The sequence below is a fragment of the Microchirus variegatus genome (genome assembly GCF_963457635.1).
Source record: "Microchirus variegatus genome assembly, chromosome: 17".
Classification (NCBI taxonomy): Eukaryota; Metazoa; Chordata; class Actinopteri; order Pleuronectiformes; family Soleidae; genus Microchirus; species Microchirus variegatus.
In genome coordinates, this window is record NC_139818.1 from 6,772,077 (window position 1) to 6,916,255 (window position 144,179).

At 40.1% G+C, this 144,179-nt stretch overlaps 7 protein-coding genes across 8 annotated transcripts; 3 read left to right on the forward strand and 4 right to left on the reverse strand.

The window, feature by feature from the left end:
* Nucleotides 1-2,288: 2,288 nt before the first annotated feature.
* On the forward strand, nucleotides 2,289-3,732 carry fgf21 (fibroblast growth factor 21; the record flags this gene model as incomplete). Its single annotated transcript, XM_083903399.1, has 4 exons — nucleotides 2,289-2,436; nucleotides 2,524-2,601; nucleotides 2,799-2,902; nucleotides 3,442-3,732. 4 exons carry the CDS (start codon nucleotides 2,289-2,291, stop codon nucleotides 3,730-3,732), a joined length of 621 nt encoding a protein of 206 aa, XP_083759525.1.
* Nucleotides 3,733-7,548: 3,816 nt separating this feature from the next.
* LOC310939426 (potassium voltage-gated channel subfamily A member 7-like) lies at nucleotides 7,549-16,750 on the reverse strand. Its single transcript, XM_083904180.1, has 3 exons — nucleotides 16,518-16,750; nucleotides 15,525-16,294; nucleotides 7,549-9,993 (listed from the first exon to the last, which is right to left on the reverse strand). Exons 2-3 carry the CDS (start codon nucleotides 16,206-16,208, stop codon nucleotides 9,088-9,090), a joined length of 1,590 nt encoding a protein of 529 aa, XP_083760306.1. The 5' UTR covers nucleotides 16,209-16,294; nucleotides 16,518-16,750; the 3' UTR covers nucleotides 7,549-9,087.
* A 10,992-nt stretch (nucleotides 16,751-27,742) lies between these two features.
* Nucleotides 27,743-92,326, reverse strand: LOC310939425 (voltage-gated potassium channel KCNC1-like). 2 transcript variants are annotated; one of them, XM_083904179.1, is made up of 6 exons: nucleotides 91,940-92,326; nucleotides 80,895-81,582; nucleotides 51,402-52,383; nucleotides 47,216-47,410; nucleotides 46,103-46,231; nucleotides 27,743-33,424 (listed from the first exon to the last, which is right to left on the reverse strand). In XM_083904179.1, exons 2-5 carry the CDS (start codon nucleotides 81,513-81,515, stop codon nucleotides 46,110-46,112), a joined length of 1,920 nt encoding a protein of 639 aa, XP_083760305.1. In that variant the 5' UTR covers nucleotides 81,516-81,582; nucleotides 91,940-92,326; the 3' UTR covers nucleotides 27,743-33,424; nucleotides 46,103-46,109. The 2 variants fall into 2 exon arrangements, with proteins under 2 accessions (XP_083760305.1, XP_083760304.1); XM_083904178.1 differs by having other exon boundaries at nucleotides 46,103-46,234.
* A 13,896-nt stretch (nucleotides 92,327-106,222) lies between these two features.
* Nucleotides 106,223-111,131, reverse strand: rexo4 (REX4 homolog, 3'-5' exonuclease). The gene is made up of 8 exons (XM_083904182.1): nucleotides 110,950-111,131; nucleotides 110,515-110,852; nucleotides 110,278-110,421; nucleotides 108,538-108,731; nucleotides 108,335-108,423; nucleotides 108,165-108,239; nucleotides 107,067-107,141; nucleotides 106,223-106,895 (listed from the first exon to the last, which is right to left on the reverse strand). The coding sequence occupies exons 2-8, from the start codon at nucleotides 110,559-110,561 to the stop codon at nucleotides 106,752-106,754; spliced, it is 768 nt and encodes a 255-aa protein (XP_083760308.1). The 5' UTR covers nucleotides 110,562-110,852; nucleotides 110,950-111,131; the 3' UTR covers nucleotides 106,223-106,751.
* Nucleotides 111,132-111,708: 577 nt separating this feature from the next.
* On the forward strand, nucleotides 111,709-114,596 carry pigp (phosphatidylinositol glycan anchor biosynthesis, class P). Its single transcript, XM_083904185.1, has 5 exons — nucleotides 111,709-111,849; nucleotides 111,940-112,024; nucleotides 112,915-112,987; nucleotides 113,134-113,252; nucleotides 114,104-114,596. The coding sequence occupies exons 2-5, from the start codon at nucleotides 111,943-111,945 to the stop codon at nucleotides 114,217-114,219; spliced, it is 390 nt and encodes a 129-aa protein (XP_083760311.1). The 5' UTR covers nucleotides 111,709-111,849; nucleotides 111,940-111,942; the 3' UTR covers nucleotides 114,220-114,596.
* Nucleotides 114,597-115,101: 505 nt separating this feature from the next.
* LOC310938784 (putative nuclease HARBI1) lies at nucleotides 115,102-117,051 on the forward strand (the record flags this gene model as incomplete). The annotated part of the gene is made up of 2 exons (XM_083903403.1): nucleotides 115,102-115,780; nucleotides 116,621-117,051. The coding sequence occupies 2 exons, from the start codon at nucleotides 115,102-115,104 to the stop codon at nucleotides 117,049-117,051; spliced, it is 1,110 nt and encodes a 369-aa protein (XP_083759529.1).
* A 2,842-nt stretch (nucleotides 117,052-119,893) lies between these two features.
* Nucleotides 119,894-140,310, reverse strand: LOC310938788 (receptor-type tyrosine-protein phosphatase H-like; the record flags this gene model as incomplete). Its single annotated transcript, XM_083903407.1, has 17 exons — nucleotides 119,894-120,019; nucleotides 120,256-120,391; nucleotides 123,721-123,881; nucleotides 123,971-124,093; nucleotides 124,787-124,921; nucleotides 125,112-125,182; nucleotides 125,965-126,055; nucleotides 127,829-128,043; nucleotides 128,550-128,777; nucleotides 129,361-129,615; nucleotides 131,967-132,224; nucleotides 132,359-132,619; nucleotides 136,908-137,165; nucleotides 137,342-137,599; nucleotides 137,745-137,987; nucleotides 138,955-138,991; nucleotides 140,245-140,310. 17 exons carry the CDS (start codon nucleotides 140,308-140,310, stop codon nucleotides 119,894-119,896), a joined length of 2,922 nt encoding a protein of 973 aa, XP_083759533.1.
* Nucleotides 140,311-144,179: the final 3,869 nt, after the last annotated feature.

Sequence of the window (144,179 nt, forward strand, 5' to 3'; positions counted from 1 at the left end):
CTAGTGTTTTTAACAAACTTGGCAGTCTTTCAATTCTGCCTGCTGCAGATTTAATATGACGTATTGTTGCTGCTGTGGCTCCCAATCCCACTGAAAGTGCACTTTATATAAAACGTAAAAAATGGATTACCAGTGTATTTGCTGGCAATTACTGTACTATCATATTACAAAAATACATAACATTATATACAAAAATACATATAAATGGCATAATGTAAGTCTGCAAAACAAAACAGTTTTATTTTTTTAAAGGGATTATATACTCTAATACAAACATACTCATGTGGTAGTATAATTGGTTTGCCAATAAGTCCACCTATTTATACACTGGACTTTTAATAATGTAGTAAAATATAAAATAGAGACAAACCTAGTTTAAATTCATGCACTATTCATAATCTTTGTCATAATTATGAATAGTGCATTTTGTTTAACCCTTAGAACACTTACGCTGTTTTTTTTCCACGTTTGAACGTACAGTATATTCAGAGGCTATAGCAATGTGCAATGTAGACATATGTGTCCTATGTCCTTTTTTTCAACACAACCTCGATCATCTGATAATATATATATATATATATATATATATATTTTTCTTTTTTTCACCAACTATATACAACACACCTGATGTCCATATAAGGAGTTGTGTATTATTCCCACCAATGACCAAGGGTGCACAGGCTTCACAGATCTGTGCTGCGTGAGAACTAAAGGTTAAGAATGTGGGGATGAAATAACAAATTTAAACCTATATCTATTTGCTCTCCTTAATCCCTATCCTTAATGCATGAATGTAATTAGTTAATTCCCTTCAAATCATACTCCTGGTTTATATACATATATATATATATATATTACATATATATATAGTGTTTTCTAGTCTTGATGACCACTCAGTTTTGCTATTCACACCATGCCACTTTTATGTGGCAACACTTAACCCTGATGGAGCAACGTGAAACGTAAGATAGCAGAAAGTCAGATAGCAAATGTGCTGCACATACAGTCGATGTGTGAGTATGAATGGTTGATCACAAAACGCTATAAAAAAGCAGACATTTACCATCAGTTCTGTCCATTCATCCTTTTGTCCTCATTTTCCCGAAATCTATAAAAGATATTTCAAATTTTATAACATTTGGTCAGGGTTGTGTGTTGTGAAGTAGCTCATCTTTTCCCACGGTGATGGAGAGAAAGTCATTTCTCTTAATCATTGTTAAAGTCCAATTATGGTCTGTTTTTTCCACAAATTCACCAGCAGTACAGTGTTTAGCTTTCAAAAAACAAATTATAGAGCAGATGGTTTTTTTTCCACTTTTGAAATCACAAAATTATTTATTTGATTTATGGGTTCAAATGCTTTCTGTGACACTGTCATAGAATAGAATAGAATAGAAATACTTTATTCATCCCCAAGGGGAAATTGTTGAAATTCATGACTGACACCTGAGCGGTGCAGTGACCCAGAATCAATCCCCTTTACCCAGCACACATCTGTGCTATGTCACCAGCCTCTCTCGTGACTTGCACAGCTGCAATCCTGTAAACATTCACATTGTGCAAATCAAAGTAGTATAAACACCATAAAAGTCCAAAAGCAGCTCATCACTTCCTCCCATAACTGTTAACATGACGCAGTTTGCTTGCGGTTGTGAAATTTGTATGTTTTCTAAGTGCAAGTGTGACTGGAAAATCGGCGGAAGCTGTTTTGTCTGGACATAGCAAAGACTATTCCTGCTTAATGATAGTGCCCGTTTCAGGTAATATTAAAATGTTAAAATTAAAGAAAAGAATATATATATATATATATATTTTTTTTTTTTTTTCAGTGAAAGTTCATAAAATATACAATTATATCTCTATATATCTTAATCGTGAGGATATATAAATGAGCCAGTTGTGGAATAACTACAGTACAAGTACATTAAATGTGTGGTATGTCATTATGGAACAAGATGGGACCACTGTCATGGAAGAATTCAGATCACCTGACCGAATGGGAACCTAAGCGTATATGAGCAACGTCTGTTACTGTAAATAACACGGAAGAAGCCCATACATAGTTTGTGAAGACACATTTTCCTCTACAGTTTCATCATGTAGAAATGTCTGACTCATATGTGTCTCTCTTGAAGTAAGACCTCCTTCCCCGAAGTCCTTTAAAAGGGCACTCACCGTGCTCCTGTTCAGAGTTTGACAGAAAATAACCTGTTTGTACAGAGCGCGCTATTTTTATTTTATTATATTATATTTTATTTATTTCTATTTATTATTTATTTATTTTCCAAATGTCTCTAATTCAACGTAGACCTTTCCCTCACCTGTCGTCTCTCCTTCTCATCATGTCACTTCCCTTCTCTCGGTCATTTTATCTCACTGACTCCAACCCACTTTTATCCTTCAGCAATCACATCAGAGAAGTCCACCTCTACACAGGTAATGTCAACTCAGATCGTACAAAGTTGCAGTGCAAAAATAGTCAAACAGTGTTCCTCTTGAATCAAGTATCTCCTCTCGTTGCAGATAACCACAGAAGAGGGATGTATCTGCAGATGACGCAGGACGGGAGAGTGTCAGGGAGTGATGTTCAGACACCTTACAGTAAGTATCGTCACCGGGCATCAAATACCAAACATAGTAAAAGACATTTACAAAATATGGAACAGAATAATCATTTTACATCATGTGCCCCCTTACACAAGACAATGATAAGCAAAACAAAATAAAGTTTTCTCTCTTTCAGTGGTCAGAAAATGAAGTCTAAGGGGAGGTTAATAAAGATATTTCTGTGTTTTCAGGTGTGCTGCAGCTGAAATCTGTGAAACCAGGCCACGTCGTCATCCAGGGACACTCATCAGCTCTGTTTCTCTGCGTTGACAGCAAAGGCAGTTTGAGGGGACAGGTACAAAAGCAAAGGACTCTAAACTCTTCAGAAAGTCATTGTCCCTTCCAGTCATTGTCTGACAAGACTACTGACATCTGTCAATAGAGCATTTAAGTTGTAATTTAAAAAGATGCAATTAGTTGCTAAGATAAGATAAGAGATAAAATAAGATAAGATAATCCTTTATTAGTCCCACAATGGGGAAATGTACAGTGTCACAGTAGAAAAGACAGTAAAGGTAATAGATAATATGAAAAAATGAAATGTACTATAGTGCATAGAAGATAGTGATAAAATTAGAATGGATTACACGGTTTATAACCAGGACATACAGTATGATCTTCATATTTACAGTGTAAACCAGGATTGCACATAAGATATTACAGTGTTATATTGCACAGTGTCAGAAACTGTTAAATTCTAAGTTGTCATTCTTGCATTAGAGGGTCATACTGTAGTTAATATTTAGTTTTGAATGGAAAACAACTGGAGATGAACTTCACCAGTGGAAATTTGAAAATCAGCCTTTCAGAGGTGCATCTGTCGTTCCCTTCCAGAGTCACTATACAGAAGCTGACTGCACCTTCCAGGAGCTGCTGCTGGCGGACGGATATACCCGCTTCCTGTCCTCCCACCATGGATTCCCTGTGTCTCTGGCACCGAAACATTCCCCGGGTCGACAATCGGTGCCTTTCACTCGATTCCTGCCTCTGAGGAATATTCTCACAAAAGAGTCTGTGTCAGTGCAACCAACGAGCGGCCAGAGACATTTCAATGTGGACTCGGATGACCTTTTTGGAATGGGCCTTAATTCTATGGCAAGTCCTCACTTCTCAGTGGAAAAATGAATGAATGAATGAATGAATGAATGAATGAATGAATCAGTCAGAACCTGCGGACTTGATTTTGTCATGAGACAAGCAGCTCAGTCTTTTTATTTATCAATGATATACATTATTGTAACGTATTTATTTAAGTTAAGTTAAATTTGTGTGTGTGTGTGTGTGTGTGTGTGTGTGTGTGTGTGTGTGTGTGTGTGTGTGTTCTTGTATGGGTATCTTTATTATTTTATTATTTATTTATTTTTTATCTCTGTATTTTGGCTGGTCCTCACATTCTGACTACCTGTAAATTATATTTTTCAGGTTTAAGACCTGGTTTTAGGGTAAGGTTTAGGTTAGGGTTAGGGTTAGGGTAAGCCACTTCTTTGTAATGGTTAAGGTCAGGGTTAGGCTAAAGAATGCATTATGTAAATGAATGTCCTCACTAATGCTATACAAACATGTGCGTAGAAATGTACAGCTACAGGATGTGGGATTCTTTGGTTAGCGTGATGTGTTTTGGTATCCTAGGATCCCAGGAAGCTCATGTTTGTACGACTAAAGTGTGTTTATGAGTCTGGAGAGAATGTTCGGAATGAACAAATAAAAAAAAATAAACACCACATAAATTGTCACTTACCCATTTGTAAAAAGCCTTTCGTGCAAAGGCACTTCGTTAAACAAGACCAGAAACCAGAAGTGACGCTGCACTGCATTTCTGACCAGTGATGACCGCTTTAATGGTGAAGGAGTGAAACACGTGGGCTCAGAGCAGGGGCGCTCTCTAGTGGACAGAAAGCAGGTCTCCTGAAACACTCATGACCATCTCTGGATTGAGCGAACCAGACTTTAAAATCCTCAATTCTTAAACAGTTAGATATTGTCTTGATTTTCTTTTTAAGTTATTGTTAAGTAAGAATTAGAATACGTTTTTTATTTGCACACACACTATTTCTTGATAGTGAATTTGACCCCTTGGTATCACGTATCAGCATCTGGGGACCAATGATGGTTCATGGGCACCCCGGCCCTTTAACGGTCATAGAATTTGAACCAGTGATCCTTCTCCATAGAGTTATAGGTTAGATAGGAATATGTTTAAATACATGTTTTCCTTACAGGATGTTAAACAAACACTGAGAGAAATCTTTTTGGTTTCTCACCTGCGACCATTGCTGGAAATGGGCTGGTCCTGTCCAGCACTTCTTAGTTTTTATTTTGAGTATTTGTTTGCATACCACCATCTCATGAGAAGTCCTAGTAAACACATACAATTGTTTAGGTTATCTGTCCAATTCATTAATATGGTGCAGAATAATCATTGACAGCAAGTGTCTAGAGTTTTTGTATTTTATTGTAGAACAAATAAAATATCTATTAGAAGTGTTCTTTTTATTCTTTTTCTATACTTTTTTACTAATGTAAATTAATTAGTTATATTCGCTAACTTACGACAGCATAATAAAATGGGCTTTGTGCTTGAAGTCTAAATCATCGTTGCAAATGTTGTATGTTGTATCTAAATATACAAGTTGGTAATGTGTAACATTAGTCTGGTTTTCATATTTATAGTTATTTTAATATGGAATATATATTAAAATAAATAGAAGTTATGAACATTGATAACATCTGGTATCTCTTATTTACTGAAAATGTTTCAAAATGTTATTTTAACTGTTTGCGAGCACAGTGGAGCTTTGTGGTCAGACCAGGGCCTCTTTAAATCTAAACTTAAAACGTGTTTATTTATTCAGAATGGCTTTTGATACCCAGTACTGTTTCAATTCAATTCAATTTATTTGTATAGCGCCAAATCACAATGTACATTACCTCAAGGCACTGTACAATGACAACATCATGCACAGCAGAGAAAACCGACAAGTCACACAATGAGCAAGCACCCTTAAAACCTGAAGTTTTAAGCCTTACTTTAAATACAGAGAGAGTATCTGCCTCCTGAACTGTCATTGGGAGCTGGTTCCACAGGAGAGGAGCCTGGTAACTGAAGGCTCTGCCTCCCATTCTGCTCTGACAGACCCTGGGAACCACAAGTAAGCCTGAATTTTGGGACCCAAGTGATCTGAATCGGGTCACAAACATGTATTACTCACTGCTGACGCATTAAATCCACTCGTGCTTTCTATGGAATTAGATTTGTGTCAATATTTTCAAACAAAACTTTTTTAAAAGTAAATAAATATTGATTTAATCATTAAAAAAACAACTATCTTTTATTGTTTGAAAATACACTTGCTCTTTGTGCTTCCTCTTTGCACCGTGGTTTTTTGTTTACGGGCGGGCTCCAATCAGGAGGCAGTAGTGTATTTTCAAACAATAAAATACAATATTTTTAATGATTAAATCGATATGTATTTGCTTCTTAAAAAGTGTTGTTTGGATATATTGACACAAATCTAATTCCATAGAACCAAGCACAGGTGACATAGGGTGACATCCTGGACCTCAGTGGTCTATACTGGTCTGGACTAAAACTTTAAGTTAACTTTTTTTGAATTTTGACCATGTTTCACATGTTACAAAAATAACTTCACTTCTTTGACAAAAACAGATTTTTCCAGTCACAGTTTCACTCCCTGGCTACTGTCTCTCTCTCTCTTCCTTTCACTGTGCGAATGTGACTAACATGAGTAAAAAAAAAAAAAAAATATATGAAGCACTTTACACTCGTGATGTCAGATAATCTCTCATGGCTCGTCACTGTGAAGTGTTGCAGAGAAAATGAGCACTGTTGCTGGAAGCTGCTGCTTATAGCAGATTAGTGGCTGCGGCAAAGGTCAGTGACACATTGACAAAATGAATGTTGAAGATGAGAAGCCTCAGCAGTGAAACTCTGGCTATGGCTGTTTTAGTCTCTTGTTTAGTCTATTCCATATCCTAGCAACAACAACAATGATGTGTTCAGTGGACACATTTACAAGGTTTAATGTTCACACCTTTACAATGAAAGTACATTAAATAACATAACGCTCTGATAAGCATTTACTAACAGTTCATTCATATAACCATTTATTCATGTCATACACATTAAGGAAGATATTGATTATACAGTATTATTCAAGTCTATAAATGGCTAATGTCAGTAATAATTGATGGTTAAAGTGTAAAATATGCATTCCTTAACTATGAGTTCATAGATTATTACCCCTTATTAATGTTTCTTATAAAGTGGGAAACATAGGTTAAACAGTTATTAATAAATGCTTAGTTATATTTAAGGTATGCTAATTTGGTAAATCTTTAAATAATGTATGAATTGACACCTTACTTAACCTGAATAACATTTTTAAATGCTATTTTCAAACAGTTAAATAGCGACTATTATACAGTCGCTGTATAATAGTTTTTGTTTCATTTTCGTAGTGTTTCAAAAAGTCATGTTAAATAACATGACCGCGGACCGGTTGCATAGCCACTGTTAGCAGCGAGACGCCATGTTTCTACCGGAGCCTGTAAGGACAAACGCGAGAGAACAAAACAAGCGTCTCTTTACTTGTAGTGGAAGTCCCGCCTCCACTCTCTCCGCTTCGTCTGCTACGGCTGCGGTAGCTCGCCCTCTTCCTCGCCTCACGAACCTCATCTGCTGACATGGAGAAAGACGACGAGGACGACATTTGACCAGCTGCGGATACCGTAGCGCTCAGGGAAGGGAGGGGGTGAGCAGAGCAGCAGGTCTTTGTTGTAAATTTCAGCCTCTCCTCTAGATGGCACTATAAACTACTTATTTCCCCTTTAAGTAATCATCCAAATTAAGACAAAATTATTACCTCTGTCAACAATTAGCTTTTTTTGAAAAAGAAAAAGAAAGAAAGAAAATGGATAAAATACAGTCTTTATTAAGAACACTGTACATGATTAAGCAGATTCAAATAAATAGCTATTTCACCTTTCCTGTCTGGCACAAACACGGCATGTGTCATATTACGGCAGGTCACATCAGGCACTTCAGGTCACAGAAGCCAACACTACAGATGTGTGAACCTTGTACATAAGAATGCAGAGAATGTGAGCGTCCATCTGTCAGTACACGGTGACGGACGGCTCCTCTGCTGTTTTGCCTGAGTTTTAATGACACAGCGTCCGATGTCCAGTCATCCACATGATCCCACTGCACACATCACAGTGACAGTACTAAGACATGACAGTTTCGGGGCACGGAAATTCTGAAAAACTCACTTTCATTTCAAACACAAGCTGACGGCGTTAATAAATAAAACAGCTTATATTACATGAACCTTTTTCATCATAACCCTGAGAATGTAAAACCTCTTTATTGTCTTTTGATGTATAAAGCACGATTTTCAGGTTTATTTAGTGGGTAGGTGCTCCAAGAAATGAGAAAAGCAACAAATATCTGCCGCAGGATGAGCTGAAGGGAGCATCCACGTTTTTTAAACTACTTCATCTCCTGCACCAGAGTCCATGGAGAAAACTGTGATTGTGTCACTGAGGTAAATCCTGAGGTAAAACTTTTGAACTTGCTGATTGAGGCAGCAGTGGCTCAACAACTCATGTGTGTGTGATGGGACTTTGATGTAGGAAGTTTTGCACTCTGCAAAAACAGCCCTACTCGAACTTATTAAAGCCAAACATTCTTTATTTGATTAAAATGTTCTTGTTTCTGTCAGTGGGGTGAGCACATTTTGGTTAGTTTGAATACTTAGCTTGTAAATCTACAGCCACTTTTAGACTGAACTGTGGCTTAAAATGAGGAGAAACAGCCCTAAGTGTTGTACTGATCACAAGCAAAGATATTCTGCCATTTAGGAAATGTTGACTTAAAATTCATTTTACGTGATTAAGATAACGTTAAGAATGTATGCTTTAGAATTTTTGAAATTAATATTTCATGCAAACATTTTGGCTGTTCTAGATTGCAGTAATTAAATCTTAAAGTAAGATGTATCTTACTTCACTTTAAGATAATACTTACTTTAAAGTGTTCAATCTTACTTGTGAAAAAAGTTAGATTTTTTTTAGTGCTTACCAAGAACAAATTAAGAAGAGGATAAAACAAAGAGGAGAATTAAGGCCCCATGGGACACATCTAAATTCTTAGTAATAATACATTTATTTTATTTTATTTCACATGTGGCCTTAATCGTTTTCATTACATGGCTGATTATATATATATTTTTAAATATAATATCTAAAATATTTTTTGTAATGGTGTCCCCACTACAAGCCTTCTCGGCTTAGGCTGGTTTTTGATGATGGCGGCACAATAGCACTTCAAAAAACAGAATTATCACTTTAATATTCATGTTCTTACATCATTGTTTTTTAGTGAAATGTATCCCTCTGGTTACATGACAAAAAAAAATGAATACAAATTTGAATTACAAAAAAAACCAAAAAACTTTCTTATACCTGAGTGACCAGTGGCTCCCTCAGATACATGTTTCCTCCACTGAGCTCTGAATTCTGACCTGTACACAGCGCACCCAGCAGAGTCCCACTGAGAGGGCTACAGTTGTCCTCAATGGCATAATAATCTCCATCTTGATCCCCCTCTCCTTCATCTGTGTCCTCTCCTTCAGGCTCTTCATCCTCCCACAGTGCTGTCTTGACATGGGTGTACTCAGTTGGATCCCCGCACTCTGTCTCCCGATGGTAGAAGTAGCTAAAGTTGGATACTATGACAGGCACTGGCAGTGAAATGGTGAGCACGCCAGCAATGGCGCACATTGAGCCCACGAGCTTACCCCACACTGTTTCTGGGAACATGTCGCCATAACCCACCGTGGTCATAGTGACAACTGCCCACCAGAAGGCGTGTGGTATACTGATAAAGGCCGTGTTAGTGTGGTCAGCCTCAGCAAAGTAAATGGCACTGGAGAAGATGATGACTCCAATGAAGAGGAAGAAAATGAGCAGGCCCAGCTCCCTCATGCTAGCCCTCAGTGTCTGACCGAGAATCTGCAGTCCCTTAGAGTGACGAGACAACTTGAAGATCCTGAATACTCTCACTAACCTAATGACTCTGATAATGGCCAGTGATGTTGTTGGACCGGCATCATGGTCCTTGGCCAGCTCTGTTCCCAGAGTGACAAAATAAGGTAGGATGGCGCTGAAATCGATAATGTTCATAACGTCCTTGAAGAAGTGAATCTTACTGGGACAGCAGGCAAAGCGCATGACAAGCTCGAAGGAGAACCAACATATGCACATGGTCTCCACTATGAAGAAGGGGTCATGAAAAACACCTTGTGGAGGAGGCATGGTCTCAGATACATTCTTTGGATGGGAGTGATACCTGTAAAAATATTCCTGGAGTGGAGAAAAGAGAAAATTAAACATGTAGCAAAGTCAACATAATGAGAACACACAACAAACACACACAACTGCTTTTTCAAATTGTTCTTCAAATCAGTAATTCATTCATTGTCTATCACTTTATTCTCCACATGGTGGCTGCAGCAAAAGGAAGAGCACACCCTGAACATGTTACCGGTCTATCACTATAGCGGTATCTGCTTCTAGGACAGTGAAATCTGCTTCTAAAATCATCGGATCACCACTGCCACAGGACATCTACACCACCCACTGCACCAACAAGGACTCACCACCCTGCAGGTTATATTATAACGTCTTCTCTTAGCTCCCCTCAGGGAAACGTCTGCAGAGCATCAAGGCTCACGCCAGTCGCCTGAAGGACAGCTTTTACCCACAGACCATCAAACTGCTAAACAGTAGCACATAGTAGAGTTCCTCTGGATGTATTTATCAATTATTTATTGAAGGTGAAGTTTTGAGTGTTTGGAGAATGTGTTGACATCGCATTGACTGTACACAGTACTTTTAATGTAATAATAAACTAAACTAAAGCAACTCCATTGGTGAACCATGACACCCGTTCTTCAAATAGTACCTCACACAAATAATACCTCTTTTAAATATGTATACATTACAAATCAAACCATCCCTCCTCTAACTCTCAAGGGGTCTTCTTGGACCATTCTTTGTCTGGTCCCAAAGCCATTACCTTACTATAAAGGCCACATTATACTTCTCCGACTACTTAATGCGTTATCCGACTGCGTCACCACAGAGACCCCTCAAGCCTTCATACTTCTGCCGGATACGCGCTACAATTTCCCGCCCGATCAGTAGGGGTCGCTGTGCAAGGTTGTTGGCGTCCGAGAGAGAAAGAGAGAGAAAGACTGTTGTTGAAACAGTTGCCATTTCTCACTTTTCTGTGTCACGGAACGCAGTTTTAAGATAATTTGAGGCGAGTAATTGGCCATTTAGAGTCTAAACATGTGATGTGTGTATTAAGAAATGACGTATTTATAGTTTGGCAGCGACGTTGTCGGCGGTGATCTGCCCCACCTCTGTGGACGCTCGGTGCGCACTGTGAGCCAGCACAGAGCAGCTTCACTCGGCCTGTCCTGAGGACCAGTCGCAGCTCTTGCCGTCTCCGTTGTCCCTTGACGGAGTGACGGACACTTAAAAAATATTTCGTAAGAAAGCTATCACAAAGAAATGTGGAAGGGAAGATATCCCTACACAAGACCAATGGACTCACCTGGTAGAAGAAATATACACAATGGAAAAAATTACACACCGCTTAAGGCTACAGGAAGCTCAGTTCAAGGAGAAATAAAGAGATGGACTATATATATGACTGAACAGCGACAAAACAAAAAACCTGATTGAGTAAAAGAAAATGACCGATTGCTTTGAAAGTCACTCCCATGTATTTTATATTTGTTTCTGTATTTACGTGTGTTGATGCACCTTTGTGGCAGGGTAAGAGGCAGAGGTAAAATTCTCAATAAAAATTAAAAGCTCCCCGGCAGGCTCTCCGTCGACGCAGAGGAGTATAAATTGGAGGAGTATAAATTGGGCTTAACATGACCAGATTTTTCCAAAAATAAATATATGATAATAAATAAATAATAAATAAAATGAAGATATTTTATATAATAGATGGCTGATGAGTTTCTTGACATGTGAGAAAATAAGTTAATTGTAATTAACAATTAATAGTAATTGGTCGTGACTTTGAAAAACAAGGGCATTCCAACTGACAGAGCAGATGCCATCCATTCCTTATTTTCTCCACTTATAGTCAATATGGGACAATGATTGTCCTGTAATTCTGTAATTGTGTAAGACAGTTGGGAAAAACTATAGGGGCAGCATTGCACCTCTCTGTGTACATCCTGCTGGAAATTATTAGAAGAACAACAAGAAGATGAAGAAGAAGACAGGGATCTTAAACCATACATCCATGTCTCAAACTGAAATGATCTAGGGGCCAACCAGAATGTAGGAGGGGAAGGGTCAAGAAAAACAAGTTAATCAAAGTTATATCCTCATATCATAAACAAAAATAAAACTGTTTTTATATGTATTCATATATGTATATATATATATATATATATATATATATATTTATATACATATTTACCAAAATATAAAAGCATATTCATGAAATAACACAAAAAGACAGAAATAATTCATTCAACTTGATTTGAAGTTGTTAGCCGCATGAAACTGATTGAGGGGCCACACTCTAACGATAAGACAATCACAATCAAAGCCAATCTGTGGAAGCCAGAGGGCTGGTGCTGCCCTCCATACTCTCACGCATGAACTTAAGTGCTGATGTTTGACATAGAAACAAGGATGAGTGTATGACCGTGTCGGCAAAATTGTATTTTAAGCAAAATACACACAATATGGTAATTAAGTGTTTTTTGTTTTCTGATGGTGGCCTAGCTGACATGTGACACATCTTATTTGTATTTGTATTTGTACACCAATAATCTCCTGAGGCTGATATGGTAATGTCTGACTGATAACATTAGACTTTATATCTGGCTATAGATATAAGTGCTAAGGATACCAAAACATTATTTAATCAATCAATCAATACATACATACTTTCATACAAAGACACGTAATGCATTTGTTAAGATTGATTTAAAAACCAATAGGATTTAATTCCTTAAAAAGTTTTCCCTTCACAGTTGATTTCAAATGTCCAGTGATAATAAGGGACTTCAAAGTTTAAATATGAATTTAAATACTTTGTTGAAATCAGAATTTAAGTTATGGGTAATGGCCCTAAAGAACAGGGCGCCTGCTGTGATCAGCATCCCTTTTTTTCTTAACACTAACAAAGTGGAGATTTATGATCCTGCCGGTTATGTGTTGTTGTGTCAACTGAGAGGAACAGGCTTTTAGATTCTCAAGCGTCACATTATGCGCCAGAAAATGCTTAACATCATATGTGAGCGCCCTATATTTACAGTTTGTTTGGCTATCATGGATGCTGTTAAGGTGGTATTCATTTTTACGTTTGCGCAACCGCTTTTGTACAATGTACAATGGATCCGACCTGGGGAAACTGCAGTCTGGTGGGCAAACTTCGATAAAGCAGTCGTCCTCCCAGAGAAATGGCATGAGAACTTGTTTTATTAGTTGTTGTTGATTCTGAGGATTCTGATTGGCTTGCATGGCTTTATCCTTCTCCCTACACTGCCACCCACAGGTTTGACGCTGCTCTACTGTGTATTTATGCGGGTTTATTTGTTTCTCTAAATACCCTGCTATGTATAAAGGTGGCCTGAGTCTACAGCAGGGTTTCTCACTCCTGGTCCTGGGTGTTTCCCTGCTTCAACACACCTGATTCAAATAAATGGGTTGTTATCAGACTTCAGCAGAGCTTACTGATCAGCTGACCATTTGAATCAGGTGTGTTTGAGCAGGGAAACATCTAAAACATGCAGGACAGCGGCTCCACAGGACCAGGAGTGAGAAACCCTGGTCTACAGCCTGCTGGAACATTGGAAGAAGGAGAACCACGTTTCTTGGGCTATCCATTGGTAGCAATACCAGTTAATAACAACGCTCTACATGACATTTTGCGCACACATACAACATAGCAAAATCAAAGATTTAACAGTAGTATGGGTATGACTGATTTACTGTAAAGCAAATAAGACAGAAGTACTATTAACGGTAAAAGTATCCCATAGCGGGGTTAGTGAGGTTGCTCCAAGTTTCGAAGTTGGAAATTTGACTTCAGGAAATGACTACAAATGGAACGGACCATTAGCCAGGGACAGATCGTCAAAGTTGAAGACAGCCTTATACTGGACCAAGTCTGCTGTTGACTCCTCTTATCAGTTTGGTAAGCTAAGCTAATTGCACCAATGTACTTCAGTAGCCTATGTTCGCTTTTGGCAACTTTATATTTGACATCGACAGCATTACATTTCAGTCATGGATGTCCTGTCCTTCTATCTTGCGTGTCAGTTAGTGTTACATCATCAATTTAAAATGCCTTTCACTCCACATCATGAACATTTATGATAGAGACATGAAAGGATCAGCTCAGCATTTACTGTAACGGGCAGTGTGTAAATATATAAAGTTTCAGTTTCAGCACTGTTTAAATAAACCTGGAGTATTCTGTGTAGCTGTCAGTAACAGGCCAGTGGCAGTGTTTATTTCAAAAGGTGGACATTTGTATGTGTTGATCTGCTTGAAGGGTTCTCCTAAGACTAAATATAACCTGTGAGATCTCCACTGGGAAACATGAGAGCGTCTTGCTGCTCCGCTCCTCATCCATCTCCACCTTCGCTACTATCATAGGTTACTATCCCATCTCTCTCGCCACTGCAGCCATGTAGCGTGGCCAATGTAGTTCAGTGGGTCTGCAGATGACCCACACAGGAATAAGTTACAGTAGTTTCCTGGCAGCTTGCTTGTGCAATGGTAGCCTGGCCTAGCACAGCAGTCCTAGAGGAATGTGTTAACATGACCCAGTGTATGCTACTCATGCTGTGAGACCTTTTAAGCCGCCCTTTATCTGTGTGTCCAGTCACTTGTGTGACCTTCTATTAACGCACATAAACGTCTGTTCACCAGGACTTTGCTTTCTTCTCCTTTTATTTGTACTCCAGGCCCGACCTGATACCCCCTGTACACTTTACCACTTCCTGAATCCAGTGTATCAAATTTAACAGCCGACTAAAATAATCACACCATAAGCCTCTCTCACCCTCTCTCACTCTCTCTCTGGTCTGCTTCCAGACATATTGGGTAATAGTTTCCTCCGTGTCAGTATTTCTCCTCGTTAGTTTTCAAGAACTCGCCCATTTACCCTTAAACACCAGCTTCCAATGTTATCAAGTTTCCCTTTGACACGAGCAGTCACACACACTTCATTCAAGGCATTATACCTTATAGTAACTTGAGTCAAGTTACTATAAAGCAGTGAGACTTTGTTTGTTTCAATTCACACCTATTTTCTTAATGTTCTTACTTTTTATTTTTATATATTACTGTTGTTGCCTAAATTATCCAAAGAAAGTCCGAATGACTAAGGCGTTTTGTAAAATTAGAGAATATTAATTTATCTACAAGATTTAGTATGAGTATTGGTCCAACACTTATTTTTCAACCCTAACCCTTGAAATTTGTTTTAATTCAACCCCATTTTCTCAATGTTACATTGTTAGAATTTCACTGTAAATTGTATTAAAGTCGTTTGTAAAAGTGAAGAATATTTACAAGATTCAGTATCAGCATTGCTGTTGTAAAATCACTGTCACCAAAAACATACAGTATAGCATAACACATAAATATGAAAGAAAATGTGACTCCATTGTGTGTGAAGGATCAGGTTAGCTGTGTACTCTTAGTAGGATAAAAGTAATACTTTGTTATCAGGCCATAAAATTGACATTGTTTCCCCTCATACTGTCATTGACTGGAATTTTTTTGAAGTTTGGAAACCCTGAAAACCTCTTTGCTCAAAAACATCATTCCATCACATATCCTACCTCCCGCATCTCCTTCTCATTCCTGAAGTCAGGCAGAGTCTCCAGGCAGAAGATGAGGATGGACACCACCACCACCATAACACTGATGATGGCTATGATGCGAGCGCCTGATGATGACTCTGGGTGCTCAAAGAGCATCCACAGTTTTTTCTGAACTTCATTGGACGGCAGTGGCCTCTCCTCCTCTTTCGGAAAACCTTCATCCTCCTTGAAGCGGTTTATGATGTCCTCCCCTAGCTCGTAGAACATCAGCTCCTCCATGAAGATGTCCAGCGGTATGTTTGCTGGCCTCCGCAGTCTCCCGCCTGACTGGTAAAAATACAGAATGGCATCGAAGCAGGCTCGGTTCCGGTCCAGAAAGAGCTCATTTCGAAGAGGGTCAAAGTACCGTGACCTCCTGCTGGGGTCACCGAGCAGGGAGTCAGGGAATTGGGCCAATGTGCGAACTTGGGTTTCGTAACGCATCCCTGATACGTTTATGGCGATTCTTTCACTCAATGCCCATCCACTCCTCCACAGAGACCCAGTTCGGTTCTCTTTCCTCTTCTCTTTCTCATGTCCTTTTATCTCCTTCTCTCCTTTCTCCTCCCTGTTGAGCTGGTTCTTCAGCCGTTTATCTTTCTCTCCATCACTCTCTTTCCACGTGCCTTCTCTTTCAACCTCATGCGGGTCACTGCTGTCCATCCCTTTCAGTATCCCAGTGCGGGGAATGCAGCAAAACACTTTCCAGGGAATTTGGAGAACAACTGGACTTGCAAAGAAAACCGTGTCTGAAACCAGAGTGATATTCCAACAATAGTTTCCAGTTGATAAACATTGTGGATGGCATTAGAAGACAATGACTGTAAGGAAAGATACTATAGCAGTGTCAGGTGGTTTAAAATAAAAAATAAATATACTCAAAGTGTATTTAAAGTGTGACCTATGGATTACTGTGGATAGAAATCATGAGCAAACCATGTTAGTGCAGAGCAAATGAATGTGTTTACTCACTAAATGTACAACAGCTGCTGACAGATACGAGTGGTGGAGAGGAAACATCACATTGTTGGTCTTCTGTGGGTCCTCAGGTTGTCAACATGTCCATCTGTCATATACATGGTTCTTGTTTGCTGTCCTTGACACACACTCGTACACACGTCCACTGCCAGTCCAGCTAAACTTGGAGTAAGTTGCGCTCCACCTGTGTTTCCAGTTGTTTGCTTCAGGGAACATCCACAAGCGTGTCCCCGTCCCTCGCTGCCTCACGTTGTCTATCTTGAAATTCTTTGGGAATGCTGTCCTGTTGAAATCCAATCTCTGCTGGAGCCCTCCAACCCCTCCCTGTCCTTTCCCTCCATTTTGGCCAGGGGAAAAGACAACCTTCACTCTCACTATCAAATGTCACCACTGCCTGGCACCGTGTGGTGTGACCCTCTCTAACAAGCATGGTACTCTGATTGACAGATGTACCTCAGTCTTATTTCATGTCTATTGAAGAAAGAGTTTATCCATATTTTCTAGTACATCACAAATATGTCATAGTTTTTAATTGGTTAGTTTTGATATGTGGATCAGCTGAACCAGTTTTGTATTCCTATCACTTTATACTATGCAGGGGTCTCAAACTAACCCTAGTTAGTCAAGGGAAAAAATAAGTTCAACGTTTTGGAAAAAAATCACCTGTTCAGTCAAGGTAATGGTACATGGTAAATGGTCGGTATTTAATAAGACGCTAGTCTTGATGACCACTCAAAATCTGCTTTAGACTACAGCTTTGCCAGTCACCAATTTATGTCCATTCAGTCACACATTTATACAGTGCATCTTTCATGCCTATGTACATTAGTGATGGGTCGGTCGCGAATGAAACGGCTCTTAGAGCCGGCTCTTTGAAGTGAACGACGGGAGCTGGCTCTTTCTTGGGAGCCGTGTTTTTTTTTTGGTTTTTTTTGTCACTCACTCACTCTCACTCTCTCTCTCTCTCTCACTTTTTTTTCTCTTCACACCGCACGTGATTGGTCAATATGCGTGTGTGCCTTGTGTTTGCGCTGAGCAGCGGGGGGAGGGGCGGTAGTTACACTCGCAGCAGTAACACACGAACAGAGCAGGAGGGAGAAAGAAGAGACAAAATCGACACATTAGAAAAGGTATAGTAGATACCTTTACCATAGTAAGAAAATGAGTGACACCAGGAAAAGAAGCAAAATCTGGAACCATTTCAATTTTGTTGAGAACACAGTGGCAGAGTGTAGAGTCTGCAAGAAAAGAATATCCTACAGAGCCGGCTCCACAAACCACCTGCACAGCTGAGGCACTTGGTATTTCTTAATGCCAACCTCGACCTTAATTAAAGATCTGGGTGTTCATTTTATTCCTTTTTGTTTTGCATATTTTAATCTATATTTTATTATGTTGTGATTTGCAGTGTTTTGTGTTTCACTTTAAATTTGTTTAAAAGGAAAAAGTTGAAAATTGAAATAGTTAAAAGTTGAATTGTAAATAGTTGTTTTTGTATTATATAATAAATGTTTTACATTTTATGTGGAGTGTATAAATAAAAGCATATTTATATAATAAACATATATAAATAAAAATACAACTTTTTTTTCTTTAGTAATTAATTTTGTGCATAATTTTATATTGTTGTTGATAAATTAATGAAAGCAATAAAACAACCTTAAGAGCCGCTTGGGAGCCGAAAGAGCCGGTTCTTTTTAGTGAGCCGAGCCGAAAGAGCCGGTTCTCTAAAAAGAGCCAGAATTCCCATCACTAATGTACATGCTACCAGCACAGCCGTCAGGGGCAATGTGGGGTTAAGTGTATTGCCCAAGTACACATTGGCATTTTGAGTATTATAGCTGGGGATTGAACCCACAACCTTCCAGTTGAAAGACAATTTCTCTCTTTGACCAAAGTAGGTGATATGTAGTAGTACAGTAGAGGTATCCGGTCCGGTATTTATTCATTATCAAATTGATAATGTCTTTCCTGTACACATTGTACATTGTTGTCATTCTTGTTAAACAAGGGCTTTGCACTATTTTATTTTATTCTTAATTTCTTGCACTCTATTTGTTGCTCTTTTTTAATTTTTAAATAGTTTACATTTAAATGTTTTAAAGAGCCCATATTATACCCTATTACCCCAAGTTAAACTAGTTCCTGATGCCCTAACGAACATGTCTGTGTCATGCTTTAGTCAAAATATCATAAGGATGAAGCACAATAGCAGTTCAATAACCCTGCCAAAACAACCCTTTTCAGAATGCTCGGTTTTGTGCCTGCATTTACATGTGAATGAGACCCAGGTTAAAACACACCCACTGCTTCCAGGGGAGTTGTCGATCTAACTTACTATCCACAGCCATACTGTCGCCACTTATCACCTATTGTCATGCACCGTAGTCCCAACCCCCGCTTTGTATACCCCATAGTAATGTCCTTTTACCCGTTGTTACTGCGTTTCACCGTAATGCATAGAGTGACCACGATTTTGGCTTCTCGCGATCATAAAAACATTAGAATCGAAGAAAAAACGATTAATGTGCCGCGCGGCGTGTATGTAAATTCCTATGCTAGAAAAAGACCTTGAATGCACCAGTGTTACTGCGGCCGCAAGTGACGTGTGTGGATCAATAATATGAGGAGAGAACGTGGAAACACGACAGAAAGGAAGCCTTTGGTTGAGAAGAAATGTAGGACAACATCTACATCTTTCTGCAGTGCTTTCAAACGCGTGCTCTTCATATTATTGATCCACACATGTCACTCGCTAACTGCAGGCACATAACTGGTGCGTTCAAGTTGTTTTTCTAGCATAGGAATTTACATACACGATCAACAACAAAGGGCTTGTGAAGCTTGTGAACATTTTTTTCATAAATAAAATATATCCACTGGACACAAAAATCCTCTGAGGCTGGAAGTTTGTGTAAAACACTGTGCTCCGCTGTGCTGCCACTCTTCCTCCCTCGCCTGCACCCTCGTATTTCACAGGGACAAGGAGGAGCTACGGCGGAGCTCTGAAGTAGCTCTGCCTGGCGGGGTGCCAACATTCACGGTGAAATGCTTGCTATGTCGTCATTCCGAGGGAGGTTTAAACATTGCGTTTTATCGCCTATACTTACACTAAGTGGAACCACTAAAACATGACTGAGTCGTGTTTTTTCACATTTTGGGGACTGATATGGCCCCCTGAGTCCCAAATATCAGTACTAAAATTATTAAAAAGTTGATTTTGCACAATATGGGCCCTTTAATTCTTAAAATGTTTAATTTAAATTTTTAACTTGTGTGCTCTTTCTGTACTTGCTGAGTCTGATATGGAGCAACTGTAACGAAAACAATTTCCTTCAGCATAATAAAAGTATTCTGATGATCTTGAAATGAAACCACAAAATGCCATCAGGCTATCGCAATTATAATCGTGAAAATATTTCACCAAATTTCAAAATAAAAGTGATTCTTTTGGAATGTTGATACAAATTATACTGATATCAACTTCAATCATAGCATAATAATAATGACAATAACATACTACTGCTAATGAAAATAATAATAGCCTTGAAACTGGATCTGGATACTGCAACCTGCAAGATGAGCACACACACACATAGAGAGAGAGAGGACAAGAAGGAAAGACACAAACAAGGGAGAGAAAGAAGAAGGTTAATGACATATAACAGAGTCATATCCATACCCCGAGTGTGAGAGAGTGTGAGTGCACCACAGGAATTCCCCCAGCAGTCTAGGTCTATAGGAGAATAGATAAGAGATGGTCTACATTTCCCTGAGCCAGCTCAACTATAAGCTTTATCAAAAAGGAAAGTTTTAAGTCTAACTTTAAATACAGAGAGAGGCTCCGCCTCCTGAACTGTCATTGGGAGCTGGTTCCACAGGAGAGGAGCCTGGTATGAAGGCTCTGCCTCCCATTCTGCTCTTACAGACTCTGAGAACCACTAGTAAGCCTGTATTTTGGGATTTAAATGATCTGTTCGGGCAGGGGTCTGCAACCTGCGGTTCTAGAGCCACATGTGGCTCCTCAAGCCTTCTGTTGTGGCTCCTTTGTAGTAACTTTGAATAAAAAAAAGTTTATTTCAAAGTGAACACCTATTATTTATAAATCAAGGTGATAAAATGTGCATTTTGTGCATCACATCCAATTTCCTGTCCATCTTTGAACCCACATATTTACTCCATCTGTACTGTACTCCAAATATTGCATTATCTATTTCAAATTGAGTTACTTTAAAAAAAAAATTTAACTTGGAATTCTGTGTAGTATAGAATTTTTTTCAGTTTTTTTTTTCTACACTTTATAAAATGTTGGCTATAAACAGCAATTAAATGTCAGCAGTTTTATTTTTGTAGTTCCTAATGCAACAAACTCATTATTTTGTATGTAGTATATCTGCATTAAATTAAGTTATATGTGATATAATCTAATTTTATGGGTCAAATAGGTTTTGCGGCTCCAGATTAATTTTATTTGGGTGGAGAGAGGACAAAAATGGCTCTTTTCATAGTAAACGTTGCAGACCCCTGTGTTAGGGTGATAAGGTAAAACAGTAAGGTAAAGGTCTTTCAGGTATATAGGGGTCTGACCATTAAGTGCTGTGTATGTGAGGAGGAGGATTTTAAATGGAATTCTAAACTGTACGGGGAGCCAGTGTAGAGAAGCTTTAATGCGAGTGATATGGTCTCTCTTTCCAGTTCCTGTCAGAACTCGTGCTGCAGAATTTTGCATTAACTGAAGGGTTTTAACAGAATTGCTAATAAGGCATTACAGTAATCTAATCTAGATTTAACAAAAGCATGGACTAGTTTTTCAGTGGCCTTTAAGGACAGGATGTTTCTAATTTTCAGGTGTTTTGCAGGTGGAAGAAGGCTGATGGAAATCAGTTTTATGTGTGAATCAAATGACATGTCCTGGTCAAACATAACTCCAAGATTCCTCACAGTGGAACTGGAAGCCATGGTGATGTCATCTAAAGTGACAATGTAGTTGGAAAGTTTTATTTATAATGAAAGTATAAAATTGTATAATGAAGTTGTACGTCATCTCAGACATTCCTGGAGTTGAACAACCTGATTAGTTTCATTTGGCCTCATCAATAAATAGAACTTGATAGGCGATGCAAATCTAAGACCTCTGCTCTTTACCTTTAAAGTTGGGTTAAATTGCTTAAATGTTTCTGTCAAGAAAATTGCCTAACTTCCTGTCAGTTTCTGCAACTTGCTACATCACCCTAAGTCTTGCAGTATACTGGGCCTCCATTTACTATCAGAGCCTGATACTGGGAGAGTCATGTCACATTCTGGAGCAGTGTCACAATGTAAAAAGAAAATTATAGATGTAAAGGTATATTTTTTGTGATAATTTGAATAGAGACAGGGAGGTGGAGACAGTAGAGAGTAGACATAGACGTGCTGCAAAGGTCTTTCTGGCCAAGAGTCGAGCTGGTGACCATCTGCTCGGGGCATATTGACCATGAGGTGCAGAGTCTAAACATTATTTATACAGCGGTATGCAAAAGTTTGGGCACCCCTGTAAATGTTCATGATTTTCCTTTATAAATCATTGGTTGTTTGGATAAGAAATTTCAGTTAAATATATCATATATGATACAAACACAGTGATATTTGAGAAGTGAAATAAAGTTTATATGATTAACATAAAGTGAGCAAGAATTATTTAAACAAAATTAGGCATGTGCATAAGTTTAGGCACCACAAAATAAAAATGTTGTGCATCCTCCTTTTGCAGAAATAACAGCCTCTAAACGCTTCCTATAGCTTCCAATTAGAGTCTGGATTCTGGCAGAAGGTATTTTGGATCATTCTTCTTTACAAAACATCTCCAGTTCAGTCAGGTTTGATATGGTTTCCGAGCATGGACAGCCCGCTTTAAATCACACCACACATTTTCAATAATATTCAGGTCTGGGGACTGAGATGGTCATTCCAGAACGTTTGTATTTGTTCCTCTGCATGAATGCCTTAGTAGATTGTGAGCAGTGTTTAGGGTCGTTGTCTTGTTGAAAGATCCAGCCCCGACACAACTTCAACTTTGTCACTGATTTTCTAGACATTGTTCTCCAGAATCTGCTGATATTCAGTGGAATCCATGTGACCCTTAACTTTAACAAGATTCCCAGTCTCTGCACTGGCCACACAGCCCCACAGCATGATGGAACCGTCACCAAATTTTACTGTGGGTAGCAAGTGTTTTTCTTGAAATGCTGTGTTGTTTTTCGCCATGCATAATAACGCCCCTTGTTATGCCCAACTAACTCTATTTTAGTTTCATCAGTCCACAGCACCTTGTTTCAAATGTGCTTTAGCATACCTCAAGCGACGCTGTTTGTGGCAGGTGCAGAGATAAGGCTTTTCCTGCATTACTCTTCCATACAGCATCTCCCTGTGTAAAGTGCGCTGAATAGTTGAACGATGCACAGTGACACCATCTGCAGCAAGATGATGTTGTAGGTCTTTGGAGCTGGTCTGTGGGTTGACTGTGACTGTTCTCACCATCCTTCACCTCTGCTTATCTGAGATTTGTCTTGGTCTGCCACTTCAGGCCTTAACTAGAACTGTGCCTGTGGTCTTCCAATTCCTCATAATGTTCCTTACAGTTGAAATTGAGAGCTTAAATCTCTGAGATAGCTTTCTGTATCCTTCCCCTAAACCATGATGTTGAACAATCATTGTTTTCAGGTAATTTGAGAGTTGTTTTGAGGCTCCCATGTTGCCACTCTTCAGAGAAAATGCAAAGAGGAGAAACACTTACAATTGGCCTTCTTAAATACCCTTTCTCATGATTGGCTTCACCTGTGTATGGAGGTCAAGGGTCACTGAGATTTCCAAACCAATTTTGAGTACCAATAATTAGTGCTAAAGGTATTGAAATCAATGATTTCAATGATTTATAAAGGAAAATCATGGACATTTACAGGGGTGCCCAGACTTTTGCATACCACTGCATATATATATATATTGTGTATATATATATATATATATATATATATATATATATATATATATATATATATATATATATATATATGGGGTATGACAGCTATCAGGTCACCCCAAAATAAACACAAATTGAACACAGATTTTTGCTAAAGGATTTCACTCAGACCAGCTTTGATTTTATGCATTTGTGAATTTACTTTCTGTTTATAATATATATTAAGTCATAGGTGTGACTGAAGCGTAGAATACATAGATTCTTAAATACAAATCAAACAGGCAGAGTTTGAAATAAAAGAAAAGACTGGTTAAAGCTGCAGTGTGTAACGTTTACTTACATCATTGCTATATATACACTACTAACGAACATACATTTCCAAAACTGCATTCTATTTGTGTGTGTGTGTGTGACATAATGTGCTTTAGTTATTTACACTCACATTTATTTTTAGTTACACTCACATGTTTTGGTCCCATAAAGCTTTAATTACCTGGAACACAGTGGTAGTGATCTTTGAAACAGCGGAAGCTCATTTCAGGCCCAGGTATTTAGACATAAACCCTTACAGAAATTCTACAAACCAACAACAAGAACACAGAAAATTATGTAAAACTGAAATGCTATAATAGTGTTTTTTATTTACAGTGTGTATGTAAAAATAAAAGCAAATAACACACAACGACCAGCTTTGTCGACACACACTGGTGAACAAATCCTTTCCAAATGATGTTGAGTAAATTAATTTAAACTGAAATATTTAATGTTATTTACAACATATGCACACCAATCTTAACTAAAAGGCTAAAAGTGAAAAATTCTGCAAATGTTTTGGGGACCCATAAAAACCTGTGACTTAGACTCATATAAGCAGCAGAATATGTTAATATCCAGAGGAAGCAGCATTTAATGGCATTCTTTAAAACATTTCAGAGCTTTATTTGTTCTTTTAAATGCAAAATCATAACAAACAGCGGCAAATGACTGAATATATAATATTTAATGACTGTTTGTGATGAAAGAGAGGTTAGAGTAATACTATCATACTCCCTAACCCAAACTCCAAAAATTAAAACGTAAACATATCATAAATAAGGAATCAAACCAGTTGTTCAGATTCACTGTTATTTGCCAAGGATCCATTTAAATGTGCCAAAGCAGACACTACTGTGTATCACCACCAGAGGGAGGTGGTGATATTTTTGCACAAAGAAGACAAAAACCAGAAAGAGGCCTCTGCCGACATTTCCTCATAGATGAGGATGCAAAATGTAATCAGTTTCTGTTAAAGGTCACTTTAACTGTTTTCTGTACATACTTTACATTCTATTTATTTTTGTAATGTTTGTATTTCATGTTGATGTTTATTGTGTCTGTTGCTAATATTGTTTCCTTAAATCTTATCTTAAGAGTGTTATTTTAACTCTGAAGGAGCAAATGTAATTCCTAATTATTGAGTATTTGGATTTTCGATAAATGATCTGTAATGTAAGGACACATGTGACGCGTGGTATTCATTTTATGACAAAAATAAAGCAATGAGAAGATATTGTGGTTTTGTAAAATGGCTTTAAATTATTTCAGTTTCATACAGCAACGTAGAGAAACCACAGCACACACACACATTTGAAACAGACAGTGGTAATTCATGACTCATCAGTCTACATTCCAATGTGGGCATGATTCATAGCATTTTCTAAAAGGACAATGCTAATTTGATATCATAATGTGCAGTAATTATACCTGATTTATAATACCATTTTAAAGTATGCTATGTCAGCTCTGGTTTCTAGAATATAAAAGGTTATTTCACAAAGAGGAAGTAAACCAGCTCTTACATCACCTCGCCATTCTCAAATATCATGACACAGTTACAATTGTCCTTGAAATGATAGATTATCAGTATATCTATATCTCTCTATATCTATATATTATATATCACTATACTTTTTTTTAAAACTTCCTGTCACAACTTACATGAGATGTCTTTCAGTTTCTTGGAAGACTTTGGGGTTTTAATATTTTCCTCACGACGTCCAATGATGTCAGTCCCTGTACAGTGGTGTTGTGTCTCATTGTCAGTAAAGGATGTTACTGTGGTTCGAATTACAGGGGAGTGAAGAGGAGCTCGGCTGCCCTGAATAGAGCAACGGACGTCACATGCCTCGGTCTCTGTGAACCACCATGTTGGCAGCCTAAGATGCGGCAAAAAAGGATGGGAGCGGTGCTGGATTCAACCTGTGCACTTTGAATTCAGGCTGGTTGACCGATTATTGCAAAACTTGACAGAGTGAACATATTATGTGTGTGATTTATTATGGGCATGCTTTTTACAATGTTGGAAACAGGTATAGAGACATTATTGTGGAGCATTCCGACATCTTCAACTTCCTGATTAACGTCCCTTCATCTTTACTCCAGAGTCACTGGAAGTTTACAAGAGCCTGGAAACAATCTGGCATTGCTCCGTCTTCTTCTGCTCAATGTGAGCATGTTTCATAGCTCCACCATCTCTCTGGATCTGTGGGGACCTGGTAAAATGTTCTTCTGTTGGTCTGTCTCTGACCGTTTGGCATCCCAAGGCACAACAGGCCTCCACCAAATCTACTTTTTTGATGAAAACAGCAGGTAAAGAGATGAGTTGTCTGACATATTGTCTGATTTATGTGTTGTCTAGTGTATACTTGAATAGAGGTACAGAGGAGCTTCCCTGAAAGAGACTTAGGGTGAATTCCAATTCCTTGCTTAACCCTCAATCTCAAAAATGCGCGCTCCCTCTAGTGCAAGTGCTGTCACGATTCTTAGAAAAATTAAGAGCTGTATCGCCCTCAATATTGAGATTTTCCGAGAAACCCTTGGGAGCAAGGGCTACCCAGAATGCATTGCGTGTTTTCACATAACAAAGATGGCGCCAAAAGCAGCGAAACGAGTACGCTACAAATTAAGTATTTTCTTTGTTAATAGAGATATAAAAATTATGAAAACCATTGTATTATCTTAGTTTAGGCCCATATTATGGATTACTGACGTCATTGCTGCGTAACATTTATTTTGATTTTACCATCTTTTGTCAATAGCCGGCAGGTGCGGACACGCGATCGTTTGCTATGGTTTACTTTTTTGTGGTTGTGGTATTTGTATGAGTATCATCTTATAACTAACTGACAACCTAATAACTTGACTGACAAACGGATCGTAATAAATAATCCTGACGTAAATGTGTTTTTCTTCTTCTTTTTTGGAGTTGACAGACTGGACGCAGCTTTTGCGTTATTCTGCCCCCTACAGTCTGAAGACGTATCTGCATTTAAGGGGTGTCCCATTTCTAAGTGAAAAAATAACCCTCAACACTTGGTTTTGAGGGCCAGTTAAGATTAAGGGTTGAGCTTGAGGGTTAAGATTGAGGGTTAAGATAGGAATTGGAATTGGCCCTTTGATTTTATGTACATTGAGTTTCCTGAAGTAAATGACCAAATAATAAAAATATGTCAATATGTGTTTATCTGCTTATTACTATGACGGAGCATTAGGGCCAAACTGAAGGGTTTTATGTTTTTCGAGAGTTGTAATATTATGAGAATAAAGTCGTAATTATTCTTATTATTAATAAAATCACGGAACACGCAGAAAAAAAAAGGAAATACCTAATCTTCCCCAGATTCTGAGTCTGTTTTGAAGAAAGAATCCCACAAACCTGGAGGAAATCCTCTTTTCTCCTCCAGGAGGAAATGGCCGCTTCCATCTGTGTGCTGTTCAGAGATGTTTGATAGATCTCAAGATTGCTAATTAAACATTTGGATCCTGGAGTGGAACTAAGCCAAACATGACGTTATGTTGCTATTTATTATTAATAATAATAACAACAATAATAATAATAATAATAATTATATAAAAATCTCATTATATGACAACTTTCTTCTCGAAATATTATGACTTTTCCTCATATTGAGACTTTTTTCTTGTAATACTATGAGTTTTTATATATTACGATTTTATTCTCATGACGTCACGCCTCTCTCTTCAGTTTGGCCCTAACATTCCGTCATATATTACATACCAATTTCTGAACATTTGTCATCGTCTCTCCGCCAATAAACCTAATGCTATTCCTGCCCTCAACATTACAGGTTCCCTCTTGAACTTCTCTTCACCGAGTTGGACAGTGTTGTCTGTTGTGTGTAGGCCGTGCTTATGCACTCACACACTGGTGGGGCAATGACAGGAGAGTGACATGATGTGACACAAAAGGACACAAAATTGGTGTTAATTTTTTATTTATTTTAAGTTCATTTCAATGATTTTGAAGCAATTTTTAATGTCTCTGAAAAAAAGCATCTCTTGACTGTTAGTCGGTTATTCATTCAAGCTGCTATGGAGATTGGTTCACATTAGGTCGCGTTGACATTCATACATTTTAAGTCTCGATAGTAGAAATATGTTCAATTATGACACTTTATTGATATGTTTCTATTTTCTTTTTTACTCTTCAAAATATAAAAAGATAGATCATGAACATTCCATTGAAATATACTTTATACAGTTCTTAATGGGCTGTTCTTTGTGTTCTGACATTTCAAAAAAATAAAATTCCGGCATAAGTCACAACCAGATGCTCCGGTGACCACCTTTTCTCCTCATTCACTCTCCTCTGAGACCGCACTACAATGGACTCATACCTAAGTCTGTTTTATACAGTGTGATGGTATGTGGAATGAACATACATCTTTAATCTTTGGAATGCTTACATGAATGCATGATCTGTCATATTAGATGGATTAATATAGTTAGGGATGACTAGTATGGTGTGTATCACATTATTTCTGATTAAAATAAGACGGTGGATATATTCAAAAAACAAACAAAAAAAACTGAAAAAGAATGATTACATATCCTCTAAAACAGCTGGTCTTATCACTTTGTTAAAATAATAATAATAAAAATAATGATAATAATACTGTGATTACTTGCAATCATCAGGACTGATGACAAAACATCTGTGTCTCAGGGAGAATACAGTACAGTGTCGATCAGTGGCATTTGTCATGCAGATTGCATACCTCAAAAAAAAATTTTTTTAAATTTATATATATATATATATATATATATACATACATAAACTTAACAGAAATCAGCACATGAAGAAAACACATACAGGATATCTTAAAGTATACGTCATATAAAGAACACACCTGGAGATGATATTGTCACTCCACAAAAGTAGCTGTTTTTACTTACTATGCAAAACAACAATTCTTTTGGTTAAATGTGTGTGTGTTAGTGTAACATAGAAATATGTCTGATACTAATAAGACAGAGGGAAAATAAAACAGACTTGGCACTCTCAACATTGTAACTCATTCTGTTCAACGTGACCAAATCAAGTGGCAGTATTATGCAGTAGAAAAGGAAAGACATCTTCTTTCTTGTTTTTGTTTTTTTGTATTGTTTTCTTTAGTCTGGCATAAGCAGAGCAGTCACAATGTAGAGAATGAAGAAAACAACAAAATCCAACAGTGGTGAATAAAAGTAAAAGACACTTGGACTTGGCAGTAAAAACACAAACAGCAGGGCAGAGCACAAACTGTTTGAGCTCTAAAATATCCATTAACATCTCTTAAAGCCTTTTTCAAAATAAGGGAACTAAATTGTACGTTTAAAAAAAAAAGGGGGGGGGGGGGCAAAATGAACAAAATTAAAATCCCAATGGATGATTTGTTTGTGCCATCAGACAGAAGCAAAACCCTGTAAAACCACTGTAGAGCCAACACAAGTCTTGAAAAGTCTCTGTTGTCTACATTACACTGTTGAGTCTCATATACCAGTGAGCCTCCACTGCAACTGTGGACCATTTAGCTGCCTGAGCTGAGCCCTGAACCAGCAGGAACTCCAGCTGAAACTCACTTTGAAAAACTAAACCAAGGATGACATGCTCAGAGAGCACTCACAGAATGAGACTTTTATTTTCATCGATCACTCCTTGGTGTCTCTCCACTGGTGTCTCTCACGTTCTCTCTTCTCACAACACTTAAAAAGGACCTTACTAACGTTGTTTTGGAAGCTCTGGGTCTCTTTGATTGGTGCTCATGTGACTGCTGCGTGTGGTTTAAGAGTTGTCGACTATAGCCAGCTGGATGATGGTAGGTTGGTAATTCCATGGTTAATGACGGATGCCATTGGAAATAAAACACAAGCTACTTTGACACACTCATGCCGACACTGTGAGTGTGAGAGTAGTTTCCAGTTGTCTCTGAGAGGAAGACGTTTCTGCTCTACGACACGGCACAGTGCTCATAGTTATCAGGACAAGGTTCATGACAAACAATAATCGGAGGCTAAAGGGGACATGTCAAGACTATGGGGATACATCCCCCTCCGGATATTATCATAATGTTATAATGCATGCGTTTTTTTTTACACATCACTGTGAGGTGTTCACATTATCGTTGCCTATATACTAGAATATGTTAAGAAACAAAAAAAGCAAAACACCTACATCCAGACACGCACACGCCAACATCATGCCTGAGTCCTTTAAACGAGACAAAAACTTTGGAAAGGCAGTTGGTTCCATGCAAACCTGAAATCTCTGTTGGCCAATACAGTGTAGTATGCTGGATAACCTCAGGGCTGTTTCACAAATCCTGCTTTTCGGGAAACCTTAGTCGAGTCTGCCAGTGACGTGGCACTGGCGAGGATGTCGTTTTGGCCGACTACAGAATCTCAGATAAAAGGGTACCAATCACAAATTTGTGTTTTTCCCCCCTGCGTGCTAGAGGCCGGTTTACACGAGGTCTAGTGGCTTTTGTATGCGTCCAATATGGCGGCCACTGAAGAGCAGCAGTCTTTTGATCTGGCTGTTGCTTCCATTTTAGGAGACTCCTCCAGGTAAGTAATTCGATGCCATTACTAGTGGGAGGTGACTACGCCCTTTCTAGGCTCATATGATCTGGGCCAGGCTAGGATTTTCCAGTTATCCTGTCTCAAATAGGCTCCGACTCCTCTCGTAAGCAGGGATCTCTATGAGGCATAACTTGCCATGGAGATTTAATCTGTGCAGTTAGTCTTAAAGAATCCTGTTGTCTTACCTGTTCATATTTAAACATTTACCTCCTCAACTTCCATCAGTTGTTCTTCAAAGAAGAAATGTAATGTATTATGACAGAAAGCTGTCAACGTATGTGACTTGACCTTGCTGCACCTCCAAGAGGAATAAGTCTGGTTTTCAGTAATCCTAGCTTTCTTAATCCTGCTTGTGTGAAACAGCCCTCTGCAGTTGCACTCTTGTTTGTCTGCTTAGAACTTGAGGACCAGAACTGCCTATCCCAGCAAAATCCTCCCATGGGCACATCCAAGGCCTTTCTGGATCATTTCAACATTGAGGTGTTGAATATGCTCTTAAGGCTCTATATATGTGCCCTGCTACAATCATGTGACAGGTCTTGTATTATTGCCAAAGGAAAAGAAAAGCAAACTATGAGTTGTGTTGCGTGGAGCTGTTGTTTTATCACTACTGCTGCTGCTGCTTCGGTATCGTTGTGCAAATGAATCAAGGAAGAAACAACAAATAACTTTTTTGACAATCTTTGCACAAATGCAACATTTTGGCAAAGTCTGAAATGATCACTATTTGACTGAATGGTTAGAAAATATACTGCTCAGTGCATTACGTGGTAAAACAATTGAAATGTTTGGAATGAGGAACATACAGGGCAGTAGTAGTAGGGAGACATTTCATCAAACTAAACAGAGTTCAGGGTGTACTTTGCAAACATACAGTTTTCAATATTCACATTTTTTTTTACTTTTCAAAACAAAATATAGCTCTTCTCTTTCATTATAATCTTTTTTAAAACATTAATTGCATATAATTTTTTTTTAAATTCATTTTATATATACTTTTTTTTTGTATCTCTAGCACCCTTGTCTTCAACTAAGGGCTTGCAGAAAAGACAGTCATGCAAAGAAGTCATGCTGGTAAACAAAGTTACAAAAATGCATTATCTTTTTTTTCCCCTCCATTTGTCCATCTCAGCGTCTGTCCGTGTGTCCTTCTGTCCTCCACAGAGTCTGTCACTGTCTCCTTCAGTCTACTGGTGCTTGTGGGAAAAGCACCTGTGACCTCCCCTCATGATGAAATATCTTTTTTCCAGGACTTTGACTCCGTTCACGTTGCAATGCAAAACTTCCTTATTGTCCTCATTTGCATCCAATATTTTTTTTTCCCTTCCGTTCCATTCTTGGATCTTTTCTGCTCAGAAACTTCTTCCAAAGCCATGGATAGTAGATTTGTTTATCAAAATATAGATTTGTTCTCTTTGTACACTTTCACACTTCAGTTCTATTCGTGGTCCACTTTGTCTCACTCTCCCCTGATGGGACATCCTTATCTTGACATTGACTTGCCAGTGAGGCAGTCGTTGGCAGCAAGAGGGACAAGAGAGAGATGGGGGCAGTTTACATCTGGGCTATTTTGTGCCTAATTGGCAGTGTTGGGCTTTAAGTTGGGGCGAGGGGGTGCAATTATTTGATTGGTCCCTTTTAAAATGATAGATAGCACATAATTTCCTACTAATGATGAGTTTTATGTGACCTAAAAAGTGCCTTCATAGTATGGGGGGGGTCCTTTTCATAATTTAGACCAAGCCAATGTCAGTGATATTCAATAAAGCTTGAAAATGTGTTCTTTTTTCTGTCTCCATCAAGACTGAGCACCGTGTCAGTCCACCATGGGATTATTTATCCTAATGGTTTTATGTGCATTATAGGCATGGGATGCTAGTGGCAGTTGACTACTTTTAAAGGAATGACTTTGTGCCAAACAGTGGCCAGAACGAGGGTGAGAAGTAGTAAACCTCATCCTTTCTCTTGAACTACAATACGTTACAGGTCAATAAGCAAGTTCATGCTACAGGACCTTTGGTGGATTGATGGGGCGGAGCCATGTCAGTACATGAGAGATAACGATCAGTCTTTTGCCACCATGTTCTTGCAAGGTCAGTGTCGATGTCCAGTGATGTTGTGCATGATTTGTTAGAGCTGATGCTACATGTGCTTCATGTGTTGTTGTTTGATTATCTCATTTCGTGTGAGAAGGGCAGTGTTTCAGTCTGAGAAGAAAGTGAATGGAAGACATAGTTTCAGTGATAAAATGCGCTGTACAACTGCTTGACATGAATAAGGATCTGTAGCATGGTGCTGTGCATTTGTGATTGATTTCAGATGCACCGTTTGCATCGCGCTTCTTCTTTCTTTTCTTTTTTTTGGAATGTCAAGTGTTGACAACTAAGACCAATCCTTTGTCTCTCACGTACTTTCAACATTTTTTTTTTCTTCCCTGGAAAGGAACCTAAGAGGAAAATGACATCTAAAAGATCCCCTGTATGCATAAATTCCTCTGTCTTTGAACAGACGATGTCAGACTAAGTCAAGTTATTTCCCAGCCAACAAATGCTACAAGATGTTAGCAGAGATGCTACATTGTTCATTCAGTTCTTTGTGAGGATGGGTGTGTTTTTTGTTTGTTTGTTTTTCAGAAAGTTTCTCAGCACTGCAGGTGATGCTGAGTTGGTCTTCATATAAGGTGGTGAGAATAATGAGACGTCATCTGGAATGTTTAACCAGGAGTCCTGTTTTCTCCCAAAGTGTGTCAGTGCAATGCTCAGTCATTTTTTTCCCAAAAAAAAACAGAGGAAAAGAACAAAATAAAACAAAAAAAAAGGTTCCAAAAGAGTTCCAAGAGGCTGCTTTGGTAACAATGTGAGGAGCAGACCATGTGATTTTTAAATTCATGATTAACCTCTGGTCTCTCTCTCTTGTCACCCCAAAAGATCTCCTTTCAACTGTTCATCCGTGTCACATACGCCGTTTACGTGGCTCCCGCCGCAAATTTGTGTTTACTGGTTACTGACTCCTCATTATAGAGAAGGCGAATGCTAGAAACTTAACACTGCAAAGACAAAAACAGACAGTCATTAGTGTTCCATTCACAAACACACAGACATATAAACAAATCAGTGAAAGTGAAGCTGAACTAAATTCGTAGCATTACAACATTGCATGTATCCAGATTGTTTTATAGAAGCTCTCGACTAATATAAAGCAATCTTGACCATTTTCTATTTTTTGTAAAAACACAGTGTTATTAATAAAAACATTATACTACAAGGGAAGTAATCAGGGATTACCATTACCTGTAAACTGCTGGTTAACTTTGCATGTCAGAATCAAGTTCACACATTAAAAATACCCAATACCTCTCAGTGTTGACACAAAGGTTAAAGACAAAGAGAAGGTGACATTTAAACAAGAGAAGAAACACAAATAAGAAAAAAATGACTGACATAATCCAGGCTCTCTGCAGACTTACATGTTACAGGAATCAATTGTGTTTCAAACGTGAACAAGATTAGACAATAAAGAGATAATTAACTCTGTGTGTGTGTGTGTGTGTGTATGACCATTTGTACAGTATGCATGTGTGATTTTTAAAAAATACATTACATGGAAAAAAACAACACATTTTTGACAAATGGACACAACAATAGGATTCTTTGTGACATGGCTCAGGGATTTAAAAACTTTGGCTGCACGTCCTTCAAACACAGGAGTGAACTCACAAACTGTCTGTCAAAGTCCACACGATTTGAATGACATCATACATTATCATAGGTGAGGTTTAACACTTCTTTGCTGTGGTGTCACCAGTACATTGTATTTTCAACACTATCTTCTATAAGCCACACATTAGCTCTTCCAGTCCACTCTTCATGTCACCGTGTTCTTCTGTCACTTTCCACAGCACAGTGTTCTTCACAGGTCATCTTTTTACTTCTAGTCATGTTGTAAGTGTTATGGGGTTTAGTCAGGTGAGGGTTCAGGCTCTCGTACAACCTCCAAACAACTACGAGAAAGCATATTGTTCTATATTAATTCGCTATCCATATTTTGATATTAGCAGGCCATTGATACATATAGCATTGACATGCTAAATCATAAGATTAATTTCTTTCTTATTTAATATACAGAATCTATATTATTATGCTCACACACACGCACACACACACACTAAATGTAATTCAGCTTCTAAATCATTTGTATTTCCATTTTTCTTTCTAAGCCACACAACACCATTTCCATCAAAACGTCTTCTTATCTTCTTTAACCCAATTTTATAATCATTTCTTTTTTTCTTGAGTTTTTTTTCACAAGTTTCATGACTTAATTCAGTAACACTGGCTGTCTTGTGTTGTCCATTGTAACATACAGTATGTTTCCAAAAAAATGTAGGTGAAATGATTTTAATTTCACAGAAATGTACAATAAAATACTTAAACCAGAGTGTTTATTTTTATTTTTGTGTGGTTCTCCAACACACAAGTGAGAATATTCAGATGAAATTTTACACACTTTAGTTACATTATAACTAAACAACGCAGGTGCTTCAGTACAGTATGATGCATACACTGTGATATTGTAGTATTAAGCTTGTCTTGAGGAGAACAGTTAACTAATCTTTTAACTAGCCATTTATTCATGTTAAGTTTAATGAGTTTATTAAGTCATATATTGTTCCAGGGACTATAAACAGCTACTGTTCAAGTCAGTAAAAGCTGTTTTTCTTTCCTTTTATTAACATTTATTGTTAGCAGTATAGCGTTACAAACATTGAATAATGTATTAATTAATGATTACCTTACTTAACTTGAATAACATTATTAAATGTTCAGTTAAAACATTAATTATCATCTAGTAAATGCTTCTTACATCATGTATATTATTGTTATTTTATGTACCTTCATTGTTAAGTATTTACAGACCATTCATTCATTCATTCATTCATGTTCATATCCAACAACAGAAAAACCAAGAAAAGACATTTATGTTAAGTTATTTTGACTGTTTTTACTACAAATAATAATGTGTATAATCAGAACACCTCACTGTCCACACACACAAAGTATGCATAGATATGTTCACTTTCATGACTTTAATGTATTCACATGTGTTGTTACAGACACTGAATGTGCATATTTGATAATAACTACAGAGCCAACATTGCTTGGAAGGTTTAGCTAGTTAAATCTAGCTCTTGCACTGACGTCAGAGCCTCTGCGCCTCATCGAGGCACTTCTCACAACATCTGCCTCTTCTCTTTACTTCAGAATCTCCTAAATGATTTGCTCTGGCAAACAACTATGAGCAATGACTCTTTAAACTTAGCAGAGCCACAGTGGTGACACTCTTCACATCAATTTTGGACAAAAGACCTAGACAAAAAGAACATCTACACCGCCTTAAGTCTAGAATAGCCTTTCAGACCAGAACATTGTAAAATGCTTTCTCTCCGAAAACAAAGTCTACAAGGAACATCACTATTTAAGCTCACATCCACACCAGAGCTGCCACCTACTGCTACCTAGACACTATAATCTAATCTGAAGTTACTGATGGGGGCAGCAGTGGATCAAAAACTCCTGTGTGCCCTGATGTAAAATTGATTTTCTAAATGGACTTCGGTGTGGGGAAGTGAGTGGTTTGAGTGGTAAAATGCTGTCTAATGGCAAGACAAAGCTGAAAACATCGTTTTCAAGATTGCAAAGCTTTAAGCAGGTGTAATTTGTATTTGTTGAACCTTTTGTTGAGTGGCTAAAAACAGCTACACATAAGCGTGTCTGTCTCAGGCTGCCTTTAAATAATAATAATTTTAAAAAACCTGAACAATCCCTAGAAAAAAGTATATGTGCATGTATGGACATTCCAAATTAAGTGGTAAAACAGAAGGATGTAAATTGTAACATCCACATTGTGGCATCCTACAATTCTCCAATTCTCTATTCCTCTTTATTCCTTATATCAGTGTTTTTCAACCAGTGTGCCGTGAGAGATCGTCAGGTGTGCCGTGGGAAATTATCCAATTTCACCTAATTGGTCTAAAAACATTTTTTGAAAACAAATAATTAATTATCTGCAAATAATATTAATCATTTTTGTTTGGTGGTGTGCCTTGTGATTTTTCCAATGAGAAAAATGTACCTTGGCTCAAAAAAGATTGAAAAACACTGCATATGATCAAAAAATTATATTTCATTACTTTTTAAATGTCTGATCATAGAGTTCCACTATATTTTCACTGTTTAAGTTCAGTGTGGTGTGACACAGTGAAGAGCTGCAGTCAACACAACATGATGGCGATACAATATTGTGTACAACTATCCGTGGTAACGTCTGAAATTATACACAATAGACCTGAATTTGATGAAGCCAGACAAGCATTACTTTAACAAATGGTTAAAACCCTTCCACGATATCATTCAGCTGATGTGATTGTGATTCCACCTGCAGTCATAATACTGTACATCTATAGGTTCTTCAAAGTTTGTCTGGAAGCACATTGATATTTTTTGACAAAAATGTCAATCATGACCATATCTTATTGTATCAGTCTAAACAAGTATGGAAATATTCTTGTTACTCTAACGCACTTACAATGTTTTTTTTTCCTCACAATTTTAGTCTAAACATATCTGTTTTTTGGAGAACAATTCATTAAAACATGATCTTCTTATTAGAAATGACAATTCCATACGAAACAAATAAATACCCATGGCCAGTAAAAGTGAAGGAAATAAGGAATAATTCAGCCACAACACTTAAAAAGACTTGAAATCAAAACAAGATAAATGGCTCGTGAGTCGTGACACATACAGTTAATCAGAGATAGACGTTAGACTGTTCACTATAATTACATATATATGTGTGTGTGTCTTCAGGACTCAAAATAGATCTGCATATTTACATATGTGCACGGCATGTTTTCCAAATAAATATTGCATGTTTATTGCATATGTAGATGTGTCATATTTTCTTTTATCTATTATCTACTGTAGGTGAAGACATTGAACTGAGGAAGATCCTTCATTATCAACAAAACTTCAGCTGTCGACTGAATAAAAAAGTAAATAACTTGCATCATGTATTTTTTTTATAGACTGACTAATGATTTGCAACTGGTTTGGATTCACGTTGAACACAAAAATGTACAAATGTAAAAACTGAACATTCTTTGTTTGTGTTAATTAAGTAGGACTGATGATAAAGTGCTTGCTTTTATTCAAACTAACATACATTTAATTATGCTGCAATTAATAAAGGTTTTCTGTCTTCTTTTTCGGGTTTTATTACATGTTAAAACGTATTTAAAAGTCAGAATTCTGAGATTGTTGGACTAATTTGTATTACTATTTTGTTTTCCAAAAACAATTAACACTTTTTATTTTATTTTACTATGATTGCATAAAATTGTGCTCATATATAGATTTGAATCTATTAGATCAATCTATTTTCAGGGAAATAATGCATACCTAAATGATTGTTAAAGATCATGAAGCTATATATCAAAGTAGCTGAATCTTTAAATGAATGGAACTGCATCTATGGGATATTAACAGCATTATAATACAACTAACTATAGTTCAAAAGTCCTGCTAGGCTGCACAGTTGAAATCTTGTATAACACTATTCTTTTTAACTGAAGTTAAACCTATTTATAGTAGTTTTTATCTCCATTTGCCCTTCAGTGATGTCATGTTCAAAAACAGTGGTACATCCCGAAGTCAACAAAATGATTCACTGTCCATGTATTAATATACACAGAAAACATCAAGTAGAAACTTATTCAACATCAATCTATAAATGTGTTTTTTCTCTAAATTTAGACAGTGTTGTGAGCTCAGTTTGGTCCAGGACACAAAAATGAAAGTCAATCTACACCAACACAGTTTTTTTACATCAGAGAAAAAAAAAGTAGGCTTGTGAGAGTCAAGTTGTAATATTACAAGAAAACACTGTACGAGAATAAAGTTGCAACCAGTGTCAGCCATTTCCTCCTCCGAGTCTGTGTGATTCTTTCTTCACAACAGACTCAATATAGTGCTGATATGACATATTCCCTTATTTGTGAAGCTCAAACAAATATTAAAACTTTTTTTGTGTATTATTACAACTTTTTCCAAATACTACGACTTTATTCTTGCAATGTTAACATTTTATTCTTTAAATATTACAAATGTATTCTTACAATTTTACACCTATTGTTCTTTGTAATATTTCAACTTTTTTCTTGTAATATACAAACTTAATACTCAGAAGCTTCATTGCTTTTTCTTCAGTGTGGCTCAAATACTCATTCCTACTATTTGAATGTACTCAGAATGTTTTCTTGATGCTGTTTTCATCAATGTCACTACGTTTTACATTTCCTCTATGCATTTCAAACGAGAGTATCTTTTTAAAGTAAACGTTGGCTCCACTTCAACGCTAACCACTGGATTCACAAAGACAGGAGGTCCTTCTTCTTTCTACATTCGAGTTTCTTATTGCTATTGTTTTTTTGCACACTGTACAATCCAAGTGGACACTTCAGAGCCATCAGTCCAGAACTAATCCACTGTGTTTCTCATCAGCCAATCATAAACATCCTCCCTGCTACAAAATGGAGGGTATGGGGGAACGACAGCGGTGCAGTGGCCCCGGAGCCTCATAGCTTTCGAAGGGCGGACTAGTTATAGGAGCAAGCCGCAGCGACGACCCTGCCATTCCCGATATGTTGTTGAGACTGCGCGATTTCTCATAGCTTGTTGCTTTTAGGGGAATCATTTTAACCATTGACCAATGCATGACATTATATTATAGTATTGTTTAAATATCAGATGCAAATGATTGAAAATAAAATTCCATTGTTATGCGATTTGTGATGAAGGATACGTGGTATTGAACATGAAAAGTGTTGCATGTTATAAGAAGAAATCAAACAGGAAAGGTGTACAAAAGTGAAGAGTATAAAGTCAGCATATAAGGAATAGTAACATGTCAAATCATAGAGACACATAAAGGACAGACAGAGACAAGACAGACACAAGACAAAACAAGAAAATGCCAGTTATGATATGTCTTTTTTTCTTTTTACAAAACAAGTATTCGACATTAACAAATATAAAACTGGTCTAAAAGGCCTATTGAATAAAGCACCCAATATTGTATCAAGTAAAGTCCAATAAAGTGCAACGTTCAGGTGTTTTAGACAATTCTTCGGCCAACGTAATTACACAGGTTTACACAAACTCACTCAAGTTGACCACCTGAGGTTTGAACTCTCAATGAAGTTGGAGAGACTTGCTTTGCATTACAAAGCTATTAAAGCAGCCAATTGTGTCCTTGCTCATGTAAACTTCAAATGGCCAACACATAATGGCATCCTGGCAGCAATAAAAAACACTTATATCTCCCGGTAAGAACATCGTGTTGGTTGACAGTGAGAAATGACACGTGGTTCACTGACAAAGGTCACTTTTGTGTTGGTACATATACTGTACATGTGAGGCTCCGTTTGCTGGAAACACATTTATTTTCTACGTTCTAACAGATTGGCCTCTGTGTCCTTTCTCACTGTTTTTTTAAGCATGCAGACAGTGAATTCCCCTTGAGGTATAGGAGGCAGTCACAGAGGAAGGTGGCGCTGTGCTGAGTGTTGTTGCATCAGTGAAGTGAAAAACGCCATTGGTAGGTAGAACGTCGTCTGCCGTAACAACGGCTGACTGACCTATCATGGGCGGATGTTTACAGTTTTATCACGTATTAGAAATATTCGCTCCAATTTGAAGTTCTAAACTGTCTAATACTATTTGTGACAAGCTCCAACCATCACAAGGCCACAATCAGGACACAAAACACAACACTGGTAGAGTTTGACACCCTTTGTGCAATCCTGCTGAAATTAAAATATATGGCAACACTGTGGTGCACACTTTCCAACCCCACCACTCTAAATTATGCACTATTTTGAGCCAACCATTTCTAAAAGTACTTTTTTTTTTTAATTCAGACTAGATCAGATACATGAGCCACATTGCAACACAGTAAAGTAGTGATGACACATTTTCACTGTGTTTCATTATGGACTGCTTGTCATGCAAAGTTTTCTGAGGAGCTGTCTGGCCAATCTGTGGCACTGTTTCACTCTCAAAATCATCTCCTAAGTATGTGATGCCGACCAGCCAAATGTATCAAGACAAACTGCTGCTTTAGTTAGAGGGTTAAAGTATGACAAACCAGGCAAACTATTAAAGGTCCAGTGTGTGACTAGTAAGGCTTCATTCATTCACTCATTCATCGTCTACTGCTTTATCCTCCACATGAGGGTCGTACAAGAGCTGGAGCCAATCCCAGCTGTCATAGAACGAGAGGCGGTGTGCACACCCTGGACAGACCCCAGTCCAATGTAGGGCAGACAAATAGAGATGAACAACCATTCACTTTCACACCTACGGTCAATTTAGAGAGTCCAATTAACCTCGGCATGTTTTTGGACTTTGGGAGGAAACCGGAAAACCCAGCGAAAACCCACGCACACATGGGGAAAACATGTGACCTACGAGTGGTTGTAAAAATATAATTCTCTGACTGATATCACGACTAATGTACAATATACACTAGTAAATGTATAACAACTCAGCTGTCAGTATATGTATGGTAAGTCATTTAATTTTAATCTTGAATTTGTTATTTTTCTTAAATTGTGTGCTATGTTATTATGTTTGATTACCCGTAAGAAATCTCATTCATATTTAAAATGAAAGTGACATCTAGACAACAATGTTTTGACGGTGTTTGGTCTAGTCTGGCTTGCTGCTACGCAAACAAACAGAAATCTGTGCACTACTCTGTTTTCATGGGGATTAAATTACCTGATAGTGTTCCAGAAAGGTAGGGTTTTCAGAGAGGATGAAAAAAAAGCTTCAGCAATGAAAGGTAATCATGTCTCAGCAACTTCCTCCTGAACAACTGTGACTGTAAATGTACATGAGCCGTGGTTGTGAGCTGTGGGATAGTCTGGTGATGTGAGTGAGTCTGGCTGTCACTGTAATCAGCGATGGCCTAATTCCTGAGCAAAATCACACTACAGAGAGTTTAATTACTACACTACACTACTGTTTAAAAATGACACAAATATGGCCACATGGTGAGGTAGTGGCTAGCATTGTTGCCTCACAGCAAGAAGGTTGCTGGTTCAGATCTTTCTGTGTGTTAGTTTGCATGTGCTTTCCATGTGCACGTTGGTTCTCTCTGGGTAGTCTGGCTTCTTCACACAGTCCAAAAACACCGGTCAGATAAGGATTCGAATCGGTGACCTTCTTGCTGTGAGGCAACAATGCCACCACCATGTAAATAATAATAAAAATAATAATAAAAATAATAATAATAATAATAATAATGGATGACAAAATTACGTTTTAGTAACTGAGCAACATTTATCAAGAGAGCAAAAATGTAACATTTCTAATAACTGGGCGATTAATACAAAATAGTTGGCGGTCTGATTCATGTCTACCTCTTAAATCTACCTGTAGCCAGACTTAAGCTATAGAGAGGGTTTGTATTTCTACCTACAACCAGACTTTAGATAAACTACTGTATAGAGGAGTAGGGCTGAGCAATATATGGATATTATATCTATATCACGACATGAGAAAAGATACTTTACTTTTATTTTAGAGTGTATTCACAGTGTATTGTCACTCTCCTGTGAGAGCCACAAGCATCTAAAAAAAAACTTTTCACAAGTCCAGAGAAACAACCTGTGTGCAGCTTTATATCCCGATACAGCTCGTATATCGGGATATTATTAGTCATATTGCCCAGCCTTACAGAAATACGGATTCGATTGATATTGTGATATATATCAATGTCTAAGTAAGATGTTTTCTAATATGGCCCAGCCCTACAGAGGAGATAAGTACACCTACCTATAGTCAGAATTTAGTTACACCTGCACTGCAGTGTCGGCCTGGGAATGGGATGGAGAATGAGTGTTAATCAAGGAGGAGGAGATCATGGAGAGGGACGACACTGAGGCACAGAGAGAGGAACACTGCAAATATTCTGACAAACACACTAAGTATGTATGTACAGTACATCATCTGATGTCATGGAGACACATTTGCTGACTCCTCAGATGCTATCGTTGACACAGTCATATACTGTATCATTCACAGTCATATACTGTATCATTCTTACATGTGATCAATTGCCTGTTAAAGATGGTTTCAGCTCCTGTTACCCATAATTACATGCATTGATCTCTCCTTAACCATTACTGAACCCACAATGTGTCCATATGTGTGTGGGTCGGTGGGTGGTCAACAGAAATTGGAATCTCTCTTGGAGAAACTAGATGACATGCAACTGTATCCTACATCCTGTATGTTCACTCTATGTAGGTCAAGCAGACCTGCTGTTATCACGGAAGCTTGATTCCATTTAATATTTTATATTGACACTTCTTCCCACATTTCCATAAAATATTTATCATATTATGTACGTGTACATGCATGTATACATACTCTGAATTATTACGTAGGATATTTGCAGTGTTCTAATGAAGGCAAAGGAGTAAAGGAGTGTACACTTTGCAACATGCATGACAACGATCTACAAATGAAAGAAAGAAAAGAAAGTTAAAGACTGACAAGTGATACCACACAAAACGTGCATTTGTAAAATCACTTTTTTTGAGCTAAAATTGAAGTTGGTATTGAATTTGATATGTAACAGTCATGATTAATCATTTTAGTTTATAGTGGCCTGTAAGTACATACTGTAAAAACTCCTGTCTTGCAAAATACCGCCACCAGCAGCTCACACTCATAAATATAACACTTATAAATATACAAGAGGTGGCAAATTGAAGTGATAGACCAGGTCGTATGGCGTCCTGACACGTGGTTGACTGATTTGTATGCCTGCTTATATGTGTGTTTTTATAAAAACAGCCTTTTCCAGATAGAAACTGAAGTCCCTGTCCCTGCTGAGTTAAAAATGTTGATTTTCTGAGTGCAAGTGGGTAACAAACTTGTTTTGCTGTTGGAAGCAGTTGTTAACAGTGAGATACAAATTCAAACATATTCATAAGATATCCTACACGATTGAGCATGAAACCTGGATAAATGTGGATGACAGGCAGACAGCTTAGACTCAGTGTCCCTAATGTTTAATATGTTCAACTTCAAAATTGTATTGACTTGCAATGCAGGAATTACGAGTGGTGGAAGTTGTTCAATAAAATCCTTCATCTTCTTTTTACACTTATTTAGGACAGCTTTGACTCTGAATTTGGTCACAAATAATGAGCAATTGAGTTTTTCATCCTTTTTTTTTTCATTTTATAATTGTTCTGCTTTCTTTGCTTTATCGTTCCAATTCGCAGAAAAAAAACAACACATGGCTGTTGGTGAAACTCAACACAGGAAACACAAAGAGGAGGTCAAATTACCAGATAACAAAACAGTGTACAGAACCAAAGACAAGAAGAAGAAAAAAAACATATAGTTTGCACAGTGAACAATAAAATATAATAATTTAAAAAATAATCATAACACAATTTGACACACAAATACCCCACAAAAACACTTGAAAGATACACACACCATGTTAGAAACACAAAACAGAAACAGAAAGACCCAAGAAATAAAGGAGAAAAACAGCTGCACACCAAGGACGTGAACCTTGAAGAAGGTGTAGAGGAGCGATTGGGAACGGGCAATCTAAAGGTGATTGACCATTAGACCTCAATGAGCCATGCATATTGCACGGGGTGCATAAGGAAGTCAACTTAACAAACAATCAAAGAGAAGAAACAGACAAGCTAATAAAAGATAAAAGCAAAGACATCTTACACGTGTATTTAAAAAAATAAAAATAAATCAATCACAAGTGAAGGACACAAGGATGAGTTTTAGAGAGCGGGGCAATCCCTCTTTAAAAACAACAAGGAGCACAGGGCCATATAAATACATTCTAAATAGTTTTCGGCCATGTGTCTAAGGCTGGTTCCTGGCACAAGGGCAGTCAGCAAAAAACCTGAATGATCCCTTTAAGAGACACACAAAGACACAAGGGCCTTTATGTATTGACAAACTGAATGTATGGATTTTCAGGTGTAGTTTTCCTGTAAGAAACCCAAACCCTGAAGTGCCTCTCCGGTGACACCGAGCCTTGTTTTCCTCAGCAGACTCCTGCTTTGCTTTAAAGAGGGATTTTTTTTTTTAATAGCATTTAAATTGCACAGTTACTACATAAGAACCAGTGAGACTGAAGCGATGTCAGGGACCTCAGAGTGAAGGGCTTGAGACTTGCTTACCTTGCATGTAGTGACTTTTCAATGAAATGTGTTCATTTGTCTGTCTGCTCAGTATCAGTGTGCAGTTTATCATTTCAATTCTGGTCTCCCCAGTGAATATACAAAAGGTCCTGAACTTTGGACTACGCTATAGGCACATGGTCCAGGGAATAGTATTTCAGACCCATTTCACGCTCACAGTACAAATGTTTTTTTGTTTGTTTTTCAGCATTGCAACAACTGATTCACAATCCAAGTGTCTTTGTTAACAAAGCTGCAGTGGTCAAAGTTTGCAGCAGTTACCAGCGTGGCATGTCTCAGGAGGTACTATCCCTTGACCTTAATTGCTCCTATGACCCCAGTGACCTTGGGCCTTGGAAACATGCTTGCCATACACCTGAATATTCATATCATGAATGAGCCTGGAACGTCAGTGCAATTACAGGTACTCTTCAGTTAAGGAATGAAGACTTTAACCCAAGCACAAGTGCACGTATTACACACACACAACTGTGGACAGTGTATTTGTCATGGCCAGAAAGGTCCAAATTGCAGTGTATCATTTTGTTTGCCATGGTGCAGGTCCACCGGGGGCAGGAGCAACGTGAATAAACACAGTGGGGGGGGGGGGACAAATTAAGCCATACGGACGACAACACAAACACAACACTCAGACGGCATTGAGAGGACAGAGACACAGTGTATAACACGTAAGAATGAAAAAGCCCACATACACACGCGTGATATGACACAACCTGAAGAGAGAGACAACAACACAGAGGCACATCAGACAACAACGTGACCCACTGTTCCCACCATTCAATCTTTTCTTGAGTGTGTTTTATTAGTTACTGACACGGGACACTACAACTGGGTTATTTTCTTTTCACTTCAGCTGCTGGGTGTGTTTGCACATGTGCGTGCCGCCATCTATGTGCTCTTCCCCTCATATTCAAGTTTGAACTCTCACACAGACACACACGTAGGTATACACATATTTGCACACGATATCATTGCACAGAATAATCCCATTTTCTTTCGTCCTCTACATTATTCACTGAGGTGGTGACAAAAAAAATGAATGTGCTAAAAATGTACGCTGAGCCCTAAAATGCAATTTGTCACCAAAAACCTTAATGTTCAGATTTACACACTGCCTAACCTTAGCTCAGCTGTTAGTTGCAATTAGTCTATGACAGCACATTTTCACGAACAGCAGAGACTGTGAAACAGGTGACACAACAAAATCCTCTGAACATGTCGACACAACTCAACTCATGTCGTGCCTAGTGTGTGCAGTTGTGTGTGTATGTGTGTGTTGAGCAGGCTGCTGCTGCACTGATACAGATACAAAACATGCTATGTCATGGAGCGCTGAAGAAATTGTGGATGATGTCTTGGTTATGGGCTCATTTGTATTATAATTATTATTTAAACCTCTGTTAGTGTTACCTCTGGCCTATGGTTTGATCCAGGAGGAGGTGGAGTTTGCATTGAGGTCCTGCTGTAACAGAGACCCTTCCATCTTTAACCAATCCTCAGTCAGAGGGGAGTCTGTGCTGGGTGCCGGAGCAGATGCCTCTACTTTGTTGTCAGCGGGGGAAAGTTTGGAAAATTTGGGGGAAGTGTGAGGGGAGTGTTTTTGGTGCAGGTGGGCGGCAGTTGGTAGTGGTTGGATTGCAGTAGTAAATGAATTAAGGTGTTCATGAGCACGCAGATGATGAACAACGTTTTTTTTTTTTTTTTTTTTGGGGGTAGAGGCACAATGTGCAATGTAAAGAAACGGGGATGAAAGCATGGTTGTGAAGATGGGGCAAGGGGGAGAAAGGGAGTCAGAAGGGGAAGGTGTGCAGGGGGTTAGGTTAGGTTAGGTTAGGTTAGGTTAGGTTAGGTTAAGTTAGGTTAGGTTAGGTTAGGTTAGGTTAGGTTAGGTTAAGTTAGGTTAGGTGGTGGTGGGGGTTTCATCACATGGGGCAGGGCAGCAGGCCAAAATACAGAGGGTTGTGGGGGAGAAGAGAAACAGAGGGAGGAACAGAAGTGACAAGAAGAAAATTAATGCATGGTCAACTGTCTGAGTACAGAAGAGAGAGAAGGACAGAGATTGTTCATGAGCATGAATGAATGTGATATGGCAGAGAGGCAACACATTTTGACAGGAGAAAAAAAGAGAAAGAAAAAAAAGGAGCACAGTAGATGGACAGAAGAATCTTGTCTGACAGATAAAAGAAAACACAAACCCAAGCAGTGATGAAGACACAATGTGAAGAGGTGGAAACAAACAGAGCAGAGCTGAAGAGTTCAGTGTATGAGTGCATGTGTGTGTGTGTGTGTGTGTTGATGCTGGCTGTGACTGGTGTCTATTACATATTTCTGTCAATGAGTCTTCATTATTCAGTTTTATGTGGGCTCTCCAACCCATTGGTTCTGAATGTTTGTTCTCAAATACATGCAGTCACCTCTGTGTACATGTCTGTACCAGATGTATATAAACACATACAGTATGTTATAAATATCTTAACATTTGGTGTGCATGTTTATGTATCTGTTTCCTGGTGTGAAACGTACCTTTCCGCACATTCCCATCTGTAGCACGGAATTCTCTAGTATTGAGAAGGAAGCAGGCACGGTCCTGCTGGTAGCGCTCGCGGGTAGGCCCGCGTCCAAGAGGGCTCTTCTCGTCTGGGCTCAGTACTTGGTCGATGGTGGGGCAGTCCTCATTAGCCAGGGCGGCTGAAGCTGCATCACCATTCTGCTTGGAATCTAGAGAGAAAGAGTTGAGTTGGGGCAAAGAGCAGAAGATTTGCTGAATCAAATGTGTCCACAACATCAGGATGACATCCAGGTGGGCGTGAAGGCTAAAGTGAGCCAGCAGGAGGCAGTGCACTCATAAATACACTGGCTTTGAAGTTGGGGCTGCTAGATTAGGCAACATAATGACAGATTATAAGGTGGTGCTGTGCTAACAAGCTAAGCTAACATACACTGTGATCCATTTATAATTGGAACTTGGCAGTCAGAGCTGGGAGTGATGTCACCTCTGAGTGGAACACATTCCAGAGAGAAGACAAAAAAAACATGGACGCAAATGGCTAGCCTTGTTAGCAATACCACTGGATAACAACACTGTATTTGGTGCGTAGTAGGGATGAAAATATTCGGCTCCCACAAAGAAGAAATAAGCATGCAAGCAAAACATATTTATATGGGGGCAGCCATTTTTGAATCCAAACTAGGCGTATGTGAGGTTCCTCCAAGATTTGGAATTGGGAATTTCTGATTACAAATGCATCTCAGCAATAGTCTCAATGCTAAAGGCCACATTATACTTCTCCGACTGCGTAATGCATTATCCGACTGCGTAACCACGGAGACCACTCGAGCCTTCATACTTCTGCGTCATGGATGGATACGCGCTGCAATTTCCCGCCTGATCAGTAGGGGTCGCTGCGCAAGGATGTTGTGCTTTTGGCTACAGTGAGCAATGGCGTCCGAGAGAGAAAGACTGTTGTTGTTGAAACAGTGACCGTTTCTCACTTTTCTGTGTCACGGAACGCAGTTTTAAGATGATTTGAGGCGAGAAATTGGCCATTTAGAGTCTAAACTTGTGCTGTGTGTGTTAAGATATGACGTATTTATAGTTTGGCAGCGACGTTGTCGGCGGTGATCAGCTCCGCCCTCTGTGGACACTCGGTGCGCACTGTGAGCCGGCACAGAGCAGCTTCACCTGAGGACCAATCGCAGCTCTTGCCGTCTCCGTTGTCCCTTGACGGAGTGACGGACACTTAAAAATATGTTGTGCAGTCGGAGACGACGGAGAGGCTCTCTGACAGGCTCTACGTTGACGCAGAGGGCTACGCATAACCTACGTAGAGGAGTATAAATTGGGCTTAAGTTTGACCTGTACTGCTCATCCACATAACATTAAGTAGTTTGTCTATGGATTGGGGCAAATCAATATTATAAATACACTTTCTGTGATTCACTAACTGTGATGAATATCTTTCAACTAATACAAATTTCTGTTTTTGTTCTTTTATTTAGTATTAGTTGTTCGATTAATTGAACATAAGTCATTAGATTAATCAAATGATCTGAGCAGTAATTGTGAAATAAATAATGCATACCTTCATCAATCAAAACATTTTCCCCAAATGAATGTTTAGGACTGAAAAGTTGCAACATTAAAATCATTCTTGCAAGTTTAGACAGTGTGAGAGACTCTCCTCACTACTCAGTGACCGACGTAATTTTAAATAATTAGTGATAGAAGCTCCCAATAGAACGGAAGTTCCAATTAACGCTGTTTTTTTGGTGTGTAATCGCTGGCTGGCCAGTCACAACACAGTCTGTCTTCTGGGTGAGATTTCAGTCTGAAACAGCATGACTGACGAGAGCTTCAGTGAGGAGATTTCTATCGGCTCATTTACAGAAACTAGGAGGTTTTTGACCATAAAAACAAGTTAGTGTATGTAAGTAGACCTCCATAACTAACATATATGTGCAATAGGACCACTCTATGGGAGCTTTAAAGAATCAATCATTGGGGACAGACCTAACTGATTTACCTGGGATTTTGCTGTAATACTCTCACATGAGTTCATTTGGACATTAACCAGAATTTGACTGGGAGGTGAGAAGTAGTTGTCCCAAAAAATGTCCCATGCAACTTCTGCATACACGTTACACAACCACGACAGAAAGCCGAGCCCAAACAGGATCTAGTAAAATCACTGCTAAAAACAGTAATTTCAGGCTCACTAATAATTAAGGAAATAAAGTTATGCATTAAAGGTGTATCATGTGACTGATGACTGGTGCTGCAAAATCGACTGTTGAATCAGGTAAATCTTTGTAAAATGCAGTTAAATCTTTGTGATTTAACTGCATTTTACAGATAGAAACACTTGAAATCATCCATTAGGATGTTTTGAGACATAATCTATTAAAAAACAGTCTGAATAGATAATGTAATAGATAAAATTTAATTTTAGTTCCATTCTTTGCTGACAGGTGGGGGTCTACCAGTTGATCACATGAGTGGGCCAGTGATTTCTCCAGGGTGGAGCTAGAATAAACTGTGCATCACTTCTTGATAACACATGTTTCTTCTTAAAAGTGGGCACTTTAGGCAACACAGACAAATGTCGTTATTGCTATATCGTGATGGAATATTGTGAGACAATTTTAAGCTCATATCGCTCAGCCCTACAGATCTACAGATCTTTTTTTCCCCCACACACTTGGACTTTTTTCTACTTGAACATTCCCTCCTGACCAGTTGAAGCTCCTGTGGCCCCCCATGTAATTCGAGTTTGAGGCCCCTGGGTTAAACTGAAACTGAAAGTAAGTGTTAATGAGTGTTTGGTGATAATGAAAGCTTTGGCCGATAAGAACTTATCCAGTTTTGTATATCCAAACTAAAAGCAGAGATGGAGTTTTCAAAGTGCATTTTTACACTTTTAAATATGAAGTAATATGTATGTAGCCTAAACCTCCCCTGGACTGATGCTGCTGCATGTATATGGTGAAAACTTCAACTGAAACACCACTTATTAATTTTGAACTAGGTGGCGTCACATTTTTCCAGACTACAATCAGCAGCACTTGAAACAAACAAGTTAGGTTATGCAAATATACCACCAGTAGTAGTGAATCACATTACCTGAAAGTACAAACAAACAAAGTAAAGTTTAATCTTTAACAGAAGGGCAAAATAATCAAATGTAATATCCAAAGATAAGACACTACAATGATTTATTTAACATAAAAATCTGTAGTGCTGCTGAAAATCACTGGCCAAATATACTTGCTCTTCAGATTAGAAAATATGTTTTGTTTGTTAACGGACTCAAAACTGATACTGTATTCTGATTTGGATATGTTGTTTTTTTGTGGAAGTGACAATTATAATGCAGTTCTATCAAACAGTACACTGTCCAAAATAATTTTATTCAGAGAGGAACTTCCAAGAGCAACCTCCAGCACCAGGTGCCAAGCACAGTGAAAACATTAACCTCCCTCAACTGTCATCAGTCATATTTCTCAGAAGCAGGTCAGTTTTTTAAACACTTCAACAAAATACACTTATTTAGAGATCAGTATATCTCTATATATATCTATCAATAATATTTTTATTTGTCAAAAGATACAGTGCCTTGCAAAAGTATTCACCCCCCTTGTCATTTTTCGTGTTGTTTTGTATTTGTTTAAGGGTTAGCATCATCTCTTTTACAGAACATGTCTACAACTTTGAAGATATTTTGTTTAAATGTGAAGCAAACAACAAATAGGACAAAATAACATAACATTTCAATAGGCATAACTATCCACCCGTCTCAGATCCCTGGCAGAGACTGAAACAGGTTTTGCTCATGAATATCCCTATATTTAGCGCTATTCATCTGCCCTCGATTCTGACCATTTTCTCATTCCCTGCTGCTGAAAGACATGTCTTAGTGGGGTTGCAGCCTTTGGGGCCTTTTAGAACAGGTGCATATATACTGACAGATCATATGGCAGATAGATTGCACACTGTTTGCACACAGACTTCATTTCACTAATTATGTGACTTCTGAAGGTCTTAGACTATTGTGTGCACATCCATTACATGAAATCCAGATTTAAAAAAAAACATTTAAATTATAGGTTGTAATGTAAAGAAATATCCAAGATCCAAGGGGGTGAATATTTTGGCAATGCACTACATTTGTTTTGAAAGTAAGTTTAAATATGTAACAAATATATAACTCACCTCTGTTAATCTCTATAATTTCTTCTTGGGCCAGAGGACAGTCACCCCCTATGCCTCCAGAACCCATCACTCCACCGAGGACATTTCCCAAGATCCTTTGAGGTGAGGCAGTAGCCATTGCGAGGGCATCTGGCTTGCAGTAGTTGGGGGAGCCTGGTTGGGGTGCTCGGGGTATATGTTTGTTCTTCTTTTTGGGCAGCTTTTGTTTAGCCATCGCCAGGGAATAGTACATGCCAAAATTGTTGACAATGACAGGTACGGGCATGGCAATGGTCAGCACACCAGCCAAGGCACAGAGTGCACCCACCAGCATCCCTGACCACGTCTCTGGATACATATCTCCATAGCCCAGCGTGGTCATAGTAACAACAGCCCACCAAAATCCAATCGGGATGTTCTTGAAGTTGGTGTGGGCACTGGCAGTTGGGTCATCCGGGTGTGCACCGATTCGCTCAGCATAGTAGATCATGGTGGCAAAGATGAGCACACCGAGGGCTAAGAAGATGATGAGCAGGAGGAATTCATTGGTGCTGGCACGAAGTGTGTGGCCAAGGACACGGAGGCCCACAAAGTGGCGAGTGAGCTTGAAGATTCGGAGGATACGGACAAATCGCACAACACGGAGGAACCCCAGGACATCCTTGGCAGCTTTGGAGGAAAGACCACTCAGGCCCACCTCCAGATAGAATGGCAGGATGGCAACAAAGTCGATGATGTTGAGGGTGCTTTTGAAGAATTCTAACTTGTCTGGGCAAAAGGTGACTCGCAGCAGGACCTCAATGGTGAACCAAATGACACACACACCTTCCACATATGTCAGCCAGCTGTCAGTCACCACCTCGTATACAATCTCCTCATGGGTCGTGTTGCCCACTGTGACGTTCTCTGTCTTGTTGAGGATGGTGTTGAAGGCCTCATGTGTCTCCATGCAGAAGGTGGAGATAGAGATGAGGATGAAGAATAGGGAACCAAATGCCACATACTAGAAGGGAGACAGAAAGAGACAGCAGAAAAGAGGGTGAAAAAGGAAGGTGGGTCAGTTGCAAATCGGATAATTCATCAGGGCAACAAACATAACAAAGTATGAAAAAAAGTAGAGCAGTTAAAGGAGAGAGCAGAGGAAAAGCACTTGTGATTGTGCACGTCATTGTAAAGGTCCTATTCAATGAATTCATTACACCTAAATAACCGGGCCCTTTCTACAATAGACTCCACACAATCCTTCTGTGCATTAAAAACTACCAAATAGATAAAACGGTTTTTTAACAGTGTAAAAGGAAAGTCGAGACTCCCTGGTATGAACCACCATGTTCTAAAATTTCTCACAGGCCTTTACAATTCTGTGTTAATCCACCCACCGTGTGACACCTAGACTGCTAGTTTTGCAAGACAACATGCAGCACAGTAACTTGTGTCGAACACAAAGTTTAAAAAATAAATGTGCTAATTGTATGTGGAGGTGTGGTAGAGCATGTTGTCTTTCCGCTCTGATCTGATTAAAAAGTGCAATAAAATGTTTTTGAAGTATTTTTCTCCTGAAATAAGGTATATAATTTTTAGAATGCCACAATCTTTTTTTTTTGAGATTACAAAATCTTGTATTGATATACAGCAAAACAACAAGCTATTTTGCCAAGAGCAAAAGGTTCATACAAGATGTTTTTGTAACCTTATTTTGAAGGCCAGGGTGAAAGGAAGTGATGATGTGTACGAGGAGTTTCAAGGGTAAGAGGAGTCCAAGTACATCCATCCATTACATATCATTTGTAATCATTCTAATGACCAGATTGCAATTCAACAGTTTACATCCATTACTGCTTTATCCTCCACCATCATGGGGGGGGGGGGGTGCTGTGCCTATCAGCTGACATAGGGCGGTAGGCAGGATACACACTGGACAGCTCGTCAGTTCATCACAGGGCCACATATTGAGACAAACAACCATTCACTCACACTCTCACATCTATGGTCAATTTAGAGTGACCAATTTACCTAATCCCCAAATCTACATGTTTTTGGACTGTGGGAGGAAGCGGGATAACCTGGAGAAAACCCACACACACACACGGGGAGAACATGCACACTCCTTGCAGAAAGGCCCTTGTTCCAACTGGGGCTCGAAGTTGTTCCAACCGGGGCTCAAATCCAGGAACCCCGGGAACCCAGGTCTTCTTGTTGCAAAGGCAAGAGCGCTAACCTGAATGAATGAATGAATGAATGGAACTATCTGCTGACACAGGAGGTGGAGTCTATGGAGTGGCTTGTACAGGTGCACATGTGCATGTTCACCCTCACATTTTGGACAGCAAACTAATTTGCTACTTCAGAAGAGATTTCTGATGTTTTCATGTGTTTTTTGATTTTATGTTTCAATTGTGAACTGTCACTGGATCAGTTGCAGTGGCATGATAACACCAATACGTGCTTGGATAGTGCTGCCCATGCTCTCTCCACTGCAGTCCATTCCTACGAGACCTGCAGTGTATTTATAGATGCAGTATACTTTGTGCTTGATCAAATAAATAATGAAACAAAGACATGGCCTGAAGAGCCAAAGAGAAAGGTAATTCATACTTGAGTGGAGTCCATATATATATAAGAAGCCTACAGTAAGTGCCCTCACTATGTTGTGCATTCAGTGTGTGTTTTCAACATGAGCTTATGTAATGTAGAGATGAAGACTCATAATGAAACACATGCAGGGAGCAAGTTTCAGTTAGATTTCAATATATATATATATACAGTATATGTATATATATATATATATACACACAAATCCGTTGGATTTAGTATTATTATTATTATTGTTGTTGTTGAGATTAGCTGAAAAGTAAAGTCAGCCATGATGGTGTAATCCCAGCTGTCACTGGGCGAACAGTGGGGTCACACCCTGGACATTACAGGGCCACAATGAGACTAACAACCATTCACTTTCACACCTATGTTCAATTTAGAGTCACAAAGCCATGCACACATGGGGAGAACATGGTCCTGCAACTGAGTGGTCATGCATCATTTCAATTATATGTAAATATTGTAATTGTGTATTTATACAGGATAAACTCCATGCATCTTAAGTGGTTTGTATCAGGCTTGTTCCAAGTTTTCTAATGTTCCATCTTCAACCACCTCCCTCCTTCCCTGACTCTACCCTCTTCCTCCCTATTTACTTCCCCTCTACTCTCTCCATCGCTTCCCTTCTCTTCTTTTCTCCCTTGTTATGCTTCTTGCTTGTCGGTGTCTGACCTACTTTCTCAGATTGCTGCAGTGCTCTCCCCCTCTGTCACACAATTACACACACACACGCACGCACACACACACACACAGGTTCTCAATTACCCTCCTACTTCGACCAGGTTTAGTGTATTTCACTAATTTATTCAATATAATAAGTATTTTGATTATCAATGCAACAGCCTTTAAAACCAGGAAGTCATTACAGATACCTTATCAAGACGATGGTATCCAAAATCTGAGACTGTATCTTGTCATGATATAGATACAATTTCGATATACTTAGACTTTACTGTCCCCAAGAGGACATTGTTTTTCACAGCACTGCACTTGTTTAAGGTCATTTTCACACCTAATAGTCTGCTAGACTCCATACAATTGTGGACTCGGTTCAATTGGGGTTGCAACATTCAGCCGGTCCAACTTTGCTTTCACACTTTTGCACCTTAGTGAAACAAACCGAACCCTTTGAATAATTGTCGCCTGAGGAGGCGCTGCATCAAGAATTACTGAAGGAGAAGACAACAATGAACAAGAAAACTCACTCATCTGTTGGTTAATGCAGGACAACTTATGTGAACATACGACACACATAGGCTGTAACAATGGACTCAGACATTTCTCCCGGCTATCGTTCTACACCATGGATGTATAATATGAACTGGATAGAGCACCCTCTGCCTTGAAGACAATTTTTACATGGTGGCCACTGTGGGTACTGCGACAGAAAACCCCATGGAGCCCAAAAGCAATTTTCCCATTGCACCGCAATAGTAAAAGAGACGCCTGTAAAAGTGTCCACAGGACACCTCGAGACATGGACACGGGCTTTTATAGATCTTTATATGGTAGGGACACTACTGCGCATGCTCTATGGGCCCCATAACCCGGAAATAAATGCGGAAGTCAAAAACTTTTTTGGCATATGCGCTGGGTGAGCAGCTTCATAGGAATGAATGGAAGCAAGGGGCGGTGCTCTATCCAGTTCATATAATACATCCATGGTCTGTGTGTGTATGTTTTGGCTGTGTTTACCCACAATGTCCTGCATGCTTCCTGCATTTGGTTCACTTGAAATGAACCGAGACCTATGTTTTAGGCAGACCAGAGTTTGCTTTTTTCGGTGCCGATCAGAGTTCAGTTGCACATTCATACCTCCCCAAATAAACCAGACTTTCCGATCTAACAAACTAGGATTTGATTTAGAAGGACTGGTGTGAATGCACCCTAAGAGACTTAAAAACACAACAGAGACTTAACATACTTTACCACCACACATCCACCATAATACATAAAACAGTTGAGGGAATCAGGCTTCTTCCAAAGTGGGCCCTCCTGCACCTCAAAGCCCTTTACCTGCACCCTGAGGACAGTGGGACTAGATGTCCAGTGAGTGGGTGTGTGCTGTCCTGTTCTGTTGTAATTGTGATGCGTACAGTGGCCTTGTTATTAAGTTCAACGAAGTTGGGTGTGTGAAGAACTATTCTTTTTGCAGCAGTGTTGGTCACTTTTGTGAGTCTGATCCAATATACTGCCCAGCTCTACAGGAAGTAGTGGCAAAACTACAGTCACATCACATTTATTATGTAGGCAACACAGGTGGAGACACACCGGGAGGGAGACAGGTGCAGATGGAGACCAAAAGATGTGGATCCATGTGTAGAGAAGAAAAAAGTTAAAGCAGTCTGGAGGAATATGATAGGAAAGAGAAGCTGAGGAACAATTGGCAAAATAGTGAGTGAAATTCACCGACACACACTGTGCCATGAAAAGAGAAGCTTTAAAATTAATTGATAGTGAGAAGAGTGAGTCGATGCTATATGACTGAAGGTAAGTGGTTATGACAGGCCTTAGTCACAAAGGCTAAATATGTTATATATATATTATATCTACTTATGTATCATACTGTTTTGTTTTAATATATGTGTATATATATATATATATATATATATATATATATATATATATATGTGTGTGTGTGTAATTTTGATACTTAACGGATGCATGTAATATAAGTGGTTGCATATACAAGTTGGATCAATACTGTCGAATGGTAAAGTAATATTACAGCAGGGACTGGGCTCTGTTGGAGTGAGGGGGGTATGATGTTTATACTTGTATTGTTTCTGTTCACCCATGCTTCTGAATGTATGTACTTTGTACACTATCTCTCTATGTATAAATATCACAAAAGGACAAGAGAAAAAAGCTGATTCTAAACAACTGAACACATCAAAATAGGTGATTGACTCATTAACCACTACCAGTAGAGGAGTTTTGTCTTTGTTTTTTGTTTTTCCTCCAGGGAGTTGAGGTAAGTGAAACCACGGTTTCATGTTGCCGATCAGAGCCTGAGTCGATAAAACTCGACTTGAGTCTATTATACAGTCATTTGATTCGGAAGTGAAAGCTGATAGCATCTGTTCCCATACAAGAGACAAGACAAGAGCCAGGTGTTAGCTGATGTTTGCGTGTTTTTGACCAGTGGAAAGGAGAAGTAACACCAGACTGCATACCAATCTCACTTAAGACTGAGGCTGGCTTTACACGACAACGCTCACGGGTGAAACCGACAAAATATTTTATCAGATGTGCCTTTCGTTCAGACGGCTACAGCGTTTTTGGGGCTTAAAAACGCAAAAAAATTAACCCACCTTCCACAGTGGAAATCTTAAAAACGCTCTGCTGTCGCTTTCCCGTCTAAAGGGTTGAAAACGCAAAAGTGTTCTCTGAGCTGCTCACGCTGGCTATCCTCCCTTACGCTTTGACGTCAGATCCATGTGCAGTACAGACAAACAACAACAAACATGTCGGATTAGATCCATCTGTCGGACATTCAAGTCACCCTAGCTGCTCTGATACCTGTCCAGGAGTCATTTCAGCAATTACGCAGAGTTAATGTTTTGGTTTTCGATTGTGGACTACTGCGTAGCCTAGCGCTACTAGAGAGAAGTAGAAGGACGTTTCAGCGCTCGCTCCTGGTGTTGTTGTATGACAGTGCTTCACAGCGCCACCTAGCCACCCGGCATGCATACTACATCAAATTTCACACACTTTTGCGTCACCGTGTGCATGCAGATTTCCACCCAAAGACGCTCGTCTAAACGCAAAATAAAAAGTGGGAACGCAACGCCACTTTTGTGGTTTGTGTTCAGATCGTTGTTGTGTAAAGCCAGCCTGAGTATGAGTCTGGAAACGGTATAAATGGCAAATTAAACTATAGTTTTTGCCAATCACAGCTATGTGCAGGGCTCTACCACTGACCTACTGTCGCACGTCACCTCCCACATCCAAGTGGTGTGATCAATGATGTATGCAGGGCAACAGTGAGTGTAGCCTGGTTAAACCACATCTCACCCAGGCTAAGCAACAACCAAATCTAAAGACAACTGCTCTTCGGTGGCAGCCATGTTGGATATACAAAATCTGCTCGACGTTGTTTCTCTGTCATCATGGTGATAAGCCTTTGTCCTTGCCAGACGTGTCTGCAGAGCAAAACCACATCGCTGGCAGACACGGTTGAGTTCACTCGGTCTAAGAAAGTTAGGGCCCACATGAGTCCACAGTTCCATGTGCCTGCATCCACGACTGATCCCACATCCTTCTTTATTCTAGTTGTTCTACGTGGATCATGAGCAGTCACTGCACACAGTGCAGGCAGTCAAAAATGATAGGCTACACATAGACATCCACATTGAGGTTGGTGCCCGAAAATATGTTTATTCAAAAATATTTTACTATTAAAATAAACGTTTTGCAATGACCTTGTATTGATATTGATACAAGACATGTATTAGAGTATCAATAATGTATGGAAATAAACACACACTCATACTCTCACTCATGCTCAAGCACAAAAAAAACATGAAACCATAAAAATACTGTGATATAACCTATTGCTATACTGTCAAGCACTAGTTGACAATTAATTTAATAACCATTAATAATAATTGAAAACTTAAATCAGCTGTGAAGCTCGAAATTATCAAAGCCATTCAATGAAAATATTGAAAATAAACACAGATAGACATCGATTTAAAAATGATCCCTGTTACATAATGGTGGATTAACATGCATCCACATTAAAACAATCATTTCTAAATGTTTAGGTTTTTCTCTTCTAGCTGGTGGAGTATAAACATCGTGAGGAAGCAGGAGATTGTTGCAGATTTACCGTTTCCCCTGTAAATTAAACGGTGCCGTTGAGTGTTTTTTTACTGCCAGGGAGTCTTAAACACACGAGAAGTAACACATTTGCATTTCAGTCACCAAAAAGGTCTAAATATGAGAGGAAGCCATCGAAACAGCACAGATTACTTCATTGGTTCCATGTAATGTGGACCCCACATGCTGTGTAATTATGTTTTGCACCAGCAGAGGGCAAACATCAGCCAAGGTGCTAATCTTGTCAGCTAACAAAGAAGAAGCTAAAGTGCAGGAAAACAAAATGTGAGGTGCAATGACTCGGCCTCCAGAGTTTATCGTGCCAATACAGCCGTGGTGTGAACTCCTTGAGGACGACTGGTGAAAGTGAGGTGAAACATTTTCCTCCAAAACAAGTGACTGCTCCTCTGGGTCTCCGTTCTGTTGACTGATATAAAGCTATAGCTTTACATCAGTCTTATTGTTTATATAATAATAACAATAATAATAATAATAATGCATTATATTTGAAGGCGCCTTTCATGACACTCAAGGTCGCCGAGTTTTGCTTCGCCTTGATAGAGATTTTTACTGAACTAACCTTACAAATTGTACATTTGTAATTGTAAACAAGTGCATCCTAAAATAATAAAAAAAGTTACATGAATATAAAAACACAGTGTAACTCAACTGTGCAGTTGTGCAGTAGAAACTGAATAATGTTGGTTTGTGGCTCAAAATAAGACATTTGAGACAGTTTAAGGAAAACAACTCAATCCATTAATTGAGACAATAATCGCCAGATTAATTCATTATTTTAATGCGTTGCTATTATTTACTGTCAGTGATTAACTGTTGTTTCGGAAGACGATCGGTTTGGGAATTAACCAGGTTTTTTAACCCTGGTGCTGCTAAAACAAAACATTTGTGGACTCTGTAATCAAATAAAACAGAATTATGTACACTGATAACCTGAACATCATATCAATATTGATCAGTTCGACACAGCAGCGAGGCCTTTTAAAATATGCAGCAGCATGGTGAGCAGAGGAGAAGCACTCCCACTGCTATAACACTAATAAAATGTACCCACATCTATTCATCAACTCTGTGTGTGTGTGTGTTTACATGTGTCGCTGGTTTAAGTGCCTGGCACACAAGCACACTTGTGTGTGTGTGAGACTCACACTGCATGACAGACAGCCAATGGGCACAGGAGGTGTGTGTTGCTGATAGCTGATAGTAAGCGGTAGCTACATGAGCATTGGATTGAGGTGATGGAGAGAGATGGAGGGGAAAGAAAGAGGTGGAGGACGATGATAAAAGGAGGACTAGCAATCTGTCAATTCAGAATTATTATATCTATTTCCTCTTTCCTGAACCCACCCTCCATCTCTTTTTCCCCTCACTGCAACGCGAACGCGTGTACACGTTCAGCTCTGAACAGCCATGTTTATGCGCTGAATATATGATTCAGAGCCACGACAACGTAATAACGGTGGGAAGCAGAATGCATTGGATTCCCTATAGTGAAGCAACCCCTGCAGCCCAATGACCTTCAAGGCCCAATAGAGTCTCCATCTCTCTAGACTCTGAAATTAGATTTGGAAAGAGCATTAACATGATAATATTTCAAAGATTCAGAGACAGGGACAACAAGAGAAGCAGAGCGGAACAAAAAAAGAGAGGGAGATGTATAGGTGAATGAAAATGAGAGAGTGAAGCAATGGAGGGTCAGGAGAATAAAAGATAGACGACAGAGCATAGACAATGACTTAGGTAGACAGGTGAGAGCACGGCAGGAGGAGAAAAGGTGAATCTAATAGATTTAACCAAAGAGCCCATATTAGCTCTAAAGGTAATTTGCATGCATGCTGGTGTGCTGTGCTCTTCCTTAACGGGACCCTAGTGGCGCTGTGTTTACTGCGGCACCATCCAGAAGCGCTTTATCATTACAGTATAACCACAGCCCTGCCTGGCTCTCTGTCACCATGACAACCACTGCGTTAGCCTCTGCTTTCAGGCACCAAGGACAGGACTGAACCAAATACTGCTCCTTCAGCTGGTGCATAGAGCTACAGTACAGGTAGAGCCTGAGTCAAACTGAGAGCGTTTGGTGTGTGATGCTGATTGTTTCCATTTCATCCGAGCATTTGCCAGGCAAGGAGAGAGTGACCTTGACGAAGATGTAAAAGACAAATAAAAGAATTGAGGTGTTATTGACAGGATTTTTGTTCCACACACACACACTGAAGGTGATGTTTGATCATTATTAGTGTGATGAAAGGATGGGGCACAAACAGTCCTTCCAATAGAATAAAGCAAAATAGGCAACCACTGATGCAGAGTCAGCAATTATGAGAAGACACTGAAGGATTATCCGAAATCTGCACATGTATGAGACATGAAATATAAATGGGTGAAATACAGAACATTCTCCTGAAGGGCAACCACTGCAATCAGTTTGGGTCGGGTAATTAATCCATTATCTCGGGGTGCATGACTGTGCCCATCACTCAGAGACTGCAAAAGTAGCCACTTTGCCTGCAGCACGAGTATAACCTTGGCAGGTTACAGGAATAGCACTTCTCTTGTACCATCATGGTTTGAATTACGGGGGAGCGAGGGGGAGCGGGGCTCCCCCAAATAGGACACAAGCTCCTCTGAAAGCCTACTTTGAGACATTGAAGGGGAGCTCAGTCTGAAACATTTTCTGTACAATATGCAACTCCTTAAATAAAATAATAAAAATAATAAAAATAAAATCATTTGCAGGGCCCACGGTTGGTGTAGTGGTTAGCACTCTTGCCTTTGCAGCAAGAAGACCCGGGTTCCTGGGTTCGAGCCCCGTTTTGGAACAACTTTGGAACAAGGGTCTTTCTGCAAGGAGTTTGCATGTTCTCCCCGTGTGTGCGTGGGTTTTCTCCGGCTTCCTCCCACAGTCCAAAAACATGCGATATGGGGATTAGGTGAATTGACCACTCTAAATTGACCGTAGGTGTGTGAGTGTGAGTGAATGGTTGTTTGTCTATATGTGGCCCTGCGATGGACTGGCGAACTGTCCAGGGCGTACCCCGCCTATCGCCCAATGTCTGCTGAGATAGGCACAGCACCCCCCGTGACCCTCTGGTGGAGGAAAAAGCGGTAGATAATGGATGGATGGATGGAAAATCATTTGCCAATGTCTCCACTAATAAACACCCAATGTGTGGCTCCGCTGCACTCAAATCACCTACATTTTAATGTTAGTTTCCCTCTTGACAGGAGAGTGATGTGATTTCTTCATAGTACTCCCCCAAATGTCACGATGTCATTTGAAAACTGTACCATCACTTATACTGTGAAACCCTGAGAAATTTAAGCTTTAGCTACTTTAGGCTTGGACTGTTAAAGAAAAACCCGAACCGAACAATGAAATGCTCATGAACGTGACAAGGAGAATGTCACAAGTCGAGGCTTGATGACTATCCTTGGCGACTACTTCTTCTGTTGTCTAATTTTTTTTTTTCTGCTTGGTGAGCGGGGCTTAATACTCAGTTTGTGCATGCGGCGTCCATGTGCACCCAACATGCTCTTTGCGTCCGGGTCCAAAACGCAAATTGCGTCATGCGCACTGGATCCGTGGGACTGTGTGCTGTGCGTGGAAATATACCAGGGCCTTTAAGTTTGTCAGGTCGTCACTGTCACTTTTATGTTGAACATTCATTTAAAGGTGAAGTAAGTAATTTATAGTGACATCAGAGGAGAGGCTGAAATTTACAACAACGAACTGCTCCTCTGCTCACCCCCTCCCTTCCCTGAGCGCTACGGTATCCTCAACCGGTCAAATGTCGTCCTCGTCGTCTTTCTCCGTGACAGCAGATGAGGTTCTAGTATTTATTCAGATGTATAAGTGTGTCTTTTGTATATCGTATTAGCACTGGTCTAAGACGCGAAATGAATAGATTTTTTTTTTTTCATATTGTGTTAGCGTTCTAATGGCTAATAGCGAGCTAGCAGGCTAGGTGCATGTTCACACAAACTGTCACCGCAATAACTGGTAATGATAGTTATTTCACATAGCCGTTTGGAGATGGGGTTAGCAGGGCACGTATTTACATTCGCAGAGCCAAGATACGTCCGGTGCCGCTGAGGGCGAACAGTAATACAACACACACCCACTAACCTGTGTTTAGTGACTGCCATCGCGCAAAATGTAACATTTAGATAAGTATGTGAAATTACCTGTCCAGCAGGTCAACATCAGTGTGTAACCCTGTCCCTCATCAGCGCTCTACACTTCGGAAATTCAACACCGATGTTTACTCATGATTACTGCCTTCTTTTGTCGAGGTCACATTTTCCAGCATCGTTTTTGCTTTTCTTTGCGGGCGTACGGTCAGGTACTGGTGTTACTTTATCCGCTGTAAAATACGCGTGGTCCATTCTAAACGCGTAAAAGGTTCGCTCTCAGCCTCGTCTCGGCGCTCTCTCCAGCTGACCAGCCTGTTTCCACTCTATACCTCAGACTTCCTGCTCCATCAGTGGAGGCGGGACTTCCGCTACAAGTTAAGCGACGCTCGAGTTGTTCTCTCGGGTTTGTCTATACAGGCTCCCGTATAAACATGGCATCGTGGCAATGCAGTAGCGGCCCGCGACCATGTTATTTTACATTACAGGCCCAGACTTTTTGAGACACTAAGAAAATGAAACAGAGAATATTATACAGCGACTAGACAATGCAGGAGCACATAATATGTATACAAAAGTGGATTTTGGGTCATATAAACCCATAAATACTACACAGTGTCCCTTTAAGTAACCCCATTAATTTTCTTTTTCCTCATTCCTCCTTGATGCTACGCTGAGCATTTTATTTATCTGCAACGTTTTAGGGCTGCCACCAACAATTATGTTCATAATAGATTACTCAATTATTTTCTTGATCGATTAATCGAGAGATCGTTTGGTCCAAAAATATGTTGAACAATGTGTTGGAAATAAAATTGCTATGTTCTCAAATCTCTAAATTTTGTCCTCAAAACAAAATGGAGCAAAGAAACCAGAAAATATTCACATTTACAAAGCGGAAAAAATTATTTTAATCAATTTAAATCCTTTAAAAAACAACTTTCGATCGATTATCAAACTTCATCATATCATCGTATCACAGTTGTCGCGAGTAATTGTTTCAGCTCTGCGATGTTATGTCATCGCACTTAAAGCTGCGGTAGGCAGGGTAACAGCTCACTGTTACGGTTCAATCAACAGCTTGTTAAAATAGTGATGTTTGGAGATCACAGTTCTCTCCTCATCAGACGAGCACAGACAGACACATTGGCTTCATATGCCACAGATGACCTGAGGCAAATGTTTTCTTCTCTGGAATTACGCCGTTGAAGCATGCTTTATTGCATTTATTGTCTCACTCTCGCTCAGATTCTTTGCTTTTTTTTAAAGTGGACCTAGACCGGAAGTTCAAATTAACTGTTTTTTTAGTGTGTATCTGCGTCATTACCTTGTTTAAGAAGCCCTGAAGTTTCCAAACAAACAGTTCAACCATTGCTGAGAATGCTGTGTTTTATTGTAATCTCGGGCTCAGCGAGATCTCTGAAAAACCCGATTACGTAAACAGCGGTTCTCCTGAACAGCAGATCGTCCTGCTCCGGGCACTAGTCCGGGCACATCCGGTTGCGTACATTGAACCGCAGAAGAAGAATAACGTCCGTTGTGGAGGTGTTTCACGAGTGTCAGTGTCTTCTGACTCTGGGTCTGACTCAGGGTCAAAGTCTGGGACTGTAGCGGGGAGTCGTGAAGAAGCTATTTTTAAACATGTTAAAACAATGTTTTGATAATGAGGAGCAGTGCATCCACCGTTCCACAGGGGGAGCTGCGCTTCTGAGAGTGGATGTGCTGAATAGTATTGGCCAATCACAACACAGTTTGTCTTCTGGGGGTGAGAGTTCACTCTGAAATCTCGCGACTCAGGAACAGCGTCAGAAAAGAGGATTTCAATCGGCTCGTTTACAGCAACTAGGAGGTTTTTGACCATAAAAACAAGTTAATGTATGTAAGTAGACCTCCATAACTAACATATATGTGCAACAGGACTACTCTATGTGAGCTTTAAGGTTTTCTTTGCAGCAATTGTCAGTGTTACCCCGGATTTCCACTGGACGAGTTACAGCGGAACGGCAGCGGCTCGGTTCTGCTTGGTCCTCTGCCCAGCGGCAATCCCCACCGGGCGCGTTACGGCAGCGGCGTGGAGCCTTGGGAGCCAGCGGTATTCACGGAAGATCACACGATAATCTTGAACGGACACGAGTTTGCGAGATCCCGCGATAGACTGTGTGTATAAAGGAAACAACAACAACACAGCTTCTTTTATTTTGAAAGGGGGGCGGAAATGTTTTACTTTGATTCTGTGTCGCTTTTCCTGTCTGGTGCGAACTGCTCTGCTGAAATTTACGAGGTTCAGCAGCGGCAACGGCAAAAATAGAACTGCTATGCGGCGCGGCAAGCCGCTTCTGGGACGCTGCTGAGACGTTCTGCAGCGCAGCCAGTGGAAATGCTCTCATTGATTAGAATGGAAGCGATTTGCAACGGTAGAAATACATCCACTGAACTGACCTGTATGCAGATTAACTGTAATGAAACGGCCAGTAGATGCCCTCTCTCCCTCTCCCTCTCTCTCTGAACTGTCAAAGGCTGTAAACAGAGCCTATAGTTTCAGCCCAGAGCTGCAATTATTAATCAGCTACTCGATTAATGATCTACTTTTATGATAATTGATGAATGGGTTTCAGATTTCAGCGTCTTCACTGTGAATATGTTGTGGTTTCTTTGCTCCATGTAACAAATACATCATTAAAACTGAATCATTGTGGTTTGTGGATGAAACAAGACGTGTATTTACATTTTGTAGACCAAACCATTAATGGATTCAGAGAAAATTGAAAGTCAATGAAAATAATCCTTAGTTTCATGATCACTTGATTTGGTTATTGATCAAAGTTTAATAACACCAAGAAAATCCTGCTTACTGTACAGTTTGTCAAGTGATCATCATCCAATCACAGTGTGATTTCAGTAGATTATACATTTTAACCTCGCAACCTACAGTAATGTCTGCACTGACACAGTGAAGAGAGTTTGCTGTATCACTGCAGAATAGTCTAAACTTTAAGGTGTACAGGGACTTGAGGAGATCATGACAGCTGATATTAAGCAAGTGACAACAGGAAGGAAACAATACCAGAGGAAATATCACATTCTTAATACCCTCCTTTCCCCCACCCGCTCTCTTGCTGTCTCACAGGAGCTGCAGCTGTGTCTCACTTCACCAGAAACTCAATCTTAAGATGGGGTGGGTAGAGCAGGTCGACTTCCAACTGGGCTCAGTCCCAAGCGCTTTGTGTCTACCTGCCAATGTGTGCCTGGGCAACACACTTAAATGAATAGTTGAGGTTTTTGTCCTGTATGAGCCTCCTGTGCTGAGAACCAGCCTGAGACACAGAGGCGCACTCCCAGTGAAAACATGGCTGTCAGCAGGGACACCAGGAAAAATGGGCTGTCGCCACTTCACAAAAGGCTGACCAAACTAAATCTATGCATGCTTCAATCTCTGACGGCATGGAACATGCTTTTCGCTTTGTGTCAGACAGCCTTTTCTGACTCGCAAGAAAGTCCAAAGGAAAAAATGAGGTTTTTTTCAAAGATTTCAAACAGAAGTTCCTTATCCTGGGTGCCGTCACGTAAAACTGAAGTCTTGTCTATGAACTTTGGAACGGAGAATGAGCAGTTCACAATATAATGAAATATAATAGCTGACTAATTTCAAAATGCTGGAAGGAGCATATCATTAAGGCCGTATCCTCACGCAAACTTCTTTGTCGTTTTAATATAGTACAGTTTCAGGCAATGTCTTCATCTACATCATTGGTTCTCAAAGTGCGGCCCGCGAGCCAATGGCGGCCCGCAGAAACATTTCTGGCGGCCCGCAATGAATAACAGTTGATAGTTTTAATCCAGGAGCTACGAAGCTTGTTTAATGTTTATTGGACATTACTGGATACAGACCAATAAGTGTAAACTGTAGAACTGCAATCTGGTCATTAAAATTATTACAAATGGGATTTATTTCCTCTTTTTTTTCCTTTGGCGGTCCAATGTTGGGTTCCTAAATTGGCCCTCAGGTATCAAAACTTTGAGAACCCCTGATCTACATCAACGACTCTAAACACTGCAGCACCTACAATATGCCAGACCTGTAAGTTGCTGCTACACCAAAACCAGAGAAGAAGACATTGAGCATGTGCACTGTGTACAAACATTAGTTATAAAGCTTTATTTAAAGGTACATTATGTAATAAATCTAAAGCAACTGGCCATAAAATCCTCCTAATATGTCACAGAGACTCAGGAATAATGTTCATATAACAAACTGAACTCACCAACAACAACAGTACAGACAAAATATTTGCATTAAAAAAAGCTTTTTCGGACCACAAATCATGTTTATGTTTTGAAATCATGTTTTGGCATGTGGCGCCACCTACCGCCGTCTACCAATTACTGCAGTCAGTAGAGTCTCAGCTGCCGAGCAACCACGGGTTGCCAGTTACGCCTGAGCTACAATGGCGGAGAAAACGAAACCTAAAAGACCTCGGTATTTTGAATTATCCAGTGGATAAAATGCCAAATAATTAAATGAATGATTAAGGGGCAGTCAACACGAAGACGGTGTTTTAGGACCTGAAACTGTATTTTTTTTGGAAAACACCTCCCATAGTGAGAAATTCTCAAAACGGCGGGCCTCACGTTGTGTTTGGAGATTGAGCATCCACAGCTCAGTGTGTGTGTGTGTGTGTGTGTGTGTGTGTGCGTGCGTGTGTGTGCGTGCGTGCGTGTGTGTGTGTGTGCGTGCATGCGTGTGTGTGTGTGTGTGTGTGTGTGTGTGTGTGTGTGTGTGTGTGTGTGCGACTCTCCGTCAGAGGTTGCGCTAGACTTTTTTGTTGTCTGTCATTTTGACTGACAGGGTCATACAAATCCTGTCATAAGCTATTTTTACCGGTCACTTTAATTTTTTAATGTTATTGGGCTTTTTAAAGAAACTTCTGACACTCAACTGCCGTGACATTTTTCTTCTTTTCTTCTTCTACAAGAGCCAATTACTGTAATATGCTCTTCGCCACCAAGTGGTCAGGGATGTGAATTGCAATCTGTCAAAATGACGGATGGCTCTCAGATTTTTCCGTCGCCGTTTTAAAAAAAACGTCAATGACGGAAAATATTCGGTTAACGAGACCCCTGCTCTCCGTCCACAGTAAATAAAGTTAGATGGATCTCACTCATGCGACAGAACTGTGCGTTCTCATAGTATTCTGGTTTAAGTCATAAAGTCGCTAGATTTGTCACTGAGTTTATTGAAACCTTATATAAAATCAACAATAATGATGAAATAATATTAAAGCAAACAGAGAATCCATATCAGAATAGTATCGATATCGGCACATATCCAAATTCAGGTGACGGGATTGGATCAGAAGTGGAAAAAAAAAGCGTATTGGTGCATCCCTACTGTATATACAGTTATGTAGAAGAGGCTCAAGTCCAAGTCAGGAGAGGATATTTAAAGCTGTGAGCCCCTGGATCTAACGCGGAACATTACAACTGAGCATTAAGGCCAAAAAACAACACAAGCACAATGGGCATTTAACAAGTATGTACACAAAAGCTTTATTTTAATTTTTAAAAGTAAGCAACTTTTCCGAGGTAAAACTTCTTTAGTTCCTTCTTTCCACAACTTGCTAGTCTTCTCATATGGACTTTGCCTTGGTCACATCCCTGTGTTAAAGTGGTTTGTTTGGCTCTAAAGTTACCTGTGGTGTGGCTGCTCTCGTAGCTGTGTCACTCTCAGCATAATTGTTTAGGATGCTATCTCTTTACATGTTTGAAAGGTTGGCCACATTGCCATCTGATGTTCTTTTTAGGGACCAACCCCTGCGTTTTGTTTCCATTTTAGCAATGGCTTCCACCTAAACTCTGAATCGAACAGATTGGGGATTTGGCAGAGGGAGAAATAAACGGATGCATTTGTGAAAGAGCATAGAACAGCAATGGCTAGAATGTGTCCTATATATGATATCCTACGATCTCTTTGCCTTGTCAGATCATCAACACGTTCTTCACCATCTAATATCATCATATTGCCCACCCCAATGCGGGTCTCATACATATCCCTACTAGGGACAAGTGTTGTGAATTAGCTTTAGCTAAAAACACTATGATGCATGCATCAGATGACTGTTCAAAATTGTCTATGTTTTTGTATCTGTCCCTATCTAAATAAACCTTGATAATAATAATAATAATAATAATAATAATATGCACAAGGCTTACCACCTAAACACAGGAGGGGCAGCAGGAGGTAAATTGCAGTTACGTTTAGTGATATAATTAGCTTCTGCCCTGGGTAATCCTGGCATTCGCTGTAAAACGCTGACTCTCTGAGGTCAGTGCTCTTGGAAGTGATCTTGGTAGTATTCCAATCAAAACATAGACGAGTGTTCCAGAATGACTCCACGACATGATACAGTAGAAATGTAAAGCTCTAACCCCCCCCCCCACACACACACACACTCACACACACACACACTCACACACACACGCTCACACTGTTGTTCTCCAATCAACACATCACTGTGTCGTATGAGCTCTGCAGTGTTCAGGTCCCCTCCATTTTGCTCTTACTGCAGTCCTGTCAAACCTGTACACGTGTCTGTTTCCTCTCAGCTGCTTTGTATTCGCTCCAGATTACTGCAGCATACTGTGTGCGTTTGTCCTTGCTACGCAGTCCCCGCTCTTTCTCAGCTGATACTCCCTTTTTTCTCCCTCCCTCATCCCTGTTTTTCCATGCGTCCTCCCCATTGTCCTGCTTTTTTTTTTTTCTTAAAGTCACATAAAGCAAGTGTTTTAAGTGTGATGACCGTCTGCCTTCATGCTTCCTCCTCTCTATTATACCTCCTCTGTCCTTTATCACTTTGCCTTTGTCCGTCGCACAACCGTAAGACTGGCACAGTCATCACTGAAAACATGGCTACCAGTGAAAACACTCGGAAAATCTCGGATTTTAGACATTTAACAAAAGATATAATTATAGGTATGTTCTTTATCTCATTATAAGGCAGTGTCTTCTGGTTGGATACTTTGGAAACTGCTCACTCTCCCACATTTAAGTCTATCGACTGATCTACTGCTGCCTGTTGATGTCTTAATAATGGAGGAAGCAGTGTGGATGAGCAGCTCCTCTGTCCATGTGAGATACAAATGCCGATTTTCTCTATGGACTTTATCAGATATGGCAGACTTAAGAGGGTGTAGATATGATTTGGTGAATCCAGGGTTCAGTGGCTGAAATCTGTTCCACATTTTGTGTCTGCTAGCAGCCACGTGAGTTTCACCCTATTTCCAAGCACTGACACAATGAAGTCATCTCATAAAGCTGTATCATATAAGACAAAATGAAAAATCTTGGTATATGCAACAATGTCCTGATCTCAACAAGCTTTTTGGCACATTTGCATTTAAAGTGGTCATTCAATGGTGCACACACTCCGCCTCCACTCAGTCGCCACTTGGACAGGAGGGACAATCACAAGGGAGCAAAATGGTCACACCGAGGAATTGTCCCATGTGCACAGAGCATCACAACTTCTATCATTATAGTTTACCTTTTTAAGATGATATAGGCAATTAGAATTTCTGATATACATAAAAAATGTTTAGATTGTCTTTTAGTAGTTAGTCCTGAGGGATTCAAAATGGCCTGAAATGAAAAGAGCATTTATATGTGTGTTGTGAGGGGACAACAGCAGAGCATTGCTTCATCTCTTGGTTCACAGCCTCTGCTAAATTCTGAAATCCTCGGCTAAACACTTTCCCAGACACCGACTGTACAGAGTTTACTAGAAATAGTCAGGCTGACTTGTTGAAAACCAGGAAAGGACCACGCATATAATTGTCCCTCCAAAGTCATTATCTGAGAGATTTAGCAGAGATCCAGTTTGATGACAAATGACAAGCCATAGTGTGACACTCACAAAACTGTTCGAGATGTTTCAACAACCGCGCCTTTACATGAACAGATAAAAGGTGAGTTTATTGTGCAATTTCTTTCAATGCAGCATGAATCCACACCACATTTAATGATCAACTACAAATACAAAAGTTCAAATCTGCAGTACACAGCCAGGGTCACTGGAAAATAGTCCTCCACAGGTTATTAAAATACTAATGTTTTGGAATCACAGCTCTTTGTCTCTAGCATTTTGTACTGCCTATGGTGCAACTCCATTTTAGTTTTTTTTTTTTGTGGCTTTTTTTGAAGAGTGAGAAGTAACTGCTGGTCCTGGAGTCTGAATCTTTACAGCATGGACTTTTATGCAGAGCAGTTACAACCAAAACTCCCAACTTTCCCCCATTGAGATCGATGGATCAAGGATCTTTAGGGCAACGTTCAAGAGCCACACTTGAGCACTGTTGTCTCAAAACAAGAAAACAAGATTTGAAAAATCTCATCAAAGTACAGTACATTAACTAAAGATAGCTGAATTTACACCACATGCTTGACAACGTGACAAATGAATTCAGATATCATCAGACCGGTTTCAGGAGGCCTCAAATCAAGTAATTTGGAAACATCATCATTTGGAGCTTTTGGAAAATCAATTTTTCAAAACGTTCTAACATGTTATGGAAATGTATGCATTCATTTAGATAACTGACAAATTAATTGATGATGTAAATAATCAATAGTTTCTGCCCTAAAAGTTTGTCCTTTGCCTATAGATTCTCTGCACACTGTATTTGCACTTTAAAGAGTATTCTTTAAACTGTTTTTTCTTGCTATGTTTCACAACTGCTGAAATTAAACCAAATTGTATTAATTATTAATGTGTTTATTTCTTATTATTTAACAATTCCATATTTCAGCTTTTTATTTAGCAGTAATGCCAATCCTTTACAGGTTCTAACTTAAGCTATTTGAAGGTATCAACTCTGGTTCTGGCTCATGGATTATGTAATTTTCTATTATGGAAATGATTGTGGAAATGATTGGTCATTTGGAAACCTACCTGGTTTTCAGCTGCATGCTAATGAGCATTCAGTTTGTTGATGTATGCCTTCTCTGAACACATTTATTTGGCTGCTTCACATGTGTGAGAGTGATGTGCAGGGTTACATGTGGAGGCGTGTCCCGTGAAGTGATTTATCTGCATGCAGTAAGCGTGAGCGCTCAGCTGAATGGTTTATGGTCAGCTACGCTCACAGAGTATGGGCCAATGTGTAAAGGTGAGTGCACTCAGAGTAATTTATGTTCAGCCAAGTGTTTGAGGGGGGTCAAATGTAAGATGTGTGTTGTGATGGAAGTGGGTGAATGTGTACCATGTTTCTTTACAGTCTTTCTTTAGTTGTAGATAAAAGCTTTATTACCTTGATGCAGTGAAAGGACTTTTGATTTATCACACAATTAAAATGTGTTTTCTGTCAGTGTACAGTTTGTGCACAATCTTAGTTTACATTAGGACCACATGATAGAGAATTACTATGCTAGATATTACGGCGTCACAATATATGAATATCGATATTTGCAATAGACATTAGTATATACATGAACCTGTTCTAGCTGTTATAAATGTTTTTTTTGGCTGTGAACTTTCCATAAAGGTTGCCATAGTTCTTTTTTTCCTCATTTTCTCCCAGTATGGCAATGATAGATCAGTGGTAGAACTGGAGGGTTGTGGGATCAATTCCCAGCTCCACCAGTCTACATGCCGATCGGTGTCTCATGGGGTTAAGTGTCAAGTGACGAGATTTAGCATGTGAAAGGGTATGAAAGATGTGTGATATAAAATGTGCTGCACTGTATGAACTAGGGCTGTAAAGTCTAAAGACTAAATTTTTTTTTTTTATGGTTAATTTCATTAGGAGGAAGGTACCACATGCTAATAGGGGTGTTTTACAGCACCCGTGCTTCACAGGTAACAGTCTGTCTTTAGAGAACACCCCCCTTGTTTTCCACTATTTTGGTTTAGACCAGCCCAGTGGGTTGTTGTCGCTCCGTGGCTCATGAGCGACACAGATTAGCGTTGCCATTAATTAGACGTGAATTTTGAGCTTTTCATTTACAGTCAGTCCTCCTGTCACATCGATGTCAAAGACATCAGCAGTGTGGCAGCATTTTTAAAAAATAGATAACGGTAAAAAAGTGGAACACAAACTTTGCAAGCAACAGTTTGCTTTTCACAGCTCTACTTCAAACATGACATATCATTTAAAACCGCTAAGCTAAGGTTGCTCCGTCCGTTTTGAGTATGAACATATCAGAATTATTAGCATATTTCAATGTTTTAGTCTAATGATCATTGATTGGTTTTATAACTGCAGAAGCACCTGCGCACAGCAGCAGTAGCAGCGTCCCGCGGTCTATTTGTGTCTCAGCCGCGAAGCTGCGCTGCGCTGTTCAGTCTCGCTCTGTGTTCCTCAACAGTTATTGTGCTGATATTACTAGTTATTTTCTGATATCACGGGCTATGGTATTGCGCAGATGAACGTAATGCAAAACGCTGTCAGAGCCGCCAGACTCTGTTGAACTCCAGCCGCGGCTGCGGGTCTTTTCAAATTAAGAGCCGCAGCCACACAGGTACTTTGCGGGTCTGACTCTTTTCAAAATAAAAGAGCCGCAGCCGCAAACTACCCCCTGGCAATTAGTCGATTTTTGGTCGAAATGTTAGGGCTTTAGTCGACCAAGAGTTTCTTTGGTTGATTACAGCCCTAGTATGAACGTGTGAATGACAAATAATGTAGTGTAAAGCAGCTCTGGGTGGTCATCAAGACCACAAAGGCATAACATATATACAGACCATTTACTGGGCTATTTCCCAAAAATGTAGGCGGACAATGAAAATATATGTGGGTCACGCAGTTGGTTTAGTGGTTAGCACTCCAGCCTTTGCAGTAAGAAGACCCGGGTTCGAGCCCCGGTTGGAACAAGGGCCTTTCAGCATGGAGTTTGTATGTTCTCACCATGTGTGGGGGGGTTTTCTCCAGCTTCCACAGTCCAAAACATGCAATATGGGATTAGGTAAATTGGACACTAAATTGACTGTAGGTTTGAATGGTTGTTTGTCTCCATACGTGTCCCTGTGATGGACTGGTGAACTGTCCAGGGTGTATCCCGCCTATCGCCCTATGTCAGCTGAGATTGGCACAGCATCGTGAACCAAATTCAATAATAATAATGTTGTGTTCATTCATTCATTTATTGGGTGAATTCCAATTTCTTGCTTAACCCTCTATCTTAACCCTCAATCTTAACCCTCAATCTCAAAAATGCGTGCTCCCGCTAGAAAAATTAAATTAAGTATTTTCTTTGTTAATAGAGATATAAAAATGATGAAAACCATTGTATTATCTTAGTTTAGGCCCATATTATGGATTACTGACGTCATTGTTGCGTAACATTTATTTTTATTTTACGATCTTTTGTCTATTGCCGGTCGGTGTGGGACAAGCGATTGTTTTCTATGGTTTACTTTTCAATAAACCGTGGTGTGTGGTTACTGTCAGCTGAATATGTCCGTGGTTGTGGTATTTGTATGAGTATCATCTTATAACTAACTGACAACCTAATAACTTGACTGACAAACGGATCGTAATAAATAATCCTGACGTAAATGTGTTCTTCTTCTTCTTGTTCTTTGGAGTTGACAGACTGGACACAGCTTTCGCTTTATTCTGCCCCCTACAGTCTGAAGACGTATCTGCATTTAAGGGGTGTCCCATTTCTAACAAAATAACCCTCAACACTTGGTTTTGAGGCCAGTTAAGATTAAGGGTTGAGCTTGAGGGTTAAGATAGGAATTGGAATTGGAATTGGCCCATTGTCTAATGCTTTATCCTCCACAAACTTAATCTTTGTTATTTATAGATCCACTTTGCATCACGCTTTTAACTTGAAATTCTGCGATATATCATCACAAATATCTTTGCTGCAATATCACAATGGAATACTGTGGGGGTTTTTTTCCACTTTCTCCTCTTAATCAGCTCCCTCTTGACCAGTCGAGATACTCATTGGCCCCCCGGTCATTTTAGTTTGAGACCCCTGGTTTAAATTTAAATCTTCTGTACTTTTTAACTAATAAACCCTTTTTCTAGAAGTGCTCCTTGCTCATTCAAAACAATGATCACACCTCTGTCCTTCCATCGCTATGAGACATCTATCCAGTAAAGTATCACCCACAGCACAGCACAGGTTACAAGGCAGCAAACGGAGGGACAGTGACTTCTGAGAATATAAACGCAACATGAGAGGGCCTGTGGCACAAATCCCTGTCAGGCACAGAGAAGGCTGTGATGACTAAATATCACAACACTCCATCCTTTTTCTCAGTCTCAGATCATGTTCAGTGCTTTGGTTATTTTCTAAGCATTACCTAAATGCTGAATCGTCATTCCAGTAACAGTCTCATCCTCTCACCAGTGACGGAGGAAAAGATTTGCCACCAGCGAATGAAATGATGGCCTCCTTTTCCCCTCTCTTTTTGCTATTTTCATATGTGACCCCCCGAGAGAGGAACAAGACAGGAAGTGGGAAATAGGCCTAAGAGAAGAAGGGTCACGGTTTGAGTGGAATCAATAGTACAAATAAGAGTTGAATTGTGCACACTAACTTTTGACAAAATCCCCATTTAAGTCGCAAGAAATGGTCTATTTCATTGTGATTTAGTTGTATTTATTTTTTTATTTAATCTTTATTAAACTAGGAAGTGAGACCTTGCCAAAACAGGGTCGGTTAGCACTATCTATCTATCTATCCATCTATCTATTGTATTTTGTGTTGAATCTCCAGCTGAATTGTTGTTGCCTTGCCTGTTATTTTTCAGTAGTTTTGCATTTCTGTGTCTTGTTCTTGTTTTATGAGCCCTGCTTGTTGGAAGTTCTGCACAAGAATGTTGATGCCCGAGTCCTGCGTTTAGAAAATTGTAGTAGGCCATGATGTGATTGTAATAAAATGTTGATGAATGGTTCAGCCCTAATTAAAACCTTTCCTTTAAATCATATTGAAGACAGAGCCTTGCACACAAAGTCTTCTCAATGTCCCCAACAAACAAAAATGGAAATGTCAACCAAACCCAGTCCCTGGCCATTTTCTATTCCACCCAATTCTGTATCTATTTTTATGCAAACACCTGTCAACGCAGCCTTTTTTTTCCTATTTTCTATCCAGCTCAGTGATTTTTTTTCTACCAGGAGACGACCTGTTTCAGAGACAGTAGCAGGTCACATTTGTGTCTATGACAGCATTGTGCTAACAGAACAGTGAACATGAGGAAGAGCAACAACCACAGGACACGACCTTCGGTGGTGGGGGATCAGCCACAGCATTGGTCAACCAAAGAGAACAAATTTAGAAAAAAGTCAAGATTTAGGACGAGGGCTTAGGGGCTACTTGTACCTGCTGAGCTACAAATGATGCTGTCCTTCTGGAACAAAACTGGAAGTGACCAAAAAACTGCTGATCCTACAGGACCATGGAACTGCATGATGGGACATCAGAACACAGGATTTGATACTATATTATACTTAATTCTTAGTTAAAGTTCAAACTCTGATATGCTAAGATACATGAAGCGACGAAGCTCAGCATCTGTGGAGCACGATACAAAGTTACTGCAAATACAGACAAAAACATTTCAGTTTTGCACCTGCTATGGATACTGCATATGAAAATGGAAGTAATGATTATTATTTATTTAAAACATTTTATTTGTGGCCCGTCAGTGTGGGCCTCCTGGTTGAGGCATTTGGGTTGGAAGTAAACACATTTGGAATGATTGTTTGTATATTTAATTGGAGCTAGCTGTACATACATTTTGGATAAGCAGTTTGCGTATTTATTTTTGGTTGTTAATATATTTCAAGCCAATCAATTTGTTTTATACAGGAGTGAGAATGGGGTGGATATACTGTATATACATTTACTTACTCCTTTTTGGACATTGTTGGGGCTGAAACTAATGCTTATTTTCATACTTGGTAAATCTCTTGATTATTTTCTCAATTAATCAATAAGTTGTTTAGCCCAAATTGTCAGAAAAAGTTGAAAAGTGTTTCCCAAACTTTGAAATGGTGATAATGTTTTCAGATGTCTTGTTTTGTCCACAAATCAAAACTATTTCTATATTTATATTTATAAACTGTTTCTTTGTTACATGGAGCAAATAAACCAGAAACATCTTGGTTGATTTAATTATTTAAAAATAAAAACACTCATACACAGATATCTGTGTTACTTCTTCTCTTATTTATTTTTTTACTTTTTATTTAATTTTAATTGCAAATTCATTCATTCATATTTCATATATTTAGATATGTTTGTTGATTAAAAAAAAAAAAAAAATCAAATTATTGTTGACATGTTGTAATTCATATATATCAGCGATGGGCATTTCCAGAATAAAACGCTATTTTTATAAAATATTTGAATATAATAAACTCCAGCCCATGAGAGCTAGTGAAAAGCAATGCAGGCTGTAAAGACAGCAGCTAACAAGACGCATTCAAAGACCCTGGTAAATGTCATTACTGTTGCAGGATCTACAGCGATCCATGTTTGCTGTCGCTGCAACCATGTGATAACAGAAGCACCACAAAGTAGGTAGTCATTGATTAGAAATATTTGTTTTTATAAATGTAGAAAACATTGGTTTCGTATCTTTTTAACACATTTCAAAGAATCACAGTAACTGATCGACTTTTTATGATAAGAAGCAAATAATCAAATACTCACAACTACTACTACTTTTTGTATTTGTTGTAACTCTGTTGTTGTTATTGTTGTTGTTGTTGTTGTGCTTACCCTGTTGTATGTACAATAGTGTGTTGAGACCTTGTCTTGTTTTGAATTTCATAGAAAGCACTCTCATTGTTATTTTCATATCATCATTTTTGACAAACGCCAACCACAAGACCATTTTAATTTTCTAAAATAAAATAATCTTCATCTCCATCTTAATTTAACAACATACATCCAATTTGCTGTGTGACAAGTGATCACATGTCATAAATTCAGCTCTGACTCAATAAAAGACACACAAACACTCACAAAAACAATACTGCTGGATCAGTACTCATTCAATTAGGAGCATTGTCTCTCAGGCAGATGCGGTTCAAAACAGTGAGTAATGTGGCATAACAGTCTCGTGTTGTCAGCACTGCAGGATCTACAACACCAGGCACAGATCAATAAAGAAATCACTTGCAAATCATGTTGTATATCAACTCATCAATCAGAAATATATACATATACAGCCATACACCGTCTCTAAGTCATGTTTCCTTGAAGCAGAGGAAAAGAAGATGTCCTTCATGTTCAGAGAAACGGGGGGGAAATGCTTTAAAAACAGACAAAAGGAAGAATCATCAATAAAATATCAATCAATAGACAGGCAGGAGGGCCACGATAGGAAGATTGGACGGCTCAAGCCATCACACAGATAATCAAAGATTCTAAAACAAGGGACTCCGCCAGTACACCCCCCCCCCCCCCCCGTCCGCTCAACCACCACCACCACCATCATGTGATGCATTTCTCCCTATTTACCTCGACACCCTTCTTCCTCCTCATTCTCTCCGGTTTCAGTCTTGTTTCCCTCCTCCTCACCCTCACCCTCACCACCTTCTCCACTTCCCTCGCTCTGCCCATGCCTCGCAATCCCTTCCTCCCCCTCCCCTTGCTCTTTTTCTCTCTTCCTCCACAGTGCTCCCCCCCCCCCCTCCAGTGTCTACTGCAGCAGAAACGCCAGCACTGACACCAGCATATGTGCGCTCGCATGTGTGTGTGTGTTCACAAGTGAGCCTCACAAGATCATGAGCAAGGAAAGGAGGTGGGATTTAAAAGAAAGGAGACATTTAGTGCCCATCTGACACTTTCATTCCAACACTGATTGCTGATGCATTTCATCACAGACATCACAGGGTAAAATCCCCTAAAAAACCGTCCCTCCTCTCACCTTCCTTTACTTCTCTCCTCTCTCTTTCTCTCTCTCTCTATATATATATATATCGCGCTCTCTCTCTCTCTTCCTCACACATCATTTACATCTCTGAGAGCAGGAGACCAAGGGACAGGACACTTTAAAAAAAAGTGCCACAGTAAAAATAAAGCATGCGATCTGGGTCACATCGCCGTTTGACGTATAGCGTTGGCACATCACAGAATTTGGGCCGCTTTCTCCCTCAAATGCGTCCACAGAGATGAACCTCACCCACTGCCTCTGCTCTGTATAACCCTAACATGCAGTGCTGGCATCACAGATGCCACCATCTGCAACTACTGCACTCAATGAATGTTAGATTTGTCTCACATAGGACATCTGGTGTTCTTTCCAGCAGCAGGTACAGTAACTTACATGGCAGCGCAGCTTCATTCAGAATACAGCACCAAATGTGCATGTGTGTGAAGCTGCTGAACTGTTTTGTTGCATGGAGCAGCACGCAGGAGTGGACTGGTGAGGAACCAACCCAGTTAGGGGGAGAATGACAGTTCAGGGAGGCACATCAGGTGACACCACAAGCAGACTATCTGTCCATCACAGCCAGACACTTTCCCCATGCCTTGGAGGGAACAGGATGTATGTAAAAACCTGGTGCCAGTGTGTGTGTGTGTGTGTGTGTGTGCGAAATTCCTCTCCTCTCTTTTTCAGTGTGATGGCATGAAGTGGACACTGCAGGTGTCTGCTGACTGTCTGGTTTTACTGTATATGCATGCACTCACATCGCCTATCGGCCCTCTCTCCAGGCTGGTAAGTGATTAATGGATCCCTTATCGATTACTAAATTATTCAGCAACTATTTTGAGAGTGGACTAATAGGTATAAGTGAGTTCTTAAATGTGAATATGTTCTGGGTTTCTTTCACAGCGAAGTGAATATCTTTGATTTGTGGACAAAAAAAAACGAGACAAACAAAATTTTAAAATGAAAACGACTGACGTGAATGAAAAGGTGTGTGTCTGTGCGTGTGTGTGTGTGTGTGTTCACATAACCACAAGATCATCACAAGATCGTCAGTAAGAAAAGGAGGTGGAATTTAAAAGAAAAGAGACAAAGTTTCCCGTTTTATAAACCGAACAACTCCAATTCATCGAGAAAATCACTGACAAGATAAATCTACCATGGAAGTAATGGCTCGCCCTAACATAACCTCACAAGTACCAACAGAAAAAGCACAGACAGAGAATAAAACAGCACAAATCAAGCGGATGTGATCAAGCAGCTAGATGTGTCTGTAATCGGATGTTCTGAGGGGAAGAAAAAAGCCAATGTGGCTGTTTTCATGTGTGAGGAATGAAAAACAGTCAGTGGGTACTTGTTACTCACACACCTGTGTGATCAAACATCCCCTATAATATCTGCTTTTAAACTATGTGCATGAAAATTATACTGCGTAAAAGCTGTGTCTGCTCAGCTGCATGGGACAGAGGGGACTCGAAGGAAAAAGCAGCCCAGCAGACAGGAGCACACCCCAAGGACAAATGTTGGAAGACACATGTAAAGTGAGGGTTCGGCATCATGCGAGTGCCATAAATATGACTGGAGCGTTGATGTGCATCGTAAACGGTCAAATGTGACCTAATGGAGGCGTTTGGATGCAGGAGGCGCAGCGTAGGTGTTTGGAGACAGATGCGTGTTAAAGCTGCAAAACCGCCACAGGAATATGACAGCTATAAAAACATCTGCATTTAATGTATATGTGATGTATGGTCAAAGACCCATCACCCACAGATACAGCAGCATATAGCATTTTCCATTTTTCCTATGCTATCGACATTAATTATTCAATATCAGTAAGTCTGTATCCTGCTGCACTGGCACGTGCGCGCATGCCAGCACACTGGGTTGTTTTTTTGTTTGGTTGTTTGTTTCAGCGGTCGCAGTGTTAACACAACATTTAAAGTTTGAAAACTTAATCATCATGCATTGTCATGACAACAGTCTCTCTTTCACTTACACACACACACACACACAGAGACAGACATATAGTCAGTCAGACAGACAGGTGCGAACTCACCCGGGCATATTTGGAGGAATACGGGTCCTCAAAGAGCGCCCAAATCTTGGGTTGCCAGGTTTTCCACCAGCCCGCTTTCCTCGCGTCCTCCTGCATACACAGTCTCTTCAAGTCCCCGTCCGCACCGCCCAGTGCTGGGTCGTCGTCCGGCGCGTCCGGTTCCGGATTCTCAAAGCTGTCCAGCGCCTCCTCCGCATCCCGATGCTGCCGGTAATTCATCCAGCAACACGCTTCCACGTCCGTCTCATCGATGCCCCAGAAGGCGAGCTCTTCCTCGAACAGCGGGCCGCACACGTCGTTGGGACAGTGCAACTTCCCCGTGCGGTAGTAGTTGAGGATGAAGGAGAAGACTGACGGGTGGCGGTCGAAGAAGAACTCGTCCAATTTGGGGTCATAGTCGAAGTTGCAGAACGCGTCCGGTTCGGTGAGCCACGACAGGCGGGTACCGGGCAGCGTCTTCAAGGTGCTCCGGTAGGTCTCATGCCTCACCCCCCCGCAGTTTATCACGATCTTCTCGCTTTCTGACGGACAAGTCATGTCTGCGCTGTAACATGCTTTGTTGGACGACTTGTTCCCACCCTTGCGCCCTTTGAAAGAGGATACACACACCGAACTGAGCATAGAGGACCGGGGGGGAGGGAGAGGATGAGAGAGACCGAAGGGAGGAGGAGGGAGGAGTCTGAGGAGTCTGCGGGGAAAGAGAGAGAGAGAGAGAGAGAGAGAGAGAGAGAGAGAGAGAGAGAGAAGAAGAAGAAAAAGAAGAAGGGGCAAATATTTTAGCACAGGTAATACATAGGTGTCACATAAACATGGCAGAGGCACGCGCTCATCACAATGCAAACGTGCACATCATCAGAAGATGGAGTGACCTTGTGCAGGTGCAGTGAGTGATGGAAGGGGGCGTGGCTTCAACTTAGTGCAGTATTGTGGAAAAACAGGTGGCTCCAGCACATTCATGAATCAGCATCTTCCACACACGCGCGCACACACACACACACACACACACACACACACACACACACACACACAACATACAAGCTACACGTCTCCTCCATCAGTCTCCAGGTTGCGGTTTTGTTATGGAAATGATTGCTCTATAATTGTCATCAAGAGTGGCCTTTGTGTGATTGTATGTCTTGCACGAAAGAGAGAACGTGAACAGTGGGAAGTTTTGCACTGAGCAGGAGAGCAGAGGCAAAAAGGAGGAGGTGAAGGGAGTTGTGGGGAGGAATCAGGAGACAGCACAGGGTGGCACAGAATAATGTTAGAACAGTTTCACACACACGTTTTTTATGTGTTTTTTTTATGGAAACAAAAAGAACAGAAATTTCCATTACATGTTTAAATCCCCCCTCCCCCCATGAAGTGCCACTGTGACACTTAAAGCTGTAGTATGTAACTTTTTGTTGTTGATGATGATGATGATGATGTTATTCATCTGAAAACAGGCTCTTGTCAAGCAATACTATCAGAACTGACTGAAGGGAGCACTTGTGTGTATACAGCAGAAGTCCATTGGTGGGCAGGGTCGTGTTTAAACCATCAATGCCTTAAACCTGTTTGCAGTCATCTCCCTTTACTAGTGTAATGTCGCTGTTGCATCCATCCACCTGTGTTGACAGAAAATGAGTCACTTCCTGTGTACAGCCAGGGAATATCGCAGGGCAACACGAGCACTGAACACTGCTCTACTGGGAAACACAGAGTGTGGAGCTTACAGGCTTTTGATGATCAGCAGCATTTGTCTATATTTTAAAGTTACACACTTCAGTTTTAAACGCACACAGATGCACCTCCTACCTGCAACTAGGGATCCGCCAAATAAATAAAAACGACCTAATTGGATATCAGGAAAAGAATATAAGTCAAGGCAAAATGCTGTAAAACGAGATGTCTGTTATGGCTAGCTCGTACTGTACATACGTCAGCATAAATATCTCATTAACAGTTAATTTGTTTAATATTGGTATTTTCCTTGTCTTTGCACCAACTCACCCTGCTCACCTGTTTAATCCTGGATTTAAATGGATTTTTGAGCAGTGAGAATGTGTTTCATGGTCATTCACTCCCAGGTCAGATAACTGCAGTGCACGTTGGTCTTTTCACTGGCTTTGGTTAATTTAATTCTTCGTCTTCTTAATGTTTGATTTATGTTTGTCTATTAGTTACATTTGTCATAAACACTGACCTTCGTCAGGACCAGTAGTCCACATGGGGACCAAAACCTGGTTTTAACTAGGTAGCGTAGGGCTGAGATTTGAATTGTGGTTAAGGTTAGGGACCGTCAATGTAGTGTCCTGAGAAGAATAGCTGCGCAAACCTGTGTGTGTGTGAGATGTGTGTTAATTGCCTCCCAAGAGTGCAGTGTCCGTTCTAATGTTAGATCTCCTCAATCAGCCTACAGTGTGTGCTACAAACACACACACACACACACACACACACACACACACTGCTGCTGCACCAGCATCCTCCAACAGCACTGATATTCATACACAGTTATTGTCAATGGTGTGTGTGTGTGTGTGTGTGTGTGTGTGTGTGTGTGTGTGTGTGTGTGTGTGTGTGTGTGTGTGAGAGAGAGAGAGAGAGAGAGAGAGAGAGAGAGAGAGAGAGAGAGAGAGAGAGAGAGAGAGAGAGAGAGAGTGAAATGAGGAGTGGAGGGAGGAAGAGGGTGAGAAAGAGAGGATGGGGGAGGAGGCCATGGATCGTGATTCTTACTGGAAGGAGAGAAAAGGACGATCGGGCTCAGACAAACACCTGAAAACATGGGCTAAAGGAGAGAGGAATGGAGAGATGTAGAGGAGAAGAGAGAAGGTGAAGCAAGCGAGCCGGAGGAGAATGCAGCATATTTCTATCGTGCACAGCCAGTGTAATACAGCCTCTTCCCCCAGTAATGAAAGAACAGGGTTGAAGGGAGAGTGTATGGGGGGAGGAGGAATCACGAGGAGGAAAAGTGAATAAATTCTGCTGCAGTAAAGGCCACTTATTTGCTCTCTCCCCCCACCCCTCCACTACTCACTCTCTCTCTCACCACCTCACTCGCTCTCTCACATTCCGCATAAAGGAATCACATTTCATTGAAGAGGAGAATCAGGGCTTCACTTCTTCTTCTTCTTCTACTTCTTCTTCTTCTCTCACAACACTGACTTATTCAAAAAACCAGTGCCCCCCTCCCCCCTCTGTGTCATTCTTTCTCTCCTCCTCTGCCTCCAATCACATGCTCCTTACTCTAATCCACTCTTCTTTCGTCCTCTTAGACTTTGCAGTCCTGTCCCAGTCTTTCATCTCCATCCCAAAGTAAGATTCCCTTACTCTGGGTCATCTCACTTCCTTCCCCGCTCTTCTGCTCAGACTTTATCTCTCATCCATGTGGGACACTGCAGTAATTGTTTCTTACATGTTATTGCAGTTTGGGTTTGGGTCTGTTTTGGACAATTTCCTTTTTTTTTCAGATTATGTGCTGAAACTTTTTTTTAGGATTTAATTTGACTATATATAAAGTTTTATATTTTGCATTTTATAATGTTTTCCATTTTTGTGGATCCTGGAAAAAACACTCTTTCAGGTAAGCTCTTCTAAGATCACAGGCTATTTGTGATTGTAATTTATTTGTGACATGCCTTAAATGTTTACGTTGAAAGTTTTTTCATTTGCTGCGTTTTCTGCAGCACCGTCAAATCTGCTCGCTTGACACGAAAAGTCGGCTACCGTGAGTTTAAGAGTTGCACTGCATTGCCATGCCTCTGTAGTTTGCTTTGCATCTTTCCATGTTTACAAGACAGCAGAATCCTGTAAAAGCATCTGCAGCAAAACATTTAGACTGTTTGAGGACGAGAAGAAGCAGTGGGAGGGCAAATCAGCTCTGTTCTGTGGTGCAGCAAACTCTGGTATTGTGAGCAGGGTTTATGTTTCAGCACCACGGACAGCGTCAAACTCACACTTCCTCTGACGGCATCCAGAACTTTTTTGCAGCAGCAGCAGCTTCTGTTCAACTTCATGACATTTAGAGACAACTTCATTTGGCTTCACTTTGTAATCCTGCACCCTCATGACATGGACTTCATGGGGCAGTGGTGGCTTCTCTCTGAGCTGCTGAATATTTTATACTCAGACGACCACAAGTCTGTAACTGCGGTTAAATGGCTTTTTGTTCCCTGGGAGTCAGCTGATTATTTTTCTAAATGTACGTCTTCTTATATTCTCCCATTTGGAAGTTTGTTTTCAGTTAGGGTAGGGTAAAATGCTGGGTTCTGTTGTGTCCTATCACCTGATTCCACTGTTACATGTGAAGTTTGCGTAAAAGTAGCTGTAGTTTTCATGTGTGAGCGTCAACAACAACACTTCATCATTGACAGCAGTGCAGATGTTTTGGGGAAAAACAGGGTAGGGGGGTTAAAGCATGAGGAGAGTTGGAGGGGGGGGGGGGGGCAACAGACAGTGACCACTGGATGTAAAATGGAGGAATGTGGCAGACAGGGGCTGAGGAGAAAATAGAGGTTGAGGTACAATAGAGGGGGAGACAATCAGAGACTAGGGATAATTCCTTCCCACCACCATTGCCACCTCTCCTGCTCTCTCTCCTGCAGCATTTCCTGCCTCAGCCACCATGTGCTGCGCCACCATGCCACTGCTGACAGCTCACCACTGCACATCCACGAGGGGAAAGAGAAGGCAAGGGAGGGGGAGGAGAAAGACACACACACGCACTCACCTGAGTGCAACAACCGAATAACTCAAATGAGGTTTAATAATCATAATTCATCAGAGACTGAAGATCACTCTGCAGTGGACTGAGCTACAGAGACGAGAGAGTGACAACGAGCGTGCACATGGCTCATGCATGGAGGCTGCACTGACACTAATGTATATAAGCAGAAACACTGCAGCAAGAGGGGGAGGGACCGCAGGATTATGGGATGCATTGACTGTGAGGTACCATCGGCAGTAACCGGGGAGGGGGGGGGGGGGCAGTGCACACTAGTGAGGGAGAGAGAGAAAACAAGGGAGGAATTTGGAGGAGTGCTGACTGTGCGGAACAGATGCAGCAGTTGGCAGAAAAAGCAAAAGAGAAAAAAAGAAAAAGCTTTACCAATCACAGCAGGGGAGAGATAGACTGAGATGAGATGGAAAAGGAGGGCTGCTTGTGAGAGAAAAGGACAGAAAGAGGGAGGGTAGAGGTAGAGAGGACCAAGAGGATGCTGGGAGGTGGAAATGGTGAGGGGAAAAAATAGGGGAGGCGGGGGAGAAAGACGGAAAAAGACCTTGCAGTGGCACGGAATATGGTAGCAAAATGGTTGTGAAGGTGAAAGTATGTATGTATGTGTGTGTGTGTGTGTGTGCGAGCGTGTGAGATTTAGAAAAGGTCTGCAGTACTAATAAGAGGACATGAAAGATGGGGGAATGAGAGAGAGAGAGGATGGAAGCAAAACAACTGTGAGGATGTAAAAAAACAGAGATACAGCTGAGCTTAATGGCAAATGCACCACAGGGGGAATAGGAGGGTACTGCAGGCAAGTCTGTGATGTATGTTTGCATGTGTGTTTGTGTGTGAGGGAGAGAGAGAGAGCACAAATTACGTATGTGTTTCTGGTGCGCAGCCATTTTTTCCACCTGCTACCTCATCAAAGGATGTAACCACAAGGCTTCACACTGTTCCTTCTCTCCTCTCCTCTCCGCTCCTCTCCCACCTGCCCCCACCCCCTCCTCATCTTCCTCTCCTCTCTTGCATACTCCCCACTCCCCCAGTGTTGCGGAGACCCCATCAGGATAAAGCGAGGCACTGCAGCGCGGTGAAAGCACTGCGGTCACCTCCCCTTCAGCATCAGCATCACCAGACACCCCCCCCCCCCCCCCCCCGCCCCCCCCCCCCCACATTGTCATTGTGCCTCATGGTGTGACTCTGACTGTGCCAAGAGGAGCGAAGACGCTAAACAAGGTGTCGCTGCATATGTGAGGGTAGTGTTAGTGAGACAACTAAACCAATAAGAATGAAGAGAAATAGGAACTGCGTGAATGGATGGATGGAGGTGGAGAGAAAGCTAGCCAGCTGAAAGAGAGAACAAGGCCACATGGTCACCCAGCAGCTCACACAGTGCTCATGTGAGAAGAAGGGGGGGGGGGGACAAAAATAACAAAAGCATTTCTCATCATAACAAAGCTCACCAGTGGCCGATTCCCAGAACATGAATTAAATACCAATCAATTAAGCAAGCAGAGAGGAAATGTAGCTGCTCTACTACTCAGGAACGCCAACTCCAGGGCCGGACCAATCCACACCATACACACACACACACACACTGCAGCAGCAACGCCACCCCGGGGGGTGGGTACGTACTGGTCAGTCATCTCCCCTACAACCATGTCCACCTCTCTGAAGCTGCTGCTGCTGCTGCTGCTGATTCCCTCAGTCACCTTTAAGACAATCTTGTGGTTGTGGTTTCCTCCTTTTAGCTAACCGGGGATGATTAATACTTAAGGCCATTTTCATGGAAAGACAAGAAGCAATGAAGCATGTAATGGAGCTGTGAAAGCTCAGTCAGTGTCCATGACTAAAACCTTGCCTGCCCACATGAGGATGAATGTGGAGAGTTTTTGGAGGGGTTAATAAACCCACTGGGTGAGACGTCAGTCGAGCCTCATTTCCACCAATGCAGTTCGGTTTCTCATAGTGCAGTTTGAATTGGTACACCCTGATCTGACTTGCGACGTGCTTCCACCGTGAGTTATGTGATGGCTACATCAGCTACGTATACAATGTGACGTCATGTTAGGGCTGAGATACATCGATATATCATGATGTACTGAATATCCCAACATGAGAAAAGATATCGTCAATTATCGTCGATATCGATTTTAGATATTGTGAGATATGCAATGACTTTTCCTATTTCAAAGGATTCAAATCATCATATTTATCAAATATATTTGTGAAATACACTAAATTCTATAAATTAAATTTGATTACAATTGATAGAAGTCTATATTAGTATATTAGTATAAGTAACACTTTTTTAAAAATTTGCAGCGCATTTCCTATCGCTCATCTTTCATAGCCATTCACGCGCTGCCGGCACAGCTGTCAGGAGCAAGTGTCTTGCCAAAGGACACATGGGCATATAGACTAGCGGAGCCGAGAATCAAACCCAAAATCTTTGAGTTGAAGGTTATGGGTTTGAAGGGGGGAGGTTGAAGGGGGAACCAATCACGGTGGTCCAGTGTTAGGACCCTCAAACTGAACCACCGTGCTTGGACAGTATGGCCTGGTTGTTTTGGTAGGCTCCTCACAATTGATAATGTAGTTTAAACTGAACTGTACTACTTGGTAGAAACAGGGCCGTAGGTGAAGTGGATATACCTGTCAGAGAAATCCTGACAGAGCAGTGAGTGCAGGAGGAGGGGAGTGCGGCGTGGAATGGGATACCGTATTATGTCGGGAAGGAACTCTATTTTTGGACCTGGATAAATAAGTGCTAATCTCCAGTGTCTTCCTAATTCTAAACCTGGTTCTTCTGGAGAAGAACTTTGCAGATAATTTGCATTGGGATCAAACAGATTTAACTTGCACTCCACTTGAATCTCTCTTAGGTCACTTAAGCCTGTCTGCTCCTAATAAATGGCATGACCCTCCTGGCATCATTAGGCTTATTATGATCCAGCAGAGCAGCAATATGATACACAAAGCCAAACAGCAACGGGACGAGGAAAGATGGATCACTGCACTGACTCCTGACCTGTGAACTCACCAGCGATTGAATGTAGAGCAGGGGACAAAAGTCACAGTGTAGAGTTTGAGCGGGCAGCGATAAGGGAGAGGAGTTTGGGTTTGATGTGAAGAAGTGAAATGAGATGACTGGATGAGAAAGAAAAACGAGAAGATGAAGGTGAGCATCAAGGTCAAGGGTCCAATAGCTCTGAGGTGATGAATGAGGCTACATTCAGATTACCAGCCATATATAACTACAAGTTTCTTTATTATTATTATTATTATTATAATGTGTTTAGGCTATATCATGAGATATACTGTATGTGGATATAAAACTGCACACAGGTTGTTTTTATGGACTTTTGAGATGTTTGTGCTTCTCAAAGGAGAGTGACAATACACTGTAAATATAATTATTACCGTTCATTTCAGATAATACCTGCTTTATTTCTTTGGGTTTTCAATGTTTAAGGTACATTATTTAAGTGATCTAAAGCAACTGGCCATGAAATCCTCCTGATATGTCACAGAGACTCAGGAATAATATTCATATAACAAACTGAGCTCACCAACAACAACAGTACAGCCAAAATATAATCATTAAAAAAAATCATTTGAAATCATGTTTTGGCATGTGGCGCCACCTACCGCCGTCTACCAATCACTGCAGTCAGTAGAGTCTCAGTCTCATTTCGGGAGCGCTACACTTATGCCACAACCACCGTGTTGTTCAGTATCGACTAGGGAGTTTGTTTAGTATGTCTCTCTGTAATTGCAATTATAAAAATTATTACTCAGCAAACAAACGATGAACTTAGAGCATAGGATTCTTTGCTCGCCATAGTTGCTCGTTGCTGACGGAGGATACGCCAACCGCTGGCAACCTCGAGTCTGGAGGGGAGAGGGAGGCGGTTACGACTCGCCGTAGTATTTTGAATTAGAGTGTAGTAACCCTTTTTTTCCCTTATTCTTACACATGGTGCCTTTAAATGAAGGATATTTACGTGTGTTAGAAACACTGACTTCAACCATAAATATGGACAAATTCTGCTATAACACAAAAAAATCAGGCTAAAGAAGTTACTTTCAAAATATTTTTGGCAGCATATTCTGCCGATGCAGGCTACTCATATCTGTGCACTGACTTTGTAAACTAAAACCAATGCAATGCCATGCCGATAATTGAGTGGACACCAATATGACTGACTCAAATCAGAAAATAGGACCCTGACTGAAGGATACGTCATATGACATGGCGCCAGTCAAATCACTAACCGTGGTTTGTTTTTGCAATTGGAAGACTAAATACATTTTTTATACAGATGTGGGTCATGTGACTGTTGCCTTAGCTCAAGGACAAAGGGAAAGTTTCCACAAGAGAGGCTCATGCGAAGATGTGAAAGAGGGCATCTCAGCCAAGGAGAGAGGAAGGGTCAGGAGGCGCAGGGACATAAACAGACCCAGGATACAGATGCATAATTCAATCATTGCCTCAAAATAGATTTATTCTCTACTCATTTTGACACAGCAAGAGACATCACTCCTCTGACAATCACATCCACTGACAACATGCCTCTACCTCTGCATGGTCGGAAGACTTTTTTTCCTTCCCTTTTCTTTGTCGCCTAAATGGAAAGGGGTGTTTTCTGGGTTACCCTCAAGCTAAAAATAGCACCGCCTGTAGATTCATAATGCAGGACTGAGGTGGGGGGAAAAGCAAAAAGACAGAAAGCGAGAGAATGAGAGTAAATGGAAGAATAGAAGCAGAGTCTCTTCTGAGTGGAAGAGCATGCTGGCTGGAGCCACTTGGCAGGAAGAAAAAGAAATTGAGTCATGCGTTGGAAAGTGAAGGAAGAAGAAGAGGCGTTATGAAACTGGAGACTTTGTGTGTAATGCAGATGGAGGGAGTTGACAGGAGTCTAGACGTTGAACTGCCCCCACAGACTTCCAGGATGAGAGCTCAGTGACGTTATGTTCATCCTGTGGTTCCACTCCACTGACAATCATCTCTTCTCCTCCTCCTCACACCTTACTGTCCTCTCTCTCCTCTCCCTCCATCTCTCTGTTTGTGTGTCTCATGTCCTCCATCATCAAACCTCCAATTCAGACCTTGACACTTACCCAGTGCTGCCACGAGGAGGGAAAACACACACACACACACACAGGTTTGCTCTTCTTCTTGGGACACTGCATTGATTTTTACTCATGTGGGTAAATGAAGTATTATGACTAATCTTAACCATAACCAGTTAGATTAGATTAGATAGTCCTTTATTTGTCCCGCAGTGGGGAAATGTAAATTGTTACAGCAGCAAGACAGTAAAATGGTTAGTCGGGTTAAAGCCTAATCCTTATCTTAACCTAACCACAATTCAAATCAAAAATACTGGATCAGTTCCTCAGAAATGAGGTTGTGCCTCATTATAGGAACAGGTTTTTACTACTGGTCCTGACAAGGTCAGTGTTTAAGCCAGAAACAAATACAAGAACACACACACACACACACACACACTGAAGGCACATGCAAGTGAAATAAAACAAATCAATACACACATGGAAACTGTTAAGATAGACGGACACAAAAATGATGCAGAGAGAAACACATTCACTCACTCACTCACTTACACACTCTCTCACTCCTCAGAGGCATGGTACTGCTCTGATCTAACGGTGTAGATGGGGAAACACCCACCATTTATGCAATGAGGAATGTCAGGATTCACAAAATAAACACAAACTCATGATGAATAATAATAATAACCCAGTCATCACATCTGTGGACATTTTAAACCAGATGTCTGAAATCATTTGTATCAAAGCACCATGAAGAGGTTCATGATTCCATTTCCCCTCCACATATTATTTCGATTCCTCCAGTCACTGATCCACACACACACACATACACACACAGTCTCATACAGCCATCCTTTTAAGGACTCTTTCATTGACTTCTATTCATTCAGACAGCCCTAAACAGCCGGTTCATGTCTAACCCTAACCCCAACTTTACCACAATTCAAATCTTAGCCCTGAACTTATAACCAGTTCCGCAGAAATGAGCGTGTGCCTCACTAGCACCAGGTTTTTTGGTCTCTATGAGGACTACTGGTCCTGACAAGGTCAGTGTTTATGCCAGAAAAGGTCCTAAAGAAACGCGCGCGCGCGCAGTAGAGAGAAAAAACGCAGCTATTGTAGACATAAAATGAGACTTGTTGAATGTGGGCGATTTTTTTTTGTTTTTTGCTGTTGTACTATGACATTCCATAGATGTGTCGTTTCACGGATAAACGCAGGATAAAAGGCAGCACACACACACACACACACACACACGGTTCATACTCACTTGCTTTCTGGTTCAGGCTCGTGTCGAGTGCGCGCGGCACATCAAGCTCTACACATCAGTCACACTTTAGTTGTCTTTGTTGGACGGTCGTGTCTGTCTGTCTGTCTGTCTGTTGTGGTTCTCAGAGAATATCCAGGAGTCTCGCGCGGGCATCAGTGGCTCTGGTTCACTCCACCATTACAAGAAAGCACAGTGGGAATCGCGCGCGCGCGGCTGTTGCTGCCTCTCGGATTCTGATTTTCTGTTTGTTTGTTTTGTTGTTTTGTTGTTGTTGTTTTTTGTTGTTGTTGTTTTTTTTAACTGTTGTTACTTGTAGCGTGTGGCCATGATGCTGCTGCTGCTGATGCTGCTGCTGATGGTGATGATGATGGTGGAAAGATGCACAGGTTCCTTCCCTTCCTTCCTTTCTTTCCTTCCCTCCTTCCTTTTATTTCTCAGAGCCTCCCTCCCTCCTCCCTGTCTCCACCTCTTTGTGATTGCACAAAAAAAATGGAAAGCCTCTGTGACACTGTCTCTCTGTCTGTTCCAGGATGTAGATACCATACAGCTCCTCTTGTGCCTCTGCAGCCTGTGGACACCTCTCTCTCCCTCTGTTTCTCTGTCTGTCTCTCTCTCTCTCAGTCTTTCCTTCTCTCTGTTCCGCTTGAAGAGCGTCACCTCCTGCACTATTTTTTCCTCAGACGATACATGTGGGCGGATTAGAGAGAACAACACGGGAGGGGGGGGGGGGGTGTGAACAAGGAGGCTAATTTTTCCTCATATCTCAGATTAATAAACAAAAATAATAATAAATAATTACAAAATATACCCACATATTTGATTTATTGTCACCTTCTTCCTGTCCCCTCTTCCCACTCACATTCTCCGTCTCTCTGCTCGCGCGCGCACACACGCACACACACAGACCATTTTGTCTACAGGTTCTTGTACTCGGTCTGACATCAGCAGTCATATGGCAGCACAGAGAAGCAGGTGGGTCAGAGGAGAAGACACAGTCTGGACACACAAACCCTTTTTAAGAAACAGAAGAAGACGAAGATTCATTTTTATAGTTTTATTAATGTTATATTATAACCCTTATGAAGTCCACATAGAATATGTTTAGTTATTTGGGGGAGGAATAAGAGAGTGACACAATCAATCAGTAAACAATAAACAGTAAACAATTTAACAGATTCCAAAAGCATGTAAAAACTTTTTGATTCTGTTATTTAAAAAAAAAAATATATATATATATATATATATATATTACGAAAGATGAATTCACACAGTGTCACACAGAGGTACAGTAACCTTACAGCAAGAAGGCTGTGTGTGTGTGTGTGTGTGTGTGTGTGTGTGTGTGTGTGTGTGTGTGTGTGTGTGTGTGTGTGTGTGTGTGTGTGTTTACTGCAGGTTCTACAGTTTCCTCCCACAGTCCAAAAACATGCAGATTAGCTTAACTGGACTCTAATTTGACTGTAGGTGTGCAGGTGAGAGTGAATGCTTCTTTGTCTCTGTAGGTTGACCCTGTGATGGACAGGTGACCTGTCCAGGGTGTGACCATGCCTTTAGCTCCAGCTCCTCCTCGACCCTCATGTGGAGGATAAAGTAGAATACCATTAATGAATGACATTGACAATATTTAAAGGTTGGTTAAAGTGGACCTAGACCGGAAGTTCCAATTTTTAGTGTGTATCTGCGTCATTACCTTGTTTAAGAAGCCCTGAAGGTTCTAAACAAACAGTTCAGCCACTGCTGAGAACGCTGTGTTTTATTGTAATCTCGGGCTCAGCGAGATCTTGGAAAAAACCCGGTCCGGTTACGTAAACAGCAGTTCTCCTGAACAGCAGATCGTCCTGCTCCAGGCACTAGTCCGGGCACATCCAGTTGCGTATTGAACCGCAGAAGAAGAATAACGTCCGTTGTGGAGGTGTTTCACGAGCGACACTGTCTTCTGACTCTGCGTCTGACTCAGGGTCAAAGTCATAAAAGGGACTGCGGCGTGGAGTCGTGAAGAAGCTATTTTTAAACATTGTTAAAACAATGTTTTGATAATGAGGATGTGCTGAATAGTACTGGCCAATCACAAGACTCTGTCTTCTGGGGGTGAGAGTTCACTCTGAAATATCGCGACTCAGGAACAGCGTCAGAAAAGAGGATTTCAATCAGCTTGTTTCCAGCAACTAGGAGGTTTTTGACCATAAAAACAAGTTAATGTATGTAAGTAGACCTCCATAACTAGCATATATGTGCAACAGGACCACTCTAGGTCCGCTTTAAATGGACTCTTCTGTAGTGAGGAAAACAGCAAATGAGAGACCAATATTTTTTTTGCTTCTTAGGTTTTAATTGGGTGTGTACTGTTTATCATGTAGGTATGCATATGTTTAAACATAATAATATTTAAATGTAAACAATAAATAAGAAAACAAATTGAAACAATTGTAAAACACCATTATTATTAATATTGTGATTAAAGAGAGATGGCTGCAAAAAGGTTGGAGTTTGACTGAGTTTAACACAAAGAAGCATTCGCGAAAAGTTTCGGAAGATAATTTTACTGCTCAAAAAGATAAACACTTCCCCACGGGCCCGCCCGCCCTTGCTCTGCTGTTGTATACAAAGAGATGCTCTCTCAGTCAGGTCTGATAGTTTTGCTTGACAGAGCCGTTTTCAATGAAGGATGAGGAAAAATAAACGTTGTTACATGGTTTCTGTTCATGAAGACCAAACATACCACAACCAACAACCACAAACAAATCAGCAAAAGTTATGTACAGCAGCTCTAAGTTATGATTTTTGTGTGGACAGGAACTTGTGAATTGTTTCTTGTCACTTCCTTTGTTACCTCCAGAGACAAGACTGTTTAGTAACTCCTGGTTAATATGCCGTGAGTTTGTTATGTTTATAGAGAAATGTGATGACCTCAGAAACCTTATGCACAAAAACAGGCTTCCCGTTATCACTTGCCCTGGTTAAGAAAACATATAGTACATTGAAATTTTGTTTCTGGGAAAAGGAGCTTACCTCAGAGTGGGGAGGGAATAGTTTGAGAAGGGTCCATTGTGTGTTCCCGCCTTCCTGTGCCAGATGATCTTTACCCCTACTGAGTGTTCCAGCTGTTTATAGCATAACAAGTATAATATTTCGATTGTGAAACCTCTCACTGATAAAAAAAAAAAGTTTTAGTCAATTATTCCTCAACTTTTGGAAAGGATGGAATGGCCCACTGTGAGTCCAGACTCCACCCAATTGAACACTCGTGGGATCAGCTTAGGTGTGCTGTAGTGACCAACCCCACCACGCTGGTTGACCTTCATCAACTCCTGGTTGAGGAACCGGATGCCATCTCACCGGGAACGACACCAAGCTGTTTATGGATGGTCCACATGCTGCTGAGGCCCCTGACAGTGTAAAATGAATGAAGTGCAAAAATGGCCAATATATGTTGTGTTTTCCTTATTACTGTGGGAGAGTGCAATCATCCGAATTCACCAAGCAACTCAATACAGGAGTGAATACCAACAGGACAATATTGGAGGGGATTTTGACACATTGATTTGGGGGTGCTACCCATACGTTGAAATGTGCTGCTCTTTCCCCAGTAGCACAATTCTTACAAGTTGTACCTCGTTGTTTCCAATGATATTTAATCCAATGATTGGTATTATTAAAGGTGAAGTAAGTAGTTTATAGTGACATCTAGAGGAGAGGCTGAAAGTTACAACAACAAACTGCTCCTCTGCTCACCCCCTCCCTTCCCTGAGCGCTACGGTATCCTCAGCAGGTCAAATGTTGTCGTCGTCGTCTTTCTCCGTGGTGCGGGCGTACGGTCAGGTACTGGTGTTCCTTTATCCGCTGTAAAATATGTGTGCTCCTCCATTCTACACTCGTAAAAAAGATCAGGCTCCCTTAGAAACATGGCGTCGTGGCAATGCAACAGCGGTCCGCGACCATGTTATTTTACATGACTTTTTGAAACACTACGAAAATTAAACAAAAACTATTATACATCGACTAGACAATGCAGGAGCACATAATATGTATAAAAAAAGTGGATTTTGTGTCATATAAACCCATAAATACTACATAGTGTCCCTTTAAAGAGGAGAAATAATTATAAAAAGAGTTTTGTTTCTGTATTAAAGACATTTACTTTTACCCCGTGTCCATGTCTGCTTTGTGCTTCCTTTTTGTAAATAAGTGACATTATTTGGTTCAGGAATGTGAGTCCACACATATCTGTGGTTTGTAGAAACACTGAAAGCATATGATCCTGGAGACTCTCTATCAAAGTCAGAGCCGTGTAGAATTCAAGCACAAGTATGATGGTCAGCAATGTTGTCGATGCACTTACCAACAGGAAACTCAAGAGCGAGTGCAACATCACCTCATAAAAATTACAAGAGGAGTAAAAGGGCAAAGGCTATTGCTAGGTCCCGGGCTATTTTCCTCTGACCACAAACTGTTCCTGTAAAAGCAAAAGTGCACACAGACAGAAAATGGATGAGTAAAGGAGACACAGTGCATTTTGAATTAGCAGGACGGTCATTATGTTACTGTTAAATTCTGCACTGCAAACAGCAAGATGGATTCAGATCTACAATGTCTTCAAACCAATGAACTTAAATACTGTATGCTCAGACTATTCAGACAATTCAAACAATACATTAGGTGGAGAGGTGTTTACAATAGGGTTAGGGTCAGTGAAAGTGTCTAGGGCTGCAAAAATTCCTCATTTGGTTGATTATTAATCAATTACTTAATTAACCGTCAACTGACAAATTGGTTTGAGTATTTTTTTATGTTTAATCAAAAGACGCAATAATTAATATGTGTTGTTTTTTGTCATGACTGGGGCTCTGTAATGTCAAATGTCACACAATTCTAAATAAAGGCCTAGACATGCGCCGCAAGAACAGAGAAATGTGTTTTTCTCAAGTTGACAAGAACAACGTTTCTAACTTCACTAGAAACTCAAGTGCAGAATTTCTAGGAAGTCCCTATAGGGAGAACATTTCTGCATTATTGCGTTATTACACCACACAAGAAAAAAGTGTTGAAAACAAGCTGCAAGAATCCCCAAACAAGGGTTACAAGAAAATAATGACATCATTCTTTTCTGGTAGCCCTGGGACAGCGAACAACTTTCTCTGTTCTTGTGGCGTATGACCTTTAGTCTATCAGCTCCACACAACTCTCTGTGTGTCTCAGTACAGTACAGCAGTCTTTAGATGTTGTCTCATTTGTTTTTAACTCAGACTGAAGAGGTTTGAAGACACTAGCAACAGTGGGTGGAACATTTTAGTTCATCAACATCAGCTTGATCGTCAGTCACTGTCAAGAGCAGCACATATGAGCAGGAAGTCTTCCATAGAAAGTGTTTCTTCATCGGCCAGCTGGAATACTTGAATGCTCAGCTTTGTTGTGAACAGTGAGCATTTTTTCGACACGGAAACAGCCACAGACGATCTCCTGAAGGCAGCACAGTGCAGCTCATTCATAAAGACATACAGTGGAGGAGCAGACCTGAAAAAATCTTGACCAAAATAAAAAAATCATAAAGTGCATCTATGTGAAATGCAATTCCTTTCATCCGTTTTTCATATCCTTTCACACACTGCCAGGAGTCCTGAGCAACATGGGGTTAAAGGGCCAATTCCAATTCCTATCTTAACCCTCAATCTAAACCCTCAAGCTCAACCCTTAATCTTAACTGGCCCTCAAAACCAAGTGTTGAGGGTTATTTTGTCACTTAGAAATGGGACACCCCTTAAATGCAGATACGTCTTCAGACTGTAGGGGGCGGTATAACGCGAAAGCTGCGTCCAGTCTGTGAACTCCAAAAAAGAAGAAGAAGAACACATTTACAACACGATTATTTATCACAATCCATTTGTCAGTCAAGTTATAAGGTTGTCAGTTAGTTACAAGATGATACTCATACAAATACCACAACCACGGACATATTCAGCTGACAGTTACCACACACCACGGCTTATTGAAGGGTAAACGATAGCGAACGATCGCGTGTGCGCACCGGCCGGCTATTGACAAAAGATCTTAAAATAAAAATAAATGTTACGCAACAATGACGTCAGTAATCCATAATATGGGCCTAAACTAAGATAATACAATGGTTTTCATCATTTTTATATCTCTAATAACAAAGAAAATACTTAATTTGTATCGCACTCGCTTCGCTGCTTTCGACGGCATCTTTCTTATGTGAAAACACGCAATGCATTCTGGGTAGCCCTTGCTCCCTAGGGTGGTGTCGGAAAATCTCAACATTGAGGGCGATACAGCCCTTAAACTTGCCCCTCAACTTAATTTTACTGAGAATCGGGACAGCACTTGCACTAGAGGGAGTGCACATTTTTGAGATTGAGGGTTAAGATTGAGGGTTAAGCAAGGAATTGGAATTCACCTAAAGTTTCATGCTCAAGCACATATCAGTATGAAGACTAGCAGAGCGGGGAATCAAACCGACAACCTTCCAATTGAAAAACATCTCACTCTGACCCACTGTCACCCCCATACCATCACTTTAACACGAGGATGCACGTTTGATTTGTAGTATCATTGACCTGTGCTAAGATCACATGACAGATCCCAACAGCATGAGGGATCTAAAGGGGAATTTCTGTATTTTTTCTAGCTGGGCCTTGTGTTTATAAATGTGGCCGTGTATGTGAATAGTACTTACAAAAATGTCATAATTGGTCCAGTAGATCGCTTCAGGCAGCAGCCACAACAGTTACCAGACCGGTGGGGACACTGCACCGCTGTGTTGTCAGAACAGCATAGCTCTCTCGTCTCCTCTGTGATGCATTCAGCGATGCTCGTAAAATCTGCTGACTTTCACTCTCATTCTCTTCTCACAGCATTCATGCACACACAAGGATGTAGGTTTGCTTTTTGTAAGTACTATTTACATAAATACACCCACATTTATGACCACAGGGCCAGGTCAACAAATACTAGAATTCCCCCTTAAAGGTCCCATGGCACGAAAATGTCACTTTCAGAGGTTTTTTAACATTAAGATGAGTTCCCCTAGTCTGCCTATGATCCCCCAGTGGCTGGAAATGGTGATATGTATAAAGCAAGAGCTGGGTGTCATCCTCCACCTTTGAGAAAATGAAAGCTCAGATGGGCCAATCTGGAATCTTTCCCTTTATGTCATCATAAGGGAAAAGGTTACCTCCCCTTTCTCTGCTGTGCCTGCCCAGGTAATTTGGCTCACCGTCTCACCCATGTGAAAATTATCTACTACTTTGACAGCACTAAGGATGCTCCAAAATCACATTTGCATATTCCTTCTATAAAAAAACATAGGTTCAAACTATCTTAATATCTATATTTGCACATTATGTCAATAACAGGTGGACAATAAGGAGACATAACTACTCATATCGGTATTTTTAGTTTTAACATGCCTAAAACATACATATTACCTATACGAAACACTTTTAAGACCATAGACCTCCCGCTTGCTCACCTGTTGTTTAAATAAAATAAGGTACACAATTCTGAGAAATGTGACAACATCTCCACGTCAGATAAGGCGCTGTGAAGCTGAGGCAAACGCAGTGCCCCCAAACACAGACTTTTCACCCCACTCCCCTCTTCAATTGCAGAACTCCTCGGAAGTCCCGAAAGGGAATGAGAGCATTTCTTCATTATTGAACACCACACAAGAAAAAATGTTGAAAACAAGCTGCAAGAATCCCCATACGAGGGTTACAAGTAAATAACGACATCATTCTTTTCTGGCAGCCCTGGGACAGAGAACAGCTTTCTCTGTTCTTGTGGAGTATGGCCTTTAGTCTATCAGCTCCACACAACTCTCTGTGTGTCTCAGTACAGTACAGCAGTCTTTAGATGTTGCCTCATTTGTTTTTAACTCAGACTTCAGCTTGATTGTCAGTGACTGTTAAGAGGTCACTGTCAAGAGCAGCACATAATTATGGGCAGGAAGTTTTCCATAGAAAGTGTTTCTTCATCGGCCAGCATGAATACTTGAATGCTCAGCTTTGTTGTGAACAGTGAGCATTTTTTCAACATGGAGACAGCCACAGACGATCTCCTGAAGGCTGCACAGTGCAGCTCATTCATAAAGACATACAGTGGAACAGCAGACCTGACCCATTAAAATTATTTATTGGAAACCTCAAATCTACTTAATTTTTTGCATCTTCATAGCTGTCACTTTATTATATGAATTGCTGATTTTCATTAACTCAGAATGAGCCTTTTATATTTACCGTGTACCAGGAGCAAGGGTGGGCTCCCATTTTGGACCACCATCTAAACTTTAAAAAAATATATAAATATTAATATTATTATTGGACAGTGAAGCATGAAAGGGAAAATAAAGAGAGGGAAAACAACTTCAATGCAACTTCACCATTAAATATTGCTTGATTTTACACTGCACCTTTAACTAATTAATAATTTAATTTTAATGTTTTATTTATCAAGGTCAAATGAAGAAAATAGTGTTCAATGGTGATTATTAAATAACAGTTTTAAAAACGGCCTGATTAATCAGTGTAATACTGTATCTGCTGTCCGTCTGTGGCTGTATATACAGTGTGCACCTCCACTTTGTTGCAGGATGACAGAGAGGACCGCTGACCTTGAGAGGTGATCCTGAGAAACTGCTGGTTCAGTCATTTTTATTGATGTTGCCCATCACCAAGTGAAAAACGGTGTCCTCCAACATCTCGCTGTGTCTTGTGTTCACAGGTCACACAGAAACTCAGTGATGTCCAAGCCTGGGACAGCTTACAGTGATGGACGAAATGGAGCAATATCACTGGAAGTCATGGGGAGGCAGTATAGAGTAAATCTATGTCTGCAAGATTGTACATAATTACATCGGTACATTACCTTCAGTGGTCTTGCATTTCTCTTTTTTCTGTTTATTCTTTTGGATAAAGTACAATTAAATAACTTCTTCAATGGTGTACTTTGTTTGTTGATGCCTGCAACTTGCCCTGTATAGGAAGTATTGTAACAACGTAAAATATACAACAAAAGGAGCATAAATGGGCCTTAAAGTTATTGTGTGAAATATTTCTGGGGCTATATGAGCAAAAATCAAATTTACGATACACACAAATGTAATTATTTTATTATTTCTGTAGCCTTAGAGCAGGGTTTCTTACTCCTGGTGCTGGGAAGCCACTGTCCTGCATGTTTTAGGTGTTTCCCTGTTCCAACACCCCTGATTCAAATATATGGGGCGTTATCAGGTTACTGCAGAGATGACTGACAAGCTGACCATTTGAATCAAGTGAGTTTGAGCAGAGAAACATCTAAAACATGCAGGACAGTGGCTCCCCAGGACCAGGAGTGAGAAACCCTGCCCATGTGGACAAACCATACGAATGTCGCGCTTGGAGGTTTCCTGCATGGCCCCACCAGAATTTCCAGACCAAAATCGCCACTGACTTTTGGTAGTCAGGTGATCTGGAGCTGCTCTCTCATTGGGTTCCTTCCAGATCCTGCCTGGGACGCAGCTCTTGGCGTCCCTGGTCAATCAAACAACACTGTCAAGACTGTCATTCAAAATCACTCCCCTGGGCCCGGTTTTTCAAAAGGTTTAATCTGGATAAAATGTATCCAGATTTGGTAATCCTTTTTTTTTTGCTATCCATGATCACGTAATCACGTAACTTTTGAGCCGTTTTTTCCAAAGCAACATCGGATTGGATTAATCTGATCCGGATAGAAAACTTTTCAGGATCACCAAATCTGGATAAGCTCAAATATGATAGGAAATCAACAATGTAGAACTATAGATATGTAAAGAGCAACCAGTAGAATACGAATAGCGAATAGCAATGCAATTGAGCGTTTAAATTGAGTTCTTAAGAGGCGTTTTGCATGCCTTAACTACCTGAGAGCGGAACCACAGAAAGCATGCAACATAACCCTTGGCTGTATTGTCCTGCTCAACATCGCTACCAAGCGCAAACAGGACATGCAACAAGGGACGCAATAGTTAGACACTATTTCTTATTTGGATTTGTTTTGGATTTAAAAAATACAGTGATGTCATTGCCATTGCTTTGTTATTCTGTTTTATCATTGCATGCATCACTAAAAAATATTTTTGATTGCGATGAATACACATTAATTAGTGACAGAATTGAATATATTATTTGTGGTCAATTTTGACAGCTGTTTGGGGGATTATTTTAGGAGGACAAACTTTAATCACTGTAGCCTGATGGATGACCAAATCAAATTAAAACCTTATGAATACAGAGGATATCTTTTAGGCTGTTCTGCATGACCCAAATATAGTATTACTTGATACAATTTTAAAGTTTCATCACATTTTGGGCCTGAAATCCACGCTGAATCCACCCTTCTAATGGGATCAGTTTAATACAGATTTTTTGGGTCAAAGTGATCCCAATCCTATACTACAAAGTTTTGAAAACAACAAACTAAAGGTTTGATCTGGATCAACACCAAGATTACATAACAATAGCAATACATCCGATTGCATAATCTGTTTTTTCTTTTGAAAAACACATTTTCAAGATTTGATCCAATCCGTTATCCAAAATCCGAAAGGATTACTTTTGAAAAACCGGGCCCTGGTGTCTAATCCCGAAGCGAGCGGACCTACTCGAATGACAACATTTGCACATGAAGTATTCCGATAACGCTTGCCTCGTGTAAATAGCTTATCTCTGTAAGCATTATCTGAATAAGCCCTTATTCCGGCAATGAATTAGCCTAATAAAATAGCAGTGTTATGCCAGTATTACCCGGAATGACATGGAAACATCTTACTCCGATAACTACCGAGATCTCCAGAGGACACAGTGAACAAATGAAATGACAAGTGACTAAAATTAAGCATAGACAGAATATACAAAGCAAATGAACTCTATTGTAAAAGGTAATAGATATTCTTTGTCAACATAATGGTACATGTGTACTGAAAGATACCTTTCTGAACATGTCTTATTTGTAATTCATTTGGTATTTGTGAAATGTTCAAAGTGCTGGTGCTGGTTCTATTTTACTATTTTACTATTATACTATTGTACTATGTCTCCTTTTGTCTGTTTCTTGTCCTCGTGCTCAGATTGAGCTGTGTGATGGCTGAGTTGTTGTTAAGCTGCTCTCCTTAAAAGCCTTTGATCGTCTTCATTATTTATCACATATACTTGAGCTCAGTCTCTGAGCTCAGTCAGCACAACTTACTCCTCCAGGTTCACCTCCTGATAGAGGCTTCTCTATAGAGCTTCAAGCCCAGGTTTGTAATGGCTTGTTTCCACTGGCTTGACTCGCCTCAGCATGGCATGGATAAGTTGTGTTTCCACTAGCATAGTACCTGGTACCAATTACTTTTTTTAGTAACTGCTCTGGCGAGGTTCCAAGCTACTACGATACTATGCGTGATGTCGTCTGCTGGCCACTGGTCACAGTGCCGTCACAGGAAGAGTCTGACACAAGACGAACTGCAGATCAGTTAAAAAGACTTAAAGCTCACATAGAGTGGTCCTGTTGCACATATATGTTAGTTATGGAGTTCTACTTACATACATTAACTTGTTTTTATGGTCAAAAACCTCCTAGTTGCTGTAAACGAGATGATAGAAATCCTCTTTTCTGACGCTGTTGCCCAGCAGCGATATTTCAGACTCTCTCACCCCGGCTTCCCAACTGTCTCGTGATTGGCCAATACCCGGAAGTGACATATTCAGCACACCCGCTCTCAGAAGCGCAGCTCCCCCTCTGGAATGATGGATGCACTGCTACTCATTATCAAAACATTGTTTTAACAATGTTTAAATATAGCTTCTTCACGACTCCCCGTCGCAGTCCCTTTTATGACTTTGACCCAGAGTCAGACCCAGAGTCAGAAGACACTGTCGCTCGTGAAACACCTCCACAACGGACGTTATTCTTCTTCTGCGGTTCAATGTACGCAACCGGATGTGCCCGGACTAGTGCCCGGAGCAGGAGGATCTGCTGTTCCGGAGAACCGTTGTTTACGTAACCGGACCGGGTTTTTTCCAAGATCTCGCTGAGCCCGAGATTATAATAAAACACAGCGTTCTCAGCAGTGGCTGAACTGTTTGTTTTGAACCTTCAGGGCTTCTTAAACAAGGTAATGAAAAAAAAAAACAGCGTTAATTGGTACTTCCGGTCTAGGTCCGCTTTAAAAATCCTAAAAATGTGGGTTATTCTCCAACAATTACCAGGGAAATGTCTAAAATCTCAATATTTAACAGAGGAGTCTGGTGATCGCGATCATGACCGGCAAGCGGCATCACAAACGCTGCCACTGTATTTCAGTCCAGTGACTGTGTCAGATGGAGTCAGTGCTCTGGTCATGGAGGAAGTACTGAACAAATATTTTTAATTAACTGATTCTAATGATTCAGTTGCACTGTAAACAACTCGTTTGTGTGTGCCACGTGTAAAAAAAAGTCACAGCAATTTCATGCAGCCATGCAGTGATGACTCCGCCAACTTTGAACAGGTACTATTTTGTAGTGGAAAACCAACCTAAACCATGCCAAGTTTGCCGAGTCGAGGCGAGCTGGGACCACATAGATGGAAAAAGGGCTTAAGTGTGGAAAAGCTTGTCATGTCAGGCTGCACTTTAGCACTCCCTCCCGTCTGCCCTCCTCTGGCCACAGGTCCACCCCAAAACGCGGGAAATGGAGCTGTGAGTTTTGGCGGGACTTTCTCTGCCGTTTCACAATGACTTACTCACTATGTGCTGGCTATTTTCTCGACTACAGTGTTCGGTGTACATCTTTTATATACTGCTTGATGTGAAGACCTAGTCCACGAGCAGCATGCACACAGTTTTTATGTTATACACCGAGAGACCTGATGCTAAGATTTTTGTTGGGAGTGATCAGGATGGACAGGATTAGAAATGAGCATATTCCAGCGGTAGCTCAGGTTGAACGGTTTGGCAATCAGGGAAGAGAAGCGAGATAGTGATTATATTAGACAAATGATGTTAAAGATGGAGCTGCCGGGCAGGAGGACCATAGGGAAGCTTCATGTATGTTGTGAAAGAGGACATGAGGACAGCTGGGGTAAGAGAAGAAGACTCAAGGGATAGGACAGGTGGAGGCAGATGATCTACTGTGGTGACCTCTAAAAGGAGAAGCTGAAAGAAGAGGAAGAAAATCATGATGTGAAGAGGATTTCAACAAATATGAAAGAAAAACCCATTATTATCATCATCATCTTGCTGAGTCCAAATCTCAGGATTCTTCTTTATTTGCTCTTGCTTGTAGACATTCAAATAATTGTCACAGGGAGCATTACACACACACGCACGCACGCACACTAGTTTCACTGTGAACCTGTGGGAAATCCAGGAATTCTCTCTATGTACCTTAATAAAACACTGTTGCATCAGCAGATGAGTCAGTACACTACACTGAGATTTACACAGAGGTCTGTTTCTCTGCTTTCTTTTAATGCAGCATCTGACCCAGCTTAAAATAGAGCCTGGATGTTGCAGATCAAGAGCATCTGCTTCATTTCAGCAAACCTGGGAAACACTGTGCATCGACTAGTGGGAAGCAAATCACATTGACGCTGCAGCCACACCAAACTAACACTTTTCAAAAAACATGAAAAATGACTGGCCTGGGTCAGATTGTATATTGTATGCAGAACTACATTAAAATAAGGATTAAGCGTTTATTTTAACACTGAAAACGGGTTACTTCACCTTGTGTGTTTTTCTTCGAGTGAAAGAATCCATAGAGCCATAAAATGAAGACCACTCAACTCTACTGAGTCTTCATTACGACTCTAAGACTGTGACGGCTTCCGGTCAGCAGGCAGCTTCCTAAGGCCCGCCCACAAACAAAAAACCACAGCGCAAAGAAAAACTGTATTTTCAAACAACGAAATACAATATTTTTGAACGATTAAATCAAGATTTTTGTTGCTTCTTAAAAAAGTGTTGATTCGATCCCTGAAGTGTTGTTTGGTCATATTGACACAAATCTAATTCCATAGGGAAACTCCATGGTCTGAGTAGTCCATGTGTGTCACCTCTCAGCATCTCGAAGGCAATTTTAAATCTACATTTTTGGTGCCAATTAGACCTTTTACTCGCTATCATTGGAGGTCTGTGATTCTTCTTCATGTCAGACAGTGAGCCAGTGCCTCCTATTGATGAGCCACCACTGGACAAAACAGACAAATCAAACATTTGGCCACTGGTAAAATGATTTATGGGTGAGAAATGTAATACAGTGACGGAAAACTAACAAACAACAAACCAGGCAAATCATTCCAAAACAAAGACAATAAAAAAACTGGAAATTGGAAGTTACACCCTGAATATTTGAGGGAAAAACAACAGTCCTGGATTTGTTACAGTGTTTGTGATAATGATGGTGTCATAGTCCCTCTTCTTTCTTGATCTTTCATTTCACCATCTTCATCGTTGTCTTGTTCTTCTGCTCCTGCTGTTTGGAGTTTGTCTACAATGAGCAAATGCTCTGCATCTTCCGCTCAAGTTTTTTGTGTACTTCTGTGACAGCGTCACAGGTCCATGTACAGGTGTGACATGTAGTACAGCGTTGAGAGTGGTTTTGAGGGGATGAAGGCATTTCTTGGAATGATGCCATGTTTATGAAGAACAAAAAAGATCTTCAAGTACTTCTTCTGCGTGGATAAAGCCTTATACCGTCTTAAGTCTTTCCACATCAGGTGCCGTTAAGTCACATCATCTTCCTCTGTTTTTCTCAGGATATAATGAAATCATCTGTCCTAATGCAGATTTACTATGAGTTTATAATCCCATGGGATTTCAGTCCTTGTTCTTAGGCAATTTGGGTTTTCTCTTTTCAATTTTCTTGTCCGAGTCTTTGTTCTTGTGACTGGCTTTAATCTCTGCTTCCCACTGCTTTTTCACCATGGTGTAGAGCCTCATGGTGGCCTGGGCATCTTGGACCTGGACAACAGTGGTTGCAAGAGGAGCAAGATTACTTACAGACGCTGTTTTTTTTTCTAGTTTGGTGCAACTATACATTAGTTAGTACATGTACTGTTATTACTGCAACAAAAAGACTTATTGCCAAAAAAGAATAAATAAACAGGCAGTGAAGAGCTTTGTATGACTTACAGATGAATGTTCACCCTGCTGGACCTTCACGTTAAGGACTTCTTTGCAGAGGACTTTCAACGAGGGCCGACCACTCTACAAGAGGAAAATCACATCATTATCACTTAAATTTCAAGTCTAGGTCAAGGACCTTCGTCTGTAGAGCAATCGCAATAACAGCAAATTATCATTGTACAGTCCATACAAAAAATGGACGATGTTTCAGAGCTCGCAAACGTGCACACACCCAAAAAGATCAGGATTTATCAATGAGGACATTGGTCAAATCTCACGTCAGCTCAGACTAGACTTACACCAGTTTGAAATCACCATGGTCTCAGTGCAGAGTATGACTGTGTGGATAATTGTCATTATATCATACCAATGCAATGTCCATTCACACAGAGGTTCCAAACAGGTAAATTATATACTGAATGCAAAATGTGGAATTGTTATTGTTAAAAACAAGGACGATTATTATAATTAAAATAATATACAGCCATATATTCAGCACTTAAAAATATGTATCTTGAGGTGAATTGTTTTTTGTCGACAGACCAGGTGACATAATTACTTACAATTTGTCTGGAACTCTTTCCCCAAGGTTTCCCCGTCGACATACAACAAAATAATTGTAAGTATCTAGAGCTGTTGCTCTAAAACTTGGTAGACAATCTAACAATCCTGTCCCGCCCATGGTCAGAATCGCAAACAAAAAATAACGGCGCAAAAACAAGTGAGGGAGTGCAAACGCAAAAGAGTTGGCGCAAACAAACAAAAGGTGTATTTTCAAAGAGATAAAAAACAATATTTTTGAATGATTAAATTGATATTTTATATTTTATTTGCTCAATTCATAAAGGGTTGCTTGCTCCATGAAAAATGTTGTTTGAAAATATTGACACAAATCTAATTTCATATGTTAACAGGAGCAGCTAACCCAAAACACTGTGTTGATGTTAAAAGAGCGGCTTCAAGATGCATTCAAGAAACCTTACCACTGCTGTACATCACAGCAAACAGCCCTTTTCAACAGTCCTTTTGTGGTGAACCAACAGGTTTTTAGCAGTCACATCAATACAGTTCGTAAACACAAGTTAGGCCGTGTCATACATTTACCTTAGCAATCTTTTTAAATGGTTTATACTTCTGAGTGTCCCGGATTTTCTTTTTGGGGTGATCCAAGAGTAAAATCTGAAACAAAGGTTCGACACTGGTGAAAACCCTAAAAAAAAAAAAAAAACTCTTTAAAGAAATAGTCCTCACTGAGGTAATACACGTATCTTTACCTTTAAATCATTGTGTATGGCATGTCCAACCACAATCCTGCCTTGCAGGATCTCTGCTACCTCCCTCTGGACAACTAGCACATCTTCTCCTGCAGTGACAAAAACATGGATAATTAAATGAAGACATTTTAGAGCAAAACATAAAAACATGTTTTAGATTCAGTTTTCTGTTCATTCATTTGTCAATAAAATCCCTGACTCACCATCTTCGATGTCCTGTGGTCGGATGCCACTGACGGCTGTCCTGTAGTCCGTCACCCTCTCTGTGGGTTTGACGTATTTGTCATAGATGCATTTCCCAAACTGATTCACGAGGGATGCGCGCGCTAAGATACTGTCTTCTCCGTCTGGACCAACTCCCACCATCTCACAATCAATCGCCACAGCTTTGGTGAGACTTTTTGGGGCAAATAACAAGAGTGAAAAGTCATTGGTAGTATGGCAACATGCCTGGTGAGTTAAAGCTGAAAATAAACATTTCCTCTGCTTTTATTTTGAAAAGTAAGCGGGTAATGAACTCTATCTCACCGTCTCTCTATCTACTATACTAGTTATACTATTACTTATTACTATTACTAATACTAATACTAGTGTTTTTATACCACCATTGCCTTTATTGTCAGTGTATGTTCATACAACAAAATTAAAATGGCTTCTCTATAGCCGTGTTTCTAACATTGGTTTGGTACAGTAAGGTATGGTACACATCTTTCTGTGTTTCCATAAGGAATAGTACTAAAATAACCAGTCCCTAATGTTCAATTTTTGGCACCCTTCCCTTTGGGCACCAGCAGTGCTGGCTGATATGGGCAGAACTTTGTATCACAGTATTTTTCTAAATTTCAACAGTTTAATTGTATAGAAAGGTATTTTTGTTTATGCATGAACACGAGTGTGTGCTCCAGCAAGAGAGACGCACATTTGAGTGTGTGTGTGTGCTCGTATTGAGTGGTCAAGTGAGAGAGGGAATGGTGCAGGTGTGTTTGTTAACGTAACTACATACATTTTTGTACTCTAATATATGTTTTCTGCTAAGTCGGTGGAGTAAAGTGTTAATTGCTATAATTACTACCACAGTTACTTCTTTAGCTAAGCCATTAACAGTGAAAATTATCCTCTAACAGTGTTTTGCTGCACCACGTTCCTTAGGGGAAATGAAAAATTAATATAATTAAAAAATATATATATAAAACCGGTTTTTGTTATGAACCAGTATCCAGTATACCAGTAGGTGAGAGTGGATGGTTGTTTACATAAAACGTAAATTGCAGCCATGGCAATTTGCTAATTACAAACGTCAAATTATTTCAAATCAGTTCTAGTGGCAATATTGGATTTGAATATTGGATTTTTTTTGTATGGCAGAGATTCTATAACACATTCACTTTCTGTTTTGTGCCAAAAATAGACGTGGCAAATTATTTTATTTATGTATATGTATATGATTTTTGATTATTCCTTTAAGAAAAAGTACCGTAATATTTCAAAATATATGATCATATTATGAGTAAATATTCTATTGCTCATTCTTAAAATTCACCTTATCAAATACATCAATGCAGGTCAATGACAATTATCTGCTTTTATGTCTCTGCAAGTATATTTGTGTGCAATGACATTATTCATTGGAATGTATGCATGTCAGATCTATCTATAAATGCAAGGAACTTCAAACTGTCATCCGTGTGCCATCCTACAGGTCACTTAGTTGCCAGGCTTCAAACTTGGCAGGTGACTCAGTAAGGACACTAGAATTTGCATTGCCATAGGTCATATGTACACCAGCATTAAGAGTAATTTTGTAATGGACAAAGTAATTTCCTTACATGGTGTCATGTTTACACGGAGCCTTTAAAGGGACATGGTGAGATTGATTTTGACAGGAAAATTTTGCGTTAACTTTTTTCAACTTTTTACCAACTTTCTTCTTTGTCCTGACTCACCCCTCGAAGGCTTTCTCCTTGACCAGAGCGCGCTCTGCATCCTTGGTAAGAATGTGCTGCTTTTTCCTCATGATGTCTGCTGCCTCTGATCCGACCGTCGCCTCGATGTCGTCCGGGTCTACATCATCAAACCACAGGTCATCTCTACAGGAGCAAAGAGCAACAAGATAGAAGTTAGCAGTCACAATTATTGCAGAGGTAAATATTGGAGGAAGCAAGAGTTTTGTAGATATTTACTCTGTAGGTTTCTTCTCTGCAACCACAAGCTTCTTTTTTTTCACCATGTGCTCACTGCTTGAATTTCCACTGCTGCTTTTCCTTTTAGGAGCAATGGAGTGTTGTGATGATGATGAGACGGCTGGAACCTTTGCATTGACATGCGTGTCCTTGGAAACAACGCTGTCTGACCCCGTTTTCTGCTTCCCTTTTTTGCCAGTCTCTGTCTGTTTGGGACTGGTGTTTTTCTTAGAAATATTTATTGAAGAATTTTCTTTAGCCTCCTTTTTTTGAAGTGAGCCAGTCTGATTTGTCAATGCCACAGGCTGTTTTTTTTCAGGCTCACTTGCTTTTAAAATCTGAGGAAGATGAAAATAGTCAGCAGTGTTAAGGAAACGACGGTAGACGATATACACACAGGAACAGCAGAAATATACACACAGACCAAACTCTTACCTCTTGCAATGTTTTCCAGTTGGCAGAGAAGTGTTGAGCATCTTTTGGAGGTTCCACTTTCCGTTGGTTGTTTGGGGGAAACTTTTTAATTTTAACCTTGTCTTTAAACCAGAACTTCTTTTTCTTATTTACATTGTTGTTATTCTTTTCAGAAATTTGTTGTCCTTTCGCTGCAGAGTGTGTTTTCTTGGACTTTACAGTTGACATTATGGCCACTTTTTGTAAAATAGTTGCTCTTACTTGCTGTTCAGTCCTTGATAAGCCACGTTGGACCACCACAGACTTGTCACTTGGTTCCTAGTCGACGCTACTACGGAGTCCCGGTCAACGTTATCAAACTGTGAAATAATACATTGAACGTGTAGCCAGGCCAACAAATAATACCCGCTCAGATATCTTAATCAACGTATTAAAACAAAAACAGCTGACGTTTATGTAAAAGACGTCAGGAGCTCGAAAGCCATGCTGGACCGTTTACTTCCGGGCTGTGCAACAACTAAATGTGTCCACTCAGAATACGCCGTAACTGTGACACAAGCTCGTCGTATTACACATAAACCATTAACAATTCGAAGACAGCGGTGTCACATGTATAACTCAAATTCATAAGTTAGATGGTAGTATTGATACGATTAATTGTCTCCTTTTGTCCTATTTTTTTTACATTGTATTCCAGACCCGGAACACAGTGTAAGACTGTTTGACACCGAACTGAAATTTGCGTCGGACAACATGGACGCAAATCGATGACATGATATACAAATATATATGTTATATGAAATGTTGAGTTTGTGAATTATACTGTTACATTAACATACACGTATGTGTCGCGCGTTTTGAGGAAATATTTTGTAAAGCTTTGGTTATGTGCAAAGCTAAATGAAGGAAACGTGTTTATAGGTACGTAACTGTCTGCAGCTTTCTGTTGATTAACAAGCATTGATTACTCAGTCGTGTCTCAGTGTTGATGATGTTGTGATGTGTTTTCAGATCATGGTGGAAAGCTCTCCCTCTCCTCTGCCTGAGAGAGCCATTTACGGTTTTGTTCTGTATCTCGGCTCACAGTTCAGCTTCTGTGAGTCACCCCCCCCCCCCCCCCCCCACACACACACACACACACACACACACACACACACACACACACACACACACACACACACACACACACATTTCTGATTTCAGATTATTATCTTCCAATATCGATCACGTTTAAAATAAATGTAACAATTGTACAGTATCATTAATCCACACACACAAGCCCATACAACACTGCAATTATGCAATTCAGTGAGTGTAACTTTTTAAAATCAGGTTTCATGTGTTAACCCAGACGTGTATTAAAAATAGGAGCTCTTAAAACACAAGAGTGTAATTTGTAGCCTACAAATAGGAGACAATAACTTAACCAGCATGCACTTAAAGTGTATTTTTAAATATTAATGTCTATTTATTTACATTATCTTCATTACCCCAGCTTTAATGACTTTAGGAGCTCTTAGATTGTCTCCTGGGGAGAAACCCATCATTAAATTGAGTGGAAAAACAATGGAAAGCTTTACCTTCATTAACACAATGAACACAATCTTGCAGTTTTTATTGCATGGGGTTAGATGAAAGTGGTATAAAATGATGTACCTTTCCAAGAATGTTAGCTCTCTTTACAAGACACAATACAAAAACAATAGTAACAATAAAAATATGATGGTCTATGGGCCAACCAGCAGAGTAGTAGCTAGCACTGTTTCCTCACTGTAAAAAGACCTGGGTTTGCATTGCGGTCCGAGGATGTTTCTGTTTGAAGTTTGCATGTTGTCCCTGAATATGTGTGGGTTTTCTTTGGGTTTTGATTTATTCTCACAGTACAAAAAAACATGCAGAGGTGAATTCTGACTGCGACCCTCAGGTGGAGGATAATGCCGTACCCAATGAATGAATTACACATGCTTTCCTTTCTCCTCTTCACAGTTCTGTATTGCCTGTGGGCTTTCGTACCGGAGCGGTGGCTTCATTCGGTAGGGCTCACTTACTGGCCTCAAAAGTAAGTTCAATGAGACAGCGGTTATCCAAGAACAATTTACTATTTCCTTCCCTTGACTGAATAGACGGCACATCTCTGAAAATGTACTTGACAATGTACTCCAAGCTCTCTGATTGTTCAGTGAAACATTTTGTCTTTGTCTGTAGATATTGGGCTCTTGCAGTGCCGATCTATCTGCTGGTTGCATTGATGATATGTGTGTTGTTGCTGTTTGGAGTGAACATGAACAACACGGCTCCACTCGACTCTGTGGACAATGTCACAGGTCAGGAGTTGTCCCTATGCTAAGTGTGACCTACTGGTTAGCTGGTAAAAAAAAATCACTATATAGCAACAATAGTCCAAGACTGTACTGACTGTAATCATATAATGGACTATAATAGGAACCAGGAACTGTTATCTAAGAAATCAGATTGGGAACAAGACAAGCATTTTGAAAGCACAAGAAATCATGCAGTGACCCTAACAATGCTCTTTTTTAAATAATTAACTCACTCACTCAATATTTTACATTCAAAAAGAGCTCATACTGTATATAAGAAAAATACCAGTTTAATTTAAGTACAAATAACCAATACAAATAATTGTGTATACAATGGGAGCTTACAAATAATTTAGTTTTCCATCTCTTATATATAAGCATTTATATTTGAATATATGATGTATGAAATTTATGTTTGCAGAGAATAAATGAAAATTATATTTAAAAAAAACAACAATAAAATTAATAAAAGGGCAAAGATTTAGAATTAGCTATATTCAGCAATAACGGAACAGTGATTTTGAGTAGTGATCTTTGTGGATATAGTAATTGGTTATTATTTATAATGGAATGGAATGAAATGTATTTATTTTGAAACATGTCAAAAAAACAAATGGGAACAAATTGTTAAACATTTAATGTCTTACCGTACATGTTCGATAAGGAGTGCAAAGTGCAACTTTTTAATTCCCAACCCTTCTCCTCAAGTCATTGTTAAATGATTAATCATCTTTTGAGGCTGGCTAATCATGCAAGGACTTGCATAAAGTGTGGATGTCATTACAGCTGATGTAGCTCTGTTATTTCTTCAACTGTGTTAAATAAATGACCCTCATGACACCTCTCTGCCCCAGATGTGTACGCAAGAAGCCAGATGACAGAAGACGACCAGAGGGAGAAAATACCGCGACTGAGAGATGTTTCCATCTCTGAAGTCAACAAAATGTTTTACTTGTCGCCGAAACAATGATGAGCCAGATTTCTGCTGGATGCAGCGTAGAAGTGAAAGCTCCTGTAGTGGGACCAAACAGATGTGTTTTGTTTGTGAGTTCTTAACAGAGAAACAAAGATATGTAGCATGGTTTTATTTTCAATAATTAAAGACTTAATGCATGCACTTAAATTAGAATCAGAATTGGGTTGATTGCTAGGCATAGCTTTATACTGTATGAGGAGTACATGAGGAGGAAACATGAGCAAAGAAACAAATACATTTTAGAGAAAAATGGCAATTAATTAATTAATTACAAAAGAGAAATATAAACATAAATCAGTGCAGTGTGTAAATTGTGCAATATGTCACATTGTGTACAGTAAGTTATAATACAGTATACCATATAATATAAAACTACGATGACATTGAGATTTTATTGTAAAATATATATATGTGATATAATAGATAATCATAAAGTTCAGCATTTTAAATGGATTATGATGCACATTCTATATCTCTCTAAATAAATATGTGTTTGGGAAAAAAGTGTACTTTATGGTTAATAAAGCTTGATTTTCGATTCTCTTTATTTTGGTTTTGCCTCATCATTTAATGATTTTTAAATCTAATAATTTAGACTTCTATTTGATAATTTTAATATTCTTAATAATACAAGTTCTTCTAGCAGATTGGTGTTTGGCATTCCTCTGTCCACTAGATGGCGGACTTTCACTTGAACACGGTTGTAGGCATTAGTACCCCACTCCACAAGGTGGCGGTAATGCGCCTTATGTTGTTTGCCAACCGCCAAGAAGAAGACAGAAGGGGAGAAAAAGAGACAACATATAAACACGAACGGTGAAGAAAGAGAGAGTGTGTGGTTTTAGTGACACCCCGGACGCTAAAAAGTGTTTTCGAATGGCCTTCGCTCTCCCAGTGTGGCTCATGGTGCAGGAGGAGCTGCTCCAAAATGGTACAGAAGATTGTGAGACTCCGAACTGCTTCGACGAATATGACGACGAAACTTTGTTCCAGCTCTTCCACCTCACCAGACCCTGCATCACTTTCATCACCGACTCCATCCGCCTCCGCATGAAGACGGTCACTGTGGAGCAAGTCGACCTGACCGTGGACGCCATGGTGATGGTGGCGCTCAACTACTACGCGCAGGGAGTGTCGTCCCCCGCGGTGCTGGACAGGGTCGGGCTCAAGAACACGGACCGCGCTTCTTACATCGTCGCCACGGTCTCGGGCATCATCGTGGGCATATCCGACCAGTTCATCTTGTTCCCACGGAACCGGGAAGCGCGAAGTAAAGTCGCGTATCTGTTCGAGAGACTGAGTGGTATTCCTCACGTGGTGGGAATCCTGGCTCCGGCTCACTTCAAGATCAGAGCCTCTCCGTACGAGAAGAGCTCATTCAGGTCTTTCGTCAACAGCCAGGGTTACACTTCTGTGGTGAGCCAGATCATCTGCGACTCTGAGGGGAACATCCTGAGCGTGGACCAGTGCTGCGTGGGCAGCACGTTCGAGCAGGAGATGTGGGAGTCATCAGACCAGGGCAAAGACATCGAGAAGCAATTCAACTGGCTCGTTGGTAAGACACAACACAATAGAGCAGGGGTTCTCAACGTTTTGATACCCGAGGGCCACTTTAGGAACCCAACATTGGACTGAGGGCCACCAAAGGAAAAAAAACAGAAATAAATCCCATTTGTAATCATTTTAATGACCAGATTTCAGTTCTACAGTTTAGCGTTAAGTAATTTAAGCATTAATATAATAAAGCTTTATAATTTACTGGATAATTACCCAGTATTTTGGCCATTGTTCTTACCTTCTAATAACAGGTTAATACCCGGTAACACATTTCTGTTACCATATATTTACTGGGTAAATAGCTAGTAATTGGGGGCTGTAGCTACCTGCTTATTACCAGCTTATAACCCAATAATACACTAAAATTCACCATATAGAAACCAGGTAAATACCCAGTATTTTTGTTTACACTTATTGGTCTGCATCCAGTAATGTCCAATAAACATTTAACAAGCTTAGTACCTCCTGGATTAAAACTATCAACTATAATTCATTTTGGGCCGCCAGAAATGTTTATGCGGGCCGCCATTGGCCCCCGGGCCGCACTTTGAGAACCAATGATATAGAGACATTAGAATTAGGGAACGGCATGAACAATTCCATTATTCGTTTCCAATTGTATAACGGAAATGTCATACTTGACTAAATGCTTCCTATATCCTTACTTAATCAGCCTTTAAAACCAGGAGAGGACATCACAATATTACCATATCCAAAATCTAACATAAAACCTTCTGTCAGGATATTAATGATTATTAATATATACTTACATTGCTACATTCATTTATGGGAAAGACATTCTAATCGACAGCTGCATTATCTTGTGTTTCTCTCCGAGGTGGTAAAGGCTACCACTTAAGCAAACACATCTTGACTCCTCTGCCGGATCCCGTAAGCGACGGTGAGATTCGCTTCAACGAGTCCCATGAGAAGGTCCTGGACATCATGCGGAAGACGCTGGGCTCCATGAAGAGACGCTTCAGGTGTCTGATGCAACTTGGCTTTGCACAAGAAGCCACTTTGAACAAGAAGTGTAACATCATTCAGGCGTGCAGCGTCCTGCACAACATCGCTAAGAAGTTCTCGGTGCCTCCCCCACCAGCTGCCGGAAAAATCGAACCACTGCATCCAGGCAAGCAGCAATCGGTGCCAGTAGAGATCTGTCCAGAGGCTGTGAAAGCCAGACAGAAAATCATCGATGAGGTCTTCTCTTCAGGGTCCAGCAGCCAGGAGCCACCGGGTGACAATGTTACTGAGGAGAAGGAGTGAGCATCTTTGTTTGCTCCAGGAAGCAAGCAAGTAATTGTTGGTTTAGAGAAGAGCTTTGAAGAGCTACAGTTGTAGACTCTGCCAATGAATTTGACCACTGTCCTTGTCCCAGAATACAAAGACTAGTGGGGAATCAGTTTAATGAATGAAGGGTGTCTCTCGGGTGACAAGCACCCATTCACCTTGTTGGTATTGGGCTGTATCTGGTTAAGCTGTCAGCTACAGGTTACCAAGTCGGTTTTGCATAGTGCTGGGAATTTCTTTAATTGAAAACTTTTCAATTTTCACAAATTGAAGGTTGGGGACTTAAAGCTATACTTACCTTTCTTGCATTTTTACACTTTTCTTAACACTTAACCCGTAAGATAAACCCACCAGGTTTTGAAACTTATAATTATTTAATTCTCATATTATGATAAAAGTATGACCAAAAAAAATTATTCGGACCAAATAAAATAATTGGCTGAGCTTCCTCTCTGTCATCTGTCGTGCGCCTCACCGATCGCTGTCACAACTTGCGAGTCCAGCGCCTCTCTGACAGAGCAGTGTTGCCAACATGGCGACTTCGTCGCTAAATCTGCTGACATTTTGTGGTGTTTGGAGACTCTCACATGAAAGCATGTATCACTCTGCAGTTTCTAAGCTCAACAAGCAGCGTATGTTGCCGGGATCACCTCCCAAAGCACAGTAACCTCTGCAGTCCCAGCCTACAGTCAGAGCAGAGAAGAGAACCTCACCACTCCACACCTCCAGGCTGCTAATGAATCGTGCATGCACATGGCCACCACTGTTCCCGCCCTGGAGGGAGGCGGAGTTGTTCATGTTCAAATTTTTACTAAGTGCTGTGAGACATGCAAGAAAGGTAATTATAGCTTTAATATTTGGTTAAGTACCATTCCTCCCCGTCCCTATATGCACCTTGCATTCCTCCATCACATCACAGATGATTTCTCGAAGCCTGAACGACTGAAGCCACACATTGAGGCCAAATGTGACATAAAGTCAAGTGCGTTTTGATGATATTATGAGTTGGAGTTAATCTAGGATTTTAACTAGCATCTATAATCAAAGTGTTTTACAGTCGCTAGCTAGCTGGTAAACCAGGTATGCTAACAGTAAGCTAGCACCATGTCAATTAAGAAGCCATCTTATCATGGTGCTAGCTCTCTGGAATAGCCTCACCACGGCATGGTTAAGTTGCGTTTCCACTATAGTACCTGGTACCAGGTCCTTTTGTTAGTAGTGCCGTCGCAGGGAGAGACGCCCGACACAAGAATCAAGCCGAACAATGCCAAACTGTTGATCAGTTAAAAAGACTTGGATTTCTGGATTTCCACTGGACGCGTTACAGCCGCGGAACGTCAGCGGCGCGGTCGCCGTTGCAAATCACTTCCATTCTAATCAATGAGAGCATTTCCACCAGACGCGATGCGGCGCGTCTCAGCAGTGTCCCAGAAGCGGCTTGCCGCGCCGCAGCGCCATCGATAGGTAGCAGTTCTGTTTTTGCCGTTGCCGCTGCTGAACCTCGTAAATTAAAACTCGCACCAGACAGGAAAAGCGACACAGAATCAAAGTAAAACATTTCCGCCCCACTTTCAAAATAAAACACAACACGCAGGTCATATAGCCTGTCACAACTTCACATCAACATTACTTCGTCACCGGTGCTGCCAGGTCAACAGACAATTAATCAGAGCGTCTCGGAGACGATGCCTTTCGTACATTACTCAGAGAGTAATTATATTACTCGGAGAGTAATGTACGACGAGAGACTGATTGTTCAAGTGGAGAAACATAAAATCATTTATGACACCAGATCAACAGTTTTCCACGTCGGAGAATGAAAAGAAGCTGTGTTGTTGTTTCCTTTATACACACAGTCTATCGCGGGATCTCGCGAACTCGCGTCCGTTCAAGATTATCGCGTGATCTTCCGTGAATACCGCTGGCTCCCAAGGCTCCGCGTCGCTGCCGTAACGCGCCTGGTGGGGATTGACGCTGGGCAGAGGACGAAGCAGAACCGCGGCGCTGACGTGACGCGGCTGTAACGCATCCAGTGGAAGTCCGGGGTTAGCAATCCTAAAATTGTGGGTTAATCTCCAACAATTACCAGGGAAATGCTGCCGCTGTATTTCAGTCCAGTGACTGTCAGAAGGAGTCTGTGCTCTGGTCATGGAGGAAGTACTGAACAAATATTTTTAATGAACAGATTCTAATGATTCAGTTACACTCAAAACTGCTTTACAGGTCACTAGTCACTCGTTTGTGTGTCGCGTGTAAAACAAAGTAATGACAGTTTCATGCAGCCATGACATTGTTTGGAAAACCAAGCTTACACTGTGGTGAGGCGAGGCGAGCTGGGATCATAGTGGAAAAGGGCGATCTGGTGCTGTTTCTTCTGCCTTCTGCTGGACACTTTTGTAACCCTACAAGAATTTGTCATACATCTGCTTTTGCGTGCATGCACGTGTCCACTCAGCACTGTTATTTCTACCACAGTCGGTTCTCATGTGCAGGTTAAATCATGTTTTTGTTACAAAATATTTTGTTTCTTGTACAATCAGACATGCATGCTGATTATTTTGTTTTTATTATTATTTAATAAATGTAATTTGAAATACCATCTGAATCCTGTGGTGATGTTTTATCTCACAATATTATCCAAACTAATATTTGGCAGATTGGATGAACAAAAAGAAAAGTTAAAGTGTGCTTAAAGTAAATATACAGTGTCTAAATTTAAAACAAGTATTCATATTTACTGTAAAAAAAACAACTAAATACAGTATTTAAGAATTGAGTGCAAAAGAAGCCTGCAGAGTTGAATGTCGTGTGTCTGGGGTTAACGAAACTCTCTGAGGGCAGTGGCGTTGGCGTACATCATGTCCATGTTCTCGTACACAACATCTTCAGTCTTCTCTTGTTCCAGACAGTCCATGATGCACTGGTGCAGGAAAATATACTGCCACTGAAGAGAAATTAAATTAAAATAAAGTTACTTCATGAACAGACGAATCATTTTGTGGATGTGTTCAAAAACATTTAGGTACATGTAAGAACCCATATTTCAGAGGACTGAAATGTGCAACTACTTCAAAATAGAGAAAATTTGCAAAATCTGTGTCTGAAAATTGAACCTCGTATTTACAAGGCTGAGGAAGGCAAACGGCTTGGCATGTAGCGATATAATATGTCCTGTTTTACCTCCGTCTGCACCATGTGTGTTCGACTCTGTCTCATCTTGTGCACAACAGCATAGACGCTCACTGCATTGTTTTGGCCGAGCTGCTGGAGCAGCACATCCAGGGCAATGAGGGTGCCTGTCCTCCCGACTCCAGCACTAACACAGAGAGAACACAGCAACGGTAGCTGATCATTATGACTGTAACATTATGTTATATTTTACACATTTTCTTATATTACTGCATTTAGTTCAATGTTATAATATTAATCTGAATGTTGTGTGATGGATCAGAACACAGTAGTCTAAGTCTGTGAAGTGAAATGATAAAAACATAAACCTAAAACTATTTTTTAGAAATAAAAAACTGAAAATTGTGCATATGTATTCACAAAACCTGTACAACTCTGTGTGTTGAGACTAGGACGGAGGTTCACCTTCCAGCAGGACAATGACCACAAACACACTGCTAAAACAACACTTGAGTGGTTTAAGGGGAAACCTGTAAATGTGTTGGAATGGCCTAGTCAAAGCCCAGACCTCAATCCAATAGAAAATCTGTGGTCAGACTTAAAGATCGCTGTTCACAAGCGCACCACCATCCAACTTGAAGGAGCTGGGGCAGTTTTGCCCCAGTGGAAAGATGTGGCAAAGCTCATGGAGACTTATCCAAAGCGACTTGGAGCTGTGATTGCCGCAGAAGGTGATACTACAAAGTATTGGCTTTTTCGGGGGGTGAATAGTTGCACAATTACTTTTTCTGTTATTTTGTCCTATTTGTTGTTTGCTTCGCAATAAAAAAAATAAATAAAAAATCTTCAAGTTGTGGGTATGTTCTGTAAATTAAATGATGCAAATCCTCAAACAATCCATGTTAATTCGAGGTTGTGAGGCAGCAAATTATGAAAATACTTTTGGCCAGACCACTGCAAACAGGTTGGAGTATGACAAAAACACACATTAATGCCATGTTTTCATGAAGTGGAATGGTTCGGTTTGGTACAGTACATATTTTTACATTTCCATTAGGAATAGTACCAATATAACCAGCCCATACTATTCCAATTATAGTACCCTTCCCTTGGATAGTGAAATGGTTCAGTATGTTGAAGGTGGAGCTAGACCAGCTCCAGCCACAACAGCCAGCTGGTTGAGTGACAGAAAAATGTCACTCCCTTTTTTCATCGGTCTGTCTCTTCAACGCCTGCAGTATATTCTCATACAAAGCTTTATGGCTTGTTGAGATAAACAGCCAAAAACTGAGCAGAGAAAATAGAACTTCTGGGGTCCGTTTCACAAAGCAGGTTTAGTGAAAACTCTGAGTCTGTTAACCCTGAAATGAGGGAAACTCTGAGTTTTCCGTTTCACAAAGGGAGGTAAGTCAAACCAGAGAAAGAGGAGTAACTCTAGCCTGTTTCACAGAGAGAGGTAACTTAAGCTCTCGGTCAGTTACCATGGTAACATGCTCTTTGAAACTTTTCTCCGCAAACCTTGACTTTCTCTCTGTCTCCGCCCTCTTTCAGACACACATGGTATTTGATTTCCTCATTCATTCAGGCAGCAGAGTTTTGGCGTAGTATAGTTCTGCGTCTGTTCTGCGTCTACATTAGAAGTTATATTAGGTGGAGACTATTTTCACTACCATGTCCTTTTGACAGTGATCCCGTGGATGAAGGTGCAGCATTACTGTGCAGAGAATTAAATATTCGTCAGGAGATGATTATCATACCTCATAGATGTTCTTACATTTCCAGACACTTTTCTTTTTGAGCGGAACTGTTTCACGTCACAGTCCAATCCTTTACATTCACAACCGAATCCGTCCTTACATTTCAACATTAACAACCGGAGTCACGCTCTCACATCACAGCAGAAATTGTGTTGCGCTGCGGTTTAAAAAAATAAATAAAAATGTTTTACTTACAAATTTACACATTTTTCTTTTATACAACGTCAGAGATGCAGAGCACTTGAACGTGATATAGAGAATGAGAAGTCATTTATGTGTGAAAACAGCATAATGTTGGTGATAAAACAACTGTACAGTCAAACAGCCACTTCATATTTACTGTATGTAAAACATGAACAAAATGAGGTTAATCCCATGAGATTATACCGAGGTTTTACCTGTTTGAACAATGTTTTTATGTTTCATTTTAAACTTCTGCCAACTGCGCTTCTCCCCCGCGGGATTACACCTAAATAAATAAATTAATAATCTACAACTGAAGCAGTTTCCTCTGTTATATTATTGTGATTGTGCAAAGGACGACATTTAAACTTCCTCATCAGCAGCAGTGTTCTCAGACGTCGTCTCCCTCTCTTTTGTTACACTTCCTTCTAAAAACATGCTCAAACTCACGCATTAATATTTTCAACTCCAGTGTAATGAAGAACGTCACCCTCCGCTTCCCTGTTGTCACGGTGACTCGTTGAAACAGGGCTCCATTCATGCTGTCTTTTTATACTTGTGGTGCACGCGCTTAACTCGAGGTGAAACTACTCCGAGTTGAACAAACTAACTCAAATCAGCTGTTCTGAAACCGAAAACTCAGAGTTTCCTATCTCAGAGTAGATCAACTCAGAGTTCAGGGTTAGACTCAGAGTTTGTTGAACCTGCTTTGTGAAACGGACCCCTGGATGTCCTCCTTGTTGTCTGTTGTGTTGTGTTCAACAGCATCGTTCATTGTCGTCGGTACAACGTCATGCCACATATCTCTCTGACATGGCCTTCGGGCACAGCTCACACCCTGCCTACCTGATAAAGGTACAGTTCTCTGTCAAAAATGCAGGGTAAACCAAGGGTGTTACCATTCCAAACCTTACTGTACTGTACCAAATTGAACTGTACCATGATGGAAACACAGCTTTAGTTTCAGAAGTGAATTCTATTAGCCTGGTTAATGCCATCTTGTAGTCACCGCCCCCTTTCAAGACAAGTGACCAATGGACATAGATCAAAATGCCTCTGTGCGCTAATTGATCGATCTACAACCAGTCAGACCAATGATCCAGATGACCAATGTCAGAAAAACAACAGAAAACTGTGTGCTTGTTGTAGTTTTCTAGGTGCGATGGCTATCTAGTTATGGTGACTTTTGCCCGGAGGAAGCTCCATAGAGTAAATTGCATAGGAGGGAAGCAACAGCCAAATTAAGAGACACTTGTTCTTCATGCCATGTTAGATGTACTGTTGCTAGATGTCGCTTCTCTGTCGTCATCATGTCAAATCTGCCTCTAGTGTGCTCAGGGAAAAAACACGTCCAAAATGCCAGTCGAGTCTGCTGGCCATTTGATTTCAGACACGGCTGAGTTCACCCAGGTTACGATTCTACTGCGGAGAACACTTGGTCATTCAGCAGTTTGCTGGCATAAATGCTTCTCCACCCCTGCGCTGTTGCTGTACACACAACATTGCTCCCTCAGTCAGGTCTGATAGTATTCCATGATGGAGTATACACACTGTACACAGACAATTTTTTCTGTACCTGCAGTGAACCACAGTTGGTGATCCAGCCCCTTCTTTCTCCATGTGCCATCTCACCAGTCCTCTGAACTGGATCAGGGGGATAGTTCCCTCTGGGACTCCATGGTCAGGCCACGCTGTGAAGTGGAAGTGTTTCACTGTGCGCTCCTCTGAGGAGTCAATCTGTCAGCAAGATTCACACAGAGGAGTGTTAAAACCAAAAGGTAGATGTCCTCAGTTCAAACAAAAATTATTTGAAAGGTGTTCCATACATGTTTTACACTAAATTCCCTCAATGTCCAGTAGGGTTCCTCTTCCTCAGATGTGACGGTGACCCGCACCCCTTTGTAAAAGTGAGGCTTGTCGTCATCAGGCCAGTAAAGATCACACTTGGGCTAAGAAAAGGAAACATTGAAGGAAAATTAGATAAAATTAGGAAATTACTATTTACAATAGTCTGCTGACAAACAACATGAGTCCAGTTATTTTTTTGTCCAGAGTGATATGTATGTTGACTTATTTTTGACTTGCTGTATTTTTTTTTTCGACTTGGGCCCTATGTTTATAAATGTGGCTGTGTATGCGAATAGTACTTAAAAAGTTTCATAATTGGTCCAGTAGATCGCCTCGGGCAGCAGCAATGGATCGAGTGTGATCTGAAATGTTGGACTGTTGGCCACACAAATCAAAGCAGTTCTGTGAACACTTTCCTGTATAAAAGGATTATCTCATCGCCTTCTTCAGATTTCCATTCACATACATCATTTTAACTGAGCAAACAAAACCAGGGAGCTGTTGAGAGATGACTGGAGTTGCTGCACCTTCACTAAACTCAGTACAAACTCCAAACAAAGACAGTGGATTATCAGCACCAGCTTGATGTGTTTGGGAAAAAATGAAAATAAAACCCATGCCCTATCTGGCTGCATTCTCTTTGGATGCACTGAAAGTGAAGCTGCGTTGTCAGAGTTGTGTTTGTTGTGTGTGCGCGATGCCACATTTTAAATTGATCCCTCATAGCATTCTTGAATTTGCACCTCTCTTTAAATCTTATAACAAAACATACTTAGATGTTCCCGGAGACTCACCCGTCCTCCCTCAACACAGTTGGTTACCATGACGATGCCTTTCACCTGTTGCTCCCAAATCATCCTCCAGAAATCATTGGCAGTGGAGGGCAGAGGACCCTGAGTCGCGATGAACTCTTTCTTGCCGTTGTAGCCCTGAGACAGACAGACGAAAGGGAGGAGTGATTTGGGGAATCTTCACTTTGTTGCACTCTTACCATTAGATATCACTAATTGAAACTCAGCATTCCATAATCTTTCTACAGAGGTGTAATATTGCAAAAAACTTTGCTTTGTTAAACAACCTGTTTGTGTTTCAATGATATAGTCATCCAGTGATACCTACTGGAATGTAGTTAGCATTAATGTAGTCAGACTTCCCCTTGGATGTATTCAGCTTCACTCGAGACCAATCATCTATGAAGAAACAGGTGAACATGGTTATGAGGAAATGCTTAAGGGCGCTTTCACACCACTAGTTCGATTATTTGATCCGCACCAGGCAATACAATTGTTATTATGTAACATATGACTCCGGTGTGGTCAGCTTTCACACCAGCAAACGAACCAAAATTGGCACGATTGACGTTTCATCAATGTGTATATATCTTCCTGTAGAAAAGCGCCAATTTTGACTCACTATGGAGCAACACGTTTGCACATTGCTACTTGCTCTGATCTTCGTTTATCACATTCTCTGTATTGGCCATTTTTGGCAAAATATCCAATTTGAGAATGAGTCGCGGCTGCGTCTGGAGAACAATCTGCTGATGCGCTGGAGTCGGCGAAGACGTATAGCGCATCATTTCAGGCAGAGGAGACGCGCTATTTTCATGAATGTGGTCGTGCTAACTATGAGACGAAGATTGCTCCAAAGACCTACAAGGTAGGCTATGTCCATGGCATTTACTGCAGAATATGATTTGGACCCGAGTTCGCGTTCTCACCAGACGGACCGCACCAAGTCTGACATTTGGTGCGGAGTCAAGCGGACCGAGACCACCTCTTTTTGGCGGTCTCGGCTTGCTTGATTTGGTGCAGACCCGAGTGCGATTGATGCTTTCACACCAACGAAAACGAAACGAACTAGTTTTTGGTTCGAATGGATCGTTTGGTGCGCATCAACTGCTGTTGGTGTTAAAGCGCCCTTAGTGATTCAGTGGACATGGAACACAGCGGTGTGGCAGAGCCAGACTTACACGACAGGATGTTGTTGAAACGATTCTTTGTTTTGTTTCCAGGCAGGGTGGCGACTTTACGTTTCTGCTTTGTGCCAACAGGAGCAAGGCTCTGCGTGGAAATGGCACGGCATTGAGACAGAGGTCAACATAAAGACCACATCAGTACCTTACAATTTTATAATCTTACACAAAAACAAGAAGATTTTTAATGCACCTTATATTCCGCCGCGAAACCTTTGTTGTCATCTGCACTTAACTGGTGGTAGTGGGCTGGAAACGCTGATACAGGTATAGGTCTGACAAAAATAAAACAAAGAGTTAAAATATCATATCAATCATTCATTCATTCATCTACCTACCACTTAATCCTCCACATGAATGTCAACAGTCAAGATTTAGAGACAAACAACCATTCACTCTCAAATGTATACCTTTAATGTGTCTAATTAACCTCTGCATGTTTTTGGACTGTGGGAGGAAGCCAGACAACTCAGATAAAACAATGGGTTACTTAATGTCGTCCCATGGTTCCATGGCAGAGTGAGGTGTTTCACTATGGGACCACCTTGGCATGACCAACCAGCAAAGCTCCAATGGCATCACGTCTGATAGTGACAGACAGGTGAGCACCCCCGCAGCCGACCTGCCCCCTAAAAGTAGTCAAAGCCAAAAGCGGAACTGTTTTCAATGATTAAAAATACATCCCCACCGCCTTCAAAGGTTCAAAGGGATAGGTGGAGGGAATCCTTGCATTCTATAACCTGTGGAGGAAGTCCTGATTCCTCCTCTCATGGGCCAGGCCCAGAGTGTTTTACACTGTGAGGATGATATTTATCCCCTTGCGCCTGGGACGATAGGTCTCTGCGTATTGGAAGAGGCCACATGTTGCCTGCCAGCATCTGATTATTTAATGGCATCCTAGTCACTAGTATGACAGACAGCTTCTGCTCCCTCTCCCTGTCTTGAGTGGGGGAATCAGACTGACAGTAGGAAATGTGTGGGAGCAGCGGTGCCTCCTTGATGGTTGACATCGTCTACCAGAGTTGTCTGTCTTCACTAGAACATGACAACCTTGAAGAAATTGCAGGAAATGTTTCAGAGTGAGAAATACTGCCCAGAACTCCAACACGTTTATGTGATTCTGGGCTATTTCTGGACTCCAGGAGCCAGGAGGGGACAAGAGGCTTGTCTCAGGCAGAGATCAAATTATTCTGGTTTCTCTCATCCTCTCTAAAGTTGGGCCAAACAGACCTTTGGTAGGGTTGTAAGCGGGGTCCATCATGTCTGCCTTCTCTGCATCACTCTGGCTTAGACCATCACAGGACCAACAAACAGAGACAAATAACCATTCATTCTAACATTCACACCGATGGTCAATCTAGATGAACCTATTAACCTGTACATGTTTGTAGACTGCACACACAGGGAGAACATGCATACTCATATTCATGCATGCAAGCGTGATTATAGGTTTATTTACTTGTAACTTCTATGGAATCCTTTAGATCCACCAAGGAATGTCTTGTTTCTGTTGTGGGGAAAGAAGTGAAGATGTTAACGGCCAGGTTCCATTACTGATAGATATTGAAGCTGCAGTGTTGCAGTGGAGGTACCTACCCGACTAAATGTGGTCTTTTATAAATAATGATGAGCACCAGTAATACCAGGATACAGAAAAGCAGCACACCGAGCGTTGCTCCTGCAATGACTCCTGCAGGGATTCAAATGTGAGCTCAGTATATTCTTTACCTTTATTATTATATTATTGTGATGAAAGAAAAATGAAGTTGTAAAAAACTAATCAGGAAATAAAAAGAAGTATTTTTGACTTACCCCTTGGATCGGTAGCACATGAAAAAACAACGGGATCAGCGCGCCTCACAGTCCCAGACAGTGACACTAAAGATACAGCGTATGTTCGGGCAGGAAGGAATCCCTGTATTTTTGCATGCTGCTCCCCATTTTCAGGAAATGTGTGAGTTTGCCCAGACACATTCACCTCCACTGCAGTCCACAAGCCACGAGGTTTATTCCACACAATGTTGATAGAATAGCCAGCATCCCAGTACTCACAGTGAGCACTTAAAGTTGGAGGAACTGATTGGAAACAAGTGGAAAGTTTAATTTACCGTCATGCTGCATGAATGAATTACATGCACTGTGTAGTGCTAATTTAAGTCAATCAACACAAATTGTAAAAACAACACATAAATAACTATTATGATTCTCTGACAACTGAAAAATAAGTATTTAAAAATGTAATCAGGAACTCTGAAGGGAGGTACTTGCTGCTCTGTATTTCACCTCTTGTGTAACAATGCCATATGTTATTTTCTAATATGTTATTATATTTAACTTTTTCTCTTATTTCTCGCTGTCCCTTGTTACTGGACATGTTTTTATGGGTGTCCCTGTGTATAAGGGTGTGTCTCCCACTTTAACCACTTCCCTTTCTGCTGTGATATGCCAGGAAAGATCCTTCATGTTTTGTGCTGTAGTTTCCTTATTTATATATTTTATGTTTGCTTGTCATATGTACATGTTTAGGGGCTCCTCGTCTGTCTGACTGGTGTTTTATCAGAAATGAAATGGTTGGTACTTACGGATCGTCAGGTTGTGGCGACACTGTTCAAAGGATGTAGAATCTTTTTTGTACACGAGACACACTACGTACGTTGCACCAGGGTAAAGGCCAGTGAAGGACACGTTGCTACCTCCAGGACTGAAATGGGTTTGGTTATAAGAGGCTGTGGCATCTGAGAATAAACCTTGAACTGTCCCTTGGATCGATGTGTCAGTCACGTGCCAGAACCCATTTGCACAGTCTATGGCTGAAATGAATGAGATCAAACTGTTAGTGTAGACAAATGGTAAAGGGATAGATAATTACTTCCACTTGTGATTGTATGAGGTATTGACACAGAGTCTCAACAAATAAGATCTACTCCTGCTAAACTCTGACAATTTGTAATCTTAAAATCTTGTCTGAAGAATATATTTGGCACTTAATCTCATTGTTACACAACAGAGGAAAAGTCCCTAGAGTTCAACCATAAACTGCTGAAAGTCTGACAGATTACTTTTTATGCTTTTTCATTGATCCATATATTTGATTTAGCAGTGTCCCCCATGTTCAGTGCTACTCCAGCCCTTGAGCTGTTGGGATTCAAACTGGCGACCCAACAGTTACAAGCCAAGTTCCTTTGCCACTAGGCCATGGGCAGCCCAACCAATAGCCAGATATAGTGGTCAAAATATGCTTAAATTACTGAAGTAGTCATAGATCGGTGTGCTTTTAGTTGGTTCCTCTGAGTCAAACGTCTGTGTCTCATGTTTGGACATCAGATGTCAGGTGTCAGTACATCATACAAAAAGAGTTTGTATGGAGTTTTTAGGGAGTAGGTCTGTATATACCTGTTACTGTGAAGTCTTTATGAGCAGTGCTGTTGAGGCTGAAGAACATTGTGGTCACACTGAAGGGATACTCTGTCCCAGGGTTCAGAGATGTGATTGAAGAGGACACATCTGAAGAATTGCCTGGACTTACAATCTCATCAAGGCCATTAATCTGAAGCAAGTAGCTCCAGTCTTTATTCACAACACCCCACTTCAGAGTCACCCTGGTCACTGAACGTTCAGTGACTGTGACCAAAGACACTGCTGGAGGAACTGATGAAAGAAAAAAAAAAAAGACACCTCAAAACCTTTAATTCATATTCACACAATCACAGTTAGCCAAGCCAAAGATACTAGTGAACTGTGATGCAGAACTAAGGGTGAATTCCAATTCCTTGCTTAACCCTCAATCTCAAAAATGCGCTCCCTCTAGTGCAAGTGCTGTCCCGATTCTCAGAAATATTAAGTTGAGGGGCAAGTTTAAGGGCTGTATCGCCCTCAATATTGAGATTTTCCGAGACCACCCTTGGTAGCAAGGGCTACCCAGAATGCATTGCGTGTTTTGACAAAACAAAGATGGCGTCGAAAGCAGCGAAACGAGTACGCTACAAATTAATTATTTTTCTTTGTTAATAGAGATATAAAAATGATGAAAACCATTGTATTATCTTAGTTTAGGCCCATATTATGGATTACTGACGTCATTGTTGCGTAACATTTATTTTTATTTTACGATCTTTTTGATCATTTACTTTTCAATAAGCCGTGGTGTGTGGTAACTGTCAGCTGAATATGTCTCTGGTTGTGGTATTTGTATGAGTATCATCTTATAACTAACTGACAACCTAATAACTTGACTGACAAACGGATCGTAATAAATATTTGTGACGTAAATGTGTTCTTCTTCTTCTTTTTTGGAGTTGACAGACTGGACGCAGCATTCGCGTTATTCTGCCCCCTACAGTCTGAAGACGTATCTGCATTTAAGGGATGTCCCATTTCTAAGTGACAAAATAACCCCTTAACACTTGGTTTTGAGGGCCAGTTAAGATTAAGGGTTGAGCTTGAGGGTTAAGATTGAGGGTTAAAATAGGAATTGGCCCTAATAATGGATAAACAAACAAGTCTTCAGTGTTATAGCATTTCATACAAATGTGATTACATTGTTTTATTTTTCAAGACATTAGAAACTAAAACACAAACAACATAAGAATGATCGTGCTTAAGTTTACTTCAACACCACTCAAATAACCTTTTTCTCATTGTATGCACAGTAGCTGTGTCCCAATAGCCAAGGCTAAATCCTCCAACTTTTCAGGGAGACAGAAATGTCACACAACTCTCAGTTCCCCTTCTTCTTTTTCCAAATTGTTTCTGTCTGGCTGTACACTGAGAGGTTAAATGCTGCCCTCCACAGTTCAAAGTCCTGAATCCCACTTATTCTGCCCCTCAAAGTCTGGCTGTTAGTGCTGTGATATCCCTTAGTGAAACACCTCACTCTGACCTTTAATCAGGGGTTAAACTGATTAGAAATGTCATTTTCAACATAGTTCTAGACAGAGGCGCAGCATGTGACCAGGCAAGGCAGACAACTGCTTGGGGCCCCGAGCTGATAGGGGGCCCCCGACACTTGGAGCCTGAGGGCTGTTTTTACTGAAATGTGCAGTGAGCAGCCGCCTCCCCGTCCCCCTTAAAAAACAATGGGCGATTTGCAATGACATCTCAGTAGGAAACCTCCCTAAAGGGGCCCCACCCCACTTTAACCTGTGTGAAGTTATCGTTGGAAAATGAAGAGGATTATTTGCATATCTATCATATTATTTGAATTACATATGTGTAATGCATATCTTTTTTACTAAATTTATATAGTTTTTTAAAAAGCTATTTACAGTATTTTATTGTTCTTTAAATTTTTATTTTCACATACTTTTTAATTACAAGGTTTTTCCATGTTATTTCATTCATTTTGAAAAAAAAATATTTTGAACTCTGTGCGTGAACTTGGTGTCAGATTATTTGTAACATAATGGTGATGAACACTGGTAGGAAGAGCCCCCTGTGAATTTTTGTTTAGGGCCCCTACAGACTCTAGAATCGCCTCTGGTTCTAGAAACAATAGAAGTAGCTTTCATTTCGTGATTTATTTCAGTCAGTTCTAGTTTTGTCTTGCACCAGTTGTATTAGTTTTAATGATGGACCCTCCATTTCTTAATATTTTTTCATTATTTTTCATACAAGTAATACAGGAGGAAATGAAGATGTACACCAGATTGCTGAGTGCAAATGAAGGTGACACAGGCCTGCTCAGGCTTTGACAGAGGTGACATTCAACTGTTGTACGTTGATGTACACAATCATTTAGTGTGGCTTAAATCACAGTACTGATAGCTCTGTTGTGGTCCATGTTATGATTTCAAAGTCTGATCAGAAGTGCCAGTGCCTCATCTGTTACCTGAGCAAAGATGGACACATAACAGACACTTGACCCTGCTCACCCAGCACTCAAACTGAATCCTAAAATCCTTATAGGGTCAACATGGATATGCAAGCTGATTGACTGTGTTAATATGTGCCATCCTTTATAAAAACATACCTGACACAAAATATATGTAAAAGCATCTTACCAGTGGCTGCATCAAGGTTATATCCACTGCTCTTGTGGTTTTCAAACACAGTGAAGAGACTGAAGTCATATTTAGTTCCACTGCTGAGATCCAAGACTGTTTGTGTCACATTGTCATTTTCCTCTGATGCAGCGACGTTTATCTCTCGTCCACTGAACACTAGAGTATAACTGAGGATGTTTCTCACTTTTTTCCACTGCAGAGTTACACTGGTCTCATTCTGTTCCACTGATTTAAACTCCTCTGTGTTACTAGGGACTGAAAAGTAAAAATACATGAAGGGGACAAAAATGTTTGTTTCATTCAGTTAATTTATTTCATCACAATTAAATAGAGTGAGCAATTTATATCAGTTCCTGGATTCTGTCTATGATGGAGTAAAAGCATCTTACCAGTGGCTGCAGCGAGGTTTACTCCACTGCTCCTGATGTTTTCAAACACAGTGAAGAGACTGAAGTCATATTTAGTTCCACTGATGAGACCTGAGATTGTTTGTGCCACATATTCATTTCCGGCTGTTGCAGTGACATTTATCTCTCGTCCACTGAACACTAGAGTATAACTGAGGATGTTTTCCACTTTTTTCCACTGCAGAGTTACACTGGTCTCAGTGGTTTGTTCCACTGATTTAAAATCCGCTGCATTTCGGGGTGCTGGAATTATTCGATGAGAAAGAATGCGTTATTACAAAATTGATAAAATTGTTGTTAAAATCAACATGTATGCAGTATTTTATGTACTGTTTTCCTGAATTAAAAGACAATATCATGAAGTTATCAGCAAAGAGGCTGCATACACACAGCACTGTCTCCTTTGGACTGAACCTCATATAACCACACTTAAAATACCTGACCTGTCACTTTAAGTCCAAATTTAGAAATACAGACAATGAGTAGAAACTATATATTTTTAAAAAGCATATTATCATTGTGGGCCCACAGCAAGAAGACCTGGGTTCCTGGGTTCGAGCCCCGTTTGGAACAACTTCGGAACAAGGGCCATTCTGCAAGGAATGTGCATGTTCTCCCCGTGTGTGCGTGGGTTTTCTCTGGGTTCTCCAGCTTCCTCCCACAGTCCAAAAACATGCAATATGGAGATTAGGTGAATTGGTCACTCTAAATTGACCGTAGGTGTGAGAGTGTGAGTGAATGGTTGTTTGTCTCTATATGTGGCCCTGTGATGAACTGGCGAACTGTCCAGGGTGTACCCCACCTATCGCCCAATGTCAGCTGAGATAAGCACAGCACCCCCCGCGACCCTCTGGTGGAGGATAAAGCGGTAGATAATGGATGGATGGATATTATCATTGTAAATTGATTGTATGACTGAATGGTTGTCGGATGGATGGATTGTGACCTGAAAGGGTGTACTTTTGCCCTGTGTCAGCTGGGATTGGCAGTGTGAGTGGAAAATACAGTAATGCTCCTTATATACACTCATTAATCTCATCCCCAATGTGCATGTTTTTTTGGGCTGTGGGAGGAAACCGGAGAACCTGGGGAAGACATATGAATGCCACATAGAAAGGCCATTGGTCAAATCAGGATCTGGTGACCTCCTTCTTGTAAGGAAACAATGCAAGCCACTGCACCACATCATGTCCCACTTTGTAAAGTTAGTTTTAACCACGACACGTTGTAGCTCAGTTCCAAGAAGCAAGGGGCCATGGGTGGGGGAAGGGATAGGAATAAGAATAAGTTCACAGAGATGGGATCCCATATTTAGCATTTTAATAACCTGTCGATGAAATGTAAACATTTTAACCATTGTTCAGTTATCCTGCGTACTGCAGCTTTAAATTTGCAACGAGACAAAAGCATCTTACCAGTGGCTGCAGTGAGGTTTACTCCACTGCTCCGGATGTTTTCAAACACAGTGAAGAGACTGAAGTCATATTTAGTTCCACTGATGAGACCTGAGATTGTTTTGTTCACATATTCATTTCCGGCTGTTGCAGTGACGTTTATCTCTCGTCCACTGTACACTAGAGTATAACTGAGGGTGTTTTCCACTTTTTTCCACCGCAGAGTTACACTGGTCTCAGTCTGTCCCACTGATTTAAACTCCTCTGCATTTCGGGGGGCTGCGATTAAAGAATAAGAGAAAATAATTCGATTTTAAAATCATGTCCACAGTTTGCTGTATTTTATTACAAAGGGGCGACACAAACACACAGCACTAAAAAACACAAACTGTCACTTTATGTGCTGATTTAGGAGTAAAGACTGAGTAGAAATGATATAGACTTTTATACTCTGTGATCTGCAGATATGAAGAGCCGTCGCATTTTGGAACATTTTGGGGGCAGCCGAAAAAAAGACTCCCATTGGCTTTGGATTAAGAGTGGTGATCAGTGGAGAAATGAGCTACCAGGACATCATGGAGCCCGGAGGAGGGAGACTGATGATCAGGCCCCAAACACCAAATGACCCCGGGTCCATCACTGACAACGTGTCCAAGTTGCATTACATAAATTCAACATTTTTTGATTCTCTTTCAAATTAAACTTAGTAAAAAAAATGTGATACTGTGTTAATTGAAGAGAAAGTGCAATTCCAAACAACAATTTATACACATCACCATCACACATTGACACGTGACCCTAGGGAAATCTGAAAGTCCCTTTTAACAAAATCTAGGAGGGGTGAGAATGTGAAATGGGATTGACCCTCTGTGAAGCCCTTTGGTTATCAGATACAGATCGGATAGCGTTTCTCCACATGCATTTACACCTGGTTTTCACATGCGTCTCGGGTGTCCACATTAAGATCTGATTGTTATACGATCACAGTCTTCCCATTACATCACTTTCCCCTTTATGCAGGGAAGGTGACGGTATCAAGAACAGCAATAATGTTAGCCACACGTGAAGTCACTCTATTATATCGACTTCTGTTTGCATTTCGACTGGTTTTGGGTGGAGCAGAGACACAGTGGAGACTCATCGCTTACACTTCTTTTCAATGTGGTCACAATGTGTCTCTGACCACCTCCCAACGTGGTTTGGCAGATCAGATAACAATCTGTCCTCAGGTTTATTTACACCTGTTCTTACAAGTGTTCAGGTGCTGTCACAGAAAATGCATGTTAAATCCAGGTGTTAAGGAGGCCTGTGTCTGTCTTTACTCATCTGATGAGAAGACACAGATCAATTACATCTAAATAACCTGTAGATTAGACTTAAAAATTCCAACTATTCTTCAGTGATCCATCCTGTCTACTGCAAAAATGACAGTGATGATGAAAAGTTTAATTGAATTCATTTATTTAATAGAGTGAGCAATTTCTATCAGTTCCTGGATTTTGCCTATGATGGAGTAAAAGTATCTTACCTGTGGCTGCAGTGAGGTTTACTCCAGTGCTTTGATTGCCTTCAGATACAGTGAAGAGACTGAAGTCATTTTTAGTTCCAGTGATGAGACCTGAGATTGTGTGTGTCACATAATTATTTCCGGCTGATGCAGTGACGTTTATCTCTTGTCCACTGAACTTAAGAGTATAACTGAGGATGTTTTCCACTTTTTTCCACTGCAGAGTTATACTGGTCTCAGTTTGTCCCACTGATTTAAACTCCTGTGGGTTTGGAAGTTCTGGTATTAAAACATGAGAGAAAATAATTAGATTTTAAAATCATGTCCACAGTTTGCTTTATTTTATCACAAAGGGGTGACAAAGCTTTGACCATATGTCTGAACCTCACACTTTTTAAATCTTCTTTTTTTTTTCTTCATTAATATTAATATTATTATTGCTATAATAATACATTCAATAAAGTGGATAAGAAGAACAGAAAGAGGAGCAGACTTCCTGCTGTGAGGCTGAAATGCTGCTGATAAAGAGGGAGAGAGGGTGGAGGACTGCTTCTGAACTCTGTTTATGTACAGTATGTTGTTAAACTACCACCACAATGGTGAAAATGTTGCCTCTCTACATGTGGAGTTAAATTTGTTCCACTGATATTTGTAAATGTGCAAATTGTGATCCACACATATTTCTTGATTTGTATGTGTGTTTTGAGATCCACAAATAAAAAAATCTAATTTGTAACTTTTATATTAATTTTTAGTACAAATAAAGATGTCATTTGTAAATAACGTGACTTTGTAAAAATGAAATTTGCATTTGTGAATTGTGATTTCGCATTTGTGGATCGCCAGAACAGAACACGCATTCCTCGCTTTCCACAGTTAAGGATTTTTGGGACATTCTTTGCATGAAAGTTGCACAGATCCACACGAATGTGCAGCTTGTGATCCACACTGATTTGAATGTGTGTTTTTACGAATAAAGTGTGCATTTGTAAATGAGGTGACATTTGTAAAACAGAAATTTTCGATCCACAAATGTGAAATCACAATTCACAAATGCAAATTAAATTTTTACAAAGTCACGTTATTTACAAGTGACATCTTTATTTGTAAAAATCAATATACAAGTTACAAATTTGATTTTTTTATTTGTGGATCTCAAAACACGCATACAAATCAAGAAATACGTGTGGATCACAATTTGCACACACACAAATATCAGTGGAACAAATTTAACCCCTTATGTCACAGAACATGCACGTTCAATCCAGGTGTTTAGGAGGCCTGTGTCTGTCTTTACTAATCTGATGAGAAGACAGATGTAATACCAAAATCATTCCCATCTAAATAACCTGTAGATCAGGGGTCTCAAACTCAAAAATGCGGCCTGCGGGCCACATGTGGTCCCCCAGTCAATGCCCGTCACTTACAAACTGCCAAACAGTGTAAGGTATTTCTATACATTCAACATTTAATTGTATATAAGCTTGTCTAGTGTTTAATAGTCTACACGTTGTTTTGAGAGAGGAGCTCAGGACACAGCGATGCAATCCCAAATTCATTGGCATCTTAATAGCCTGTAGAGGAAATTTAAGAATTCCAACTATTACTACTATGAGTAAAAGCATCTTACCAGTGGCTGCAGTGAGGTTTATTCCACTGCTGGTGATGTTTTCAAACACAGTGAAGAGACTGAAGTCATATTTAGTTCCACTGATGAGACCTGAGATTGTCTGTGTCACATGATCATTTTCCTCTGACGCTGTGACGCTTATCGATCGTCCACTGAACTCAAGAGTGTAATTTAGGATGTCTCCCACTTTTTTCCACTGCAGAGTTATACTGGTGTCATTCTGTTCCACTGATGTAAACTCCTCTGTGTTAAGAGGTACTGGAATGTAAAGAGACATGGAGAAGAGAAGGAGACAAAGATATTCCACTATAAATGGACAGTTTGAATTGTTTTCACTGAATTGAATGATTTAATCACACTCAAAAATGTAGAGTGAGCGGTTTCTACCAGTTCCTGGGTGTTGTTGTGAGCCTGTCAGAGTAAAAGCATCTTACCAGTGGCTGCAGCGAGGTTTAGTCCACTGCTCCTGATGTTTTCAAACACAGTGAAGAGACTGAAGTCATATTTAGTTCCACTGATGAGACCTGAGAGTGTTTGTGTCACATCTTCATTTTCCTCTGACGCAGTGACGTTTATCTCTCGTCCACTGAACTCTAGAGTATAACTGAGGATGTTTCTCACTTTTTTCCACTGCAGAGTTACACTGGTCTCATTCTGTTCCACTGATTTAAACTCATCTGTGTTACTAGGGTCTGAAAAGTAAAAATACATGAAGGGGGCACTTTTTTCACAATAATGTTTGTTTCATTCAGTTCATTTATTTCATCACAATTAAACAGAGTGAGCAATTTATATCAGTTCCTGGATTTTGCCTATGATGGAGTAAAAGCATCTTACCAGTGGCTGCAGTGAGGTTTACTCCACTGCTCCTGATGTTTTCAAACACAGTGAAGAGACTGAAGTCATATTTAGTTCCACTGCTCAGATTCGAGACTGTCTCCGTCACATCTTCATTTTCCTCTGATGCAGTGACGTTTATCTCTAGTCCACTGAACACGAGTTTATATCTGGTGAAGTTTCCCACATTTTTCCACTGCAGAGTTATACTGGTCTCAGTTTGTCCCACTGATTTAAAATCCTCTGGGATTAAAGAGAGAAACATTTGATGTTAAAATCATGTCCACAGTTTGCTGTATTTTATCATAAAGGGGTCGGCACAAACACGCAGCACTCTCAGTCTGAACCTCACACTACAAACTACTGAACAACACTGAGTAGAAATTATATTTAAAAAGGATAATATATAAATACTACACACACAATAGTCCTACCTATCAATAGGGATATTTTACAAATGAATGGATTATTTCATTAATGTATAATTAAGTGTCAACTTCTGTCCCTACAACATGACTGTGATACAAATAATCCCTCATTGTTAATAGAAAATTAGTTTTGCTTTCATTCTGATGTCCTGGCCTATCTACATTTGTATTTCTTATGGAACAATATGTTGACCCATTTTCTTTTGTTTGGTGTATATATGTATTTGGTCTGGTTCGTCAGCAGATGGCAGTGGTGTTTAAGAAAAGAATGTTTTGTCTTCATAATAAAGGATTCACTGCAGACACTCATCATTACACCTCAGTATTGATCATAGCATCACTACATTACTAATATCTATTATTAATACTATTAATATTATCATTCATCTTTACTCCCAATCATCACTACCATATACACAACACACCCATTGTACCCATTTGGAATGTTCTTGTTTTTTGCATGAATCATAAAAGGTGATCTGTCCTTGCAGTAACAATGATTCAAAAAAGTGAAGTTATTCAGAATGGATTCAACCAAAAAAAGCTTTGTGTAAAAGTTCCTGTTCACCAGGTCATATATGCAAGTACATATATATTATGTGTATATGTATATATGTGTGTGTGTTTGTGTGTAAATATGTATATATAAACACACACGTATATATACATACATATATATGCATACATACTTACATATATATTGCATAAAGGTTTGAACTACAATAATCATACATAATGAATCATCAGTAAGTATTGTAGTAATGTCCTCACGTGACACTTACGTGCTGGTGTTGGTGCTGCGTTGAAGCCAGTGACGCCCTAAACACAAAGGATTAAAGGTGACGAAAACAGGGAAAGACCATACATTGGGTAATTGGGTCGCTTACTCATTTTATAACAGGGAAGTGAAAAATGGTAAATTCCTCTCATTTATATAGTAGTAACTACGTAATAGCTTTGTAATAACAATGGAAAAATAGAAGGACGTATTTCATCTCCTTTTCCATCACCTTTGCACCCTCACCCTCACCCTCACCCTCACCCTCACCCTCACCCTCACCCTTCACCCTCACCCTCACCCTCTGTCAGTCCTCTGTTCCTATCTCGTGGATATTTTTCCTAAATGTGGACTTCTATGGAGCTTATTCCTCCTTTGTAAGTCACTTTGGATTAAGGTGTCTTCTAAATGTTTGTAATGTTAATGTTAATAATAATTTTGTTAACATTAACATTACAAGCATTTAGAAGAAACATACAGCATTTAGTTTGGAGGTAATGAAGCATTACTGTAATGTTGTTTTCTTATTACCACAATATTACTTTGTTATTATATATTATTTTTTCCATTGTCCCGTTACAAAATCATTTCCGCACCGTTACCATGTTTCTACTATACTGGAATATAAAGTGTTACCTGACTTAATAATAATAATGATCACTTTGTAATGTTCACAAACACAAAATCAATCTTTTGTGTTATGTTTCACATACAGCACAAACAGAACGACTTACTTTGAGGAACCATAAAAAAATGCAAACATTGGTCTTGAATGGTTGGTGAATTTCTGTATTTTTGTTATTCTACTCCTGTAATTAGAAATTATTGGCTCACAATTGTCCAACCATTAATAGATGTCTGTGTACAAAATATAATTAATAGCATTTTTGTCATCCATACAAAAAAAAAAAAAACAGCATAATGAAACTTTTCCAGTATCAACGTACTGTAGCAACCAATATTTCACCTACAGCTCATTTCATGGCTTCCACTCGTTCTTCATCTGGAGTCTTGAAACATTTCACAGCGTCTACATTAACTGTGGTTTTGTCTGCATTGTTTCCTCTTCATTTCAGAGTTACACTGTCTTGAATGAAGGAAAGCACACACACACACACACACACACACACACACACACACACACACACACACACACACACACACACACACACACACACACACACACACACACACACACACACACACACATACGCACACCCCCCCCCCCCCCCACACACACACACACACACACACACACTATCAGATCACAGAGGTGAGTAAAGGAAAATCTTACCCAGAGAGAGAGAGTCAGGAAGACACAGAGCACCCACAGGTCTGAGGTGAACGATAAAGGCCTCATCACGGTGTTGACTGATTAAACTCCTCACATATTATGAACTGGTAAACTGTTTGTAGGCCCATAAGAATCTCTCTGTTCTATTTGCGGCTGTGCCTCCTGTGTGTTGACAGAAACAACACTTAAGTTCTGCAAAAAATTCCTCCAAACCCCGGGCAAGACGTAGTCCACTGGAGGCTTTATTCCACTGGTGTTGACTTTTAATTCTTAACATGTCCTCCTTTCATAACCTCTGCACTCTTCTCATATTGTGGCAAGTGACGAAGTAAATGGCTGCTTCTCCCTTTTGGCCTCGAAACAAGCACAGAGACCTTTGCCCCGCCTGTCACTTCCTTATTAACGGCCAAAGTGTGCAGCAACTTATCAAAGCACGTCAAGCAAGTCACTTTGTCTGTTATACATATTTATTGACATGTATGATATATGTGTATATAAACACATATTCACATTTTCTGATTCTGATAGTATCAGAAAACTAAAATAATCCTGTAATAAGTTAAAGGTATTAAAGATTAGACAAATATGAATGTACAATAAAGAAGATAGTGACTATTAGGATTATACAAGCAGAATAGACTACATAGTGATTATATACATAAATATATTTATATATATATATATATATATATATAATTGGCCCAATATTTACAGTTTAATCCAGGATTGTTATTCAAATATTGCACTTGAAAACTGAAAATGACAGTGTAATATTGCACAATAGAGAACTACTATAATTATCACTGCTACTACTATTGTAATAAGATCAGTTGTATTCACATGTTAGTTACAATCACCCACCATCTGCTAGTTTCGCATGCTAGTTGATTTGCTCTTCTTTAGTGGTTCCTTTGCACCGTCACGACAGGAAGTAATATTTATAGCTTGTGGTTTGCATGCACACAGAACTACAAAAAAAGAGAGGAAAAAAAAGAAAAGCAGCAACTACACCATTTTAACATCGAGCCCAGTGAGCGTCTAAGGTCTCATTTAACGATGCAGAACTCAATTAAATCAAACGTCAAAAGCATTGTTAATCAGTGTGCACTGGGGAAACATGAAGAGGAAGTTCACGTCAAAAAATGATAACAGCTTTTCCTCATATTGCATGGCCATTCTCGTAAATAGACTGAAAGCTTTTGTGCTACATAGACATCATGACTATTATTTCACAAAAATAAGTAAAAAGCCATGAGACCTACTGTCTTTAGTATATTTTGCACCTTAATTTTACTAATACATAAAATTCATATTTACCATAGTGCTCATGTTGTAGATCTTAATCCATACAAACCTTAAAAGTGATCATGTTTCTGTTTACATCCTCTACAAATGTCAACTGCACTCAAAAAAATGAATCATGGCATAGTTTATTGTGTTTTCATTTGATTTGATTTTATTTCAATTATTATATGTTTAATAGGGACACTTTAACAATACAATTCAATCAGTTCAAATGTATGAATTAATTATATTAAATTTGACGAGCTGTGGATTCATTTAGTTAGCATTTGTGAGATTGTTTTACATAAAGATTTCAGTACATCCATGCTCCACACTCCAGTCCAGCAGGTGGCAGCAACGCAGCTGCCAAATTCAGAGTCAGTATCATTGTTTGTACGTTATCTGTGCAAGTGACATCGTATCACACTAATATAAATAGATTGACTATCAAATACATCATTGTAAAGATTATTTCTTGCAGTCTACACTGTAAAAAAATGACCATAGAATTAACACGTCAATCAAGTGAAAATACAATGCAAAGTTGTTTATTTGAAGATATTTTTATGTAAACAACTAAATCAAATATAGCTGCAGTTTTTACAGTAAGAGTGTGTTGAAAAACACAGATTTGTATGTTGAAATGATGTATTTCGATTGTTTTGAGAAAATAAAACTGTAAATTGAAAAGCAATGTGTTGCTGTCAAAATTACTCGACCAAAATTAATGCTGACATAACAGCCTTCAATTATATATATTAGGTTTAAATAGGATGGGCCCTAGATGATTCCAGGATGCTTTCTCAAACACAGTCTAATGTTATACACTCTTAGAAATAAGGGTTCCAAAAGGGTCCTTCTAAAAGGGTTTTTCAAGGGTTCTTGGTAACCCTTTAAACCCCATTTCCTGAATAAAGGATTTTGAAAGGGTTCTTGTTATAAAGGTTCCACCTGGAGCCAAAAAGGGTTCTTCTATGAGGACAAGCTGAAGAACCTTATATGGTTCTACTTAGCACTTTTATTTCTAAGAGTGTAGGAGGACAAGGCTGAGGTCTCAAACAAGAAATAATGATTAAATACAACACTTTTCTTTGATAGCTTTTTTATATGCACATTAATTAAGTTTTACTTAAAATGATGAATTCAAAGTAACTTAACTCTACAGTTCTAACATGACATTGGGACTGGCACCAGCACTACCTGTGACTCTCATGTGGAGGATAACATGTTAGAAGATGAGTGATGTGAGTGAGTATGAGAGTTAGGACAGCTGAATGGGCATATACTGTTGTGACACAAAATACATAAAATGTATATTACTGAACTCAATGTTACGACCGTATAAGGGCCACACACAAAATTTCCCAGACTTCAAGAATAGCTAATTAATTGTCTTAATTTACGCGAATATAGTCATAAATCTATGACTTTATTCTCGTAAATTTAGGAGAACAAAGTTTATCTGTTATCTTTGTTCAACACTAATGCCTCTGATAAGGTAACATATAAACAAATAAACTTTATCTGTTACTTATTATGTCTTTGCACTTCATGTCACTGTTTTTTTATTCACTAGTATTTTATTTTGGCAGCTTATAATGACATGCTCATTGTAAAGCTGTACATGGAGGGAAATATGTTCACTGACCCTGTAAACAACGTGCAGCTTTTCATTTGTTACAGTTTGGTGTTATTTTACAGCTATACTGTACGTATAACTGTACGTAATTTTGCTTTATGTCCTGTCCAGAAATGTTTGAACAGATGAAGGTTTACGATGAGAAGGATGACAGCTCTGATGAGGAGCATCTTCCACCAATCACAGTGTCAGTTATGTTATCAGTCAAACTATAATCACTTTACATTCAGTCAGAACTGACAGAAAACATTTGCTTTTCATGTGAATCATGGCTAGAGCTGAAACAATTAATCAATTAATCGATTACTGAATTAAACATCACCTATTTTGATATTAATCAAAGCTTTTTTCATTATTAAAACAAGATTGCTGATTCTTATAGCTTCTTAAATGTGAATATTTTCTTCATTTCTTTGCTCCATATAACAAAGAAAGGATTGAAACTGAATCATTTTGGTAATTGAACAAAACAACACATTTGAGAACAGTCATTTCCAGGTTTGACAAACACTGATCAACGTTTTATGATTTTCTGACATTTTATGGACAAACAAAAAATTGAGAAAATAATCGACAGATTAATTGATTACGAAAATAAGTGTTAGTTGGCGCTCTAATCATGGCTATGATTTACATACTGTAGCTGTACTAAACAATTCATTTGTTAAACTTTAAATCTGCAATATTTTCTTGTGCTCTTTTGTCTCATTCAGATCAACTACTTGCGGCGCTGCATACATTTCTTATACTGGTCTGGTCACACCTGCGGCCGCCCTTTCTTTCCGGTTCTGCTCGTCCCCCGTGGTGGCTGTGGCCGTCGTGCCAATGTAGGTATCCCCGACAGAAAGTGTTCCCCTGGCCACGGCCGCGGAGGCGGAGAAACAGTGGTGCGCTTGCTTTCACCCAAGTAAATTAAAACTAACAACAATTGCATTGTTTAATGATTTATTTTATGTATACTTCACATAGTAATCTATAACCTCTGGTATTATGAACAGCTTTGTTCTATTCT

Coding starts and splice junctions, on each gene's coding strand:
- LOC310939426 (XM_083904180.1), bottom strand. CDS start 16,208: ATGGACAGCAGTGACCCGCATGAGGTTGAAAGAGAAGGCACGTGGAAA. Junction 9,994..15,524: donor ATGAGAAGGAGATGCGGGAG/GTAGGATATGTG, acceptor TCTCCACTCCAG/GAATATTTTTACAGGTATCA.
- LOC310939425 (XM_083904178.1), bottom strand. CDS start 81,515: ATGCTCAGTTCGGTGTGTGTATCCTCTTTCAAAGGGCGCAAGGGTGGG. Junction 52,384..80,894: donor ATTCCTCCAAATATGCCCGG/GTGAGTTCGCAC, acceptor TCTCCCTTCTAG/TATGTGGCATTTGGTTCCCT. Junction 46,235..47,215: donor AGATGGGAATGTGCGGAAAG/GTACGTTTCACA, acceptor CTGACAACAAAG/TAGAGGCATCTGCTCCGGCA.
- rexo4 (XM_083904182.1), bottom strand. CDS start 110,561: ATGGTGAAAAAAAAGAAGCTTGTGGTTGCAGAGAAGAAACCTACAGA. Junction 110,422..110,514: donor GCAGAGAAGAAACCTACAGA/GTAAATATCTAC, acceptor TTGCTCCTGTAG/AGATGACCTGTGGTTTGATG. Junction 108,732..110,277: donor AAGGAGAAAGCCTTCGAGGG/GTGAGTCAGGAC, acceptor TGCCCCAAAAAG/TCTCACCAAAGCTGTGGCGA.
- pigp (XM_083904185.1), top strand. CDS start 111,943: ATGGTGGAAAGCTCTCCCTCTCCTCTGCCTGAGAGAGCCATTTACGGT. Junction 112,025..112,914: donor CGGCTCACAGTTCAGCTTCT/GTGAGTCACCCC, acceptor TCCTCTTCACAG/TTCTGTATTGCCTGTGGGCT. Junction 113,253..114,103: donor CTCTGTGGACAATGTCACAG/GTCAGGAGTTGT, acceptor TCTCTGCCCCAG/ATGTGTACGCAAGAAGCCAG.